The 144,179-nt window shown below is 43.1% G+C and overlaps 4 protein-coding genes across 6 annotated transcripts in view; 1 reads left to right on the forward strand and 3 right to left on the reverse strand.

Moving 5' to 3' along the window:
• Nucleotides 1–31,021: 31,021 nt before the first annotated feature.
• On the reverse strand, nt 31,022–32,356 carry ADRA2A (adrenoceptor alpha 2A). Its single transcript, XM_009492407.2, has one exon. It carries the CDS (start codon nt 32,354–32,356, stop codon nt 31,022–31,024), a length of 1,335 nt encoding a protein of 444 aa, XP_009490682.2.
• An 18,786-nt stretch (nt 32,357–51,142) lies between these two features.
• SHOC2 (SHOC2 leucine rich repeat scaffold protein) lies at nt 51,143–117,213 on the reverse strand. Of its 2 annotated transcripts, none has more exons than XM_075717405.1 (9): nt 117,192–117,213; nt 90,120–91,057; nt 74,909–75,046; nt 61,772–61,902; nt 57,998–58,186; nt 56,564–56,686; nt 54,305–54,442; nt 53,694–53,811; nt 51,143–51,773 (listed from the first exon to the last, which is right to left on the reverse strand). In XM_075717405.1, the coding sequence occupies exons 2-9, from the start codon at nt 90,820–90,822 to the stop codon at nt 51,565–51,567; spliced, it is 1,749 nt and encodes a 582-aa protein (XP_075573520.1). In that variant the 5' UTR covers nt 90,823–91,057; nt 117,192–117,213; the 3' UTR covers nt 51,143–51,564. The 2 variants fall into 2 exon arrangements, with proteins under 2 accessions (XP_075573520.1, XP_075573519.1); XM_075717404.1 differs by lacking the exon at nt 117,192–117,213 and adding an exon at nt 117,110–117,139.
• Nucleotides 117,214–129,871: 12,658 nt separating this feature from the next.
• On the forward strand, nt 129,872–130,160 carry BBIP1 (BBSome interacting protein 1). The gene is made up of 2 exons (XM_075717906.1): nt 129,872–129,917; nt 130,003–130,160. The coding sequence occupies exons 1-2, from the start codon at nt 129,872–129,874 to the stop codon at nt 130,158–130,160; spliced, it is 204 nt and encodes a 67-aa protein (XP_075574021.1).
• A 648-nt stretch (nt 130,161–130,808) lies between these two features.
• Nucleotides 130,809–144,179, reverse strand: part of PDCD4 (programmed cell death 4) — a 15,415-nt gene continuing 2,044 nt past the window's right edge. For both annotated transcript variants that reach the window (XM_009483275.2, XM_075717577.1), the window contains exons 3-12: nt 140,830–141,129; nt 140,164–140,258; nt 138,291–138,404; nt 137,817–138,038; nt 137,448–137,545; nt 135,858–135,972; nt 134,925–135,032; nt 133,998–134,108; nt 132,855–132,994; nt 130,809–131,538 (exon numbers count right to left, since the gene is read on the reverse strand). In XM_009483275.2, coding sequence (XP_009481550.1) covers nt 131,478–131,538; nt 132,855–132,994; nt 133,998–134,108; nt 134,925–135,032; nt 135,858–135,972; nt 137,448–137,545; nt 137,817–138,038; nt 138,291–138,404; nt 140,164–140,258; nt 140,830–141,129 — 1,364 coding nt within the window. In that variant the 3' untranslated portion in view covers nt 130,809–131,477. The remainder of the gene's footprint in view (nt 131,539–132,854; nt 132,995–133,997; nt 134,109–134,924; nt 135,033–135,857; nt 135,973–137,447; nt 137,546–137,816; nt 138,039–138,290; nt 138,405–140,163; nt 140,259–140,829; nt 141,130–144,179) is intronic.

A 144,179-nucleotide genomic window follows, 5' to 3' on the forward strand; every position in this document is an offset into this window, starting at 1 on the left:
TGGACGTTGCTGCAACCTTAGGTACTGCTGCCAGAGAGAATTAATGGCCATAGGTTGCTAGGGGTAATGAACTCTAATCATGACTTCCTCACTTGACTGTCTTGGGATTGATGTAAGCCTCTCTTTAAAAAAGTGTTCTCCTTACATCCTTCCTTGCCTCCTTTTGTCCCTCCACCCTCCCTTCTTTCCCCTTCTTTCTGCCAGTACTGCCAAGCCTGGCAGGTTGTTACAGCTTTCTCCATCTTCTATTTTGAGATGGGGTCAACACCAGCCAGCTGTAGGGCAGGGCTATGTCCAAAGCCATTTCCAGTTCCCCCCCATCATGCAAAGGGCCAGCATGCATTCATGCCCATTATGGGCGCTATAGTGGGCTCATTCACTGACTCGCTTCTTTCTGCTGTGAGAGTCCCTTGCCCCAGTGCTGTGTTTTCTTTGGCACAGCATGTAAGATAAGAAGGAATCTTTACATGGAAGTCTCTCCAGCTATGGGAAACATTTCCCCACGCATGTGTCCTAGCAAGAGATCTACTACACCCATAATTGCACCCAGCACTTGGAATGTGGTGACGTCGCCACATTTCACGACCAAACACTGTCTCTGCCATTGCTCAAGGGTAGAGTAGGCTCTAACAGCATTAACCTATGGTCCCTTATCTACTGCTTTCTTCACGCTGTCCATTTGTACCTACTTGGAGAAAAGTTGTGTTGTCTGCTGCTCATGACGCCAAGCTGCCTGGCAAAGGAGATTTGTTGTCTGTGGTATTTCTGCTCTTCTCCTTTCAGCTTCTTAGGCAGCAGTGGTCAGTGTTTTGCTTTGTTTTCCTTCCCAACCCTTCTGGTCTTGTGCAAGCGTTTCTTAAAATCCATAAATGCTCATTGCAAGCTGAGCCATAAGATGCTTCATGCTTCAGCTTTTCTTTCTTCCAGGGACCATTTAAATGAGGAGAAGTCACTGTTTTACCTGATGAGAGGATAATGCACAGGGGTGCAGTTCTACCATGTAGTTCTCCAGCCTAGATGTCACACCTAACTGAGACCAGTGTCACAGTAAGCCTATTGTTACAGGTGCCAGAATGCACACTTTGTACAGTAGCTTCAGATTAATCCTGGTATTAGTGAGTCCTGAAAACAACCACAGCATGTTTTAATCAAACAAAGCACAAACAGTTCTCACTTAGACTGGGAGGGGAAACAATGAGGGTGATTTCATCCCTCCATGTCTAATGCAGACTATGACAGATGGAGGAACTGTGGGGAATACTAATAAAATGGGACAGGAAGAGATCAGAGCCTCCACTGCTGGGAACGCCTGACCGCTCAGTTATCCTTCACCCCAGGCACCTCTCAAGCTGTTGAACAGCAATTACTTGCTTTTGCAGCCATGATCACATACAGCTCCTCCCACAATCTGGTCATGCACTGACCAGATTGTCCAGCTCAGTGCTTCACACACACATATGCCTTTCCTTGGGTAAAGCTGCTTCAGGTGTCCCCTCCCCTAAAAGCGAGATTCTTATTTTCAGTATCAGACTGAACACGTTCACTGCCAATGGCTCTAACTATAACATCTGTGTGCCCACAGTGAATAACACCTGCTGATTAAACACAGATGCAAGGTATACTTTTAGCACTGGGATTAATAAAATCGAAATTACAAAACAAAAGCCTTCTCTTCACCCTTTTCTTTTTTTCCCTACTCTATAGATTTACCCAGGCTGGGTTTTTGGTTTCTTCTGGAAAGTGTAACTCAGCTTGAGTTTTGGATGAACGTCGTAATTGCACTCACCAGATTAAGATTTGTCTCTGATGATCATCTTCTAGAGAGGGTAAACTAGCCCTTTAGTAGCTCCATGGTAGCTTGGCTAAACTGCTTACTGTGTTGATTAAATTCATTTATGGCTAGTTTGATAGCTTTCCATTAGATTGTGCAATATAGATATAATTCAAGACAATGATCATCATTAGCCTTTAATGACTGCACTTGAATCAGATCATAGGTGGGTTCATGGGCTGAAGTCCAAGAGAAACAGTTTGTTCCAGGCATCTCTGCAGAGAGATGGAGGCTGAATATGGGAAAAGGGGCACATAATTCTGGGAGGGTTTTCAGAATGGCTTCAGCCAGAAGGAAGAAAGAGGTTTGATAGCAGAGAAGAGGAAGAGCTGAGAGCTGAACAAAGACAAAGCAACCGCTGTCAGGAACATTTCCACAGCCCAGAAGTCAGGTGTCCTTCTAACATCAAGCCCCAGTCCCTTTTGCCATGTTCTCAAGACACTCCTGAGAGAAGCAGCTGTAGCTGTGCACTGATAGAGCTGTTTCCCTGCTGGGGTCCCGCTTGAGCACACCAAGTCCTGACCCCTCCACAGGGGCTAAGCCCTGCAACAAGGCTAGGGCAGCCCGAAGGGTGGAGCAGAGGATCTGCCCTACAGGGAAGGCTTTTCCCTGCACCACTAGACCAGACCAGCGCTCATTCAGGAGCACTGTGCATTGACAAATAACTGCTTAAAGAAAAAATTAACAACGCAGCTCTGGAAGACACAAATCTAAGGAAAAACAAATAACCCACTGGTGCCCAGCCTGATAGACAGTCAGTCCCTTGCTATCAGATGCACAAAACAATGATTTTTTTGTTTAACTACTGTTTTTCCCTTCCCAACACTTACTGTGCTGTGCATTTCATCCACTTTCCAAGCAGCCTGCATCCCTGAAGTCCAGCTCCACATGGTGCTGGGGCAGTGATGTTCAGTCCTGGCTCCACCTGTGGTGACAACAAAATGTTTCCAGGCAGAGGAGGCAAAAGGCAGGAGGTCCATTTTTCAGGTTACCCACCTGCATTGAAAGAAAATCTAGAAGAGAATGATTCAGGAGATGAGCTAAAATTGGAGATGAGAATTAGCCCTACTCCACTGTAGAAGGAGATTTCCAGCTGACCTATGCAAACAACACCAGAGGTGAGTTCAACTCATTAACAGCATAAAACAAACTGCGTTTTTTCTGCTGTACTAATTTTTCTGCCAGATTAATGAGTTGAATCAGCATAGAGATGGTCCTCCAGGTGCCAGTGCTTGCACAGACAAATGGCAGGATCTTAAAGGCTGGACTGAAGAGGAAGGAAGTTTAGTGAGCAGTAGTCAACAAGGAGATGATCTTATCCCATCTTATGGTGCCCTTAGACCATAAAATTGGTGAGACAGGGATTGTACTTCAGCACTTCTGTGCACATCTTGATCTGTACCTACCTCTGTAGAAAACAGAATTTATAATACAGCCGGAATAAAGTAAAATGTATGATCTATACAATACAGTCTCTGTATCGGAGTAAAATATAATCTATACAATATATCAGTTATATATGTGTGTGAAAAGTGGTGATCAAAGGTACGTACAGGGGTTCCTGATTCCTGCAGGGCCAGTGACCCTTGTTGTGGATTGCACATGGCTTCTCCCAGAAGTCTGTTTAACACCTGCTGGGTTGTCTCTAGCTGAAGTACAAGCTATTGCCATTTCCTGCTGCTTTGGTTCAGCCAAGTCTGCTGGACACGGAGCTCCTTCAGCCTTCGCAGAGAAGCCCTGGCCAATCTGGGACCCGCTGAGCACCTGGAAGGATTATGCTGAGCCCAGTCTCCTGTCTGCCAAGGACTCTGGCTGGCAGAGTCCTCTGCAAACACTCTCCCATACTTACTGTACTTACTGACAGTGGGAGAGAGCTGCCTCGAAGATGCATAGGGGAACAGGCTGGCTCTTCAAAACCTGCTCCATATGCTCACACTGCTGACCAGGCTCTCTGGCTACGCCAGGCTGGCCTGGGGTGGATGCTGTGGCCACGTGGCCAGTCACATCGTGAACCCCAGCCAACAGCTTCCTTGGTGTCGTTAGCCTGCTCATTTGGGAATGAGTCACAGCCTTGGCCATGGCTTTCCCTCTTCCAGAGAGCCCGCAGCATGCACATTTGTCACTTGCTGACCGTATGCTTAGAGATTTTCTCTCTTTCTTGTTCTCTTTTTCTTTCTTTCTTTTTTTTTTTTTTTTTTTTTTACTAGGCAGTAAAGCATATGGTGCATTGCTGTCTGATTAGGTAACAGCTTCCTGGTACCTGTGGGAATTACTGTATCCAATGCTTTTAGAGCAGGTATTTGTACTACTTCTACCTGCCGCTCTCCATATTGATCAATTCCTGCCTTCAGGATTTTATTTCTACCAAATTATAAAGATGACCTTATTTTAAATCCACTCTGTCTCCTGGATAGATGTCAGCAAGTGAAGTATGGGTTGTGTTGTGTTTTCTTTGACTATTATTATATATTAAAAAGAAGATTTGTTATAATGACTCTGCTTAAAATGTCATGGTGCAGTGAGAGAAATTTCAGTTCCTTTAATTTAAGGTACTTAAGGCTACTCCTCCTGTTGTGTCTTGCATTTGCATTATTTATATTTTTTTTCTTAAGTAATTTTTCCTTCTGGTGAAGTCTGCTGGGTAACAGCCCTGGAGCCTGCAGGCTCACATCTGTAGACCAGCTCTTCCTCAACTAGTACTCCAAAAGTGTCCCCTAGGAAGGGTGACTGCCAAAGGGTACAGCCCCTAGAAAGAAGGCGAGGTGTTTCCTCCAGGTCCAGGACTGGGTCCCAACGCTGCAAGCAGTGCCAGGCTTGGGCAGAGATACATCGGCAATTCAACACAGGCAGGGAAATCCAAAACGAGCCCTCTGTCAGGTTAAAAATTATAAAGAACAAGGAATAAACAATCCTCTCTCAAATATAAGAGAATGAAGACTACTTGTGTATAATCTTGTCTGGTACTGAAATGATACAATATATAGTCTTATACTGCATGATATATAGGATATTTCAACAGGGTTTCAGTGTCTGGAAACAAAACTTGAACAGAAAGAGAACAGTTTTCGAGTACTTTCTAATGAGGCACATTCTTGCCCCTACAATGTCCCCACACCTAGTGTCCTAAGACTCGATCAAAAAGTATGGTGACTTTACTTCAAACTTTCTCCTTCTCAATACATTCTAATACTAAAATTTATAACCTTCTGTTTATCTTTTTAAAAAAACTAATAAAAATTTGGAAGTCACCTAAGCACAGCCATTATTGCTTGGCTGCTTGCCATTTTAGACAGAAAGCTGTTCAGAAGGGAAGACTTGAGCATTGCAGTCACACTAACACGAGATATTTGTCCAAGGTGTAGACATCCCTGAAGACAACAGCAATACATCATTGGTAAATTTAATCTATTGCATCACTAGTTTGACATTCCTAGCAGCCACTGGCAGAGAGTTCCCAAGGACTCGGTGTTGACCCAATTCTTCTCCTGTCCCTACCCATGGTAGCATGCCAATCAAGGATGAAGTGGGAAGGAAAGCTTTGGAAAATACCATCACGCAAATGGAAAGGAATGGAAAATTCCTATCTTGGGTTCTTTTCAGAAATTGTCCAAAAATCTAGTGTTAGTAAGCTTTCAATTTCTGATGAAAAGCAAAAAAAATATTCCTAGCTGATGGAAAAAGAATATATATAGATTAAAAAACCTGAAAAGTCACAGAGATATAGTAGCTTCCAAGTCAGTTACTGCGAATAAAGTGAGTGCTGCTGACTGCCAAGTATCCAGGATATGTTATTTCATTTGTTGATATTAAAGGAGAAAAAAAATCCAACAAACTAGATGATTCAGAGAGAAACTTCCTGGGTCATAAAGTCCAGACTTCTAGTATCCCACACACCACATAGCTGACTCCTTTTCACCTGAGTTATCTCCAGTCTTCTATATTGATGTGGAAAAAATGTAAAAGAGGAGAAGCAATATTAGTGATCCAAAAATAAAAAAATGACATGTTTTCTTCTGTATCATAAACAAAGCCACATTAGCAGTAGGAGCAGCTGTAAACATGGCAACCTGTAAGGCTCCAACAGATAAGGCAAAGGCCAAAGTGTAGTGAAAGGTCTGATCAATTTTTGAAGAAATGTGTTGTAGTCTTAATACATCTACATCACAGCAGTGGCAGAAAGTCTCCTCAACAGAGGCACTGAAGGAGAGAGCCATGGGCTGGGGGGCTGTTTGGTGCCTCACTCCTACTGTGCTCTGGGTTTTCTCCCACTCCTGCCTGATGGGATGCAAACACTTTCTGCTCGCAGAGGAATGAACTCAGGTTCAACCCATGGTGATGAAACACTAAGCTTAATGTAACCAGAGTTACACTGACACAGATGGGAACACAGCTGTATCCTGCAGGGTTAAATCATGTCTCTGGCAGAAGAGATCCAGAGCTGCTCATTCACTGCTTTTATCAAGTGGTTTAACAACCATTGTAGCAGGCATCAGCATCTGTCCTCTCTTCCTTGTCCTGCAGTGTCCACTAAGCTGCAGGGTTGTGTTTCCATCCAGTCTTCTTGCCTCCATCACCTTTAATTATTCTGTGCAAACTGAGATTTGGGACCTCAGCTCTCCTTGGGCAGAGGTGGAAATCAAAGTCTGGTCTCCCTCTTGATGATGAGCTGTTGGGTGCAAAAGGAGGAACTGACTGTATTGTTGCATGGAAACAAAAGTCCACAATCCTATACCCAGAAGAAGGTTCAAAGCTCTGAAACACAATGAAGAAGAGTTTCCAAACTAGAGAATGCAGATGCGTTCTGTACTTCACCATTTGTCATGTTTACAATAGCAACTTCCTGGGGAGTTTCCCAAGACTGGGTGCCTGAATCTCCATATATATTAAATTAACTCTAAATAGCACTTAGGCAATGAGGTGCTTATAAATAAAGTGCTGCAAAATGAAGCTTAAATATGGTGGGTTTGTGATGAAGGCAAAAACAGATCTCTTAGGATTAACCCCAGATCACATTGTCACTCAAGAAGCACCAAGAAGATCCTTTCAAAAAATGCCTCTGGATTTTTCTGTGAATCCACTGCTCAACAGCAATGAGGACTTGATGGAGCAAACCATAGAAGCGTGTGTCTGGCCATAAGGTGTTGACCAGTCCTGCCTGTGCCGAAGATTTCCCCTCCCCACTAACAGCTGCAGAGGTGCAGGGGCAGATCCTGGGACTGCGTGCCTGTCCCCAGCCCCACTGGCAAGACCAAAGCCAGTTCTCTGGCCCTCTCTCTGCTCCCTTGTTCAAGAGTGGCAGACTCTAATGCTTGATCACTGGTGTCTTGAATAATGGCCTTGATTTCCCAAAGAGACCTACTAATGATAATACCAGCCTGTGCACTTGATAACTGGGATTAGTCTTGGATATTGCCCGAGATGTTTAGAAGCAGAGAACAAAAAAGCTGATGAGTATATTAATAACCCTGATCTCTTCACCAGGGGAGGGAGAAGTTCATATGAAGCTTTCTGCCTCATAAAGCCTTTCCAAACCTATGCTCAGGAAAAGAGAAAAGGCTATTTTTAAATACCTCATGTTCTTAAAGAGGCACTTGCCTGGAATAAACTGAGTTTTGGAAACCACTGTTTAATTGCAACCTAATAGATAAAGCATCACTTTGAGCTTTATGAAAACTAGAGTCCAGTCTCCTTGCAACAAACTTTGCACTGCTTGGGGCTTTTGATGAGAATTCATTTCCATAAGTTCTTCCTGTTAAGCTGGTGGGTCCATGTGGGAGCTGGCAGTGTCTCCTTTCCAGCCCACAAAGTGGAGAGATGAGAATCAGCCCCGTATCTTTACAGGAAAGGAAGGAAATGGAGAAGCAATAGCAAACTACATGAGGCAGAGGGAATTGATTGCAACCAGCCAGATATAATTACACTGTGGAGGACATTTAATATTTCATCTTGATCTTTGCTGTATCAGAAGAGTAAAGAAAATCACCATATGAGGGAGAGGCTGCAGCTTCTTTTGATTTGAATTGTAAATTCCCACAAGCAAAACCATGAGTTACTTTCAGACAATCTGTACTGCTGTTGCCTGAATGTATGTGACCCAGATTGCAGGGAGAACCAGAAAGCCACTCCACCTACTTGGAGACAACAGTGGCACCAAGCCATCATGGCAGGTCCCCAGCACAGCAGGTATTTAATCCAATTGTACTAATGAATTTCTCTCCTCGCTTCACTCCTGGGTAGCTACAGACATACTGGCACAGGGCGCTCTGGTTAACCACTGCAAGGAGGAAAGAGCCTTGCATCCCACAATCTTAAATGGCTCCATCCTCAAAGCCAGACCTTTTAAACAGCACAGCATGGGTTTCAGTTATGCCTGGTCTAAGTAATGTGCACACACGTGGGAAGAGACAGTTACTTCTCAAGAAAGTTTACAAGTGTTGCAAGGAAAAGTTGGGAAGGTAAACAGAGGCTTTGGACCAAGGTCAAACAGAAAAACAAGAGGTAGACTAGAAACAAGGATGCCTGCTATCCTAAGGGCATACACAAGGCAGCCCATCCCATGCAAATCCTCCAAGAAAACACACCAAATCCCAGGAAATCCACCCAGCCTCCACTGCTTCCTGCTTCTGGTGTCTGGCCCCCAGAAAACAGGCCATACATTTGTTGTGATGGGACAACACCAGAGGCAGCACCTGGCAAGAACCTGAAGAGAGAAAGGGAGGACAAGGCATTACTGAGCATCCCTACACATCAAAATATCTCCTTATAACTCTGACTGGACCAACCTGGTTTTAGCAGTTTGGTCACCTACCACTGAAATGCAGCTCCCTGAGGTGCATCAGAGCTGGCATGAGGCAGACCTCATATTAGGGAGGGAAAAATCGCCCCAAGAGCCCCATGTGTTTATCCTCCCTGCAACCTAAACCTGCCATACACCTCTCTGTTTGCCTCGATCACATCCACACTCACTCAGCCGACTGCGATCCAGCTCTACATATTAATTATCATAAAAGAGGGGGAGATTTACTCACTGCTCCAGATGATTAATCAACTAGTCAGGCATAACACCACCCATGCTATTGTAATTGCAGTCAAATAATAATGTTATATCCACCACAATCATAGCCATCATCAAACACCAGAGGAGTCGAGGAGTCTGGTAATGCAAGCAATATCATCTCTTCACAGTCTCCACAACCCAAAATTATCTACAATCTGGAATAAGTTCTTAAAGACAGCTCATGAGATCAAGGTCTCAGTACAGAGAAAAACTGGAAACAGACCAGTGATGGACTTCAAAACAAAAGAGGTTTTAAGGACAGCATGTGGTGACAAGGATGGAAATCACTTTCATCTGTGGTTTTCCTGACCTGGTCCTGCATGTGTGTAGACAGGAGCTGGTCTCAAGGCTGGCATACAGCAAAATGCTGTTGTAAGCATTGCCCTACTCCCTGCTGCCAGGACTCATCCCCCCAGCTCTGAGCACCCTGCTCACCCCGGGGTGTAAGGGGGGAAGCTGCCCCTTACCACCTTATGGAGAAGAGACAGGGAGAGGAAAGCCAAGCTCATCCGCACTCCGTGCATCCAAAACCTGCTCGCAAGAGCAACCACTGCAAAGGGCTGGAGCAGTGATCTGGAGAGAAAAGACAGATTTCTTGACCAATGGCTCTCTTAAAATACACCTCACTATTCCTTTTGTCATCCACTCTGGTTTCGGAGCAGCCTGTGAACAGTCAAGGCAGAGAATTTGTTTAACAGAATTTACCAGCTTTACATCCTTCTTTATAGCTCTTCCTGGTTAGCTGACCATGTACCCTAACCCTTAGATAACCTTCTCAGTAATTCTCCGTGCACTGGCCCTCCTATCTCACTGACCTGTCACTTAACTTACTGTAGTGAAATGTCTCCACTAATTTTTTGTTAGTCTTATTCAGATCTCAAAACAAAAAATGAAAAAGATGATTATTCCTCAATCCTATTCCCCAGCAGCCACAATGTACACTTTTTTCCCTCCATTCTCCATTTCATACAGGAGCAATTTCTCCTCCAACTTTCTAAACTAGCAACTTCTGACAAGGGATTGGAGTACTGGATCCTGAAGCTGGGCTGCAGCAAGGAGCAATTTTCACTAGCTGTATATTCATATGAGTAATCAAAGTATGTAATTGCTGGGGAAGGCAGGTGAGAATGCCCCCAGGCCAGGTCCTGCACAAACAGTGACCGATAATGCTGTCCCCAAGGCCATACACACACACAGAGTAGGCAAAGGTACTGTCTACCCTCCTCAACCCCTTAACCACTCTCAGACTCCAAAGCTGTTTTAAAACATATTGTGCACTTGCAGAAAGGTCTTAAACTCATCATAAGTTTGCACCAAGCACCTGAGCTCCATCTCACCACTCCAAACAGGCTAGACAAAGAATATTTGGCTATCAATCGGCATCATAATACTAACTCCCATGTCCCAGCACTGAAACCAAAAAGCTTAATGACTTAGCCAGGGCCCAGAAGAAAGGATATAACGTAGAAGCAGCATGAGAACTTACAGTCATTACACCAGCTGTGAAAAAAGTGTCTGTTGTGTTCAGGTTTTTTTCCAGCGCGTATTTTGCCCAAGGCTGGTGGTGTTCACTTGTTGAGCAGCTCTTTGGTGGTCTGCGGGAAGCTGATTGGTCTTCTCAGTGGGGCAGTTCTGGTTCAGAAAGGATAATTTAAGACAAAGGCTATCAGCCTGTTGTCCAGCTTAGAAAAAGTGGCTGAGCCTGCTCAGGGGCTGCCTTCCAGTGGAATGAGTAGCTGCTTGACACAGGGATCTTTTCTCAGCTAAGTAATGAGCTGTATTGATTTTCCTCAAAAAGAAAATTGGACTTTTACAAACAATGCAACAAGCTGCTTGAGTCAGGATGTTGCTGAAGTGATCTTGTGACCACCGCAGGCTCTTGTGTTTATCATGAAAGAGAAAAAAAAAGTCAGTGGGTTTATTCTGCAAGGGTAGGTTACACCAATAAAAAACAAATCTCCCTTCAAATACATTGGGCAAGTACCAGACTAACATGCCCTGCAGGGACAGTTGACATTGACTCATTTGGAAAACAGCTGCAGGAACAACCCAACAACCCCTGTGTTTATTCTCCTGCGTTGAGGCCCTAAAGCCTGCAGCAGGAGTCCACGACTCTCTCCATGTGGTCTCTTTGCAGGGATCATGTGAACGTTCTCACCGCTGGCTGGACACCTCTCCAGCAAGGAGCACTGAGCTACTTCATTTGGACCACCCAGTAGCTCATTGCTCTCAGTCAGGACAAAATAAGGGCAGAGCTCCTGAAAACATCTCTCTCCTCATTCCTGAGCTATTGAGCATCTTTGACTTCCCAAGAAAGTCTCACCACATGGCAGAGCCCATGGGATTGTCCTGTTCACTTAGACCAGACTCTTCAGGTCTGGCCAGCATAGGTTTAGTTCTTACATCCTAAAGCTTAAAATTATTAGCTATAATCTCCATTTCAATTCCCACACCTACAGCATATTCTTGAAGCTGACCTGACAGGAGAAAAATATTCAGCCAAGTTCTAAGCTGTCAGTGGAAAATGATTCCTGCCCTGGTACCTCTCTAAAGGTCCCAGTGGCCTTGCAGCTCTTTTGACCTTTCTGCAGGACACAGGCCACCAGCACCAAGGTTTTAGGGTGGCTGGGAACTGCCCCCATTTCCTTCAGCACACAGGGAAATCCTGCCTCCGCCATTGCAGTCACTGACGCAGGACTCACAGTGCTCTCCATCCAACATGGAGATCATGATGCCCGCACAAGGTGCTGAGTGAACCTTCATCCAGCGCTGAGCCCCCCACTGCCGCAGCTCACGGGTCTCTCATCTGAGCTGCACAGCTGCAAGTGAAGAGAGCATCGTCCAGCGGGGCATGGGGTGTGTGCAGATCCCTCTTTCACTCTCTCTGACCCCCTCCTTCTCCCCACCTTCCTCCATCCACCCACTGTGAGTACTTTTGGCCCATGTTTGTGCAGTCACCCTCAGCAAGGGGCAGGGGCTCCCCAGTGCAGAACACCTGAGCTGCAGGGCATTGTCTTTACAGAGCTGAGCCCTGACACTCCCCCCTGAACTGCGAACAGGCCTGTGGGAATGAAATAGGAGAGCCCCAGGCCAATTCCTACTGCTAAGCAGGGAGATAACACAGCTACAGCCTTTTCCTTAGCTTCCTGCAATGAGGGAACAAGCCAAGGCACAGCAGCTCGGGGGGGCCCGAGCCCTGCTTGGCAAGGATGGGTCAACACCAAAAGGAAATTTCCCCCCTCTAGTCAAAAAGGATCATTGCAGAGCACCTGAAAGAAGAAACCCAACCATGATGTGACAGGTGGTCTCATGCGGCCAGGCTGTCCCCAGAAACCCCACCCCAACAGGGTTTACATTGTGCCCCAGGCCCCCAGGGCTGTCACATCCTCAGGCAGCAATGGCAGTGCCTCCTCCAGTTCCCAGCTACATGCTCAAAGTCCCCCAAGCAGCACTGCCAGTGCCACAGCAGGCAGGAAGGCAGTGGGGGGTATTCCCTCGACGTCCCGCTCCCAAGGCTTTGCCACTGCACTGCAGTCTCATGCACCCACTGCTTCCAATGGCCCCAGAAGGCAACGGGACTCCCACGCAACCACCAGCTCTCCAGCAAAGCAGGAGGCATCTTCAACCTGGCACTCAGCCTGACTGTTAAATGCCATGACATCCAATTGCTCTTTACAGTTCAATTCAGAGATCAAAAGATCCCTGTCTCTGTCTTAAGTGATATCTGTGGACTCTGGAATTAAGCACTTATGGGCAATAATTTCTCTGATCAGGCATGGACACTTGTAGAAACCTCCTGGGAAAAAAAAAAACTAGTCAGTGTTTGCAAAATTAGAAAACTAAAGAAAAAATCAACAGCAGTAAACTCAGCAGGGACGAGAAGCGTTAATTTTGTGTTGGTAAATGGGAATTACAAGAAAATGGAAAATAAATAAAAATGCAAATTCAAAGTCGTAAAAAAGCACAATTAAAAGAAGTAGCTGTCATACCTGTATCAGAAAGGAATGCAGTTATAATCACAAAATAGGCTTTTCTGATATTTTTCGTATCAGACATTTTTGTGGTTTATTTAGTGCATTATAAAATCTGGAGAAATATTACTCTCCAGTAAACCAATGTCTTATTTAGTTTTAAAGACATGAGGGGAAGAAAGATTTACAAAACCTTCAGCTTATAAAACAAGATAACATTTTCTTTTCTAACAGGATAAAGAAAGACCATGCCAGTAAGTGATGAACTTGCCAGCATCAGGACTGTCAGCAAGATGCTCTTGCCAAACATGTGGACACACTATAAGTAGCTATATCTGACCTAGGTTTAAACAAAATAGCTTTGGCAATGGGTGTAAGGAAGATGGGCACCACGTTGTTGCAATGCGCTCAGCTCCTGACCATCTGCCTGACCCAGCTTCTGCACGGTGCATTTTCCCCAGGAACCAACAGTACTTTGCTGCACCCATCCCCATCAGCGTTAGTGGCTGAACAGCACTTAGAAAGGAGGGGTGAAGGACTGAGAGGTGATCACCAGCTCAGGGTAAGGCATAATAATCCCATTTTTTCCAAAGATTCCTCATTTACAATTCCTCTTCCCTTTAATACAGACTGTGTTGGTTTAGTGATGCATGAGCTTCTTTTGATCCTGTTTAGGGAAGTAACAGGAGATCTCCAAAGTTCAGACTAACAGTGCCTTTTCAAAAAAAAAAAAAAAAAAAGACAAATTTTGCTCCCTGTCTTAATTTTGAGATGCCTGATGTCACCTGACCATGTTCACACAACACCTGACATCCTTCCTAAAAATGGAATAAAAGCAGCAAAATCTCTCCTCTCCCCTTGCTATCATCCTTTTAATAATTCTGCAGAATTAGGCTGAATGTGCTGATTATTTTCCACGTGCATTAATTATGGCCAAATCATGCTAGCAAAGGAAAATGTACAGCCTGCTGTTCCCTCTCAGCACCCTTCTCTCACCCTGCTCTCAGAATAGTCTCAGCCTGGAGGGCATCTGCCAGTGTGATTAACAGTGTGAAATGGGGAAGGGAAGGAGGTGGGAAGATGAAGGAAAAAGACCTTTCCTTAAAACTCAGACATGGTTTTTGGCTTATCAGAGCAAGCGAGCAAAACCTTGAGAGCATCCTGCACTTGCAGCTGTGAGGTTCCTGAGCTCATGAAATCCAGACAAATGCATGAGCAACTGTTGTCATCTTCTGCAGTCTTATTCCTGTCCCTGTCCAGAGCTCCACTCCAAACTTACATATCCAAACATGGTGCATGAGAAATACCTGACAAACTTTTCTCTTTTTCCATTGTGGCTGTGCTTATTAAAATATTAAAATATTCAGTAATTGCTTAATGATTTATGAAGAGCTGCAAATGGTCAACCTATTGCAGTAGATTTGGATGGAGCCCACCGGGACAAAAGGTAGGAGGAAAGCAGGTTATTCCCTCCTTGACTGGATTTCTGTCTCCCAACTTTGCAGCTCTACAGAGCAAGTATTCCCCTCAGAGCTGGCCAGGAGGTTCCCTTCACCACCAACCAAGAGAAAGTGAGTGCTCAGAGTGATTCAACTTGCCTTAATGCAGATGTCTAAAACAGGCTGAATCCATCGAGTTCTGGATCACCAAGGAGATGATGACCACCTTTTGGGAAGCCTTGGAAGACAATCACCCACTTGGCCTGGGTTCTGGAGACAAAATGAAACTGCATATGTCTAATTTAGAGCTGTGAATGTCATATTTCAGGCTTGATTTGGCCATCACCACTCTCTGCAGGGAGGCAGCTTGTGCTACCAAGCAAGGAGAGAAGCACAGTCTCTGATCTTCAGCCTGTAAACTCCTCCAAAGAGGATCCCTGCTGTTGGCTTTCCTCCACAGCAGCTGCTGCTGCGTCAGAAGAATAGGTTCTGCCAGGAAGATTTTTCCATTTTCCTTTTGTTTTGCCAAAATCCTTGAGGGCACTGTCACTTTAAAAAAAAATTGCACCTGAAAGAAAGCAGATATGAAGTGGAGACAACCTGGCAGAAGGATAGGGTGACAAAGCCAGGAAGCAAGCAGTTAGTGCTGGGCTATTTCCAGATGCATTGTGGTCATGCCACACATTAATAAGTTGCGACAGGCATAAAGATGGGCAAATGTTTGTCTATAAATCCAGCTGCTTCATACATAGATACAGCCACTGAGAATTCTGCTCAGGAGCATGTTTCTAGCGCCTATCTTTGCAGAGCAGGGCTAGATAGTAGGGACCCAGAAGGGGGGAAATTCAGAGTTCAAATGAAAAGCCTTCAAAGGCTCTTAATGCAGCTGAACATGCAGAAACACACGTATGTTTCATGTCCCATAGCAAAAGGGTTAAGAAGTTAGCGACAGGACGAGAGGAAATGGGCTCAAGCTGCGCCAGGGGAGGTTTAGGTTGGAAATTAGGAAAAATTTCTTTACGGAAAGGGTGGTCAAGAATTGGAACAGGCTGCAAATGAGAGGTGGTGGAGTCACCATCCCTGGAAGTGTTCAAAAAACGGGTAGATGTGGCACTTCAGGACATGGTTTAGTCTAGTCTACCCTTGATTGGTTTAGAGTAGACTTGGTAGTGTAGGTTAATGGTTGGACTGGATGATCTTAAAGGTCTTTTCCAATCTAAACAATTCTATGATTCTATGATCCTAAGTCAGTGCATGTCAAAGCGCTTAGTACACATTGCCCGAGTTCTTCCCAGGCAAGTGCAAAAGTCTCTCCTCCTGCTGACAGTGTCTGAGAGACTCCCTGAGACAAAAGAAAGGCCGTGCAGAAGTGTTTTTGCTGAAGGATGTTCCTCTTCCTCCAGCCTGGAAATCCAGATCCTCATAAGTCTTTGTATGGGTGGTTCACATTCTCTATTATAGCTGTTTAATGCTGTAAGGGCTGCATCCAAAACCTGCTGAAAAGCTTGCGCTGTGAGGTGGATCAGGCCAGCAGCAGGTATGCAGTATGGCCTGAAATCTCAGACTTGCAATGGTTTTGTTCTCTGGGAATAGAGACACACACAGTAATCTGCTGTGACAGCAGGTAGCTTGAGTGTTTACTGAAAGATGGATTTTCCTCCCCGTCATGCCCAGAGCAATGCAGTCAGGCAAAACAAAGCGATCACAAAAATTACACAGTGACAGAACCAAAACATGTCACAAGAAAAACGCCTTCTGGTGTTGTTTTGTTGGTTTTGGGGGGGAGCATCCCAGCTGGGTTCTGAAAAAGATCCCAGCACTCCCATCAGTAATTTGATCCATTTAAAAGAAATATCTAAGAAATATCACAGCTTTCTCCCTATGATAGTGATCAGGCATGGGTTTGGCTGAAATAGCTCTTCTCTTCAGTATTGAGGACTTCTCTTGAAGTCATGCAGCATACAGGAGATGGGATGTTCAGCTTACAGGGTCTATTTAAGTTCCATGAAAGTTAATGTGTTCCTGGGCAAGTCATCTCTTGGAGCCCAGCCTACCAGGCAACAGCAAAGAGGATGCTCTGAACTTGCAAGGTGAAGAGTTTGTGTTGCTCACCACCCTCAACCCAAGGGACTTGGTAGACCTGACTGCCTGGCCCTCCCTGTGCCACCTTGCAGCTCTCTTGATCTTAGGCATCATACCAAAGGATTTGTGTAATGGGCTAACAAAGGCGATAACAGTTGAAGCCCCTAGAAACCCCCTTGGGAAATGCAGCTGACACCTGCTGGCCTTCTCCATTAGATCATGCATTGCTGGCTCCTGATGTGATCTTGACCTCTAGGTCCCATCATGACATCATCTATGTTTTCACACAGAGGCAGATGAACTGAATCCCATCAAGCAGGTCCGAGATAAATTTTTCCCCCCACAGACATACTCTGTTTCATACTTAGGAAAGCCTCTAGTGCTACCTGATGTAAACGCTCTGCAGTCTGGTGGCCTTGGTGCCTTCTCATCACTGCATTCTCCACAGACTCTGGTCATAAAGGTCACAGGCAGGACTTTCCCTGACACACATTGCAAAGATGAGGTCAAACTATCAGGCAGGGCTGGAGAAGCGTGCACTCTGTACAGTGCACGTTTCTGTACCACTGCCCAAGGTGGAGTGCTCTGAAGTACATTTCAAATAAAACGCACTCACGTTCATCAGCTCCAAAGGAAAAAAAGTCCCCCTGTAAGATTTTAGAAGGAAGGGCAGAGCACTGCTAGATCTCTGCTTGGAAAAGACAAAGTCAGAGCAGAGCTTAATATTAGATTAGTGAGAAGTTTAGATGAAAAACACTCCAAAACCCCTTGTATGCTGTCTCAGTTAGTATCGAAGGGTACCCTGCAGGTTTTCAATCATTTCCAGGACTTTGGCACCAGCATCAATGTTTGCAACCTGAACTCACTTTGAACACAGTGTTCCCAGCAGCCGTTGCAGCTATTGGCTTAAGAAAGAAAATGCTGGAGAGGCTGAGGCAAAGACACATGTGAAAAGGAGAGAAACCTACCTCGTGGCTTCTGTGAGATTCTCAGCAACAGTGCACCAGACAGGCAAGGATGGCAAAAAAGGGCCTTGAACAGAAATACTACTCTGATACAGCCTGTCTTGCAAGGACCATTCCTTCTTCTCCCCATCCCTTGATATTGTTCCTGCTTCTGCTTAAAAAATAAAATAAATTTTTAAAAAATCAGAAGTTAACAGTGCGTGACTCCTTTTCTTGACTATGTAAATAGCATTGCTTATGGGAAACCATGGCTATCTGCATACCATTCTCCTGATTCTTAGAAACTCTTACGTACTTTCAAAAATCTTCCCAGAACTATGACTGAAGATGGTTGCCAACACGGCAAAGTGTGAACCTGCAATTCAGCAGCCCGTGGGCAAAAGCTGCTCACTTGCATCCATGTTTCCCTCCAAAGCTGGTGGTTTTGGATTCTGCACAGCCTGGTTTCTGCCGTGCCTCTGAGAGCCTGCAAGCTCATCTCCTGCCTCCAGTGAGAGCTCCCCATCCCTCCTCCTCTGAAATGACAGGCCGCATTAGACCGTTCAGAATCACATTTAGTTCTCATTTTCTAACAGACACCCAAGATAATATTTTTAGAAGAAGCTATACTGGTATTTGCAAAAAATAGCTGCCTTTTCTTTTATCCCAAATGGGGTCTTTTCCAAGTTTCTTTTCCTGCTTTAGTCATATCTCTAAAGCTGTTTGCATTAAACAATCCGATTCTAGAAGCACATTGATCAGACTCTCTTTGGGCTTCTATTGCGTATGCCTTTCTCTGTGTCACAAGGCAAAAATACAATCAGCTCAGCTGTAACCTAATTCTCTTCCCCAGTAGAGGATACCCCAATCTGAGGGCCATATATGGGTGTCAGCAGGTTGATTCAGTGTTTGCATGGTGCCACTGATGTCTGTGCATCAAGAGGAGCTTCCCAAGACCCCACCACCACCATGGGGAGTCTGCCCTTTCCCATCCCTCACAGTTAAAAAATGCGGATCAACAGCCTGGTGCAATCCATCAAACCGAAAGGAGAGCCACCAGCATGGGCTGACTTTGTGAGGCACTGACCTGCCCGCCTGGCTGTGTTACTGGCGGGGGGGGGCTCAGAAATCTGCTTTGGGAATGGTTTTCTCTGCTTGGCTACATTTTCAGCTCTGCTGAAAGCTTGGCAGGGCTAGGGAAAAGACATCCCTGACGGCTGTGGGGGCTCTGCTACCTGCTGGCAAGGAAGCTTGAGGCAATTCAGCAGCACAGAGGTGAGCCGTAGAAACAAAGACAGGTTTGTTTGGGATTTTGTAGCAGCTTCCTGGAAAAAGCACCTGGGTTTAATGAGGTGGTGCAGAGGCAAGGCAAGCATGGCGTGCTGGTGCCTGCAGATGGGCTGGCGCTGAGCTGCAGGCAACCCGCAGCCACAGGAGCAGAAGAGCAGAGTAAGGCAGGGAGCCCTGGGCTCTGGCTCCTTCCCCAGGTGTCTGCAGGCACCCTTCTGGTGATGCTGAGAGCATTGGGGATGCACCTACCCTGAGCAAGGACCGTTGCCATCTCCCTTCCCCACTGCCAGCGGGGTGCAGACCTGCCTTTTGTGGGCAGTCAGGGACAGCATGGCCCCACAAGCCCGCCCAGACCAGGGCCTGTGTTCCTGCTGGCAGAAACCAAAGGAAAGGGCAGGAAACAAAAAGGGAAACCATGCCTGACCCTAAAGACACCAGAGGATAGAGAGATCATTTGCCACCACACCAAACCCACAGGCGGGCATCAAACTCTCCATCCCCAGCTGGTTCCTGAGAACTACAGCAAGGGGGTGGGCAAACATGACCCCAGGAGGTCCTCAGCACAGGTCTGGCTTACCTGCTGCCAAAAGGCTGGCAAGATACTGCTTTATACCAAACTGAAAGAGATCAGCTTTCTGTTCCTGTTAAGCTTTATCAGCTGGCCCATGCTGAATTATTTAAATCCATCTTTTATTAATATACCATGGCTTTTTTTCACTCAACCTCTACCAAGTCATTTAACTACTCTGAATGGATTGCACTAGCTTCATCCCCATGCGATGATGCTGGAGGTGATGAGAGGGACAAGCCACTGCTCTGCTGCTGCTTCTGAAGCGTTTCAGATGCCAGTAGACCAAAGTGGTCTGCTGGATGACTAGAGCACTGGATTTACCCTCATGCTTAATGGGAGGTCTTGTCTAAACATGCAGATCATATTGCTGCGTTATGACAATACCTTTATTTAGAAAACTCCTGCTGGGATATTGTACATACTCTTAAAACAAGCTTAGTGTACCCAAAACCAAGCGAACATTGGCTAAAATACTGCCAGTGCCAGTACAGGGGCCAAACACCAGCACTAAAAATTGGGCACTGAAGGGAACATATGCCCAGCCCCTTCCAGCGTGCATCATCACCCATCGCTAGCCCTCTGGGTATGTGACTGCAGTTGCCCACAATACTGCACTGCCAGGAGAGAAGACGCCTGCTCAGGAGACCCCAGGTCCCCAGGTGCAGTGCAAGCTGCTCTGAAGTCCTGCCCCACCAACAAGGGACATGGCAGAAAGCACCTGCCTGGGTGCCAGGACAGTGATCTGTGCCCAGCCAGAAGCAGAGGTGCCAGGAGAGCAGAGATTATGGCCTTGGCGCTCAGGCAGCTCTGGGACTGAGTTTTGAGGATCTACATTTGAGATATGAGCACCTACATGAGGCTTACGCCATCAAAATTCCCTCCACATACATACAGGATCAAAAAACTCAGGCTGAGGAGGAGTTCGGGAAATAATCTAATCTGGCCTCTTGCCCCAACAGACCAGCCCTAAATATTTGCTATCCCTCCTTCTGCAAACTGTTGTCCAATGCGGGTGCTGGGCTTAAAGATCAGAGGCTTCAACAGGGCCTAGCCATTCAAAGTCCTCTTAAGAGCTCACACAGCTTTCACAAGGTATGCACATATTATTTTTATTCCTCGCTTGCCTTTTTAACACCTATCTGTGTTGATCACTTGCTATGGCATGCAAGATTTTCAGAGCAGGGCCATTTCTGTCTGATGTGTGATGATGTATGAGACCTCACAGACCTGGTACTACCCCAGTGTCAGTCACATGGAGGTGGCACGACCCTGAGCGTGGGCACGTACCAAGTGTGGTCAGACACACCAACTAGCAAAAGAAGGAGCAGGCCTGCTAAAGGTGCCCTCAGAACAATAAACCTCCTTGACTGGGACAAAGCACCCCTTTGTGCTTTAAGTGGCTGGAGAGAGGCCACAACTGGCCATGCCTGCAAATCCAACAGGCTTTAAAATGCATGAAAAATTCTCAATAATTTAACTAAGTAGGCAACCTTGTGCTAACAAATGAAACCGTATCTACTGCTGCAGGAACAGAGTGGATTTATTTGTCACTCCAGGTTATAAAGCAATGTTAGGCTTTTACAGATAAAGCAGGACACTGCAATATTGATAAGATACCTGGGTTTGGTTTATAAATGCAACATGAATTCCTCTCTCTTAGGGAATTAGAACAGACCCTGGCTACCTGCATGCAGGCAGGCAGGGCTTTCGCCTCCAAGCAGGTCTTTGGTTTGACCAAACCAAGGACCCTTTTTCAGTTTCCACTCACTGGCAGGTGGACTTTGGCAAATGAGACTACTTCTAGCTAAGTATCTATCTCCAAGGGCAAGCAGCTGATTTCTGACAGCTACATACAGAGGCTTGGGCAGGGGGAAGGTGTGACGAAGGCAGAGAGCAAGGTTGTAATACTTCCAAAGTTGATAAATCACCCACAAAACAAGCCAATCCCTGTCCAAAGCAGAGCTGTAGAGAACCACAGAGGAAGAGGCAAAGCTCATTTTTATAGAGAAAGAATAGATGATAAATAATCCAACCAGCACAAACTGACCAGCACGATAAGTGACAGGGCTCCAAGTGGTCCGTGTCTAATTTACAAGACTGTACTTAAAGTTCATAATGAAATTCCAGATATTCTGGTTTATCTCTGGCCTGGCCTATTCAAACTGTGCTGCAAGCAAAGAACTGAGGGCTGAGAGCTTGGTTTTGCTGTGGCTTTCTTCCTCAGGTCTGACAAAAAGGGAAATGCCAGCTTCATTAAGTTTTATTATCTGTTTTCTTCCTCAATTAAGCCACTGCCACCTGTGCAGGGCACAAGTGCAGCAAAGGCACAGGGCTGAGCACCTGCAGCTCCTGCAGGCTGGTTGCTTCCTCCCTGCCAAAGCCAGGACAGGATCTCACCTGCTTATTGAGACAGCATCTGCCTCCACCCCGATCAGCAGCACCACTGGTGCTGTACGGACCAGCCGAGCACCCCAGCCCCGCTCCCCTAACAGCGCTGGAAGGAGCCATTGCCTCTTGGCATTGCTCACGCCAGAGAAGATCTGACTCAACACATGCGTAGGGTACACCTGCTACACACAGAGATCACATTTTCTCATGTCTTTTTCTACCTGTGACTGTACTTCCATGTCCCACACATCTCCATTGATCACATCACCTTTCTCCTCTTGCTGCTTCTCTCGCAGCCCAAAGCTGTCCGCTTTTCCCTGGGGAAGCTGGGGTTGCCTCCCAATGGCTCCGGTTCATGGCTGCTCTTGTGATTGACAGAGTACTTCACGTTTCTGCACAATGTGCTCCATGCATGGAGGCTTCCCTGCAGCTGGGCTTCAGCTGCGGGCACACCAAGCCAGGCACAGACTTCCCCCCTCACTGCAAAGGCAAATGATTCATGACAGAGGCACAGGTTGAAAGACACTGGCACGGATACTAACATAAAAGGATTTAAGTCCTAAATCCTCAAAACGATATGGTTTTAATGAGCAGGACAAATGCAGAATTCCTGAGCACGGGACGAGCCCCATGCCTTTCTCCAGCATGCAGCTCACACAAAGCTACGGTGCCCAAAGCACCAGTGGACACTCAGCAAACCAGACTCGCTTCCCAGCAGGGCTTGGGAACAGCAATCCCACCCCAGCTCTGGTGAGGGATGCATGGGGGCACGAGCCTGCACAAGTGGTGGGGAATTAGCTGTCCTCCTTGAGGCAAGATGCCATTTTCCTATAACTTCTCTTCCTCTTCAGGAGGCGGGATGTAATTACTTTGTATAAAGCAATGCTGTTTGCTTCCCATTTTGTGTTTGCCAGCCCACTGCCCTGAGAAATGAGAAGCGTGGGAGAAAAACCTTTCCCCATGAAGCCTCTTTCCCAGTTGAAGATGAATGTGGCATGAAAGCAGGGGTGACAGCCCACACTGAAGCGGTACCTGAAGTCCCAGTGGGTCGTGGCTGAATAAGCCCAGAGGAAGGACAACCACGTTCCTGTGCAAGCTGACAAAGACCAGGGGCCCAGAGTAATTTCATTCTTATCCACTGATGATGATGCTCCCATGTAGCTCTGGCCTTTGAACACTCTCTAATGTTCAGAAGTTTTACTGCCCACTTAAACATCCACTGGGGGTGCTGTCTGGGGGGAAGAGGGAGCTGAATATTTAATTTCAGTCTATTTCATCAAATATTTAATCTATTTAATATTAATTAAATCTTGGTCTGAATAAACAACAGCTAAAAATTCACCTCTTCCTCTAAACATCTGGTAACTTGAACATGCCGGTTTATGCCATCCCAGTTGAGATGGTAATTAATAAGGGAGGGATCCTGTCTTTATATTCCCAGTTGCTGGAATTGCTGTGGTGGCTAGTTGGCCTCTTCTAGCCTTTTAGGCTGAATCTTTTTGCAGCTGGATGTACAGTAGCATCACCTGGTTTAAACCAACCACTTCCGCACCCTGCTTCATTGTGTCTCATTTTCCATTTGTATCCCCACAAGTGCATGCCCTCATCCCACTCCTAGACGCTGTTAAATCCTCAGTGATAGGAATCCATGAAGCTAAGGTGATGAGAAAAGCTATTTCACCAAGGGGAAATAAAACCCAGGCTCCTCACGGGTGAATCTGGCCGTTGTGAATCATTTCCCAGTGCCTGGCCCCCCACAGCTGCATGTCTCGGACCATCATCCAGCAGCATGGCCAGGAAAAGCCATTTCTGGGGACAGTGAGCAACAGCTACAATAAGAGCAGATCATTTCCACTGCAAAGGATTAAAGCCAATTAACACTGGGCTATAAAGGCAGCTGTCACCATTGCATCTGCCACTACAACCGTCTTATTTTACTACAGGAAACTCTATTTGGACCCAACCCCATTCATCCCAGTCATACCAGCCAGAACACATTTTCTAATTAGCCCAGAGCCAACAGTGATGAAAGATTGCCCTACATGCAACTCCACTTACCTTGCTTTCCTCAGTGCGTGCCCAATTTAGCAGAGCAGCATTTAGCTTTCCTTTTCCTCTCTGCTGCACTGTTTTAAAGCCATCTCACCCAAACGCTGACTGGTGTTGATGAAAGTAATTATACTGCGGCTCAAAAATGTATTGGATGCACCTTCATTATCCTGAGACAGAAATGCCAAAGGCCCTATGATGGTAAATCTTTCAATGTAAGCAAGTCAGATTACTCAGTTTAAACTGGCCATTTTAACTCTTCTGGCCCCAGAACATTTTGAGGCTCACTTAAAAGCCACAAGATGTTTTGAAAATAATAAACATAGGATTACTTTTAACTAATGTCTCTGAAGTTTATATCCTTGGGCTGTACTTAGGTTACAGGTCAAACCTGTAACCAAGAGAAACAGGGGGACTCCACTCTTCACACGTTGGCCACGTGGTTGACTTGGGTCATGTTGCTGCTCTGTATTTTAGGTACCCCCCTGGCGACCAGAAAAACTTAGTAATGCATTTGAGGTCCCTGTAGAAACGTGTCCTGTCTGGGTGGTGGCACAGCAGAGCCGACGAACGCGGAGAGCTGTGTTTGTGCTGCGGCAAGGCTGCAAAGTGCCAGGCACAGCCATGCCTAAATTAACAGGAAGCTCATTCTGGCAAACCTTGTTCAAGGAGCCATTTCAGGTCAAATATCTGCATCATGAAACCAAGAACAAACTCAGCTTTACACAGAGACGCCTTATCACTTGATTACCCAGGGATCATGATTGTGGGGATAATTGCTAGGAGAGGGGAAGCTTCGCCAGGGTGCAAATCAGCATCACAGCAGCCCAGCAGAGAAGGTCTGCTGCACCCAGGGTCTAACCCTGCAGTTTTTGGTCTGCAATAGGAATAGTTTGTCCAAATTTTCCTGATGGCAAAAGTTATCTTGGCAACCAAAAGCCAGAACCTCAGCATTTCACCCTTAAAACAAGTTCAGTCAATTCAGAAAAGCAGAAGGTTGGATGCAGTGTCTTAAATATTTATCTAGACATTTATTTTATTTTTTTACTCGGGGAATTTTTCAGTAACACCTTAAAGTTTCAATCTTCAGAAGAACGCTTTGCAGCAACTCCATGCGTGCAGATGAAGGCAAAGCAGCCTTCAGCAGGAATTATTTTACCAGAGATGTCCAGTGGTGGGAAGAGTTTTCTTTTTTTCTGTGGAGAGAAATTGAAAAACAAACAGGAAAAAGGCCATAAAGTCATGGTCCAGCAAAACACAACTGTTTCAATCAGCAAGGGAGCAATCAAATCTTTCATGTAGCAGCTGATTTATAGCAAATGTTTCTCATCCCTGGGAGTGAACCCTGCAGCAGGTCACACAGCTCAGGAGGACCACAAGGCTGCTCCTGCAAATGCAGTGCCCCCGGCTGTACCCAAACCAAATGGGCCAAACGCTGCAAGTGTTGCACACAGGGAAGCAGGGATGTTTAGATAAGCTCATCTCACCTCCCTGACAAACCCCGCTCAGTTGCTGGCTTTTGACTCAAGCATGTTTTTGAAAGCCACCCAGACCTCCCAACGCAGAGCATCACTGAAGGGAAACACATGTGGGTGGAATTTCTTCGTTAGCGCAAAAGGCACTGCTGGCCCCAGGAAATCCCTGAATGCCTCGTGACCCCCGAGCCTCCTGGGAAGGGTCCTTGCTCCTCCCTATTCCCTAAAATCTGCTGCAGGCCACTGTCAGAGCCACAGGGGGAGAGCAGGACCGTAGATTCAAGCCAGCACAGATGGTCTTTCCTAACTTGGCCAATACGGAGTTGATCATCACACTAACAGACTAAACCAGAGCCAGCTTAAGCAGTTTTAAGCCAGTTTAAGCTGGCAAGTTTACACCTTTACTGATAGAGACCTATGCTCAAGGTGATGGACATGCCTTCCTGCTCCCTTTTATGGTTTGTCCTCATGCCTCTCTGTTGGATTCGGATGCTGGGACCCATCTCACGTGCCTACAGACCTGGCTGTGAGATGTGGTCCTCACACACTGGTGGTCCTTTCTGGGAAGTGAGCACTCCTGGGGGACCACTCAAATGGCCAAGAAGGTCCCTCGAGAAGGAAGGGATGTTGAATGACCAGCTCAAGGACCAGCATCTCCATTCAACACCTCCCAACATGCCCTGCCCCACGACAGCAGGTCTCCTTCTCCTCTGCTTGCAACAAACCTCCCTCCTGGCACCAGCCATGGTCTGACCCAAGGAAGGCATGTTTTGTGGTGCCCTACACAGCCCTGTTCATCACCCCTTCTGCTCAGCCCTGGGGGCATTTGGGAGTGCGCTGTGGCCTCGTGCAGCTTTACTGAAGTGTGACCCACAGCTGGAGTTTCACCTGGACTTCCCAGGGCTCAGACTACAACCCTTTCTGTTCATGGAAGGGTCAGGATCTGGTCCTCAAGCATTTGTGAGCTGACCAAGTACTAGTGGCTAATGCAGGGGGTGGGCTCCCCGCTAACTCTGTTCTCTCTTCACTCCATTTCTACAGCTTTGGATAAGGCACAGCAATTGCAGCAACAAATATTTAACAAGTTGCAGAGATGTTACTATAAATCAGCTGCAAAGAGCGGTTCGTAGCAGAAACAGTGAGACAGCTCCAAGTGTAGCTGCCTGCCAGGGCACTGGCTGTAATAAGGGAGCAATCTCGGCAGTCTTTGAACTTCTCCAGTGGTGAAAGAACAGGGAAGGTTAAGAAATAAAATAAAACAAAGAGCTGAAGCTCATGAGAGCCTCACAGGCAGCCAGGCCAGCAACCCAACCCAAAGGGACATTGCAGGGCACCAGGTCCAGCAACCCCCGGGCGAGGGGATGCTGGGTGGGACGGGGGTACTTACGGTACAGGAGAGCTGACAGACAGGGGCTGAAACGCACGGAGGCTCCCCCAGGCTTGAGAAACTCATTTTGCATGAGCAGAGTGATTCAGGCCAAGTCCATCCCTCACTGGAATATCTTGGAGAGGCTCCTCTGAGTGACCAGCTCCTTATCCCCTAGGGAATGGGAACCAAAACCCCATGGAAATAAATGCCTGTGCCAGCAGGCCGAGGAGGTCAGGGACAAGCCCTGGGCAGGCAGTCACCCATCTCTGCAAGGGCAACCCTGCTGCTCGGGCAGCTCACCCCTGGGGACATTTTGGGACACTTGCCACATCTCATCTCAACCCCTCCTGCATGTCCTTGAGCTGACACCTTTGGGCTGTCCTCGCGTGTCCCCACACAAGGGTTGGGGTGCAGGGTCACCCCACGCAGGAAAGCTGTGGAGAAACCCCTCCCGGGGCAAAGCCGTCAGCAGCACTTCTGCCTGCTGTTCGCTGTGCCAGCCCACTGCGGAGGCAGGTCCTCCTCCCCACCCTTGCACCATTAACCTTGCAGCCCCAAAATAAAAGGTTATAAAAAACTACCAAAGTTCATTACATCCCCTAATGTGACATTTGCATGGGAATGAGCTGGGAGCAATGAGGCAGCTTTCTCCTGTTGAGGAGGGATTCAGGAGGGGGAAGGGGAAGTGCCAGGCATCGGGACCAGGCAAGGGCGGTGGGACTCAGCCCCACAGTGCGATGGGACAGGCACAGAGGTGAGCGGGACAGCAGAGCTGGACGCAGTTACAGCAGAGCCGGAGGGAGCGTCCCAGCAAAGCCCACAGCAACACGACCTCTGGCTCAGAGGCAGCAGGGCCGCTCCTCACCTACAAAAGGGAAAGTGACGGTGGTTTCACCCCAACACCTCCACCACCACACAGCCCACAGTGCCCGGAGGACATGCCCATCCCCAGCAGGCATGGAGAACCAGGACACAGCTGAAACCAAAATGACCAACAGCTCAAGGAAAATGAAATTAAAGCCTGAGTCAGAAGGTGGCAAAGGCAGCAGGATGGTGGAAGTTCAGACGCTGGCCACAAGGACGGGCAGGCAGCTCTGCTGTGTCAGACGCAGGGAGTCACTGCCCACGCGTAAAGCAGCCCCTTGAGTGTTTTATTTGACTGGGCTGAACCGTGAGGGCACAAGGTTTTGGAAGGCACATGGCCCTGTAGGTGTAATTACAGGTTTTTGCACCTTACTTTTACTTTTGATGGAAAATTGGGAGCAATCAGACATTTCAGCTGTGCAAAGCTTCACTAACTGAAAGCCCACCAAAGTCCCAGTCCCTCAGCCCCAAACCCACCAAAATACTCTGTTGTCTGTACTAGAGGTTCGGCCAGGAAGACATCAGACAGCCAGAGGGATGGGGCAAGCATTACCAATGGCTGCTGCATTACCTCCTGACCCACGGGGTCTGCTTTGTAAAACCCTCCAAGGCCAACAGGGCCAGCTGAGACCAGAGGACGGACAGCAAGACACTCTTCCCAGATCTGTCCCTCCTGGCCTGCAAAGGCCACCACGAGGTGACCAAGAGGTTCATCTCTGGGCCATCACCAGGTGCCCTACACGCAGCAGCGATGCTGCTTGCCAGCCCTGGTCCACCTCCCAGCTTGCCAAGCACCTCCAACTGCAACCTTGGTGGCAGTGGCAGAGTGGGGCCGTGAGACCAGCAGCTCCAGCGCTGGGCTCCGGTCACTTATTTTCTCACCAGACAAGAAGCAGAGTAGGGAAGCAGGCTGACTCCAGGCACCCCAACAGTGGGAAGACTAGGAGCCAGAGGTCCCAAATGGTTACACGTGCTCCTGGGCAAAATGAGCACACACTAAAGCACTCGCATGATCGGTGTCTCATGTCCCCCACCACCACCTTTGGAGCTACCTGGCACTCGTGGCAAAGAAGGAGCCCAGCTGAAGCTGATGGCAACTGGACCCCAGCGTCCTCAGGGAGGCAGGTAGCCACACAGAAGCAGTTCTTCGTTCGGTGGGAGAACGATCCCCCATCACCCTCCTGCAGGGAGGGTCTCGGCAGCACTGGTATAAGGGCAAGCAAGCCCAGCCGGCCGGCTCTCAGGGGCTGGAAACAAAGCCCCACTCAGATGCGCACTCCTGCATATATCAAGAAATGTTGCCTTCCAGTCTAATCATTTCTAATCCTATCTGCAACCTAATTATTAAAAACCTTCTCAACTCAATAGCTGTAAATGCTGCACCAGCCAGGCTTCCCCAGCAATGGTGCCAGGCTGCATTTCCAGCCAGGCAGCAAATCACACCCTGAAACCCTAAGCTCTTTTCTTTAAGAAACACGTGAATGCTCTTACTGTGGCCTGAAAAGCGGGGCAAAGAAACCCAAGAAATATCAAGGACTCACTGTTACTATGCCACTGCGCAATGAACCGAGCCATTGTTCCCTACCTGGGTTAACAACACCTTTCGGAAAACACGAGTGCTTTTCCCAATGTGTTCTTTAAAAAAATGTCAAGACCAAAGCTGCCGGAGGATCGGTGAACAGCTGGAAAAAAAAAAAAAAACAAAAAAAAAAACCAGCTAACAGATTATCCAAAGGTTTTTCACACTTGATCTGTAAACGCTCTTTTATTTAATAAAAATAATCATCCATTATAGCAACTTCTGCTTGTGGTTGGTTTCTTTTTTTTTTTTCTTTTTTTACAGTAAAACACAGTTTATTTGCTTTCCTCACCTCTTGAGGATTCATTTCTGAAAATGCAAGTGAATGTAAACATTGCTCTCCAGGTCCCAGGATGCATCTGGAGTTAATTACAAAGTCAAAAGAGAGAGCAAAATCAACAAAACACTTCCCAAAAGTAAAAACGTACTTTTTTAAAGTCTCTTCCTATGCACCATACAACTCCAGAGAAGGCAAATTCATCTTGTACACAAGACTTACACAAACTTTGCTTTCTCCAAACAATTTCTATGACTTGTCAGTATTTGATAAAGCTATTTTCATAACATTAATAGACTTGCAGATTCATTTATTGTGATGGATCAAAAGTTTTTCCTTTTAATATTCTCTAGAAATTTCTTCATGGCACAAGGACGTTAGATTTGTTATGTCCATTTTCGTATTATTTTTTTAGCAGAAAGAGCTGAAAGACATTTCAGGAAAGGAGTGTAAAAGCAGTGTTAACTCTCCTGCTCCAATCTCACAATATTTACACATTTCTTTTTTTTTTTTTAAAAAAAAAAAAGAAAAACTTAATTACGCTATAAAATACTGGAGAAACTGTCAGTTAAGTTTCCCATTTCGGAGTTTTGCCCTGTATAAGACTGAAAGAAGGATGCTTTCATATTTCCTAGGAAAGATGAGACTGGCAGATTAAAAACTGAACTCTTCTCCGTTAATTGAGAAAGGTGGAACAGCCTCTGCGCACAACCCCCCTCCTCTTCAGCAGGAAATCCCGCAGGAGTTAAACCATCACAAATCAATACAAATGAGATAAGATGATATGCGGAGCCCTGCTATTTGCTTTGAAATGTTATCTATTTACAGTTGGAGGCGGGGGAAGCGAGTTAGCATCGAGCACATTTTGGTGCTGCAGTGTGGTATAATACCAACCGAGATTAACTCGCGGGGAGCTTGGCCAGGTCCCAAACCTCCGGTTGCACAGGAAAAAGCCTGTCACTCCGTCGCCTGGGACGCCCCTGCCTGCACAACAAAGCCACCGCTCCGTCAGGGTCTGCTTTAATGAATACGGAGAGGGCAGTTACCATCCCAGCTGTATTATATCACAGGCAACACAGAAATTAAATCACGTACAATGTAAAAAAAATAACAACAAAACCAGCCAGTCTGGTGAGGTCTGTGATTTTGGCTTTATAGCCAAAAAAACATGACCGGGTATTGGAAATTTTGGTAATATCATCAAATTGTCAGGTAGGGGGAATGGCTGTAGTTGTTCAGAGGTTTTGCGTGAGGGGGTTTCAGGGGTGGGAAGAGAGGGACTTTTAAGGTGTCAAAGATAATTAAAGCATTCACAGTTTCAAAGCTGCTTGCCTTACAAAAATTAAGACATTCAAATTCAGGGATACAATACTGTATTTTACAAGGGGGTTAAAATTAATTACATATACAACAGGGAAAAAAAGATACAACAAAATAAAAAAGCCAACACCTCTGCGGTGGCATACTCCCTCTTTGTTGTCCATCTCAGGGAGCTGCACGTTGCTTGTCTGTAAAGAGTCAAACTGAGCAGTCATGAAAATATCCACCCAGAGATTCTGGCAAAAGAAGAAAAAAAAAAAAAACCACCCTAACAAAATAAACCAAGCAAGTCAAAAGCCATCCTCCCCTGGAAAGCCGAATGCCACGGCTCGGGCTTCCACTTGCCTGCTGCTCCTCGCTGCTGCTGCCCAGCATTTCCGTAGGCTCATCTTGGGTTTTAAAGGCTTCCTGCTCACAAGCTGAAGGAAACCATCCCATGCAAGCACAGCCCAAGAGAGCCATGCCTTACTCTCCTACAAAGTCTTGAATTAGTCCTGCCCATAGCAAAGGGTCCTTCAAACAATCCTTTTCCTCTCTATCCTGCAGAGGATCCTTTTGAAGGCCCGTCTGAAGTCATGGTTGAAAATGGTATAGATGACGGGGTTCAAGGAGCTATTGCAGTAACCAAACCAGAAGAAGAACTTGAAGAGGGTGTCGGGCACAGAGCAGCTCTTGCAGACAGCCATCAGCGTGTAGGTGAAGAAGAAGGGGAACCAGCAGATGACGAAGACCCCGATCACCACCGCCAGCACAAAGGTGAAGCGCTTCTCCCGGTTCTGCCTGCCCTTCCACCGGGACCCTTTGGTGTTCCTCTCCTCCTCTACCTTCCTGGGCAAGCTGTCCCCAGGCTTAATCTGGCTCAGCTTAGTCTTGGTCTTTCCCCTTGAGGGTCTCTCTGACTTCTTACACTGGTTGTTCTCCTGGTGCTCAGAGGAAGAGGTCTCCTCCATGTCTATGCCGTTGACCTCCCCCTCCTGCCTGCCGCCACCTCCTGCCGCCTTCTCCCCATTGAGCTGGGCTGTGGCTGGCAGGTCCTCCTTGTTGGTCAAGCCGTTCTGCCTCTTCTCAGGGCGCTCTGCCCGCTTGTTTGGCGGTACCCTGGTTCGCCTCTTGGCTATCTGGTAGATGCGCATGTAGACCAGGATCATGATGAGGCAGGGGGCAAAGAAGGAGCCGATGCTAGAAGAGATGATGTACCACTTCTCATCGTTGATCTTGCACCCTGCCACCCCCTGGTCAGCCTGCTGCCCGCTCTTCTTCTCGATGGAGATGAGCGGTGGGAAGGAGATGACGGCGGAGATGACCCAGACGATGAAGATGATGCACTTGATGCGGCGCGGGGTACGCTTGAGGTTGTACTCAATGGCTTGCGTGATGGACCAGTAACGGTCCAGGCTGATGGCACACAAGTGCACGATGGAGGAGGTGCAGAACAGCACGTCCAAGGCCAGATAGATCTCACACCAGACTTTGCCGAAGTACCAGTACCCCATCACCTCGTTGGCCAGGGAGAAGGGGATGACCAGCGTGGCCACCAGGATGTCGGCCGAGGCTAAGGAGACCAGGAAGAGGTTCTGGGGGGCCTTGAGCGCCCGGCTGGTGAAGACGGCGATGATGACCAGGACGTTGCCGAAGACGGTGAAGAGCATGAGCAAGCCTGCCAGGCTGATGAGGGTGACGGTGGTGTGCAGGGGGTACGGCGTGCCCCAGCCCGGCCCGGCACCGCTGTCGTTGAAGGTCCCGTTGGTGCCGGGAGGGGGGTAGCCCTCCTCCTCCTCCAGCTGCCGCTGGTACTCCATGGAGGAGAAGAAGTGGCCCCTCTCCGTGAACGGGTGCTCCAGGTTAAACATCAACCCCGGCTGCGTGGACACCCCCGCCCTTCGCCCCCTGCCCCCCCCCCCCCGCCCCGCGCCGCGCCCGGCTCCGCGCTCCTACTGCGCCGCTGCCCGGGCCGGGGCCGGGCGGCAGCGGCCGGGGGGCTGCGGGCTCCCGCGGCTCATGCTGGGCTCTGCCGCCGGCAGCCGCTGAGCGGGGCGCGGAGCGGGGCCGGGGCTGCAGCCGGCGGCGGCTGCTCTGCCTCGCCCGCCGCCGAGCCGCTTTATAGCCCCGGATCAGGCCGGGGCTGCCGCGTCAGCCCCACGTGGGGAGCTGCCCCCGGTGCGCGCACACACACCCGGACACGCACAGACGCTCACACACAGACACGCTCCCCGCACACCCTCCGCTCCCCCCCCCCGACACGGACACACGCGCCCCCCGCCCCACGCACACGCTCTCTGCTCGGCCCCTCCTGCACTTCGCGCACCCGCTCACCCCCTGGCACCTCAGCCCTTCCCCACGCACCCCCAGCCCCGCGGTCTCGCCCAGCCCGGATCCCCGCCCAGCCCACGCCGGGAGCGGCTTCAGCCCGCCCGGGGAGCGAGCGGGTCCCACCCGCGGGGGGGATGCGGCGGGGGGAGCGGCGGCAGAGCGCGTCTTTATGGGCGTGGGCGGGCGTGGGCAGGGGAGCGCCCGCCGTCCAGGCGCTGCGCAGCCCGCGGGGCTCGGGGCACGCACCGCTCCTGCCGCCGCCGCCAGCCGGGGCCGCGCTGGGGTGGAAGCAGCCGGCCCGTCCCGCGTGTGCGTGGGGGGCACCGGCGGGCTCCCGCCGCGGGGGTGCGGCCGCGCTGGCTGGGAGCCCCGAGGGCAGCGCTTCGCCCACGGCCCCGCCTCACCCGCGGGGCGGCTGGGCTGGGCTGGGCTGGGCTGGGCTCCCGGGGCCACGGCGGGGCGGAGCGCGGGCAGGGACCCCCCCGGGGCACAGGGGACCCCCCCGGGGCACAGGGGACCCCCCCCCCCCCCCGGGCACAGGGGACCCACCCCCGGGGGCACACGGGACCGCCCCCCCGGGGCACAGGGACCCCCCCCCCCCGGGCCGGGCGCTGCCGCCGTGGCGGGCGGCGGCCGCGGGCAGCGCGGGGGGGCAGCGGCACCTGCTGGCCGCGGCGCCGCACTGCACCCACCGCCCCCCGCCGGGGCTGCGCGCCGGGCCGGGCCGGGCCGGGGCTGGGCACCCCCCGAGGGGGGTCAGGAGCAGCCCCGGCACCCCGCTCCGCAGGCAGGGGGACGGTCCTGCCTCTCCCTCTCGGCCTGGCCCCGGGGCGGGCGGGAGCAGCCCCCACGAAGGGGAGTGATGGGGCCGAGCAACCAGGGGTGGGGCCAGCCCCCCAGCTGGCTCGGCCCCTCCGGCCTCGCAGCACCCACGAGGGCTCCCATCCCACAGCACCAGAGCCAGCAGACTTCCTCCTAGGCCCCCCTCGCTTCCTCCCCCCTGCTCCCCGCTAGCTCTCCCCAGCCACACGGGCCGGAGGAAAGGATGTGGGCAGCGGGCCCAGGCGGGCAGCTGCCCCCACGCCCTGCCCTGTGGGGTGCCCTGGCCTTGGGGAGCGTGCCCAGGCGCTCCCCCCAGAACACAGGGCTGGCATCACCCACCTGCGCGGCTGCAACAGCAACGCGGGACCTTTTTAATAGCGCAAGAGCCATAGTGACGTACCTGGTAGCCCGCCCGGCCCCCAAAGCTGTCAGCACTCGGCACGTACAGATTACTCACCCGTGCAGCGCACGGACTCCAGCCCTGATCCTCTCGCTCACCGTCTCTTCTCCCTCATTTTCAGATGGCTCCAACGATGCTCGCTTGGTGCTCCAGATTCAGGCAGCTCTCAATTAATCGCAGTGCTGAGCGCTCGGGCCAATGAACGTATTTCCTCTGCGAGATGGAGGAAGCCCTGTCATCTTTGTCCCTGCGCCACACACCGTGTTATAAGCCAGGCCCAGGAACGATGATGCCCGGGAGAGAGGGAGCAGGAGCGGGAGAGACAGGGTCTGGGAGCCAGAGAGCACAGCCTCTGGGGCTGGCACGGGGCCAAGTGAGGGAAAAGGAGGGGGAACCCTCCTGTTGAGCAAGGGAGCGCAGGACCCACTGTGCCGGTTCGCCTGGGAAAAGGACGATCTGCAGGGAGTGACTTAAAACCTGTAAATTGGACCCAAGATGACTGACATGCACGCACAAAAGGTCTCAGTCTGAGAGTAACGCGATGTATAACCACAGACTTCACTGCAAGGGGCAAGTAGAGACACAAAGGATGAAGGGACTCACCTAAGTCTATGGCAAGGCCAGATGGGAGGTCAAGGAGATGCTGGGCATCGTGAACATCTCCCGCCTTCTGCGCGTTGCTGGGGACCTATGCACTCTGCAGGAGGACGCGTAGCTCTGCCCAGCAGCGATCTTCCTCTCTCTCAGATGTGGGATCCGCAGGAGCTTGAGATCACCCCTGGCAGAGGCCTCCTTGGTCACTGCTTGGATGGAAGGACCCGGAGAGAGGGAGGGTGCCGGCCATGCCCTGCCTGACGTGGATAACCCCTTCTCAGAGCAGTTTGACCTCAGCTGTAACAGCACACCTGCGCTAAGGCCATCACGGGCCATCCAAGATGCTTTCTCCAGATCTGGGCTGGTGCCTTTCTGGAAACACCCTGCGTGCCCCCATGCTCCCTGCAAAGCCAAAAGCTGCGTTCAGAGAGCGGATTTAAATAACAAAACATGACAAGCTGCCTTGATTTTCTGTCTCCTTTTGTGGCTGGACACCCTCAGTCCACCCACAGCTAAACCCAGCCAACAACATCACTCCCAAGCCAGCGCGTCGCAAAAGCAGTGCTTTGATCAGGACTCTTTGCTGGGACAAAGAGTGCAAGGGGGACACGCGAGGCCAAAAGTCTGAAGAAAAGGGTTTGTTCCAGAAACCCACTGGAGAGCGAGCTCTCTGCAAGCAGGGGACAGCTGTGATGGCCTTGTATTCATCTCAGAGAGAGAAAACCTGCCTTATCAAAGGCGCCTTCCTTGCACCGCCACCATTGTCGTGTGTGTGATGTCTCTGTAATTTTATTGGCACCAGCAGCGCTCAGCGCTGTCTGCAAAGTGACTCGGAAACGCCAAGTGTCTCCTTTATTTTCCCTGCAGGTCATCTCGTGGCTCTGCCCAATTCTTGAGATGAAAGGCGGTCAGAAACTGCTGGGGCTGGCAAGGACCCTTAAGATCTCACACAACAACCCACGGCACACACTGTCCTACAGGACAGCCGCCTTTACGAGCCTATACCATGCTTGATGATAATTTGTAATATTCATAAAGCCTCAACTCCCAGAGTCCTGGGATTAGGCAAGAAACTTGAATTTGTAGCCCCCAGAAGACTGGAGAAAAGCTTCAGGGGAAAAAAAAAAAGCTAGTAAATAAAATTTTCATATCAATCCCCTGGCATTTGCATCCAGATGCTCAACTTTTGAATGCGTGCTGCTGACGGCATTGATACGAGTTAAAAGGAGACTGCAGTTCGAACTCAGTCAACAAGTGCGTGACGAGACAGCCCGGAAAACAGCCTGTTCTCTGGCGGCATCGCACTCCAAAGAGCTGCAGGAGCCTGCCCTTTCCCCGGGAAAGCAGCCTGCTTTCTCAGCAGAGCCCCGCGAAAAGCCGGCCTCGCCAGGCGAGGGGGGCAGCCTGGGTGCGCACTAATGAGCGAGGCTGAAGGCTATCCATCCTCCTCTGTCAGCTCCCCCTCCACCAGCCGCCATCCCAGGCGGGCAGCGATGCCCTTTCGGAGGCACAGCGGTGAAGTTTGCGCTCAGCACACGTACCTCGAGTTCATCCCTCGCAAACGAGCTGACCTTTACAGCTGGTTTCGGGTCATTAATTAGGCACGCTGCTTCATGTTTATACATCTCTTCCGCCTGCCGGCTCCGACATCGCTTCCAGCATCGCTTCGAGCAGCGCGGGGGGAGCCGGGACCACCCTCCCCTGCTGCCTCTCGGGGAGAGGGAGCTGAGATGTTCACGGGGTCTCAGGGCTGCTCACAGCACAGAGCAAATCACATACAGGGAGATAATCTCTGGAAAGAATCGCTATGGTAATAAGGCTGCAAAATGTGTGTTTTGAACAAGCAGCCCCAGGAATTGTTTATTTCCAGAAGAGCAGTGAGATTCTGGCAGGGAGAAAAGTAACAAGAGCTGCTGAAGGACCGAGACTTGCTTTTCGGACAGGGTGGTTCAGGGTTACAAAAGCCGGCCAAACCTAAGGCTAGCTCAAGGCGTTGCAGCACACGCTCCTGGGGGGACCACATGAAAGGGCAACCACTAGAACAAGGTGCCGAAATTATTTCTCAGCAGAAGCTTTCAAGAGCAGCTCTGTGCCGACCGGGCACAAGCCATCAAAGAGCAGAGCCTTGGGCTGGGAGCCGTGGGTGCTCTGCGACCAGAGGTAAACAGCAGTCACAGTTTGCTTTGTGTTAGGAGAGCTGTGGTTTGCTCGTTTGCACTGATCTCAATATTTGCATATCCATGGCAGGAAGCCCTTGTTGTAGCTGTGGATTTTGCTCATGCTACCGGGTGTATTTGAATAAATCAAAGCAGGGTGTCTTTCAGGACGATTTGCTTTAGTAACTGGGCTCCGTTGGAGGTAACGCACTGAAATCCCGTGGCTCATAACACCCCGTGGCCTAACAACGGAATAGCCCTTCACAGCAGCTTCGAGTTGGCCAGTTTTCCTCCAGGCCCAGGACAAGCTATGCAGAGATGCACCCAAGTCACACAAAAAAACCACTGTAGGAGCTACCGAGAGAAGAGGCACAGACCTTCTGCAGGCAAACCTGGCACTGCTGGGCATATGATGGTGCTGCTGCAAAGTAATACAGCAAGCACACCATCCGTTTCCAGGGAGGTGTCTCAAATGCTGTGACTGATATTTTCCTTTTGTTTTAAAAAATAATTTAAAAAAAAAAAAATCATCAGAACTGTGGCTGGTCTGGCCGTCCCTCCAGCTGCTTTGGGACCCCAGGCACTTTCCCTCCTGCACACACACACAAACCCACAGCCCTTCCTTTCCCCGTCTGCCGCTGTGCGTGCGGGTTTGGCTCTTTTCATAGATCTCACAACAACGGCTTCTGCAGAGCCATGTTTTTCAGTAGAGTTTGTCTGGACTCAGCTGCTGGATGTACTTTTCTGAGTTATTTGAATAAACCAGTAGGAAATGGCTAGCTGCGACAGCGGTGTGTGCTAGCACCTAATCCCCTTGCGAGCAGGGATGCTGCCACGGTATCAGATGTTCAGAGGGGAAGGAAAGGAGGCATGCTGAATATTACCTACGGTGGCAACTCTTCACTAACCCCCATCTGCGGAGAGCTGGCTCTAACCAGCACAAGATGGATCCTGTATGACCACCTGCTCCTCCGGTGCTTTTTTGCAAACAGCTTGAAAGCTCTGCTTGCGTCTCCTCATTAGCTGGAGTTTAGGTTGCCTGCCCTGTTCGGCAGGATTTTAACTACCGGGTTTGATTGTACAGCCCTAAACCAACAGCCAAGAGAAACATTTCCGTGCTACAGATTATAGCGTGGCAGAGTTGGGGGTGAGGCTGAGCCACAGGGACTGCACTCTTGCGAGCCTCTGGTTTATTTATTCATTATTTTCCCTCTTTTGCTTCCGCCTGGTGTCATGGTTAAAGACGACATTAAAGTCTCGTTTCAGCTCTGCAGGAGGAATGATGCACAACAAGAAACCTCCCCAGCTGTCTGCACGTCACTGGCCTTGTGCCTCTCAGGCACTTTGTGCCTATGGGAGAGAGAAATGTGCATTTTTCCTCTGTAGCATCCACAAGTACATATACGCATGTGTTCCTCCGTGCCAAACACCGGCAAGTGTGTTCTTATGCAGTCCAATTTTCTTTATCCAGTTCCCTATCTGGGAATCCTCCCTCCTCGCTGCATCCTGCAACACGGCTAGAACTAAACACCTGTGGGGCCATCCCATAGCGCAGTGGAGCAGCTCTATCCCACTCCCCCGGCTTTCCATCCTGCTGGCTTACAAGATCGATTCCCCTGAAATTAGGCAATAAGGGCAGAAACAGAATAAAAAACAAACCAAACAGACTATGGACCATCCCTAATATATTACAGGGAGCTTCTGTATCGCTCACCGTCAGTCCCTCACTCAGGGGACTGACTCACTGCCTCCCATAAAACCCTTTACCAGACTATGATGGGCTTTTCCATACATATAGGACCATATAGCCAAAACACAGCAAAAACACAGCCAAGCCCTTCCAGTCCTGGCCAGAGGAAGGGTAGGTGATACCCCCCACCCTCCGGCACCGCTGCCTCCCAGAGGCTCCCCCCCACAGCCCTGCTCCGGTGGGCGCTCCCTGATCCGCTCCAGTGCAAAGGCAGCCAGCTCCCCCCTGCAGAGATGCCCCAGCGAGGAATAACCAAGCCAGGAGCACGGCCACGATCCCGGGGCCGGCAGGGCGCTGCCATCAGCCGCTCCAGCCGGCCACAAAGGGAAGAGCTGCCCAAGCCTGCACCGCAAGCAGAGGCAGTACAGAAGTGGCCAGAAGGGGTTTTCTAACCAGAGGAAGAGCAGGTAGTCCTGGGCATGCAAGAGGTGCCCAGGCCAGCATTCAGAGAGGAGAAAGGTTGGGCGCTGCTAACTTTCCTTGTAACCTTCCCTAAATGAAACTAATCAAGTTGTTGCACCTCAACACGTTACCTTTCATCAACAGAGCCGGCCCACGTTTAAGGCAAAATTGAGGCTACCTCACTTTAAAGGATTTAATTTCCCAACTGGGAGAGGTTAACATTCAATTACTCAGCTGAGAAGTAACTCGTTCATTCAAGTTTCACTCCCTAGGGCCCGCACATATGTCTCTGCCCTCTCCCTCCCCATTCTTCACCATCTCCATCTGAGACTGACACAGTGACGCTACCTTAGGGCCACTGGCTGCAGTCAGCAATATTTGTTCAACCCCTCTTGCAAAGGCAGAAGTGCCCCAGGTGAGCTGTAACTCTCCGGTTCGTTGCACATCCCCAGCAAGCTCCTTTGACACAGCCAGAGCAAAGCTTCCAGCAAAGCAAATAGCTCTGAAAAGAGAGGGTACAACAGAGAGCAGCCAAGCAGGGATTGAAGGTTGCGATTCCCACTTGGCAAGGTGTGGGTCTCGCAGCAGGTTCAGGTCATCATGGGAAAGGGGGATTGCATCATACATGCCCTTCAAAAACCAGCCCACAGCAAGCTGCTACCGCAGGAGGCAGCCTTCCATGCACGCTTGCAAAAGGCAGGTTTGCTGTCTGCGGTTAACCCGGTTTATGTCTCTAAATGAATCCAGGGTGGCAGCACTAGAGCTAAAAAGAACAAAGAGCTGGGGTGGCAGCAGCAGTTCTCGAAGGTCGAGCTGTATAAAAAGTCCAAGGGATAATTGCCCGAGATAGCCAGGTTCCCAGAAAGCAGAGCACGTAAGCGTGGTTTCACAGGGAGGGAGGCCGCCAGGGAATGCAGCAAGACTTTCCATGTTTTCCCTTATTACTTATTTCACCATCTAGTGGCAAAAGCAAATAACGCTGAGAAGCCATCCAGGAGCTGCAGCCAGCTCTGGAAGGAGACCTCTCTTTGCACCAGCTTCTCCCACTTACACCCACAGCTGCTTGGGCTGGGGATGCAGAGGAGGACATGGGGGAGCATCCAGCACCCCGCAAGACCCCCCAGTCCTAAATCATGGCCCTGTAATAAAGGGTCTGCACAGGCTGACTCCCATCCCAGGACCCTCTGCCCACCTCTGTGCCGCTGTGTCCCTGCTGCCCCTCCACCCCAGCTGTAACCCACAGGCTGCTGTAGCTTCTCCCCCCAGGCGCCGGTAACCACCTCCCACCCTCCTGCCCTCCAGCCTCTACCCAAAACCGCCTGGCTCACCCTGGGGAAGCACCAGCCCCAGCTCGCAGGGGGACAGTAAGCAAAGACAGCTGCAGAAGAGCAGCACAGGGCAGGGCAAACTCAGGTCTCCCAGTGATCAACGCCAGCTTAGCTAAAGGCACAGGCTGAGATAAGCCCCCAGGAAAAAGATGTCAGGGTGAGCAGGGTCGTCCTGACTTGAGGCTTTTCCTTCCCCACCTCAGCCGAACCGTTTGCCAGGGCTGCGGTGAGTGGAGGAGTACAGGTGTTGGAAAGGCCTTCAAGGAAAAGCCTTTACTGTGGACTCAGCCTGGTGTTACAAGCACCTGCGGTGCTGGGGAGAGCTTGCCCTCACCAGCTCTCTTAGAGGCGTTTTCTCCCCATGCTGCCCCTTTGCCGTCGGGCCATGCGGCAGGGGACGTGTCCCCCAGGGCCAGGTGCTCTTCCCGCACCCCGGCCACAATCCGCCCGCTCGCACACGGCAGAAAGGTTTGCACGTGGATCTGCTCCATGGGAGGGAAGGAGCGGGGACCTGCCTCTGGGGGGACTTCCCGGAGAGGAGAGCTCACACAGCACGTGCAGCCCTCGGAGCGGGGCCAGGGACTGCCCCACGTTCGAACTCCAGCTGCCGGATGGCCCAACACCTTCCCGGCCTGCGTGACGATAGCCAGGCGAGCAGAAAGCCGACAGAAACGTTCGTCATCCGGTGGGCCCAGGAAGGAGGGTTCTTCTCTCCAGAGCCAGGGTTTCCATCCTCACAGTGGTTTGCAGATCCTGCATGCAACGTGCCGCAAAGGGAAATCCATCATTGTTACTGCGCTCATTCCCTCGTTGCCTACAATACAATTATCCCTATGCAGATTGCAAAGTACAATGGCTTTTTTCCTGAGAGGCTCAAATTAAGTTTAGACACCAGCTTTTGATTTATTTGCTTATTCAGCACTGTCAGTTGCTTTTCAGCAATACAAAATAGCTCCCTCCCCCAGGAAACATTTATCCTGTCTGGGAATACTGTACCGAGGGTGCTAATGTGTAATCAGGAGAAAGCACTTAGAGAAGGCAGGCTGATATACTAGATGCTGAGAGAAGAGGTATAATACATCTCCACTTGCTTTTTCAATTCTGATTTTCCTTTTCCCTGGAAACATCCTAGGCAGCAAGGAAAATTCCTGCCATACAAAATTCAAGAGCAAAATAATCCATGTCTTTCCCTGAAGTGGCACAGAAAACTAAGCACATACCAACAGGCATTAATCTCTGCTGCTACAAACAAAACTCTCATGGGTTTTTGGTTGTTTTTTTTTTCTTGCCAAGAAGTAATTTTCAACCCTGTGCAGAGCAATGCCAGCAAAATCTTCTGCCACAGTTTTGTCTTTACGCTCAGATGAAGGATACTGCAGGTCAGTGGTCTCACGGGCACAGGATGCCAACCCCATCCTCACAAGGCTTGATGTCTTTAATGCCCTCTGCCACTCCAAGAGCAAGTGATGGGAGCTATGGCTGACAGGAGAGAATGGAGAAATCTCTACTATTTCATGGACAATTCTGCTATTCAGCTGTCAGCACCAGTTAAATGCAAGGGCAGAAGGATTGAAAGGGAAAGCAAACTTTGAGAGAAACACTGGAGCTCCCCTACAGACAGGGAGCATTGAACCCACCCTGAACTCTTCTTTCCACTTGTTGAGGCCAAGCCATTTGCTGGGTCACAACCGCAAAGAAGTGGAAATTGCTGTAGAGCATCCAAGCATTACTGGAAGTGTAGTCCCAGTGCAATCAGACACATCGAGAAGAAAGCAGCACAACGGAAATCTCAAGACTTAACAGCACCCTTTCAGTTCAGCTAGGCTAAAAATATCCCCCAGCTCCTCAAAAAGGCAGCTCATTGCAGATCTGAACTGGCTTTGATCAACAGCCCCTCAAAACTTTTGTTGAGGAGACCTTCCTCGCTGCCCAGCAGACAAGGTGTATGGGATCCCACCCACCCAGCCAGCCAGGAACCAGGCTCAGATCCTACCGAGGAGAGTTCCCAGTGTCTCCGAGCATTGGGACACCTCGCCAGGCCAGCAAAGTCCTCTGGAGTTGAAGTCACTGAAGATCACCATTGATCTTCTCAATCACTACAATCCAATCTCAATTTTCCTTAAGCAGAGCTAGAGACAGGAGTGGTAAAAAGCAATCGTGGCAACTTTAACAAATATCTTAAGATAATCTAAACTTTTTAACATTTCTGGGGAATTAAATGTCTGTATGAAATGAGAATGTCATTTCCTTATTAATAGTTCAAGAACAATTTAATTGTGGGAGCATGTGGGTTTTCCTAAAGCAAAAGCAATGGGTATTATTAAGCATTACACATATTTCAGAACTCCTTACAGACTGCCAAGTCCTCTGTATCACTTCAAAAACTAAGACATTCATCCTTATTCCTAAATGGTTTGGAGCAAAGATTGGCCACAGAATTGTCATTTAATCAAAATTCATTCCTATCCAAGTCTTGAAATGTATCCCAGGCCAAATCATTTATCTGGTAAGTACTCAGACATCAAAGCCCTTCACAGGGACTCAGACACCACGTAAAAACCTGGCTGGGCTCTATAAACCAAGTGTCCAAGGAGCCAAGAGAGACGTAGAGCAATGCACAGCTGTGCCATGTGCAGCAGATCCATCTTTTATATTTCCCTCTCCCAGCCATCTGTTCCCAAATCTTGTTTTCTCCTGGTGTCTCCATTCTGCAACAGAACTAGAGAAAAGGGGCTTGTAGCCCATACGGAGCAGGTTCAGAAGAGGAACTGGATGCACAAACAGGTATATGGATCAGGAGCTACTGGTCCCACACCATCTTTTTGCTCTTCCTGCCCTTCTCCACTTACTTCAGCCCAGCACTGTGTGGGAAGCACCAGGGTGAGATAGATGGCTGTTTGCAAAAAGAGGGAAATCTGAAGTAGGAGAGACAGGAGGTGAGAGTGCAAGTGGAGAGGATGAGATCAGACCTGAGACTGCAAGAGCTCACAGTGAAAAAAACAGGCACTGCTGGAAAAGCCCCTCCTTTTCACAGAGGATCCTGCTACTTCCAAATACGGTTCTGTTTTAATGTGATAACAACCCTCCCCCCTCCCCGAATTTCAAAAGCTTCTTCGCAAGAAGTGGTGGCCTGGCTCCAGGGCCATCCATCTGGTGAAGCCACAGACCCAAGAACCTTGGCTGCGCTCTCCGGCCTGGCAGGCTGTCCCGGAGCTGCAGCCGGGTGTGGGCAATCAACGGCACCAACCAGGAGACGCTGGCCGCAGGGGACCCGCTTACCACTCTGCTCAGCTTGCTTTTAGGGAGTTTCCTCCAGTGCCTCTCGCCCCTTCCAGGCAAACTTCTGGCTCCCTGGCGCTGCTGGGAATCTCTCCTGGTCCCCCACACCAGAACCGTACGGTGCTGTCTGATGCGGCTTCTTGGGAGGCTGGAAATGCCTGGCAGGCCTAAAAAGAAGTACTTTACTTTGAGAAGGTTAAAAAGCCTGAAATCAGAGCTGCCTCGCTGACCAGCAGCTCCTTACCTAACTGAATTTCTTGCCCTCTGCTATGCCGGCAAAGACACATGATTCCAACTTCTAAGTTACAACTTCCCACTCAGTTAACATACCTTGCAAGGACCAAAAAAAGCTGAAGGGCATCCATAAAACTTGGGTCATACAGAGAGAGGTTTTACTGCACTGTCCTTACCGTGGCTGTTTTCAAACAACGTTTTAAGATTTTCATGGAAAACAGTATTTCCATTAAAACTGTCCACATGAAGTTTGGAAATCCCTTCAGGCAGTGCAGCTGTAATAGTACAGGACAAAAAGCAAACCAGCTACTACTAGGTCAAGCAAAGCAACTTCCAAACTACCGCAAATTAAGGATTCATTACGAGTCTTGACAAATAAATAACTTTACCAATAGAAAGGAAAAAGAGGGTGTTGTGGAAAGAGCCTTTAAAAGGGAACACTTGTGTGCAATTTTGCAGATAGCATCTTACTCAGCAGCAGTGGGGTAGATTGATCTCTAAAGACTCTTAAAAGGTTTTCCAGTGGAAAAAAGAGTTGCAAGGCATACAGTCAGATCATTAACTGTGCAGCCCAGGCTGCCAGCTGCTCACTCAAATACTCCAGATGGCTCCTCCTCTAAAACATCATCATTTGATCTTGGTAATCAAATTATCTCCCAGTCGTACAATCCTAAGTGAGGCAAGGCTTGTACAAAGAGATGATGTATTTTATTTGACTGAGCTGGCTTGCGAAAACAAAACAAATTAGCTTTCAAGGCATTCAGCCTCTTCTAATTGTATCAAAGCTGGCCACCTCCAGCCCTTTAACACCTTTTTTCTGCCATTGCCACCACACACAGTTCAAAGCACCAGCTATAATCTACAAAGATGCCCAGCGTCCAGATTTTATACAGTATTTGAACACTAAATGCTTCAACATACAGTAGGTATCTAAATCCACAGCTTCCCACCAGTGGGAAGCAGGACCTGTCACTGGACAGCAGCATTAGGAGACTCGGTGTCCTGAAGTGCTACAGCTGGATTAATTACACAAACACGTAGTCTGTCTCGCCAGAGTCACGCAAGACACCGCCTGCACATTTTTGAGGCCTTTAACACAGTCTTTAGGACATAGGGTGCCACAGAGACATTTTCTTCACCTTTCACTCCTGTAGAGCCAAAATGCCCTGTCCTTCTGAAGGCCAGGCCCATCTGTGGCTGCTCACTTCAATCATTTGAACAGAAAGTGGCCATGACCAGCAAGATCCTCCCAGTCCCAGCGGCTGACGAGCGCTGCCTGGCTGACAGCGATTATTGGCAGGATGCTACTGGGGCTGGGGTAAATTGCTTTTTCTTTTCTTTTTTAAAATGAAGGGAATTTCTTACATAGCTTTCTGCAAAGGCTTCAAGGAGGGAAATGAACCTCAACCAGCGCACTGTCGGTCTCCAACTTCTCTTCCAAAGAAACACCACCACTAGAAATTCCCCAATATTTTCAGAAAATGTTGAGCTTTGACAGTTTAAAAAGGCCAGCTGAAATATTCAAAAGCCCTATCTTCCAGAACTATGCACTCTTACTAGCAAGAACAGAGTATTTGAAATCCTGGCATTATTTAAATTGGCATAGTTATGTAAAATCTAATATTAATTTTGTTTCTCATACCTAGTTGCAAGAAATGATGAAAGTCAGTGTTACAGCTAATCACAGGAAACAATTCATTGTTGCAGTGGGTGGCTTGCATCTGAAGTCCAAACCCCAACCTGCTCATTGCCTAGTGGGATTATTCCCCACTGGAGTTTAGCACTAAACTTTATTGCCCACTTAACTTTAATTTTCACAAACTAGAAGTACACAAAGAACAAAATAGCTTGCCAAAGGCCATGAATTAGGAAGAAGCATCAGAACTGGGACTAGAAAACTATGGAGAAGGCAACAAGAATTATCACAGAATGGAAGAGGTTTTGTTGGAAGAGAAGATAAAAAACAAGAACTCTATGACTTGGAGAAAAAACATTGCCATTTATGAAAAAAAAAAAAGCCTCAAGAGTAGTAAAAAGCAGATGAACAGGAAAAAGACTGTTCATAAATTTCTCAGAATATAAGAACTAGGAGTCACCAAATGAAATAAGGTGGTGTGGTTTGAAACAAACAAAAGGAAGTACTTTTTCACCCCGTACATAATTATATTGTAGAATTATTAGACACAGGATGTTGCAGAGGCCAGAAATACAAATAGATTTAGAATTAAAAAAAAAAAAAAAAGAGGAAAGCACTTTCTTCTGTAAATTTGCCTCATCTATCAAGGGCTACTAAACGCAGTGATGCAGATGCTGCTTCCCCTTTCACAAGCCCTTCAAACTCTGGTCGGTGAGGTCTGGAGCAGTGTGCTGGAGGAACTACATGCCCCCAGTACGTTCCAAACACATCTGCCACTCAGCCCTGTCGGACAGGGGTCCAGCATCACTCTGGTGATGAGGGTGGCCAACTCCTTAGCTTGTGTTCAGATTGCTGGATCACTTATAGTAACAGGGATCGACTCAACTCAAAGACCTTTAGGCAGTTTGATCTGGGCCTCTACTGATTTTCATCAGCAGAGATCTGACGTAAGGACAGAGGTACTCAGATTATTGCAGGAGTGACTAGTGCACGCTATGAGAACCCATTCCAGTTTTTAAAGCAATCAGCCACAGTAAGTACACTGGTGCCCTCCTCGTCATCATCTTATCCAAACTGCTGACGCCTTTCTATTCTGATTTCAATGGATATTAGCATTTCTTTGTTTGCAGGACGTGATGTAAGCATGACCTTCTTGAAACAGTGCCTATCATAATGAGCTTGACTGAGTTAAAAGACACCAGTTTAGAGCTATGTCCTATCAGCTTGGCAATATAGCCTTTCATTAAATCAGAAGTTTAAATGCAGGTGTCTGTCTCATAGGTACCAGAATTCTATACCTACTTTAATTTTGTTGTTGTTGAAATGCATTTTGCACTAAAAACCAAGATTTATTTTCACTTTCAGAGAGAAAGGGTTTATTCCCTACTGTACCATAACAAAATGAAAGTAAAAGATTTTACCAACATTACTTTATAAAAGGTGTCCAATCTACATGACTGAGTAAAGCAGTTACCGTCATGCAACTTTTGAAGTTTCCTGTAATTGCTATTCATGAAAATCTGTATTTTACTTGGGAAAAAAAAAAATCTTTTAAAGAGTGACGAGTATATAATGAGAAAACAGTTCTTGATAATTTGGGGCACTGCAAAAGTACGACTTACATCCAAGTTAACGTTCGACTACAAATACTAGAAAACTTTCAAAAGACTCAGTGGCAGCTTATTTACAAATATACTATTTATAATGAATGCATTGATACAGAATGACTTATAAAAAGCAAGGCATTCTTTTATATAGATATAACAATCAACATTACAATAATTCAGATTAAAAGTACATTTTTGTAGACTGTTTACACTCTTGTTTAGCTTTTAACCACAAAATTAGTGTGGTCTGGTATTTTTCCACAGCAAAAGTCCTGTGCAGTCCTGGTTAAGACCTAAACATCAGAATAATAAACACTATTTTCTGATCTTTGTTAACGTAAAAACAAAACCCATTTGTAGATACTATCATTCTTTGTAATTGTCATTACTGTGCCTTGAAGTTTGTGTTGTGCAAATTACTGCCAACTGCACATTTCTAATTTCTAATTCTATTCTAAATGCTATTCTGGCATGCTGATTTGATACAACCGAGGTGTGATACTGACTACATGAAAATTGTTAGTTGCATCCAGATATGAAGACTTCCCTGATATGGGTTTGTACTGATCAGAAATTCAATTTATTTGGGGGTTTAAAAAAAAAAAAAAAAAAGAAAAAATAACCTAAGTTTTCTAACTGTTAAATAAAAGGTATTTAAAGGTATTTTTCAAACTCCCAGAATTAAAGATGATACTTGAATTCCAGGTGACACAGTGGGTTTAAGCACTAACCAGCTAGACAGTTTGAGTACTAATTTACTAAATCATGTACATGAGCAAACATGACCTTCAAGAAGTCTGAACATGCACTTTCTCACACATTAGCAAAATATGGACAAAACTGCAGAGAAAAACCTTAAATCCAAAAGAGGCACCGAAACAAATACTCTACAACCCCAAACTCTTTCTAAGGAGGGTATATGAATTTCAAAGTTTCCAACAGCATCTGGCAAACGGAAAAGTGCCAGTTACACAACTGTGTGACCCAACTTTACATGCAGCTTTTCCACTGCATTTATACTAGACAACTTTGGTGACAAACCTAAATATGGGACAGCCAGAGGCAGAATTTTAATGGGTTTATACTAAAAGAAAACATTTTTGTGAAGAATTACCAAACAACTTTCTATTTAGCAAATTTAAATGCAATATGTGACCAACACAAGTCACAATGACAATTATTCCTTCTTTTCATTATTTAACAAATCCCTAATCTGCTTTACAGCTTACCAGACTTCCATAATACTATACAGTCTATAGTACAGTAATATAGGTTGCTAAATCAAGGCATGATTCAGGATAGTGTCTTTTATGGGGCATGTGTTTATGTACATATTCTTATGTACATAGGCACAGACACATACAAAATTGCTATTTTGTCTATGGGCAAGCAATCAAGGTCATGATTTTCACCCAAAGCAAAGATTGTCACACTTTTCAATAACCCTTCTAAATTATTCCCCCCAGTATGGCAAGGGGGATAAAGATTTAATACAAGTATCTAGGAACCACCTGTTTCTCCATCTTGTTTTCAAAGATGCCATTAGGAATTAATTTCTCCACCTTGTCTATGCTTTCAGACATATATAGATACATAGATACATATATGTATGTATGTATACATACATTTGTCAGGATGAAGTTCTTTCCATTCATACTTTAATTGATTAGGCCAAACAAAATTCTTAAACACGTATAAGCCAGCACGTGTGTCCAACTGAATGTCATCAGGCATTAAATACCATTTAGGAACTGTACCAGGTAACAATCCAGCATCCTGGGAAATGCAAACGTCTGTTATGTCAGGATGTAAGACTGTTTTGAATGATCAAAACAGCTGGATTTATAAGGATCTGTGTATAGATTTGGATATCAATCCAGGTACATACTTATATGGATTTATATGCATCTATTCCCAATCCATGCCACACATTTAGTACTTAATCTTTCAGATAATTTTAAAGAGCTTTTCAAATTCTTGTGAGTTGATTTCTCCTGTACCAGAACTTCTCTCACACTGCTTTTATTCAAATCCCTCGAGACACTGAAAAAATAAGCGTGCACCTCAGAATGTGTAAAATTAAACTCCTCAAATAGGGCTCAGGATTATCTAGCATTGCAACAACCATACAAAGATAGTTTGAAAAAATATCCTGTTTTTAATATAGTAATGAATTAAAACATAGCTTTATTTATTCCTATAAGTGTAATGAAAAGAATAGTTTGTTTTTAAGCGAGTATAACGAACACTATTTTGGTAGCCAACTTCTCCACAAGAATTTGTGTGAGAGAGGGTCAGCTCCAATCATACAGTCATTAACCATGTACCTTAACAAGGTGAATCATCAACATATTTACAAACTAAACAAATTCAATCCCATCAACTCATATAAAAATGGGATTGAGGAGCAGACAGGGAATGAGACCAAGATGCTTGAAAACACAAGGGGTCGCCACTTTTGTTTTAAGGAACCATATTAATCAAACCAGTTTCCCCTAGTGACCTGAGGGCACAAATAAGTATATTCAGAAGTTAGATTACAGTCTTGATACTAAGCATTTCAGCATCTTCATATTTTAAACACCTTAATGCTGAGAATGATTAACTTCAGGCAGAACTGTAAGGAACTAGCCTTTTATAAACTAAAGTCTAAACAGAAAAGCTACAGCAGATGTAAAAAAAAAAAAAAAGGGGGGTGGGGAGACAGAGACAGAGTGTGTAAGAACAGAACATTACTTAGTAAAATCCAGTGACATCTACAATAGTTTTACAGCATGTTTAAGCCCTCTAAGGTTTTATATCTCCACCTGCCTTCCATTTAAACTTACTCCTTGTTAATGAAAAGATGTACAACAAAGAATGGAAATAGATCAAGGCAATACATCTAAGTAACCATGCCTGAAAGCCAGAAATACTATTCCCCAAACTTCTGCACATGAAATAGGTTTCCCATGGCATCGGTTGATTTGATTTTGTTCAAAAGGTACAGTCCTCTAAGTCACACCACCCCAGCAGCAATTCCAATGAGTATAAACTGGACAGTTCTCGAGTAACCGTGGAATGCAACCGCCTCGAGTTCCTACCCTCCTGAAGAAGGACAACCGGCCCTACAAGTGCAGCAATAGTGTAAATCTCCCTGAGGCATCTTCTGCCTTTTAAACAACCAAGAAAGTCATGGTAAAGCTGAATGTCCACTACTTACAGTGTTTCTCTGGAGCTACCAACATCTATGCACAAATGAAAAAGGTGCCTCTTTTTTAATAGATCAGTTTAATACTGAAACAGATAGGATGAAGTTAAAAAAGAATAATCGAGATACTGAACTGAATATTTTGAAGCAAGTGCCCCAGCTGTGGGGAAAAGTGCATTTAGTTCAGCAGCAAAACAGCACAGTGTGAAGATATTGTGCTTGGACACACAAGTTCCATAATGGAAGGAGGTACAAGGCAAGTCAAGATATAAAACCATAGTACATTGTTAACCAACCTTAAAACTTACATATATTGCAGTGTTTAAAAGTAAGACACATTCATTTATTGTACAAGGACTATAAGGAATCCTTAAAATTGCCTGTTGTAGTTTATGACTCAACATTGTAATAAAAATGTACATATATATTATTCCTTGCCATTTAACTGTATTGTTAGACCTCATGGACTTGTTACTTCACAAAATGAAAACCGCTCTTCACTGAGTATGCGCAACTTTTTTACCAATCTGAAAAGGTTTACTTGTGCTAGAAAAGACCAGCCGCAAAAGGCTCAGTTCAGATATGTTATGCCTGCAACTGATAACTCAGGGAAGCAAGACTTAAAGGAATTCAAGCTTTTTTTCCTTTTCTTTTTCTTTTGTTTTGACTGCATCCTTTTCACCTGCCAGTTGTTTTGATGCGTATATGTTTTTAGTATACAAACCGGTTGATAAAAATTCATCAGCAGAGGCATATAAATTCTAGATATGATTGATTAAAACAGAGCAAATCAGAATAAAACAAAATCCAGTGATTTACTCTGACTGTAAACAATATAAAAACACCATTTGCTTCAAATCTCAAAATAAGTTAAAAGAAAATCCCAACCTCAGGATACATGACCCTTTCAGGTTTTGACACAAAAAAAAAAAAAAAAGAGGGAGGAAAACAGAAAAGCTCATTATATAAAGGTTATACATTTCTCTTAACTGAAAGTAAATCCAAGCAAAACTATTTTTGTCCCTTAAATTTAAACTTTGAGTTCATTGGCAATTGCTTTAAATGAACTGGCATTCAATTTCCAGATTATTCAGACAACTTCCATCAAATTCAGCAAAGAAAACTTAGACAAGCATTTTTACAGAATAAAAAAAATCTAAATGGCTATGATTCCTCTATTAGCAGAAACACATAATGCAGTCTTAAATTTGCCTTTTTATATTATTTATATATTTATATATATATAATATAATATAAACCACATATATTATATTATATATACATATGCAGACAATTACAACATTAATGCAGTTTGTATTTTGTACAGTGTATTGGACAATCCGATTAGCATCAGACCATGGCACGATATGGTCCCTGCATTTTTAGGAACTGAATGATGAAGGAGGGTCCTCCTGCAACAATCTGAGGTGGAAGGTGGCTGAGCGGGCAGTTCTCAATACTCATTATTGACAGTTTGCTGCAAAGAGCCAGCTCAAAGGGAAGGCTGTGCAGGTTGGGGTTGTCATTCAAATACAGTTCTTCCAGATTCTCCAGTGTACCTGGTTAAAATAAAATAATACAAAGTAGTATTTTTTTGATTCATGCAGTTTATAAATTTTAGACAGAAGCACTAAGTCCACTTGAAGATTCTTTATCATGTAGAATCCAGAGTCAGTGATTCATCTAAATCCCTATTTTCAAGCACCAGAACCTAAGCAAGAACCAATTTGCCTTAGTTTCCCTGTAAAAATATCCATTACTACATCTCCTTTAGATAACAACTGAATTGAGAATACACAGAATAAGAGAACTGAGAGGGAATTCACCGTAACTGTTCAGCCAAGTGCTTTGCAATTGCAGGCAACATTGAATAACTATCTAGTTAGAAGGGCCTAGAAAATATTTATACCATACAGTATGTATTATCTCTATAAAAGATCTATGCTATACCTTTTATTTAATTAGAACCCATACATTAAAGGCCTGAAGCTGTAACTATAATGCGCCACAGGAAGAAAGCAAGAGAGATCCCTGCACAGCGGTGAATTTATTAAATGGAACAAACCCATATGAAAAATTCCTTCTGAATTCAAGTTTTACAACCTGCCTCTACTACAGATACTGCAATACGGGTTAACCAGAAGATGGAGGATGGACTAATTTCTTCTTTCGTAAGACTTCCACTCCTCCACAGCAATCAAATACCAAAATTAATCCCTATCTTTGAAATACACTCCAAATATACAAGTCCTCCTCAAAACACTCCCCATTTCCCAATCTTATATACCATAAGCGCCTCCTATAACCTAAAAGACTATTTCATCTTTCACAAGAGAAAGCAGTAGCCAGGGCTCAAGGCATGGAAAACCAACAAATAGGAAATGCTAAGAAATAGTGGGAAATAGCTGGTAATTTTAGACGAAGCAGTCACATCTGAAAATAGTTAACTATTCTCTAATCTGTTGAGACAACCAGCTTTAATAACCAAATCGTACCCCTACAATAGTATTTCAAGGTTACTTACATACTTTAATTCCACAGCTCTTTTCCACAGCATCCAAACTCTCTCCACTAACTTATGAACTAAATTACAAAGCTCCAGATTTAGATTGTTTTAGGCCCTTCTCACACTGAGGCACATACAAGATGAGCAGAAGCTGTAACAGCTTTTCACTAAAGATGCTGGGACAGACAGACCATGTCCTAGCCTTCTCCATCTGCACATCACTGTTTCTGACCACATTTTTTCTTTATATAGCTTCTCCCATGATTTTTTCCTCCGTAAGGAGCTCTAACTTTAAGATTTTAACCTAAGTGCTCAAAATCATGCTCTGGTGGTACTTGTGACCAACTATAAAAGAAATGGGGGCTCTCAGTTCCAAATGCTGACTCTCATTTACACTGGATGTTTCAAGTAGACAAAAAGAGTCCTATTCCTCCCTTTCTTCTTGTAGATTTCTTCCTCTTCACTTCCTTTTTCTCATCTCATCAAAGTGAAAAATAATACAGTGGTCTACAAGCAGAAGTGTGTGCAGAGGGACTATCGGCAGAAACGTTTGCTTCAGCTGTCTACACCTTACACATGGAATTACAGTAGGACCACTGCATTCTCTTTCTGACACAGACCTTTCTCCAAGAATAGGTTTCTGAAGTTGAGTGACTGATAATACACAACTTGTGGGAGAATTTGGAGAGAAAAATGAATCTCAGCATTCCAGGTTACTGTGTGTTCGGCTGCTTTCTGCAGAAGAACTGAAAAAAGCTAGACCACGTGTTTCACTACAGTTCAGGAAGATAAAGATCATACCCTATAATGCTGTCTGTTCCTGTGGCACATGCTTCACATCAGGTTGTGCATATCTAGAAGCTTCACATGAATTTTGTGGCCTCTACTTATGAGCACAGTAGATGCCTATCTTCTGTGTCAGTAACTGCTTTGGCTCAGGCACACTGCATAAAACCAGAAAAAGAGATCTTACCAATTTCCTCAGGAAGGTGTGTGAGAAGATTCTCTCCAAGCCCAAGGTGCGTCAGATTGGTAAGGTGACCGATACCTCTGGGAAGGGTGGTCAACTGATTATTAGTCAGAACCAATTTCTAAGGGAAAAACACAGTTTTAAAAATTAACTTAACGGCTTCTGCTTCAAATGACAGCAAGTAACAAGATACATAGCTGATAAATTGATGGGTTCTACTCTCCAGCATTTGAACAAAAAAACTTCTACCCTTCAACAACATTTCAGACCTCTATTAAACACCACTAAACATAAAAATAAAATAGTGCATAGTAAAATACGTGTCTAAATATAAAAGCTTTCATGAACATGACTGAAATCAGAGGCTATTCCTGTGGCTGTATTGTACTCATGGTACAACAGTTAAACTGTTCAAAATTTGTTTGTTCAGTATTAACTGATAAATATGGGGAAGAATTACTGGGGACAGATTGTGGATGAAGTTGCGCATGATTCTTAACTTTTGGTTCTATGTCCAGTCCCAAATAGTTTCCCTCATCAGACTAGCTGCAATTAAATCAGCATGGTGTAAATAAAGGACGCAAGATGTTTATCTCAGCCCATTATTGTTTCACCTGCAGATCCTTGAGGTAAGCTATTTCATTTGGCAAGGATTCCAGTTTGTTTTCCTCTAGATCTAGCTCTCGGAGTTTCCGTAGATTTCCAATTCCATGGGGAAGTTTCTTTAGTAGATTGTTTGACAAGATAAGAACCTCAAAAAAAATAAAAAAACAAACACCACACACAGAATTTCAGTAACGCAATTAGTAAATAATGATTAATACAGGATCCTTTTATATTTTCAAGTAATGAAGTCCAAGATTAGCCTACATTCAAATTATGGAAGCAAACTGAAAAGATAAAATAAAAAATCAAATCAGTGATTAACATAATTTTTTAAAGTCTTTAATGATACAAATACATAGATTTATGACAGAATTCTTTCAGATATTATTTTACATAATAATAAATGCAGAACAAAAAAAAGAACACCTTATTTCTTCAAATGACCAAAGAAAAACAATTTCTTCCTGGACTTCCTTATCATTTTGTTATCCTTCCTTATAGCTATCTCATAACTATGTTTACATTATTTTCTGTGCTTGCCAAGTCCTCATTAAAAAGCTTAATACTTCCTCTTCTCCCTGTGTCCCTTTGGTTAGGGGCAGCAGCAATTAAACATACAGATCAGAGCACCTAAGCAGAACACTGCATAGATAGCCACTGGCTTTTCAAAATGGTTTCCTACCACACACCGGCCCCTACTAGAGTGTTATCCTCTTGTGTTTCTCCTCCTTTCTAAGTTGAGTTCTAAGTATCCTAGGTTCAAGTATCCTTATTTGCAACATCATTTAACAGAGTCATTCATTATACCACAAGCAAGTTAACAGGGGTGACACTAGTATACCATTTTTCATCCAGAGAAGTCTAAAAGTCTAACAGTCCTTAGAAGTAATCAAACCTCATAACAACACAGTGAGCAGTAAGGTAATTAATTACCAGTTAAAGAATGCTGTTATCTAGTTATTTAACAAGGCACATTGAAACACAGGGATGTGAAAGAGCTCCCAATGTGGACCCTCCTCCTAGCCATGCACAGGTGCCAGCTCAGCCAGCCAAGATTGCAAACACCTGGCTTCTACCAATCCCAGCTCTCACTAGCTTCATGTAACATGGAAACACTGAAGGCAGGAACAGAATAGAAAACAAGGCTAAAAATCAAAGTGAAAATCAAAATGACTAAAAGCCAACATCTTAGCATAAGTACAAGCAGTATTTCGGTGGCCTTCCTTTATGCGCTACGATATACCCGGAACAATAAGAATAGCAACATTTCAATCGCGTATCAAGAAACAAAGGCAGGAACAGAAAATATTACCTACATGCAATGCAGCTGACTTAGCACTGCTGTGGGAACCTTCACTTTTGTGTAAACACTGCCCAAATAGTTCTTTGTATTTGATTCTTTAATTACAGAGAAAAATAGCACTAGCAGGTCTGTGGACTGCACAGCCCTCCAGCTTTGGCAGACCACTGGCAAATCCAGTTGTTAGAGGTTACTAACTTCCCAATCACGTCAATCACAGCCTTAACTTAAAGGGAATAGCTATTACTCTGCCGTATAATTCTTTTGTCCCAAACTACAGGAATTATTAATTATTCAGAGCAGCAGTCACACTGGACATTTGCAATTTCAAATATGCCATTTGCTATTGTACTAACAAATTTTTCCCAGCAACTCACAGAGGCTACGAAGTCCCCCCAACTGCTGAAACAAACACCTCTATCTTTATGTCCCTCCAAGGCAATTATGTCTGCCCTCCTGATGGTACCTTGGGAAACAGGACTAGGGGACACAACAAGTTTAGTTCATGGTTTCAACCTACGAGTTCTCCATCAAAGGCTGAGAATTCCCCCCTGGATGCCTACAAGGTTCACAGCACTACATTCAAGCCACCTCTAGCTGTAGAGCATTTTCATTGTGTTTTTCTGATCCCCACTGTTTCCATGCTGGTCTCTCCAGGAATTCAACTGAATTCACTGCCATTTCACTTACAACAGTAACTTCCTGTTGGGAAAAATTTTCTTTCTACATATTTAAAAATATATATGTACTTAACTCTTTGTGCACAGACACTCATCTAGAGCCTAAAGAACAACATTCAAAATGCTGTTGAAAACAACCATAAACACATGCAACACATCTATTTAAACAGCATACATACACATATTTATTTGGCTTTATTTGACCCAAAAGTAGTATTACTTGAACCTGAAGTACAGAACACCTATTTGCAGGGATTCACTTAGCCGTTCATTTATACTCTTCTCACCTCAAGAGAAACAAGCCCAGATACATCCTCAGGGATTTTTGTGAGCTGATTAGTCGCTAAGTTCAGTTCTACCATACTAGTCCAAGTCCCGAAGTCCAAGGGCAGAGAGGTCAGCTGATTGTCCTGTGATTTAACATATCAAACATTTAGGGTCTGGGCTTGCAAGAAGTCGGCATGGCATCTGAGAGATTAAACAAACTGCTTACAAAATACTTCATAACAAAATAGTAGATAATTAAATCCAAAGAATAAATTGTTGATAATTGGCCAAATATTTTTTAAATTCCTCAAAACATAATAAGCAGTTCCAACCTAGAGTAACAGAATTGACTCTGTGTTACTAATATGAACTGAAGTGGAAAAATTAGAAGCACATAATTCTCAAGATTTAATGCATTCCAGTAGTTAAAACATTTTTTTGTCCCTTCTTTGCTGAATACAATGGGACGGGGGAAGAACAGAAAATTCATCATAACTTACAAAGCTGCTATCAGCAATGCTGGAATCCTAAATATACATGGAGTTAGCCAAAAAAAAAAAAAAAAACCACCAACCCAAACAAAAAAACCCACCCCAAAAAAACCAAGGAAAAGAAAAAGACACCAAACACCGCAAAGGAAATATACCTTAATGGCTCAGAGTAAAAGCACCTGAAATTAATCTGAACATCTTGCTGCTCAAAATGTAGCTACAATATTTGATCTAGACCAGATACTAAATAAAAAAAAGTAGTCTAAAAAAACAGTTCACACAAAGTCCTGGTAAACATGCAAAGTTATATATGGGTATGACCTAAAAATGGTCTTAATGCAAATTGAGAATCCATTTGTGCCAGAAGATATTCTAAAACAGTAGCTGAGCTTAGATACTGCTCAAACATTATATATATATTTCTTTTAATAATTTAAGAACTTGAAACAAACCCATTCATAGAAAAACATAATCTCTTTTCCCTAGTTCTCTTCACTCTAAGTGTACATAGCACAGACTTAAAGGTTCTTTTTCTGCGTTCTACAACTACTGCCAAAAGTCTCCAAACTTAGGTTTTGAAAGAATATATTCAAAAAAGATATTTTACATATTTTTATTTTTGATCTAAACTGTAACAGTAGAGGGGGAGAAAGAAATAAGCTACTCTCTATGCTTATGTCTCATTTGAATATTCAAGAACTTTAAAACCAACTTTCTTGTTTTCATTGTTCAAACTTGAGCAAATGTGACAAAAGCCTAACTAACAAAAATAAAGACAGATCAGTAACACCTTAATAGTACATTTTTAAACTAATACAGAATTGTTTCTATATGTGACAGCAGCAGCGTCCACTTCAGTGTGATAAATTCATTCCTTACATCATTAAGTTTGCCAGAATTCATGGAGCAGCAAACAGTGCTCCTCATTGATTTTACACACAGTAGCATGTTTCTGTGCCTCACCTTCATGTTCAGCTTACTTAATACTTTAGCTCTAGAGAAAATTCCAAAGGGGATTTTATTGATGCGGTTGTGCTCCATGTTGAGAGAGTAGATTGTGGAGAACTGGGACGGGCCACCCACAGGATAGGACTGGAAGCAGTTCCTGGCCAGCGTTAAACTAGTCAGTTTGACAAGGCTGGATAAAAGACCCTGTAGAGAGAAGAAAGCCACCCAGGAACTTAGGACAGATTTATTTGAATACATCTCTTTTCCCTCATGGGTCTAATTAGAAATGTTTTCCCCGCCTCAAGCCCATCCCCTCAATAAGTGTTGCAACACACAAACCAGTGTTAAATTTGATAAAACTTCCATCAGCAACAGTCTCTGCTCACAGTCAGCAGCCTTTACCTTATTTCCCCTTTTCTCCTTACATACTGCCAGATAAAAAAAAAAAAAAAAGGCAAACATATCACATTTAAAAGCACAAGTTTAGGAGATTTTGTAACTCTTTTCTCCTCCAAAAGGAATTTCTTTAATAACATATTGCTATGCCTTGGGTAGCTCTGAAGAGCGCAGGGGCAGCGGCTGGCAGGCGCAGGCAGCAGCGTGTCCACCCTGAACAGCGGTCCCGGCTTCAGCCAATGCCACCCAACTGCAGCTCGCTCAATTTTGATGCCTGCTCACAGTTGAGAGTGGGGCCCAAAAGAGTATCAACTGCATACACCGTTTTTCAAACTGGTGTTTGACACTTCCAGTACAAATCTTAGTTAATATAATAAAAATCCATATGGTGAACACATCTGGTAGAAGTTTCCTTTTAGGCTGTAACAGTTTCAGATAAACAGGCAGGACAGAGAAAAAGAATGGGAAGTCAAGGTTTTGGAAGTTGCATTTTTTTTTCCTGTTTTCAAAATATTCCTAAATAGTTATTAGTCTACTTCTTCCCTCCCCCGCCTCCCCTTAAGAAATAAAAAGCAAGAAGCCTGGAGTTAAACTGGATAGCAATGGCTGCCCATTGAATCCAGAGTCTCATTTCACTTCGCAATCTAATTAGATTCTACAATCTCAGCAGCACAGATCTCAGAGTTTATCTGTTAGTTACATGCCAAGCACATTGCTGGAACTGTGGGGATGAATAATGAGATCTAAATTACTGCTGAAGTGTCACCTTTGCTTATTACTATGCCAACTTGAATTCAGCCCTATTTGCTTAAGTATTACAGAAATTGGAGATTTATGCGTGGCATTATGTACCATAAATAATGCAACATCTGCAATCAGGAACAAGCAGCAAGAAGATAATGATTCCAACCATATTCCTAATGTCAGTATTTCTGGATTGCAGTTTCAGTGCTATATTCTCTGTAAAAGCTTTAAGAACATGGCTTTGCTCTTTCACCAGGAAAGCTTTGGCTACTTTTCTAAATAGTTTATTAACATTATTGTAAAACAAACAGGATTAAATAGGGACTTGTCTACATGTCATGGCTAAAACTTTAAGCACTGAAATACAATTCTGGGGGCATCTTGGCAAATATCAGTGAAGCAATTTTCCCCCTAAAGATAAAATAATGGATCTTCAAATCAGTATTAATCTAACCTAATCATTAATTAGTATAATCTTTGATTAGGAAATACTGCTTCTAGCTACACTTTAATTAACAGATATTCTTTGTCCTAGGGTTAGGCAGTCCCTGAGCTCTGTTACAAACACACTTTATTGCTTCAAATGGATCTTGGCGTTTCAAAAAGCCATTTCTGAAGTCTGCTTCCATACAAAAAAAAATGTTAAAAATATGTTAGCTAATACACTCTAATAGCCTAGAGTAATTAAACACATTTGAAGGGAAGCAAGAGAGCTTTGGCAGTACAAAGAGAACAATGCTCTTATATCTATGAGAGCTGTGACAGTGCTGCCTTCTCCCAGCCCATCCTTTTAAGATAAAATATTTATTAGGCATTGTGTCAGCAGCTTCAGCTATGCTTTGAAATTCAGAAGTTTCTTCTACAAATACAGTTCTTTGTATTATAGCACAGAATGTTTTACTTTAAACAGATTACATTATGAACTATACACTTCTGCAAGGTAGCAGCTTAAGTGTTAACATATTGTTGGCAAATATATGTGAAGAAGGCAGCACAGCCACAAAGAGTTTTGTATTATGACTGAACATATTTTAAAGCAAGTAATTATTCCTCACATTAGCTTTTTGTAATTATACCGTAGTTGCTTTTATAGTATGTCTGGGTGGGGTGGGCTACCTTAGCTCTCATCTTAAAAGCAGCCTGGTGGCTTTCAGTCAGTAGCATTTTCTTAAATGATAGTTTTACCCAAATATTTATGAAATTCTCTGTCTTCATTCTACCATTGCTGAGTTTAGAAATTTATCTGAAGGAAAGAAGTTACTAATTGCACTTTGTTAATAGGCCTAACTCCAAATGCATTTTGTTTTTTTCTTCTATCTATAGTTTCCTATATACCTCTTTAGATAGATACATTTTGAATTATTTGTTACTCATAATTTATACTTTTTTTTTTTTTTTTGAAACAGCTTAGGAAAGCAGTTTGGACCATCATTAAACCAGAACAGAATAAAATTCTATGTTGTGTCCTGAAGCCTTCGACTCCCAACAGTTCCAAAGCAATGGAAGAAATATCCAAAAGAAGAATTAATCACATTGGATTTTTCTTCTGTCAGAGTAATTCTGCCCAGGCACTAACACTTGAAGTCAAACCTTTTCCCTGAACGTTTACTAGCACCAAAAGTATGCAGAGTGCAGCCAAGCATCCCACACTCTGCTACCCTGATAAATCAGTCTCAAGGAACTAAGAAAAGGAAAATCAGGATGAAAGGTATAACCAACAGTTGAAACAGTTTCAAAGTCTGCAGACATCAAAGCCGTATTTAAAAAGTGTTCTGTAACCAACTACTGTAGCTGTCCAGAACTGTGAAACTGGAGTCCACAGGGGCATCTTTCAGAGAACTCTAGGGAAAGAGTACAGAAAAACATAGATACACGGGGGACTAGGACTTTCTGCCTCTCCACTCCAGAGCTAGCAAAGCACTCTGTTCAGGGAATGTGTTACTTGAAGAGACAAAGTGGCTCCAGAACTTCTAATATGGACATTTTCCTTGGTCCCACACTAAGCTTGAAACAAGAGAGACCAAGGTAAGGCAATCAAGTGCAGCGACTCTGAAAAGCAAGAAAATGGATTTCTCTTCCTCTTTCTCCTGTGATCCTCAGAGAGTCACTGGAAACTGAAAAATTATGCAAATTTTTATTTTTCAGAACTGACAGAAGGTGTGTCAATAAGTTGCAGATGATACCTCATTAGTGTCAACTGCACACTTTTCCATATTAAAATGAGAATGCTGAGGCCAAGTAGCTGTAACAAGCTTTACCCACTCTCTTTGAGGTCGTTCTTGCCTCCCATTTTTCATTTTTCTACTTCTTCCCCACCTCCATGAAACAGAAACACTAAGAAGCTCTTATCTAGCTTGAATGGTGCGAACCTGGACTCCTTATTTAAGGTTTTCTAAAGAGACAGTACAACAAATACAATCACATGTATTGCTCCCACTTTTGACTGAAGCTGTAGGACATCAGTTCTTCTATACCAGCTAGACACACCTAATAGGTACAGAACTGCTATATTTCACACACATGTAGATTAAAACAAAGGATATTCCTCAGAGTTGTGGTGCAAGATGGAGTAATTTCACATGTTCCAATCCCTCCACAAAACACCTTATAACAACACTCCCTCCCAAATCCACTCCCCCTAATTCTCACCTCTGGTAAAGTAGAAATGTTGTTGTTCTCCAGGTTCAATTCATCAAGTTCACTGCATTTTGCTAAAGACTTCGGAATTGCTGACAGCCTATTGTACCTCAGGCCAAGACGACTTAGACTGGACAGATTTCCTACAGGTCAGAAACAGTTATTAATATATCATTAGATTAACACAAAGGCACAGAACAAGGTTTGACTTCCTGATTCTTCTGTTGTCTCACAATCCACACTTCAAACTTTTCATATGGTAAAATGGAGCTATCATCCCAAACCAGGAGATTTACAGATTACAGTGCTTTCCAATGCTGAAGTCGACCATGCAGTATAAATACATTGTGCATATGACATATTCTTGAGTTGTGCATGATATGGTAAGCAAGCAAGGCCTATGTCCTATTGTAGAAGTCCTTCTATCCTGATCTTTCTACCAACAAACAACTCTATCATTTTCCAGATGTCCCCAAAATAACTTTTTAAAATTACAGATAGCATCATTCAATGCTATGACTCATATTACCAGAACTTGGGCATACATCACATAGCTCAGGTCCTGGCAAAACAATTTCCTCTATAGGGAAAAAACCAACCCTTTACTATCCTCCAAAAGCAACAAAGTATTTAAAAAGTGATGGGGCCAGGGGCGCGGGGGGGTGTGCGGGGAAACAAACCACCACCCAACTTCCAAGTTTTCTGAATTATACTGAAGGAAAAGTCTGGAGGGAGTCTGCAAAAATCTGGACAATAGCGCATGTAAAAATCTTACTAATATTGCCGGGCCAACAGTCCTGGTTGATATGTATTTCTGTCAGGAAAAGTATTCTTGAGAAACTTGCAACTTGAAAATTTCCCATTTGAAGCTCCCTTTAGCTCCAACCTTTACCATCTTCAAGTACTCAAGACCAAAATCAACTGCTTAAGGATGTCTTTGAACTATACTGTGCTGGGGCATTTAGACTCTCCTGCAGGTAGTAAGACCTTGAACTTCACTGAAAAGTCAACTGGCAAATAGTACAAAGAACATGGCTCATCCCTGCGATCAGAAAACGTGTCTGCGCACATGGGTACACTGCACCAGTGGAGTCTGTGAACAGATTCACACAATCAATCAGTTCCTTGCAAAACATTTTCTGTTTTACACTCATTTTTACAACCACTCATGGCACAACACATTTGTTCTGCAAATTGAAGTACCAGAAAGACACACTAGAAAAGAAACATAAGATTTAACAAACAGCAGCAAGAGTAACCAGAAATAATTTTAAAAGATGAAGGGAGCTTAATATGTACAATCCAACTAATCATTAAATGAAGGATATATTAATGTCTACGCATAGGTACTTATACAAAGGTTATTGGAACATAGCAAAAGAAGCAAATGTAGCGTATGAAATACACTTGGAAGCAAAGGATGAAACAAAATAAAGAGAAATGAAGAATGAGAATTAATACAAATGCTACAATGGGATATGCTAGACAGAGTAAAAGTCTCAACGAAGGAAGTAGCAAAATATGTCTTTCTTGAACTTGGTCAAAATATACTGTAAGAATGACCCTACATCACTGAGTAGCTGGGAATATAGCTAATAAAAACTGGAAATTGGGAATGTTGTATGATTCACTGTAGTTACTAAAATGGAGATTCACAAGAGCAGTGAAAGTAAAAAAAAAAAAACCCCCACAAAAACAAACAAGCAAACAAAACAAACAAACAAAAAAACCACAAAACCCAAACATTAAAAACCTTATATAGAACAAAAATTATCCAGGTCTTACAAATCAAGAAAGAAAAGAGGATGAAATTTCAGTGCATATATGATATTTAGCTAAAAAGCCTAGCAATAAATTTCATTTAGTATTGTCAATAACGAAACAAAAGTTAAACCAATGGGTAGTCACCCGGAGCTGCTTAACTAGTAGTATCTCCCATTGGGATTTTTATTTATACTTTAAGTGCTTTCTTTCTGAGCAAGTATATGATTAGCTTTTGCAGAAGCAGCAAAGAAAGTTTTCCCTTAACCAAAAAAGGCATTTAAAATCCTGGGCTAACAATACTGCTCTCCGGTGCACAAATCTTCATCTTTTGAGGTTAAATCCTATAGCGCATACACACTGTAGAGAATAATTAAGATCTGTTTTGACCCTACAATCCACTAGTATGAAGATGCACATTTGTACATAACGTGGCTATTTCGTGCCATATTTGGTGAGATCTGGCATTGCTGGCTGTATAGGAAACTGGCCCCACTTCACACGATAGACATCCTATTGCAAGGCACCAAGATCATTAGGATTCGCCATTCTAGGGATGAGCAAAGCACATCCTGACTGCGTTTCTCTGGATTGTTATTTAATGCTTTACTAACAAAATGAATGACAAACTTTACACAAAGTAAGGTATCAATTTACCGTTCTTTTTCACTGCTTAAACCTTGAGCTAGATGCTGATCTGGATTTTTCAGGCAGAGAGGACGGGAACGGCTCTGGCAGACAGCATGATTCCAACTGTTGCCTAGCAATACAACGTCGCTATGCCAATTCCCAGACTGTGAGCACAGGTTGTATGTATGTGGCTCTCTTCCTACCAGCAACATGGCATTTCAGAAAAATTAAATGAGGCAGCCGTTAGAGAGAGTCAAACTGTACCATAATTTTCCAGGAGAGAAAGACACACGCTGGCTATCCTCATGGCATTATCAGAAAGGAGGCATAAATAGCACCTCCCAGTAATTTTTTCTTATCATAAGTAGCATTTCTCAATAGAACTTTGTCACTGTTTCTCTACTAGTTATCTTTCTCCTCCGTGGGAAAGTCATGCAAAGGCATAACCGAAGACACCTCCTGCATGTACCACATTCCCTGTGAGTGTTTTACACACCACAGCACTAAATACAGTTATTCCCAAGAAGTGCAATGAAAGCAGCAACATTTCAGCTGGATCTTCACCAGCAGCACCTCTCCCAAGGCTCCTGGAAAGGCTGTCCTGCACCTAACTGATGCAGGCAGTATGGGCCACCTTCTCATTTCAAGCCAGAATTTATTTATAGCTAATTTATTGCCATTTAGTCTTGTGTCAACAAGATTCTGGTGTGTTTTCCTCCTCCTCAGAGTTCATATTGACACCTCATTGTGAATGTATTGCGGTGAGAAACCCTTATCGGCTTTTATCTTCACATGCTGCAGAAGCCAGATCTCAGTCTCCTCTTCACAAAATAGGATGATCCTTATAGCTCTTCCCTCTGCTCAGTGTGTTAAAGCTTACCGGATTGGTTGGTTTGTTTGTCTTTAAAGGAATGCCCAGAGTTTTAAAAATTAGGAGGGTCAGATTTAGTGTCCAGTACAATGTTGTTAATATTTGCCTTCATGGTCCATGGGCCAGCCACTGGGCAGCTGGCTAACATGCTCAGGCCACCTCGCCAGCTCTCTGACCACCAAGCAAACTCGGGTTTATAACAGAAATTGTTATAAGTTGCTAAACAGCAGACCTTGTGCATTGCACAAAAATGATCCCACTTACAGCTCCCTGAGCTCAGGATTACCCAGCTGACACTCATATTCTGAGCTGCTTTACAGTGCCTGCACCCATCTCCATCTTCTCCAGTTCAGCTACTGTTTTCTGACATGGTACCATATTAGGTGCGTCGCTGATGTGGTTAAGTTTAAGGCGAGGAAGGTAACCACTGATCACAATTAATTCAGTCAGACAGTCATCAGGATCACTTGTGGTTGTACTTTTGTTGCAGAAACCATAGCTCAGCGGTTCCTCTAAAACAGCCCCTCGCAGGTAGAGTGACTCAGAAAATGCAGCACTAGATGTTCATGAATATGACAGTTTGATAACCACAACTGAAAAGCAGCTACTAGCAGGAAAAGCAACAAGCAAACCCCCTTCCAACTTGTTTTCTTAGGGAGCCCATTACAAAACACCTTGTACACCCAACTGCCCCATCCATTGGTACTTCTAAAAATATGACACTGAAACCTGACTAAGCCCTAAACTTATCCCAGGCCTAAGAAAGTCACTGCAAAATTATTTTAGTTCAACTTCTGGCATGAACAGTCACTCTTGGGAACCAGACTCCACACAGCCACCTTGTTTCAGGTCCATTTTCTCACCAGCAAAGCACACTAATGCCCATCAGTGAGCTCCACTTTGTCCAGCTCTCAGGTTTGAAGCAACCTAAGTGCAGATCATCATCACTTCACTGGAGTGATTGCATGTCTCCCTCGGGGTTAGCTGTTCAATTTACACAGAAATGAATTAAAAATTACTGGGAAGCATGCAAATCCAGTAACATAAAATTAAACTTTGTTAATATAAAAGGGACTAAATAGATGGTTTAAATTAAATTCTTTATTAAAGGTACCTCAAAATTATCAAAGAAAAAACAGCTGTTTACCAATCCCAAAATGAAGGGAAGACTGGAAATATAGCAGAAAACCATGCTTAAAAAACCACTCTTTTTAGAAAGACCACCTGAAGTGGTTCTCCAAGTAGGAACAATACATCTCTTTCTTGAATATTCCAAAAATCAAGAGAAACAGGATCTGGTATGTTGAATAATATAATAATAATATAAAGAAATCCCAATTTCTCATTCAAAGTCCTACTAGCGCTTTCTAAAGAGAGTGACAAATGTTCCCTTCTTCTGAGATTTACCATGCCTCTTCCTTTCACTCCCTTAGTTATAATTGCCCTTCAAATTCCCTATCCTTAGATGAAGGGTCATAACTTAGTGCAAAATATGACTGCATCATTACTAAAAAATTGAATAATTAGTCTGTTTTACATAACTTAGTTCATCAAACTAGTTTGCTATCAGGATCAGTTGCTTTCTCCTAAATAAACCAGAAGCATCAGCTCAATTCAAAATCTGTTCACGAGAGAAAACTCTTCTGCAGATAACGTTAAAAACACAAATTGGACTTACAAGAGCTGTGCACATCAAAAACCTGTTAAGATTGTAATCAAAAGTATACATGAACCTCAGCATGCAATAGATAATTGCAAGAACTTGCTACAAACAACATGGTACTATTAAGTATTTCTAATGGTCTAACTTCTATAAATATTCCTAGATTTTGATTTGACTAAGCTTTGCACACAATGAGTAGCCACCTATTAAAAGAATGTTTTACATGACCATGCATTATTTCATAGAACACCGTTCACTTAATTCACTAAGGGATCTTCTTCTAAGAAAGAAATTGCTGTTTTGCATACAAAAGGTACCAGATGTCATTTTCAACAAATAGAAAGCAAGAGGTACATCCAAAATTAATAAAAAATTAAAACAAAGTCAAACTTGATGTCACTTGAAAAAAAAAGTTAATTAAGCTTAATACACCACATCTCATTAATCTTGTAGTGAGAGTAACAAAGACGACAATATGGAAGAACAAGACAGAAGAGGTTCAATAAGTATGTTACAAAGTAGGTGGAACCTAAGGGCCTTAAGAGAGTTGAAAACTGTATAGGAGAGACTCGGCAAGCTAGAGGTGGCCAGCTATGGATAGAGATTAAGCACTGCTTTCAAATATTTCAACAGTGCTCCTAGCCTAAAATAGCCGTAAGTCATAAAATGCCTGTATCACACTTTGTACTTACTATATATTAGTTTTTCCAGATGTCGGTCATACTCCATGACAATTGTTGAACAGTTTCACAGATTTTTAGGTGAAAGGAGCTGCTGACATGTTTAATCTAATCTCTTGTCAGAAAGCAAACCATTTCCCCTGATAGCTGTAGAGTAAAACGAAAGGCTTCAGATAAACCATTTTAACCTTCAACTGCGCTCCACAAGCAAAGGCAATGTCTGCCAATGTCCAACGAATTGACTGGTCCAGCAAGACATCCTGAAGGTGAGCTCAGTGAGCATGTAGCAGAGGAAAGCAGAACAAAATCCCATAGTCATTACTCATCTGACCTGGGAGCAACTCCTTCCTAAACCAAAGCCTATAGATTTGTATGAATGTAAACTCGTGTCACCTATCAATCATCCAAGAGAGGTCAAATCCTTTCTATAACCTGCAGGGCTGGAACATCCCTGATGTTTAATATGCTCTGGCTAACAGCTGATGTTTTAGGAAAATTGGGAATGGGGACAGAAAGCTGATGGGAGTGAGAGGGCAACCACTCAGGAAAACTGTAGAAGAGAAGAGAATCCCTCCTGCTCATTGCTACCAGCTACCAAAGCCAAGGCATGAAATGTAATTATACTTTTTCAGATACAAAGGTATAGTTGAACATAACACAAAGCTTGACTTATGAACTCCAGATTTTACTGATTTAACAGTAAAGTGATTTTTAGTGTATTTTAATTTTTCTTTCCAGCCACTAATACCTCCTGATATACCAGGCCAGTGCAGGAGGCAGATTCAGACTCACAAATTAGAAGGTCAGCAGGATCCATCATTTTTTGTCCTGCTTACACCAAGGTTCATTATCCTCCTCACACAAAGTTTAGGAATTCTCCTAAAAAATGTTATCTATTAGAATGCTATTTAACATAAATCTAAAATTAATCTCTACCACCCTTACTGCTTTACATGCAATTTGAAGACAGCAAAGAGATTCCTCTCTATTTTCAGTCTAGTGGTATCAACCAAAGACAGGTTTTCCCTCATTATTTCAAAATTAAGGCTAAAGTGTGCCCATGTCAGCAGTTACTTATTTTTCAACTCTGATTTAAGACCATAACCATTGCTGATTGTGTATGTGTGAAAGATGCACGCAAGATGCTGGCAAGACTTGAGTGGCAGAGGCCCAAGTATCTGACATGCACCACACACAACACCTGCATAAAGCTAGGGAGCACAAACTCTTAGTGACATGTTTCTGAAACTAAGCTATGAAAATTCAACTTCATTTAACATGCGTTCATCAAAATGCATGTAACTAATAGACCTGCTTGTCTCAATTCTGATGTGTTCCTCTGAATCACTCTTCCCTTGTGCCTGCTTCTTACATAAAGAAAATAAGATTACGGGCTTTTTCTTTCTGCAGTATGCAAATCATTGTGAAAATGCTGAGCTGCAGTTATAATGTATCTGTACATATTGGTCTCTGCATCTACTTACTGTGTGATGGCATGTGCATTCACTAAAATAAACTGTCCCCATCCTAGTCTTACCAGGAAGAATATCCAACCAAAATACAAAATAAAAAATATTTTCATAAATACACATCAAATCAATAAACTCAGAATTAATAAGCCAATAGAAGCTAGCCTAACTTTTACAGAAAAACAATACATACATATTTAACTATATCGGGCTTGCATTGATTGGAGATTTATTTATTAAAAGAAAAAAGGGAAGTTATAATTAGCTGAAAATGATATAAAAAATACAAAAACACTTCACATTGCGGAGTCAAAAACCACAGTTGGGACTTTTTTAAACTAAAGGATAGATTTTGACTGGATATAAGGAAGAAATGAGGGTGGTGAGGCACTGGCACAGGTTGCCCAGAGAGGCGGTGGAGGCCCCATCCCTGGAAACATCCCAGGCCAGGTTGGACGGGGCTGTGAGCAGCCTGATCTGGTTAAAGCTGTCCCTGCTCCCTGCAGGGGCTGGGCTGGATGAGCTCTAAAGGTCCCTTCCAACCCAAAGCATGATTCAATGACTTATTTTGAGCTATCAATTAAAGTGTTGCATTTTACTCAATTCATACTTCATACAGTAAACAAAGCAACTGAAAATTATTGCATTTAATTTTTCATTGGTAGTCTTATTTGTCTTTTCAGTTGACTATTTAAAACCTTTCTGTGAACTTAAAGATTTATGTAAGTGTAAATCACATTGTAAGAACAGTTTATATCTAACTGGCAATGCGGAAAAAAAACATTAAACTTTTCTAAGTGATAGATGTGTTTAATTTTTGAAGTCTGCCCCGCTACACAGAATAAACATATGAAGTGCGTAATACTTAATATACATTTAAAATTTTAGCTAATTAAGGAATGTGAGAGTTATTGCACTCAGGCCAGAGATCCACCTAGTATTTTCTCTCTGGAAAAAAATGCCCAACAGCAGATACCTAAAACAAGGGAGAGCACACCCTGAAACTTCCCCAAGAGCTGAGGCAAAATTCAACAGCGTGCGGCTCAGCAACTTCCTGAATTTAGCAGCAACAGATTCATTTTCCTTCTGCATGATCGTCACATTGCCCTGTGAGCTTTCAGCACCTGCAGCAACCTGTGCAAACACCAGCACCCAAGTGTTCCCTACCCATCAGATGCAGTACAGTCTGCTTTTCCCTGGTTTGAGGTTGACACCTCACATCTTTGCTTCATCCCTCCCGTTCCGCCGTTGGAGGAGGCAGTGCACCGCCATTTCCCACTTGCCCTCTCCTGCCACTCACTATTTCCTACCCAATTTCACCGCTTTATATTTACTAAGTCTAGAATTGAAGCCAAGAAGAACCAGAAGCTTCATCCCCTTTATGAGACCACCATGAGAACTAGCAAAGGCTTATAGTAACCCGAAAACAAGAACAAGAGTGGGAGCCACTGCTTTCCACCACATAAGAAAAAGCCGAGCTTACCGTGATTGCCCAATACTAGCGGAATCTAACTAAAAATGTTTCATTAACAGCACAGTCCAAGAACAAAACCTTAGACAAAGCACTGAACGCTGATCAGATCTCCCAATGTCAGCCTATGGAAACGGGCTTCATCCTGCAAAGTACTGAATGCTCACAGACCAAAGCACTAGGTCATGCACTTAAAATTTAAGAATGTGAATACTGCCATCAAGCAAGAGCCTACGCGCTTTGCTCCGTCAGAGTGGCGAGTAATTAGTAACACCAAACCCATCAGTCAGGTATGAACATCACCCCTGAGCACTGAGGGAGCGGCAGGTGCTCTGCTGGGTCTCATCAGGTCCAGCACATTTGTCACACATTTCAGAATAAGGCTTCTCCAGTTTTTGCTAAGCCTGCTAAACTTAAAATACCATTTTAAAGCAGTTCCACTTTTCTACAGAAGTATCTTTACTAGGACTTCTAGGGACTGAAAGTTCTCAACCACAATTTATATAATCTGAGCTGTACCAATTATATGTGCCTGGTTCTGGTCACGATGCTTCATGTTTTATCAACCATATGTTTTAAAAGCACAACAGTGCTCTCGGAGGTACACTGGGGCTAAACAGGTTAGAAGCCTAGTTCGTAGCACAATTTCAACCAGCAAAAATGGCAAAGCTACTCCACGTAATATTTGCTTTCATGAGTCGTGATTTCAGCTTCTGAGCTCGTGTGTCGCAGCAAAGGGCAGGAATATAGCGCAGGGCTTTGAATATGCCTCTCATTTTCCTAACCATCTCTCTTAGGAACAGTGCCATGTCAGACACTGGAAAGCGTGTCCAGTGACGGAATTTTTTGTGCTTTTAAAGCATCATTTTGGAACATTTACAACTGACTTTTCTTTTTCTTATTAAAATGTTCGTTGCCTTAAATGTTCATGAATACAGCACATTTGACTATAATCAAGCTCCACACAAACTCCACATACAAAACTAGAAAGTTACAAAACAGATGAAAAATCTGATTTTTTTAAAAAAATTGTAATTTTGTTTGTTGAATTTCTTTCTCAAATAAGTGTTTCTGTGCTTTTAAATAAGAAATTGTGAACACATTTGTACAGAATACTAAAATTAGTTCAACGAGGCAACACTCACAATGTCGTATTTGCAGCACAAAATTTGCTAAACTAGCTTGTAATCCAAAGAAACACTTTACTCCACCCAAAATTTCTCTCTGTCTCAAAAGTCCAATTATTTAATTTTTATATAAATAATATGTTCTTCATGTTCTTTTATATATCTTTTGGATATATTAGTATGACAGCTAAGTATACAGAGATAAGACATTCTGTAAATAAAAGTAGATCATAATTCCTCCCCCCCCACCCCCAAAAAACCCATAGGGGGGTGTGTGTGGGGGAGGGAAATCTGCAATTGAAACACTAAGCAGCTAAGATTCCACTATGATTTTGATTCTAGACTTGAGACTCTTGGAATGTACTAAGCCATTCCACAAAGCTCATTTTTCTTACAGGAAGTGATCTAATATACAAAGTACTTTACAATTTTCAATCAACAGAAATACAGATATGAATGTATCAAGCCAATATCTATAAAGCAAGACATTGGGTCACTTCCTGACAACTAATATCTAAAATCGACACTTGCTACTGCAAGAAAGTATGCTTATACAGCGTTAGTTGAAACAAGAAATTTGTATTTTTACAGAGTAGGTATATTGGCTCTGCTACCTCTGTAATCATTGCTGATGCATAATCCCTTCCCTGCCACTCCCCTGCATGTCACCCTCCAACATCCCTTCCTCGCAGCTCCAGCACATTTCAGTACAGCAGTACTGTTAGTTAGAAAACAAGCTTTTTTCTTTTTTTTTTTTTTTTTTTTTTTTAACTGGCAGATTCAGAAATCTTTTTGCAGTAAAACCAAAACTTGGCTAGATAGTTCAGCAGTGAATTTACGAAACATTTCACAAGGGGTTGGGCTTTTTTGGTGGGTATTTTTTTTGGGGGGGGGGGGGGGGTCCTTTTTCAGGGGAGGAAAAAACAGAGAAGGAAGGGGGCTGTTTGTTTTTCAAAGCAGCTTGACAAAAACATCCCTCTCAAGAGAAAGAGGCCTCCATCAAAAGGGTGTTGGTGAGGGAGGAGGGGACAGACCTGGCAGTAATGGGAAGTCTGTTCCATACCAGCAGGCTCATGGCACATTAAATATTTATATCGAGCAAATGCGCTTCATCTTTTTTGTACCCGGTGCGCGACCCCCACCCCAGTTTGACTGAAGTGGGGAAACATTAACAGCACTTACGTATTAAGCGTACTGAAACCTGGCAGCGTGTAAATGTCGCAAGAAAAGCCAGTTGTGCCAAACACCAGGTAGATAACTGAGTTAGGAAGAGACAGAAACTGGAGCAAGAGATGGAGAGGCTGGAAAGGCCATCCCGCGGCCATCACGCAGCCGCGGCCATGCGCCATTTACTCGCTGGGTTTTTCTCAGTACTCAAAGTCTCTCGCTGAACAATCCTAACCACAAAGCAAGCTGTAATCTAAAAATCAAGCCGCAACTTGCTTTAATGTTGAACCAAAACTGCGATGACTAAGAAATAGAGCCAATGTTGCTGAACTGGCTACGGCTGCCTTTTCTGTAACATGCAGAAATGTAGGTTGATCATTATCATTTAAACTGGAGTTTAAAATTTTTCCCTTCAGTATTCAATTCTGGCTGTTTGCATATGTGGCACAAATACTGATTTCTGATTTTAAGTTTTCACTCCAAACAGAAACGCTCAGCTACTACACGTTGGTCAATACAAACAACAGGTATTTTCCAGTGCAGCAAAAACTGGACCAGTGTAAGGTTGAAGACACAACAGCGCACTGCTGGCACTTACAATTATTCAACTGTCTTTGGTTTGTTGAGCTATATAGCATTGATATTCAGCTCAGATAAGCATGTAAAGAGACAGCTATATACATTTAAAAATAGGTAACTTCAAAACGCCATAAAGACAATGCAATGGAAAAACAAAACAAAGAAAATAGGCAGAAATCCAGTCCAACCAGGTATGAACCTGACTCAGTAGAAATCACCTAAGCTTACAATAACTTTCTGAAGAAACAGATGAGTCCAAACTACCGTGACTGCATAGTCAGCAATTTCCTATCTATCACAAGTGACAACTGCCTAAGTAACTTTGTGCCTCTCCTACCCAAAGACCTTTCCCTGTAAGCACAGTCTTGCAGCATATTATAAGCAAGATTTTTGTGGTCCTCCGAGAAGGTCAGTGACCGCCAGTCACAAAACAACTCAGTAAATTGTACTACTATTCTGCACAAGCATCAACAATAGTGGTCTATAAGCCCTGACAATGGAAAGCTCACACTTGCTTAGAGAATTTTTCCCATAATTAGCAGTTTATCCAGAGAACTCGCTTCCTAAATATGACATGTACACTACACAAGTTTTATGTAAAACAACTTTCAATGAGATTTACCAAATAGCTACAAAAATAAAGGCTGTGCTTATGAATTGGGTAAGTTAGATGCAAATTCCAGATGGAACGGGATCTCCAGAGTTTAAAAATATCATCAGTCCAGGAAGGAAGTTTAGCTCCAGTGGATACTTCATCAATGTAAACTCTGTTCAGGTCAAACTTTCTAAACAAAAAGCCACAGTAACTCTACACTCAACACTTTACTGCTAGAAGAAAAGCTGGAGTGTTGTTATGTGGCTCCTCACTCTTCTGCTCATTCACTTTACTATGCATTAAAGTACATTACCAAAATGTTCAACATTAAATATCATTTAAGTGATAACATTCGGTCTTCTGAGTATGTCCTGGTAACAAATAAGAGCTTAAGATCATGATGGCCTTGGTTTTTGTCTTGTTAAATCACAGCATGCATGTTTTTCTGCCACCTGTTTAAAACTGATTTAATTAAATAGGAAAAGTCATATTTTGTTGTTTCATCCTATATGAGATTCTGAAACCAACCAGGACGGTGTTTATTTCAGTCTGTTATTCCCAATCTAAGTTGCAAACCCTCTGTATTTTATTGCATTAGAGCATGATAACTTTGTGTACTTGGAAGGTTTTTTTAGTTGTTCTACCAAAGAACATAAAATATACATAATTCATTTAAAACATTTCTCTTTTTAGTTCTATTTTTCTTTAGCCAAAGATGTCAGTTAAAACTATCTGCCAAAGTATTACACTTCAACTACGAGTCTTTTAGCCTTTTATTTCTTTATATGCTCAGTCTCATTACAGAATGGACAGACAAGCTGTAGACATTTACTCATAACCACAGAACACCTTAAATCAAGAGTTAGAAGCGATGGATTTTTTTTCCTTGTAACTCTCATTCTTAGACGATGCTGCACTCTGCAGCACAGCTATATTTCATAATGTAATTCAGAGAGCTAGAAACTACATTTAAGGTAACACGCATACGTTGCTTTTAATCTCAAGTGTGAAGCTGCCTGGAGCTGAACACCAGTCATTCTACAGTCACCAATCAAATACTCATTCTCACATTTGTTCCTTTTACTGAACATTTTGAAACAGTAATTTATTTTCTCTTCTCCACCCTCTTCACATACCTATGGTTTCTGGTAGGTCCAAGAGCTCATTGTGCTGCAAGTCAAGGTTGGTGATCTGCGTGCAGCTTCCAATCTCCTCTGGAAGATGTTCAAGCTGATTGTGCGCTACATCCAGCGTTATGAGGTTACACAACTCACCTAAAAGCACACAAGAAAACCAAAACATCACATTCTGTAATGTACAGCTCTAGACAACGACTTCCACACAGAGATTATTAGAATCAGACAGATTTTGGGGTAATCTGAAAAAAACCCTATTGCTACCATAAAGTTATACATATAAAATAAGGCATTACAGGATCATAGTTTCATCAGTCAGGTCTAAAACCTGATCAACAATTTTGAAAAACTCACAGAAAGTGATTTTTTAGATTTTTAGATTTTTATATTTATAGTTATATTTTTATTTTTATAAATATTATAAATATTATATTATTATATAAATAGTATTATATTATATATTTATAATATAAATATAAATATTATAAATATTTTATAAATATTATTTTATCTTTATAATATAAGTATTATTTTATACATATTTTTATATTTATATTTATATTTTTATAGATTCTCTGAAGAAATCTTATTTACTGATTTTCTCCTGACAGCTCAAGCTGTGGAAGATGAGTACAAAACCTATACCTCACGCTCGTTTCAGGCTGACCAGAAGTTTAAAATGTCATGGAGTAAGTGAATTGTATTGAATTTTGAGAAACTGAAAGCTGGTTTTATACCATGAATTACTTTCAGGCACAAAATCAACAATTAACAGACATCAAAACTATTTGGCTGACAACCTAAATAATCCACCCAAAGTCCTGAGTGCTATTTTTCATCATTTTTAGTCATCACAAAAAAGGCAACATATGATAAGTAAACTGTAAACCTATTTACACAGAGTATTGTATTTGATATATGCAAGCAGAACTACAGCAAATGGAAGTTTGAAATAAAAGGCTTATCTATTAAGCCTTAAAAAAGATTGGATTTGCTTAGAGTTTAGAGCTACTTTACACTGAACTGCTTCATTCCTGACATTCACACATTAATTTAAAAGTACAGTTAGGCACAACTCTCTATGTAGAGTAGTTTCACCTATTTTAATGACAAACATACTGTGTTCTGAGCAATAGCTTGTTGGGTTTAAAAAAACCCAAAAGTGTGTGCATGAATACAGACATACGCATTCACATTTTTTGCATCTGATGGAGGTGAAATTAATGAGAATTATTTGAACAGCTTCAACTCTATCCAGTGAAGATGAGGTCACTGTATTTGTATATAAGAGCATGACTCAGTGAGTTACAAATTTGGAAGAGTAGCAAATTCCTTTTGAGGAGCGAATGTCTATTTTTAAGCTTCAGTGTTGTATCTTTGACTCAATCCTTTAAGGATTTTCCCACAGGCCTACAGGACTGGCCTGGACAAGGTCTGACGCATAGAATGTCTACCCACTAGATCAGCAGATAATCACAAATGATGATTTAATAAATCGTAACATATATATGAATTCAAACTCTATTGAGTTGCAGGTGTCATATAGCCACAATACTTACTACATATCATGAAACAGTTGTGAAAGACCAGCAAAAAAAAAAAAGCCAACCCCAACAGCTTCATTCTTCCTTTTTTCTTAGATTGTTAACATATAACTGATCTTATTTCCTGCATTTATTAACCCAAACTGGGATGTTTTTCTAGAAACTAGGCAGATGGAAAAGTAAAGATGGTGCTTAAACAGCTCCTCCATCACTGTGTGTATGTCCCCTCTCTTAACTCAGCATTCAAGTGTATTCCAGGCAACCAGAGTCAACAGTCAAACATGCTGTATCCAGCACTGCATAAACCATACATTTCAATGCCATTAATATGCAGAAGAAAGCAAATTTAAGAAAATATTGAGCAAGAGCTAATGTTCTGTGGTAGGAGTGTCTTTTTGTTACTCATGAAAATAAGTGGGCAAAGTGTAGAAGGCAATAGAAGGAGGAAGCAAAGCTTGAGGAAGACTTCAAAATCCCTCCCTTTAAACAAACAAGCAAGCAAAGAACCCCACAAATCTTTAGTAAGATAACTCAAGAACCTTCACACACTTTGGGGCAGTAGTTTTCACTTCATGATTGCTGTTTTCATTTGTTTTCACTTCAGACCTAAACCAATGATGTCAACTTTGAAATATGGCATAAATTTCATTTCATCATACTGATTTCTCATTTACTTGACTCTTCCCACTCTACATCTGCTGAAGTTGAAGAAAGACAGCAGCAACATTTGCTGCACTTCATTTTTGCACCTGCTGAAAACTTTGACAACAGCAAGCAACGTGTTTGAAACAAACATCTTACTAGCTAACTCTGGGGAGGGGAAAAAAAAGAAAAGAGATGCCTATGTTTATTTAGACGATTAAGGACAAGCTAACACTTTGGTTTAATTTGGATAGTCATACTTAATATTGTTATATTAAAGATGCAAGCGTTATTTTAAAAAGCAACACCAGTAAACATTTAACAAAAATCCTGAATATGAAATAGGTTGAGGACTTCCCAACAAATTTTAGACTTTAGAGCAGAAATCAAGTGAAAGTTAAAGCCCTATCATGAAGTACAGTGACTTAAGGAAGGCAATTTCAAGAAATATTATAATATTGAGCTTTTAGTTCACATTGCTCAGTAAGGAATCTTGCTCTTGGGCATAATAATACTCATGGTTTGACAGCATCTCACCAAAATGTTCTTTTTTTTTCCCCCCTAAGATCAGAAGGAGAGGGGAGGTGAAGTGCTGTCGGTACTAAAATTCTTTCAATACTTTAACATGGATTGCTGAGACACAATACAGGGAGTGTGTAAGTCAACAAAAAGCACTCAATTTCTCCTCTTCTCCATGACATATGGAAAAAATTCTGACATCCAATCTGCTTAACAAGGTGAAAAATGTTTAGGTGGTGTGGTAGAGGCTCATCTTCACATGCAAAGGTACATGGAAGACCAGCAGTGGGTGGGAGAACCCAAATACTGGCCATCCCAGGAGAGCCATCAGCCCAATAGCCAGTGTGAGACCCATCACAGTGAGTAAATGGAAAGGCTCTCCAGAGCGTCTCACAGACTGAGGGCTGTTACTGCATATGGGGCTTGAACACCTACTATGATGTTCAAGGAAGAGCAACTTGGGATGGTATGAGTTGCTATGGGATCTTTAGGGAAGGGCAAAGGGAGGGATCAATGTAGTTTAGGAAGGACAAGTGTGGGAAAATAGAAGGATAAGGAAATAAAAGGGTCCAGCCCGTTACAAACCAATGCTGGTCACGCCCTGTGGCCGATCAACACCATCTGCCCTGTCGTCTCCTTGAACTCTGTTCCTAACTACTTTTCTGGGTGAGACGCTCTCTGTTCTGTGTGCTTGGAGGTCTGAGTACCAGCAATGCTGCAGTTAGCGTGACCAACACTACTGAAAACATCCCAGTACATGGGACCAGAACCACTCCGGGCACGGAGCACGCGCTGCCGCCAAGCCAGCAGCTGAAGAACAGGGGCAGCTCTTTTACCACCTGACTGACAGCAGTGGTTTACCCCATGAATGGACACACTGTGCACTGCACCACTGCACAACAGCAGCTCTTTCAAAAATTATGCCAGGATAAACACATGGCATAAACAATTGATACAACAAATAATGATCTGCAAGAACAAAGAGGCCGAACTTAAGGCCATCTGCACAATGCTTCTCCTAGGAGCTGATGTAAAGCCAGCTTGTTTCAGTGGTTGAAAGTGTCCTTCTTATTGTCTGAACAGTGGCAACTGTACTGAAGGAAACACTTCTTAAAAAGGTGAAAATAAGTTTCACCAAGATACAAGCAAAATCTGGCATTTTTGCTTGGCCAGGGTAAGAAGTGTATGTCAAAATCAAAAAGAAAGTTTTCCTAAAAGAAAGATTCGCTCAGGTACAAAGAGAAAAATGGCTAGTGAGCAAGGAGCTCATGATCTTATTCATATTAGAAGAATCAACATTTGCTCTTTTCTGGTGTACTACGTAAACTTTGCTGAAACATGTTCATATCTTAATCAATTGAACAGAAATACATGAGGTAGAAATGTGCTGCAGCTCAAAATCAGCCTTACCCAGAAAGCAGTTTACTAAAGAAAAACCCATTCCCGTTCACCACGTGGACAACTCCAGCACCGCTTCAGCAAAGGACTACTTGAACACCCAAAATCACTGGAGTAAGGCAAGCACTACTTTAGCGAAATACTAATCACACGTAAAATGAACTAACTCCTTTTGCCACAAGTAATGGCCAAAATAGACAAATCTTAAGCTCACAGTAGTGAATAAAGTATTCTCTATGGACTACTTGCAACTGCACTGAAGGGACAAGCATCCTCAGGACAATTAGAAAATAAACTAGGAAGGTGATGAGGCTTGTGGCTAAGGTTTTCTCCCCCCCCCCCCCCCCCCCTTTTTTTTTTTTAACTATGATATTGCATTGTAATTGCAAGTAAAAAAAAAAAAGTAATTGAAGCTCAAAATCCACCAAGAAAGCAGACAGAAACGGCATATACTAGCTGGCTTGACAATAAAAGATTTTGAAGTAGAAGCAATGCCTGTATGAAATACATAAAGCAGTTTCTCCATAAATAACCTTCACAAAACGGTTAGTTACACCCTATTATGTAGTTTTAAAAAATTTGTACTTTAAGAAGTTCTACAAGATAAAAATTTCAGACAATTCACATGCATTTAACCACCTTCCAGTTAAAAACACTGTTAAAAATATAGCTAAGTATGCATCTCAACAATACTTTAAAAAGGTGGGGTGAGCAATCAGCTCAGTGTGGTTATATGCACGGAGACTAAATGTCATAGTATGACAAAGCTAAATATACCTGCTGAAAAACCCCAGCATTATGAAACAACTAATATTTTCTGCATAATGAGGCAGAATTATAGTCCCATTACATGGCCAACCTTGAAAGCCTGTTACAACAAGAGGACCAAGTTACATGCCCTGACTTACATAATTCTGAAAATTCTTCTTGGCTATTTAAAAAACAAAGTATGTCTTCATTAAAAAAAAAAACCACATAAAAGTACACACAAATTAACAGTCATATAGGGAGAGACTATAGGTCAATAGCAAAGAGGCTTCAGTGTCTCCTATCACTAATTCACTCAGTGGGCAACACTCTTGGACAGCAAACACAATTTGTCATATAGCCTGTTTTCCACTGGATTAACTCCGTGCCTGCCCATGCTTAAGCAGATTGAAAATTATGAAATCCTTCAGGACATGACAAATCCTGGGCCAGATGACACAGCAAGAGGATCAAGACTCTTATGGAAAGTACAAGAGGAGAGTGCAAGTATTAGTGGGACTTCAGGCTGGGTGTGTCAGAGCACTGGTTGTAAGCTAATTTGTAAAGAATAATTATCCAAAATCAGCAATGCTGGGAACACGTTAAAAATAGTTCCCATATTCATAGAATCATAGAATCCTTTGGTTTGGAAGGGACCTTTAGAGGCCATCCAGCCCAGCCCCTGCAGTGAGCAGGGACAGCTTTAACCAGCCCAGGGTGCTCAGAGCCCCGTCCAACCTGGCCTGGGATGTTTCTAGGGACGGGGCCTTCACTGCCTCTCTGGGCAACCTGTGCCAGTGCTTCACCACCCTCACTGTAAAAAATTTCTTCCTTATGTCTAGTCTAAATCTATTCTTCTTCGTTTAAATCCATTATTCCTTGTCCTGTCACAACAGGCCTTGCTAAAAAGATCGCCCCCATCCTTCCTATAGGCCCCCTTTAAGCACTGAAAGGCCGCCATAAGGTCCCCCCACAGCCTCCTCTTCTCCAGGCTGAACAACCCCAACTCTCCCAGCCTGGTCTCGTAGGAGAGGGGCTCCAGCCCTCGGATCATTTTTGTGGCCCGTTGAATAACTTTGGTAGTTATTCATCTCTCACTAGGTTCTCTGCTGGGGTTGGGGTGTAGGTAAAAGACCTTTTAGTCTGTCTATAAAACTCTTTGGGATAAGTGTCCTGATGTTAGGAAAACAAAAAATTAAAAACAGTTTTACCGTTTCCAAATCTTTTCCCTCTCTCTGAGATTTGAGTACATCAATGTAACAGGCAGCCTGAACTTTTTGCTGTGCATTACCAACTGCCCAAAAGAACAGTTAAGCAGTCAGAGCTATTTTGAATTATTACTGCACAACTATAACTTACACAGAAGAGTTACTAAGTAGAAAGAATGCAATTTTAATATGGTCACAATTGACTTATGTACCAAAGTTAAAATATTCATATAAGTAAGAAATAAGCACAGTAAAATATTTAGAATTTGCGGAATGCGCGACAGGATCTAGTTATGGGAACCACTCAAAAACACAGAAGCTAAGCTTAACTGAAAAGAAAGGCTCAAAATCTGGTCTAAAACAAGCTTCAACGAGACACAACAGCAAAACACTTTTTATTTATTGTTTATAACCGAAAGTAACAAATATAAATAAAACTAAAAACGTGTTCAAACAACATTTTAAACATGTAGGAGAAACAGTCTTAGCAAGGGCTCAAGGCAGGATTTGAGCTGGGCAGTAGAATAAACCAACAGGAATCTCATGAAGTGCCAAAACAAAGGCAAAGTCTTGCACCTAGCACAGAATAACCCCATAAAGCAGTAGAGCCTCGCATCAGCCGGTGAGGAACAGCTCTGCAGGGAAGGAGCAGGGGGTCCTGGTGAGGCTGAACCTGGGGTCACGTCTTGGATCCTGTCCATTTTGAGTATCGAACAAGTGTGCTTGCTCTCAAATAATAAAGGCTAACCACCTCCCAGGCTGCATTAGCAAGGGCAGCCTGAGGGAAACGGTTATTTCCCTCTGTTCAGCACTTACGAAAGTATTCAAACAGTTAAAATAATTGCAGCATTGATATTAAAAAAAAAAAAAAAAGGCAGCTGGACTTCTAACAAGCTGTCAGTATTTACCAGAATTACACTTGGGGCATCATCCCAATAAGCTCTGCAAGTAGAGCAGGACTACTTAATCATTATCATAAAGCCAGTCTGAAGAAAATGTAATCAGGAGGAATTTGACTAGCTGACAAGATGAAACTGCGTCCCCACAAGAGCCTTCACAGGAATCAGAACCCAGACACCAAAGCTGAAGCCAGCCAAAATCAGGTTCTTCACCCTTCCTGCAGCTCAAGAGAGCAAACAGTACTGGATCAAATAAGCAGTCATTTTCTCTGACTTCTTAGAAGTAGCACACACGTATCAATGCCTACATTTATTCCACTTCTACTCACAACTTCATGCTTTTATCACATTAGAATACAAAAATACAAAAATATTCTCAATCACTGCGCTTGCAGACATTAGCATGCCAACTAAACCCAGGAACACAACTTGGTTTCCTTCAAACTGCTGAAACAGAAGAAGGCATTCTTAGATACAAATAATATAAAGAAATATTTCCGTATATTGTCAGGTCTGCTAAAAAAGGGGGAAGTGAAATTCAGAGCATCACTGAAAAGCTTTGCAACAAGTCACTTAAGGAGGCACTATATTCAGCATGGAGTGAGTACACATGAACTAATGCAGCTGCACACATCTGGTTTGCTGTCTATGCTACTGAAAACCAAACAGGTGCAAGTGTTATGAAAAAGAGTTTCAAAGTAGTGAAGAAACCACAAATGATCTAAATATTGGGTAGATGGGGGAAGGGAAGAACAGAAGAGAGTCTCAGAGACATTCCAAGTCTGGTGTAGGCAGATTCCCTGAATTACAATCTAAAAATATTTCCCTTGCAGAACAGCCCTGACCAGATTCTCCATAGAATAAGAGTTGCATTCACAGACAGAAAACACAATATTTGGAGTCTTAAGAAACTTGCAGAAACTATGCAAATGTAATTTCAACCGCGTTGACAATATTATTTCTGTTTGAGCTGTGTGTGCTAAGATGACAAAAATATCCAAAACCAGTATAGCATGCAACCTTGGTTTTGCAAAGAAAATATTATCGACTTGATTGTGCAAAACAATTCCTTCAACACAGCATGGAGGAATGCAATAAAACTCTTGATACAAGAAATGCGAAAGGCTTGCCTAAGTAACAGCCTGCAAATTGAAGCATTTGCTTGGCTTCATCCCAAGACCGTTCCTCTGGTTTTCATCCTTCTCGTGCTGTCTGACTCACCAAAGCGTTCACATTCTTCCATTCTAATCTTCCACTTTTTGATCTCAGTGGAATGGACAATTTACCAGATACGGTGACGAAGCTGGAATCCACCTTGTGAACTCATTTCCACAATTATCCCTCCAGATTGTGTTTTGGCAAAGCTTCCACGTGGAAACCTTTCCGTTAAGGTTTTATTTCATGGATGCCACCAGAGATTCAACAGCCAAGTGAACAGGTAAGTTCTGCTTTTGCATTCGGTATGTATATATATTTAACATCTGCATAACAGTGACCTTTCAGTCAAGACCAACGTTCAAAGCAAACTTGTGGACCTTGTTAAGGATGCAAAGCATTTATAGGCGTTTAAAAGAAAAAAATGGTGAAGCCCTTGGAAGAGGAGTCTACTGAGAATTACTAAAGAGACAAGCTGCACCAGATTCAGGAAATCCCTTAAATGAAAATAGCTGGATCTGGGAAAGGAGTCAGGTTAAGCCTTATATATACAACTTACCCTGTTTTTATGCAGACGTTTACTTAGGTCTACAGTCAGAAGCAGGATATACTGGGCAAGATCCACTCTGAAAATTTACCACCTATGTTAGGTAGGATGCAATTTATAAGAAAGACCAGGTTCACAAAGAGCAACATAGAGTATAGCTTTGCCATCAGTAAATTTGCATCAATGAATTCTCACCACTATATGTGAAAACATAACAAAAAAATTGCTTCAGAAAGTTGGGGCTGAGCTGATGCTACTAGGACTTCCGTAAACTACACAGGGTTTTGTGGAACAAGACATGGAAAGCAGGGAGAAAAGGAAGAAAAAGAGATTCTGAAAATATAATCTGATGCATTTTCAGTGGCTCTCTGCAGACAGTAATCCATCCTTCTTCAAACCACTTGCAGTGCACTTCACATGCCTTTATACAACATGAGCAATCCTACCTGTGAGGTTTCACAAGTGAGCTGCAGCGAGCCAAGCTGATTTAACAGCTCAGTGCGGGCAGAAGTGGCAGTCCTGCTCTCCCTCTTCCAGTTCACGCTCTCCCGCTCCGTCTCCTACACCAGTTCCAGCCTTATCTGACACTTCACTGATTTCAACTAACTAAAGTAAGAGGCAACAAAAGTAGCAAAACCACTAAGGTTTTTCTGTTAGTTTAGTGAGATAAATCAGCTCACCAAGGAGCAGCTCAGATGAAAGAGGCAGAAGTGAGCAGCTGGGAAGCTGGGAGTGGATACTGCCCCTTTCAGCATCATGAACCTGTTACACATCAGCACAGCCATTTCATGAAAACTCACCCCAATTCAGCTGCTCATCTTAGCTTTTGGCTAAACATGCAAAAACAAAAAAGCATTTACAAAAAAACCCCATGAATATTTTTTCAGTTAAATGGATTTTTAAGTATTTTCAGATCTTACTCACACAAATCTATTTATATTTGAAAATACAACAATGCACATCAAGACCTCAGCTTTCTATGCAGTCTATTCAAATCATTTCGATCACATTAAAAATGTAGAAGCAGTATATATGTTGCCGGAGAAGTGTTAAGAGAAGTCAATAAATGACTAGTAGTAATGATTTGCTAGGTATCTAGAGCCTGAATTTGCCAAGTTACTAAAAGACTATCTTCTTCCAAAGTACAGATAATATTTTCTTAATTTTTCTGGTTTACCAACTGAATTCAGTTGAGTAAACTACTATTTAAAATTAGGAAACCTTCTGAATATTGACAAGACAGGAAACCTTATTGTCATCATCCTACCTATAATAAAGAGAAGTCAATAAATGACTAGTAGTAATGATTTGCTAGGTATCTAGAGCCTGAATTTGCCAAGTTACTAAAAGACTATCTTCTTCCAAAGTACAGATAATATTTTCTTAATTTTTCTGGTTTACCAACTGAATTCAGTTGAGTAAACTACTATTTAAAATTAGGAAACCTTCTGAATATTGACAAGACAGGAAACCTTATTGTCATCATCCTACCTATAATAAAGCAACTAGATGCAAGGGAATGAGAGGTACTGCATTCTCGGGGGGAAAAAAAAGACCAGAAACACACACATCTGTTTACTAACTACAGATAATACTACTTCCTCTTTCTCACTAAAATGTTTGTTTTAAATGCAAAGCAACCTTTCCCCCAGTGTAGTCACCTCATTTAAGTTTGTGTTGTTTAGGTACTAAAGACAGTTTAAAGCCCAAAATAGAACCAAACTTTAGATTACTTCCCAGAAGCTCAGTGCTGGTAGGTTCACCTCTTCTAGGTTTTCCTCAAGACAACACACACCATAACAGATCAGTTGTTTTAAAGCAGTTTCCAGGACCACTTAAAATCTTACCGACTACGTCTTTGCAAACACCATTTTGTCAAACGTTTTACCTTCACTCAGGCTTTTAAGAACTGTTGTAATGTTAGTTTCAGGTTTCCCTAAAGGGAATCTATTTCTAACAAGTATTAATACTGTATGCTTGCATAGCAAGCAGAAGATGTTCTAGATAAGCATTTCTAGAAACTTATTTTGAAATCACATGACCAGTCGTATAGTTTCTACATGTCATCTATCAAACAAGGAACACTACTATAGGATTGGAGACTATCAATTCGAAGTTTAAGATAGGAGAAATAACAAGGGTAGTTCTGACGACCTCAGTCATCTAAACACTATGCACACCAACCGAATTTGCAGGAAACATTAACAAAAGGCATGAAAGTAAGAGGCATGAAAACAGAGACAAATAAAAAGTGATTTGAAAAAACAGCAGTAAAATACTAAATTAGTTTGGCATAAAGAGTTAACAGTTTTCTACAAAAATATGGAAGATCTAGTTTATTTGCCTACTCAAGCTAGACTCCACGAAGACATCTGATGTAGTAGCATGCAGGAAATAACTAGGAGACTCAGGTGACTAGGAGAAGATGTCAAGATACCTGAGGAATTGACTACAGCTTGCTATGGACGTAACAGGACTGAAAATATCAGCTTGGATGGAGGTTACCTCTCCAGGAGTTCTAAGAATCCACAAGACCAATCTTGTACAGTGTCTTCAGCAATGCTTTAGTCAGAAAGCAAGGGTTTTCTAGCAAGCTAGAGGCAGTGGAAGAAACAGCTAATTAAAAATAATGGAAACTGTATGAAATTTAGTAGTGTAAAAAAAAGAGTACATTTCTACTAGGATCTCAGTGTTGACATCTGGCAGAGAGGGAGAACAGAGAAGGCAAGGAGTGCAGGTGTCTTAGGTGGTCACAAGAGCATTTGTACGGTAAGTTCAACAGTTGCAATATGATCCAGATGCACGGACATAGCTCTCTCCAGCACAAAGAGGGAAACTCTCATCTGGAATGGTATATTTAAACTAATCAAGCATGCTCAGCATTCAAAATGTAAGACAACACAGAAAATTGATAGCAGGGGACAGAAGGAATGGAGATTTTATGCAAGACTGAAAATTGTGGTCTGAGTAATGGCTGGGAGAAAATACGACTGCTGTCAGCACATACAGCGGGAGAGCAAATGTAAGCAACAGAGGTAAACTGCTGCATCTAAGACCAGTGAAACATCACTGGCACAAAAATCAACTAGTCATAGACATAGTCGAAGAAAGGCCTCAAACATCAGAGCACTTAAGACTCCAGGACCTACTTTCAATATCTTTCACTAAGAGTAGAAGGAAAATAAACTTTATTTTATAAGGCTGGAGACTAAAGATTCCTAGAGAAGTAATTAAATAGGATGATTGCTTACAAATCAGGTGACCCTTTGTTTTAAAGCAGCAAGGTCCTAAAGTTGGAAAGCCTTTTATAATTATACAGAACTGATCTGTTGTGTTCAGTGGTAGGGAAAGGCATCATAAGTCTCTAGCACCAGGGTAAGACTTTAATTCCATCACACTCAACGCTGGCTCTTTGAGGGAACAGTAGCAACTTCCCATCTTTCAGGCTGAAGTCTAGGGTTTTGGGTTGTTTTTTTTTTTTTTTTTTTGTCCAGGGCAACCTTTTGCAGCACAGCTACCTCCAAAAGACAAAGTAAAGAAAACCCAGGATTCTTCGCATAGTTGTGTACCAGATTAGCAACATGAACACATTGTAGCTAGCTGCTGCAAGACTCTTCCTTGCTGGACAAGTCAGCAGGTTACATAAGCTTTGAATTTTTAAGCACGCTAGCTTACCATCAGATATGTGAGCCTGAGGCCTTAGAACAATGGGGTATTTTCAAAAAGAATTCGAAATGCTCCGCATGATATTGCTTTATAAAAGATAATGGCCTCATTTTACTTCCCGCTTTGCAGCAACAAAAATTTCTGTTATTTACAAGCTGATAATGTGTTTGCTTGTATATAGCATTTAGGAACTGCATTATAAACGTACAAGGGATTAAAATCATTGGGACTTAAAAGGCAAGTTTTTTAAAGGGCACATGTAAAATGTAGAGAAATAAGTGTTTAAAGAAACAGAGAAATTCCATTGGAAAGTAAGAAATACGTTTCTCAGCAGTTTCCTTTTTCAGCTGTGTTTCCAACTCAAACATGTCTTTGTACCAGAACAAAGATACATGAAAGTGAGTGAGTAGAAATCAATTACAAAAGTGAAACTATCTTGTCTGTTTTTACTATTTGAGAAAAAAGGTTTTCAAACACCTGTTCTGTATGTCTGGGCAGTTAAAATTATTTGTGTTACTTAAACTTAGAAATCCTTTGATTAGTTTATTTTTCCACTGGTTAAACTGCAAGCAACCTAGTCAGAGAAATTTACTCTGAATAAAAAAGGATGCTGTTGGACATAGTGATTTCCCTTCAACGTTCTTCATAAGGGTAAGAGTTGTCTTGCGTTTGTACTTCTAAAACGCCTTCCACAATGCAGTGCTGACCCGTAACAAGGAACATAGGCATTATCACAATACAAATAAAGGCACAACTAACTGCTGGATACTGCCTGTGTGCGTATCAAGACAAAAATAGAAAAAAAAAATACAAAAGAAAGAAGTCGTATATATTCCTTCATGATACATATATCTATTAAATTTCTCCATCAAACTGTTACACATGATCTCTTTCAAGACTACTGTGAACAAACACATACAGAAATTATATACTTCGTGTAAACTTAACCATAAGAATTCAAAAAAGTAGTTAAGAAACAAAGAGGTTCCAGCAGGAACAACCACCAAACATTGGAATGCAACATCTCAAAAGTTTTTTCTTCATTTATTAGTATTAATTTAAATTTATGCAGTACTATCCCCAGCTGAACCTCAGAAGCTGACTCTTTGCTGGATTACATTTAATAACTGAGCCACAAACAGACCCAGGTAAAGTACTGACAATTGTGTAATATGGCTCAACCAGCTAAATCAGCCACAATTTCTTCAATGTATGTAGAAACACGCGGTATGTTGGATTTTTTTTTTTTTTGCAAACATCAGCCCCATGGTTTCAAGTACGATTCTTTGATTAGTAAAAGATTCAAAAAGGCTGTTGGACTTAAACTGAAGTGTCAAAATAGGTCAAAATTATAATTCCTTAGTTCTCCCAGGGGAAATTCCCAGGATTGCAGAGATGCTCATGCCAACTCAAAAATCATGTTGATCAGAAAACATACCCCATTAACCACTTAATTTTTGCCTAGCAAAAAAGTGTTTCTGTGGCTACAGTATAATCCATTCCAATAGCTGCTACAGGGAGCCAAAGACTCAGACCAACAACTGACAGCCTTACTACATTTCCTCACTCCTGTTATCACGTACAGAAGTTGGCTGTACCCGACATTGCTGGTAACACAATGAGCAGTTTCAGATGCACCCCAGAGTTCCTGCCATCAAGGAGATGTTATCTTACGTATCTTTCATATCAAGGTGCAGGAGAAAGAGGCAAACACTGCTGGTTTGAAAAAAATCGATTAGGGATCCAAACAAGAGGACTTCCCAAGCTTTGCAAAATTAGCGAGCGTAGGGGCCAACTTCAGCAACACTTAACATACTCATGCACTGGCTTGGTTAACAGGAAAAAGTACCACATCAGCTTTTAAAAACAGGGCACAGGAATTATTACTCGCAATGTTACAAGGGCTTTTACAAGTTTTTTTCCCACACTTCGAGAAAGTTGAAGCAGTTTCTTAACTGCATGACATGTATGTTCCCCCTTCCCCTAAAGGGACTAAGCTATGCTTACATTTTAAAAACTGATGCTACATAGAAAAACAACATTGATGATAGAATCTCCCTTCTATGAGGCACATACGTTGTTCAAATATTGCTTGAGAACAGTGTGATAAAGAGATGTTTTCCATGAATCAGAACCCATCAGGAACAACTTAGAAGTTCTTGATATACAGCTATTCTAGCACATTTTTTGTAATAAACTGTTTAAATTAATAAGCCACTTTCATACTATTTCACCGTCTTTCAAACTTTTGTAACAATGTTTGGAAAAACAAATATTATTCATTAAAAAGTCATAAGAATCATCAGCCGTGCATACAACATTTGGTCACTTTATATTAAGAGTCCATGTATTAATATATTCATGACATAAAAGGTAGAGGCTTTCACGAATCATTAACCTACATTATTAACTGTTACGGCATCCAACAGCTTGCTCATGGTAATAGCATGTAGCTACCTATTCTACTTTGTATTACCATGGTCACACCCCTCTGTAACATGCCCATAATGTGTTTATAACTTGCAACAGTTCATAAATGATTTATAAAGAAATCTTAAAATGAAATATGCCCCTGTATCTTTTTTTTTTAAACCATCTGGGCTCTGAAGACACAATATGTGAAAGCACAAGGCAAAGACGAAAACAAGATACATCTGATTTTAAGACGATAGATGAAGAAAAAGGGCTTTTGTTTTAAAAAAAAATCTCCAAAGTATTGATTACTCTCAATATAAGCTAACATTGCAACAGCATGATCATGAGCATCATTTTATGAAGTTTTAATGGAGAAGGGCACCTGTAGAAGTGGCAGTTTATGTATACTTAACTGAACTACAAAATGAACATAAACATATAATTAAACTTTCAATCAGTGTAATCGCTTACCAATTTCAGCAGGTAGTTGCTTGATTTTGTTCTCTCGTATGCTAAGCATGGTGAGTTTTGACAAGTTTTTGATATCCTTTTCCACAGTAGTTATACGATTAAAGCGTAGGTAAAGAGTGGCAAGAGAGCTTAGCCTATACACCACCGAAGGGATTTCTCTAAGTTTGTTATGCCGCAGGTCAAGCATGCGCAATTTCTTCAAGTTATCAAGAGAGTCAGGCAAACTGGTGAGTGAGTTCTCACTCAGGGCCAGTGTCATCAGGTTCACAAGACAGCCCACCTCTGCCGGTAGGGACTGCAGTTTGTTACTGTATAAATAAAGTTCTGTTAACTGCGTTAGCTCTTTGATAGCTGATGGAAGCATGTGTATAGACCTCTTGGACAAGTCCAAGCGCATTGAATTCTCTTCCCGGCATTTATTTAACTCTTTGATCACTTCAGCATTGCTGGATTTTTTGCGGGTACCTGTGGCTGGATTAGGTCTTTTTATCGTATTGTCCACTGAAAAAGCTACCCCAGGCTGCGTGCTACTGGAGTCCTTCTTTCCATCTTTGGCATCTTTCCCTTTGGTCTTAGGCTCCTTTTCTTTGCTCTCTTTCCCAAATCCTCCAGAGGCTTTGGCCTCCTTCTCCCTTTCTTTTGACGACGGGACTTTTGGATCCTTCTCTTTACAGTCCTTTTCTTTTCCTAGATTACTACTCATGGTGACTCAACGTTTAGCAAGCACCACATGAAATCTGTTTCTGAAGTTCACAAGAACAATTCACTGCTGAGGTGACAAGGATCCTTAAAACATGCAAGTGCTGAACCAGGGGAGGAGCTTCAGAGGTGTGATACCCATTTGCTACATATTGGTTCTGAAGGCACTCTTTCCTAATCCTGGTATCAGGAGATTCAGCTGTAGAGATTAGAAGGTCAAATGCTCCGTATTAGTATTTCTGTAACACAGAGAGAAGACAAGCCGAAGTTAGTGTTGAATGTTTCTACATCATGCCTGTGCTCACCAACTCAGGTTAATGATTTGTCCTTCTCTTCAAATGTCAATGAAAAACCCAGGGCTAAACCAAAACCCACTGTGGCAGAAGAGTTATACTAATTAGTATACATGAGGAAAGAAAAAGTACAATTCTTAAACATAATACTGCCTTCAGTACTATATTTGAGTCACAGTCTTATGTCATAGCTAGTTCTTAGCATAACAGCCTGGTCATCAACATGAATATTCTCTCTCCCCTCCATGCTCAATCAGTCAGTAAAGATTTGCTCTAATTTTAAGTGCCTGCCTCTTCAAAAAAATCTGTACAGGCTTATTTTTTCAGCACAAAAGAGTCTCAATTCAATCTACAGTGAAATCTAATATGCTATTGTAACATGAACACTCCACCTCGAGATCTCCCTTCTGACCGGCTCTGAACCGCAAGTCTCTGCTTTTAATGTGGAGCAGAATGTTGTCACCAGCTTCACATACTTTGAAGATGCAAACACGAGGATTTTTAAAATAAACCTATCAAAAAGTCAACTGAAAGCTCAGAAGAAATAATATATTATGCTTCAAGACAAGAAAAATTATGAAGGAATTTCTCATGAAAGCAGGATATAACATATCTTTAGACACTACCTTGAATTTCCCCCCCTCAATGACTATAATGCAGCCTAATAAGTGAACGGTTGTCTGAAACCTATAGAGCCCCATTTACATTTTTACAAAATCACCATGCATCATAGAAAGTAGCTTTGCTTCATGTTTCAATTCAAAACACATGACATGTCCAAGAACTTCACGATTCTGAATACTCTGGAGAGGTTTTTGAATGTATCTTTGTGGAAGAAAATAAATAAATGGTCAATCAATGGCAACAATAATTTCATGTCTCCGTGTTACTCCACCTTTTAGCCTAAAATCAACTTTCCTTTGTTATGCAGCATTCAGTGATGACGAAAGTTTGTTCGTATCTCAGAAGAGTACCTTGTTTCCCCAGCCACCTGAGCTATGTTAAAATACCCTTAAAACCGCCACAGGAACTGTGTCGCTGCCCTGGCATTCCATCTTCTGCACAAGTTCATAAATCTCATAATCAAAATCAATTAAATAGTATTTTGCATACTTAAGCCATCAGCAAGTACTAGAAATACAAGCATTTTTAGCAAAGCTCAAGTAACTATTTTTAATTGCACAGTTATGCAATGTATGCTTGCCTTCAAGTATAAACATGTGCTCGGAGAACACAAAGGAGCACACTTTGCTGAATCTATCTGTTCACATTAAAAAAAAAAAAAAGTAAAGAAAATCTATTTAAGGACTGTAAGAAGGGCAAGCCACTTTACCTCAGCTGCAAATCAACCTGTTCAGTAACACAGCTCAAAAGAGAACCTCCCCCAGGAGGTGGCTTCCAGTCCTTCACCGATTCATTACCGCTGCAGTATCACAAAGAGTGTGCTACAAACCCCGTAATATCAAAAACCCCCACAGCCTCCAGTTACTGTGTTCTGGACAACTCTGTTGTAAAGGACCACGGCCGTTTGCTAGCAGCAGCAAGCAACAACAGCTTTCAACTTGGAAATTTTCTCCAATGCAGAGTTCTCTAAAGCACCACAAGCCAATTCCTTACTGCATCCTTAAGATTTCCACCCAGCTTTTACACCATCCATTAACCTGACCTATCCTCAAGATTACCAGCCTCACTACATTATATTTTAAAACTTGTTCTCAGCACTGTATAATCTATGTCCTCGTAAAACTCCACCAATAGGAAATGTAATGACTCCAAATGCAAGAACGCAGCTGACTACAGGGTGGGAGCCTGAAATGCCTGACAACTTGTTTTCAGTATGAAAGGTAACATAAAGAATCCAGAACCAACATAGTTTCTAAATTCTGATAATACACAGAAAACTCAGCCATGTAGCAGTGCCAGACAGCACTGCTCCTCATCAAGCCCCTAAAGTGCAGAATACTCAAAGGGCTGCTGCTCTCATGAGCTTTCAATTTAATCAAATTTAGGACCCGCCAAGAGATTTGTTTCATTTCTTATGTGCACTGCAGCTAAAGGAGGCTTTGAAAGAGCCTCAGAAAGGAAAGACGGCTGGAGATTAGTACTGCTGAAAGCAGCTCGGTAGTGCAAATGCTCCAAATAATCTGCATGCGTTTCACTGCCTTTGTTAGCAATTACTTTAATTGTACCTTAAAAAAGGGGGGCGCTCCCTGTTTCAATATGCCAGTTTAACATTTGTTTTCTAGTAAGGAACAAAAATCTTTTGCCTATACAAAAGGATAAAAACTGGAGTGTCATTAAAAACATCACCCGAAACATATAAAGAAAATTCAGAGCAATACAAAGGATCATGACCGGAGACTTCAACATCACCTCACAGTTAAAGATGTCAGGAGGCAGTCAACTTGCAGGCAAGCCACAAGCAGCCGTGGTTTTCTAACACGCAGAAACGGGAGCCAAGCTCGCAGTGCAGCAGGCCTTCAAAATATACTCCCTGTTCAGAGTGACAAAAGGCTAACAGTTAAGTGTACTGCGCCTATGTCATTTTTATCTCTTTACTGAGGATTTTAATTACTGCCTGAGACTGCAAAATTTATTTTAAATAATTTTAGAAGGTTTAGCCTCTTTCTTTCCAAATAAAGTAATTCTCTAATACCTAGAATGACTACAACTAGCACTTAAAAGAAGAAAAAGCTTATGATGAGATTTTTTCCAGATGAAACACAATAAAAGCCAACGCGGGGGGATTCACATCAAAGAAAATGCCTCGACTGGAACAGTCTCATCCCTCCGGAGTCACTGGTACCTCCCCTTCCCCTGCCCGCTCAGGGCTGGGATTCCGAACAGCAGAAGGTCCCACCACCCTGCAGGGGGGGGTGCACAGCAGGTACCAGCCAGGTTTCACCCAGTTACTCCATGAAGCAGTAAACTCCTCTGCCACAAGGCAGCGTTTGTGTCCTGGTGATTCCCATCACTCTTGGCATCCCTGCAACCTTTCTTCCCCTCTTTGTTTCATTTCATGGGGAAAAAGTCCTGGCAAGTACAAGAGCCAGGGCAGAACTGTAATTCATGAGACAATGCCTTCTCTTCCTACAATCCGCTCACTCACCACACATCATCAACTTCCACAAGTGAAAGATGTCCGAGCAAGAAGTCTTCCTAGCTAAATAATGCTGACTTACACCCCAAATTGGCCAAACTTGTGAAATTATTTCATTTCTACTGCAGACCATTCAAGCTGATGGGGTTACTCACATACATCAAGTTAAGCATGTATGTAAACTTCTGGTGGACATGAGCATAATTACATATACTACTGAGGAAGCTAAGTATGTTTCAAAAGGTTATTCATATTTTTCAAGCCCTTTTGGTTAAAGGACAAGAGTCATCATCAATTCTAAACTACACTCAAACAAGCATTCATTGTATCTCAGAAGGAGAGCTTCTTTTCGAGATATTTTTAGCAAAAGGAAATTCAGTGAAATTAGCCAGTTCTGCCAACTACTTCCATTTTCCAATGCTGTTCAAACAGACTTCCTGTCAATATTAATTGACATTAAAACATATAACTATTATGTGCTGGAGAATTTGGAAAACTGAGTAAGACTCTTGCTTGGTGCAACATATGAAGGAAAATAAAACTTCTAGAGAGATTAAGGAAAATAATCTCTTCCTGTTCCAAGTATATATTTTTTTTTTAAGTAAAATGTTTGTAAATAGCTATAACTAACCAACATCAGAGTCTTGATTCACTCCTCCTGATGTCTGATGAACATAATCCAGATGTATTTATTTTTTCCTGTCAACTGTAACTGACGAAACTTCAGAAACACAAACAACTTCAGCCTAAACTGTATCACCTGCCTTAGCTGCTTGGAAAAGAATAACACATCAACATCTTGTATTTTACTGATTTTTTTTTTTTTTTTAAATATATACAAGTAATTGAAAAGAGATTTCAGTTACTCTGAACAACAGAACCCAAAACATTTATGCAAAAAATGTTTTATAAAAAAAGGTGGTAACGTAGGAACAATCATGTCTGTGATTCTAGGAATAATACTAAACTAATCACCTGCAACTTGGTAATATAAATACTGATGCTTCCTGGTCATTATCTAATACAATATGAGGCTTGAGATAAAGGATTTCACCCAACTGCTATTCAAAGGCGGTGCTGAAAGACTTAACTGTCTCCTACCCACTACTGCAGAGCAACTTCACTACCCCTCAAAAAAAAAAAAAAAATCCACTGCCAATATTACTTCACAGCTTAGTAAAGATTTTCCCCCAACTGCATCCTTTAACTTTGATTTTATATGAATAAACTCTCGAGCATTTTGCATGCAGCTCTCTGATGAAATGCCACAGCAGGTGACGGGCACCAGGGCTGCACTGGTGCTGGGGTGACCAAACCAGCCAGCAGGAATGGCCAGGGCTCACCTCGCTGGTGGCATCAAGGTCCCACTGCCAGGCTCCCTGCTCCTGCCCCGGAGCGGTGGGACCCCTCCAGAAGAGGCCACCCCTGCATGAGTTACTCTCAGCAATCCCTCAGTTCTCAGAGGATGCATCACATGTCTTGTGACTTGCAAGTACATACAAGTTTCCTGTATATTCACAGAGATGGCTTGAAGAAGAAATCGTTAATTGAAATAAAATGTTCTCCCACTGCTGAAGTATTTCCCTCTCAAGTGACGAGGCTAACCAACCGCAGCCTGTTCTGCCAAAGGAACATCATTGTGGCACATCGTCTTACAAAATGATCGCTTTACAGCTCCGCTTAAACACTTACTGGTTCCTGTTCTGTGTTTCAGTAGACAAAACAGGCACTTCAAATCATAAACATTTCTAATATTCTGAGCATGTGATATTTAAGGCATCATTTTCACTAAAGCCTAATACATTACACTCAAATAAAACAGAATTTTACTACTTCTGTAATGTAGCAGGAAACCTACAGGCCTGCATTTGAAAGGAAAATTCCTCACTACAGGTCTAATTTTATATCATGGAATAGGAATGATTTTTTTCTTCATTCTGTGTTTGTACTAAACCCAAAGGGCACACACCATGGCTTGGTCTTTTCAACCCAAATAACAGAAGAGAATAATTCCAAATATTAAACACGTTGAAGAAATAAGGAATCAGCTCATACTTGACACTCCAGAGTAAGCAGACAATGATTCCACTGCATAATAAAAACAAAACAAAACAACACACAAAAAAAAAAAAGTTTTGAGATCGCAATTCTGATCTAGGAAATTCTGATTAGTCAGACCTAAGTGGCTTTTAACAACAAGGCAGAGTTCAAACACTATCTAGTAATTGCAGCGACACCTGTTCACAAAGTAACAAACAGAAAAAATCTACCTTCTTAGAAGTATTTACCTTTTACTTAGAATAGCATGGGATATATCAAAAACATTTCATATTCCACTACACCACAAACACGAACACATCAATAAGCCATGGATGAAATTTAAAGTTTAGCCCAAGCGGCTACAATGACTTTCCATTCTCAATACCACATATGCAAAACAAGGTCACCACTTTCATTTCAAAACCCAAATGGCTTAAGCCAACGAGTCACTTGCAAACAAAGCACATTCTCTCCTACAATTTACTAGCTTCAAACATCTGACCTACAGCGTTTTCATCTGCGTAAGTGCATTTTGAGCTTCTGCTGCTGCAGCCACCGCAGACCAGCTGGGAGGAAACTGCTGAATCAGTCACCAGGCGGTTGCACAGCTCCTCCGAACACAAAACCTCATTCAGAGGTATGGAGACAGCACGCGAACGACCAGCCATCGCACCACCATAGATCAAAAACGTCCCCTAATCTATCTCGACAAAAGTAGTGCTCCTGAAATACGTCAGCTAGACACGTTCTCTTCTTTGGGAAGAAAACTCCTTTATTTCAGAGCACAGGATGGTCGATGGCAGCAGCATAATACTGCAACGGTTCTTAGTGCAGCTGCGATGGCTGGCTTGTTCAACAGAGAAGGCTGACCATTAAATTCATCTCAGTCCTGTAAATAAATGGCCAGCAGGTGGTAGTTTGCAGACTACCAATCGAGCCTGATTTCAATATATCTGGATGCGACCCCACTTTCCCCACTAATCCCCTCTCACACCAAGGGAGCAGCTTGTTGCCTCCCTGCACGCACAGCCCGAGCCTGCGGAGCTGGGCCAGGGAGGAGGCCTGGACCGTGACAGCCCACTAAGCCCTTCAGGACATCTTCATCTGCCGAAGGACTGCAGCCAAGAGCGTTCCCGGCCTGCCTGCTGCTTCCACGGCTGCAAGGCAGCTGAGCATAACCCGATCTCGCATTCGAGCAAAACCCGGCGGTCGAGGGAGTGACTGCACAAACATCAGACCAAGAGGACAACCAGACCGTTTGTGAAGGCTTGCTTACGCTTTACTTGTGGTTTCTTAAATCTGCAGCCACACCTGTAACTATGGGCACCTAATTACAAACCTAGGTGCAATTACAGCTGGAGTTACTCTAAATAAGCGAATCAGTTTCAGGAGGTGTTTGGAGGTTGATCCCTTTGTACTTGGAGAACCAGGCATATCTCCCAGAACATCCCATCCCGGCTTCCGATACAACCGTGCCCTTCCACAGCAAACACACAGGCACGCGGACATTACTCCGGTTTCGAAGCTTTCAAATCCATCTTTTCATTCACTGGCCACCAGATATGCTGCTCTCTGGAAGTACTTCATCGCACTAAATGCCAGGTCACGTACCAAAGTCCAGATCTATCATGACAAATAGGCTCCACGCTAGCAGACAAAGTCACCTGCGCTAGGAACCGAAGTTCCTAGGGGGTAGAAATAATCTTTTGTGCCCTGCCTTTGAACTCATATAGCAAGTACAAAAATATACATGCTGTGATTCATTTATGCGCTCCAACATTATTTTTATGAAGCATTTTCTCTTTTTCTCCTTTACAGGAAAAAAACTCACTAGTTTTTGGCTAAGTTGTAAAATACCGTTTCATGTTTTTATAGAAATAGACTGTAAGAGCAAGTACAAAGAATTCTGCTAACTCCATGCGGCAGCTTATTTTAATATGTAAAAAGGTACTTTCTGCATGTGTGGTCCCCCAGCATGTACCTTTTGGGCTGCATGTCTCTGTTTCCATGGTAACTCGTATCAGCAGTCTGTGTAATCCTGCGTACTATATGAAATTTGAAAAATTGTAACTTGCTAGATGAAACAAATTTACCGGTCTTAGTACAGGTCCTAATAGCTAGATATGCCTAAAAAAAGGGTATTCTAAATGGGCATATTAGTCTAGGAAAATCCAGTTACCTCATTTTTGTGACTATACAAATTCTGCATCTATATAGTGGCATACAACCTTCCACAAGAGCAAGCACTCCCAATCTGCCCAGTGCTCTCCTTTGAGCAAAGACCACCCTGCTGCAGCAAAAACTTACTTTCCACTATAAAAAAAACTTCATTATCACCACCATGCAGCACCCAGGCACTACCATTCAGATCCCTCAACAATTCCTATAAACAAAGGAAGCAGCCTGCCACACACAGCTCTGTTACAGATTTGGTAGAAAATGGCACTGGTCTCACCAAAGGTGATGATGCAAACTTTAAACCAGCAGCAAATATTTGTCTTTTATTCATCATTTCCTCTGAGCAATAAAAACAACATATCAAAACAAACCCAACGAAACGGGAGACAAGAGAGATGGGGAGAAGAGAAAGTAAACACACAAAGCAACAATAGAGTAACCTATTATCTACTAATTATCTGTATTATCAACAACTTAAGTTACACTGATCCTGCAGAAATTGGGACAAACCACATGCAAAATCCCATCTCAGCTAAATAAAATACTGCTCTGTTATTATCTAGGGTAGCATCCTACCTGGGCTCCCACCAGCAACACAGAATTATCCATCAAAACAGCAACAGTTGTTTATTGTCGCATTTCTCTTTGTCTCTGAATTTGGTGCAGTAAGTTTGCTCATCTTCTTCAACATGCTTTTACGTAATAATTATGACCATTTCACAAAGTTCAGTGCTGGATGACTCTCAGTCTCTTGAATTTTCTGACCATAATTAGTGACTGTGTAAGTCACAAGATCCCTTTGCAGAGGGTTACTATGCTAGGAAAAAAGCCTATCTAAAAATCAACTTCAAATGCGCTTCTAACACGATTCTGAACATGAAAAGGAGCGATGGCTCTTTGCCTTCTATGTTCTAGCAGACAAAGCCACAATAACTACATATGGCAGCTCGACACTGCACAATACCTGGCCCCTGTTCAATTTTTTTTTTGTAGCTAAGATTATTTGCAGTTCTTGATCTCCAGCTAAGATGAGAAAAGCTTGGATATATTTGTTTTATTGAACACCTAGTTTAAATATAACTAATGTATAGAAAAGGACATATGCAATAACACTTACTTTCCAACTAACATACGTGAGAGTTTGGAAGATACACAAGTGTCTGGTAAAGTCAAAAAAAAAAAACCCCAAAAAAACAAACCACCACACATATTTACCCACAAGTTTCCAATTATAAATCTCCTCGCTTTTTAGAAGTCATTAACATATTTTACATCTAACCTGTTCTCAGAAAATAAATATCTCCTTGAACAGATCAGCATTCTTCACACAGAAAAGATAACAACCATAACTGGAATCAAATTTGCTCCAATTTAAGTGTACATTTCCACTTTGTTACAACTAGATTAAATAGAAAGAAAATTTATTTGAAAACTTCACAATGATCAGCTCAAGTTGTCTTCTTCAGGATGGCATATTTTTCCAAAAGTTTACATTATATATTTAAATATTACAGAAAACAGAAACAAGTTCAGAACATTTTGAATGGAAAAAAAAAAAATTAAAAACATCTACACATCTTCCCCCATTACTGCTTAACCAATGTTTTTCCAGTGAGTTTTTTTGTTTGGTTTTGTAACCTGACTCTTTCAGATAAATGCATTTTACCTGAGGAAAGCAAACTGATTCAGGCCAAGTTAGTATATAGATAGAACGAGAGTATAAAGAAACCTCTACATTTCAGATAACTGGATGTAAGTTACAATACTCTCATCTCTTTTTTCGGGCAAACATTTGCCTAGACATGATGCGATGGACCAATTCTGCCCTCTTCTTATTCAGATGCAAGAACTACAAACTGCCAAAGAGACGTGGTATTTTTTCTGCAGTATATGTGTCCACTCCAGCTACATTCTCATTACTAACTGCTGCATTTCTAAGGTCAATTGCATTCTGACTACCCAGATTCTCCTTGCAGTTTCAACTGGATTTTGCGTTATTCCCTCCCTGTCCTTACCCTCTTGTGCCGCGTTGCTGCACACGGTTAAACAGCCTCTGTGTTCCACCAGACAGACCACCGTCCTGCACTGCTGCTTGAAACGATGCTCAACCACAGCTGGAGAAGCCAAAGCAACTTAGAAATACCTTGGGAAACTTCGTAAATTAACGGCACCATAGAAAGGTAGGCTCATTATACACCCTGATAAGGTGATGAAGAATAAAACTGCTCCCAAGCCTTTTTCAAAGCTTTGAACTGTTTTCCCCCAAGAGCAAAACAGAATTAAACAGAATGACGTAAAGCAGTGAAATATTATTTAAGCAGACAGATGCATTCTACAGGTGATACAGGTATACAGCTGTATACAGCCAATGCTCTACGGCAAAGGCTTCTTCAATCATGTTGAATGTTTTTAGACCTCACTTCTCAATGGTGACATTTACCAGCAGCTGCCTGCCAAGCCTTGGGGTTTTTTGGGGTTGTTTTGGGGTTGGGGAGAGGGCCCTTGAGGGGACATGAGAATAGAGGGAAAAGGTAAGATAATTTATTTGGTTCAGCTGTTTGTAAGACTGACAGCTGGTAAAAGCATGTTGCTTTGCTCATGTCAGAGGTAATCTTAACACTGATTTTGTAACAACTATGGTGGTTTTGTTTTAGATTAAGGACTTGAAATCTATTAAGATGATGTCTGGTGCCACAGTGAATTATTTCACCACGTATTCACTCCTGGCCACTTTGAAACCTCTAATAAGAAAACTCCGAGGAATTCCTCTGGCAACAAAGAGCCGAGCATTTCATAAACCCTGAGCCTGTTTCACCCCCTCAACTCCTACACTCCGACTTCTTTTGACATAAGGCATTCCCACAGAGCAAGTCAAACACACAGTGGCTGAACAGGCCTTTCCTATCTGGCTGAGACACCCTCCTACCGTCCTCCCCACCTTCCACGGGGTCACAGCAGCCACACAGAGGAAAAAAGCTCCTGCCTGGAGCTGAGAAATACAGGGAAAGGAGAAGCAGGCAGGAGCTGGAACAAGAACGTGCATTGGAGGCTGGCGAGCATGGGTGGCGGGCAAGCAGCAGCTGGTAAGAAACTCCATGTAAGAGCATATCACAGCTATAAAAATACTGAGACAGTACTCTGTCAACAAACACCACTCCTGCTCCTACACACTGCATGGAGAAGGGGTCTGAAAGAAGGCAAAGTACGTAGCAATTGGAGGTTCATTAAACACATTTTGACAAGAATGGTTACCTAAAGCATTAGAAGCCATCTCACTCACACCTGCCTCAATTTTCATAACTTGAAGAGTATTTTTATTTAGCTTTTACATGGCTTTTTCCCCAATCAACGTTTAATACATTAACATTACAAAAAAACCAAGGGTGACAACATTTGAATTTCTTGCAAGTTCATCCACATTTTTATGGATTCTAGCAATGATCCCAGAGATTTCTTTCCCAGAATAGAAGATAAAACTGAAACAAACACGGAAGAGAAAGCAAGCTCGGTTCACCTTCCTACGAAGAACCACCTAAAGTCCAGACCTGCCACAAGTACTCCTCATGCTCATTCCTGCTGTCAAGGAGCCTTAACCACACATCATCTTAAGCTCCAGCCTGGCACCCAAAAGACTCCAAACAGCACTGAATACTATTCTGCTCGTAACTAGGAGCCTGATTAAAAGGTTATTTCACATATACTAACAATTCTGCAATATGCATGATAAATTGGGTATCTTCACAGGAACAAGATGTTTTCCTTCAAAAGAAAAAAAAAAAAAGAAAAAAGAAAGCCACTGTGATCCCTTCAGAGCAGATTCTTCAAAATCTGTTCAGATGAGGCATCCCTTTTCTTTTTTTTCTAAAAAAACAAAAGGTCTTCAATGACATTTTTACTAGAAATAGTGAAAAACATTATTTCTGCTTGCCAAAAACCAACTGGATGATATACTCTTTAGAATGCTTGAAAGGCTTGTGTACTGTAAAAGTAGAAAGTAGCAGCAATGTTAATCTGAAAAAAGTAATGGAAAAAATTTAGACACACAAACTGAACTAAACAACACTGTACAAATATCATGCAATAAGAAACCTTTTATCTCATCCCTTTCTAATAAACGACGTTAAGTGGAAATCTGAAAAAAATTATGACAAAGGAGGCTAGCTTAAAGCTATATGAAAGTTCATGCCACTGCCCTAGCAAAATAAAAATAATTGTACCGTATGCCTATTTTTGATGAATGACATTCTTGCACCTTATTGCCCTTCGTTTTAGACAAAAGCAGATGTCATTTATAAATGTCTAAGTAACTCAGCAAGGAATCATCTGATCTGTGTGTGAACATTTAAAAGTTTTCGTAAGACAAATGACTAAGAAAAATGCAACCTTTACACTAGCTCAGGCACAACATAGCGCCTCACCAGACCTGCTTGTGTCCAGATACTTGCACCTTGCAAAATCCGTATGTATTAAAGAAATGGACCAGAGGATTGCACTAGACAGTGCGAGCTGAGAACAGGTGATTCATGGCCTTCGCATAGTCCGCATCGTCTCCTCTCTGACTTACACAGCGGTGAGGACTGCTCTCAGCACCTCGCAGTGCGTTCCTGTACCGCACCCGTCCTCCACCACACAGCTCGCCAAAGTGACGGTGCCTGGATTTTCCCTTTGATGCACAGGGCAGGAGATGAGTATTTCAACCACCTAAGTGACATTCACACAAGTAGTACAGGTTGAAATAATCCAGATTAAAAGAGAATTAGCCCTTTTCAAAACACATATAATCCAAAAAGTACTAGACATATGCAGAAAGCACTCAGAAAAGGTATACAGACTCACGAACCAACTAGAAGGACTGAACAAATTTTAGTATGACAATATGCTCCAGAACAATATGTTCAAAATCAAGGCACTATATTTATATATGAACACTACGAGGACACAAGGAGAATATGTGAGGAAATGAGAAAAGAGCTCCTGAATAGAAGAAAAAAGAAGAAACTGAAACACTGGAGAGGTACCTGAACCTCTAAAAATAAATAAATAAAAAATAGTTTAACAAGGAAGTTGATTAACTAATTTTAACAAGTACTTGCTACGTATTTGTTCCTTTTTTTACTCAGCCGTTCCCAAAATAGTGGGAAAGGAAGGGGAAAACCCACAGAACAACACTTGCAAGGAAAACAGAAAGGACCAGAAAGGGAGTGTGAGCACAGGTCCGTACCTGTAGAAGGGTAGAAGACAAACGACAACGACCAGCCTCTACCTGAAGTGAGAGCAGAAGTACTGCAAGGAAATACGACAACGTGTAGGAGTAATGACCACAGAGCAGAAGACGACAGACAGGCAGGACAACAGAACTAGAGAAGATGCAGGGAGTAGGGCCTAAGTTGGTCTGTCGCCTGCAACGGGGCATGGCCAACACCACCTTCTCAGCATACGCCCCCTCTGCAGCAAGGCACAACATGGCAGTGCCGTATTCCTCCATCCCGTCCCAAGCCTTTCTCCATCTTTCCCTTTGCTGCAAAGCCAAAACAGACAAATTACATCAAGTCTTTTATTCCTATGCGTGGCTGCAGTATTAGCACGTGTCTGAAGAAACCTCCTCGCTACCAGCCTCCAGCTCCTGTGATTCTTGGACATAAGGTTGTATAAATGGGGGCAGCTTCTCTCCCCCATGATTCTCCCTTCCTCCCCTTCTTCCATTCTCTGACAATAATTCTTCAAACAGAAGGTGGAGAAGCAGCTGAAATTTGAAGGGCTAAATACCGCTTGTCTGTATCACACAAATTCCTACCAAACCAAAAGCTTCCGTAATTCTTACACAGATAGTAACATAACTGGTCTGACAATTGTCAGTACTGGCTTAGTATTAAAGTATAATTAAATGCTCTAAACATGCATTTTACATTTCTTTTTTTAAAAATGAAGATACACGTAAAATCACTTTATATTAAATCAGCATCCTGTAGGGATCAAATTCAGACATGATGCAAACAAGGAAATTTTAATTTAAAATTATTCTTGCTTGCTAAGGCTAAATTTGATCTGTGGTTGTGAGGACTACCAGTTGGAAGCATGACTGAGAGAAAGAGGTTTTAATCACAGCCTCTGTTGTTTGACACATTGTGCACTCTAACTCCTGAATTCCTCATGTCAGATCTGTGCAGATGATACTATTTCGCTGCTCACTTCTCTCACAACCAACCTCTAGCTTATTTTACAGGGCAAATAACACTACCACTAAATCCAGGCCAGATGATCCCTTCCATAGTCAGGCTCATTACTGCAGGCTGTATTCAGCACACTTGATCTTATGCAGTACCATCTCTTTCCTACTTCTATCATTTATTAATAAACTACCATTTTAATTCAAGAGCTCTTCATCTCTCCCCAGAAGAATGTGGTATCTTCAAGGGATGCTTCTGTGGGTCCGCTTCCTCTCTTATATTTACAATCACACCATAATTCTGCAGGAATCTGCTAGAAAATTGCCTATCCCCTCCATCCTTTGGCCATGGCACTAGTATGTCCAGCAAGCTGAATGAGGCTACAAAGTGGTACCTAAAAAAAAAAGTTCAGTGCTTAAAGTATTCATTGGCCAAACAGCCCTTCCACCCCTCCTTCAGAAAAGGGAAGCAAATCATTGCCCTGCAAGGCAGTTCTGGCCTGTGGTCTGCTACCAAGCTATGCTGCCCTGCCTGCTCCAACACAATATTCATGCTTGCATATATAATATATGAAGCTGCTAATAGAGATACAAAGCTTGAACATTAAATAGAAACAAAAATCTCTACAATGCAACAGAACTAACATTCACCACTTAGTAGATTACATTTTTCCATGTGAATGAGAGCAAGACAAAGAAATGCAAGATATCCATAAAAAATTCAGCAGAAATGAAATAAAAAAACTACCAGTTTTAAAACTAAGCTTAAAAGGCTTGGGGTTTTGTTTAAGAACAAGCCCTACAGAGTTCATGTGACCATATATCAGACTTCAAATATCTGCACATAGCACCACAAATGCAGTATTTTCAATGCCTGGGAGAGACCAGAAAAAGCAAGAAGGAAATGGCTGTTTCACTCTCCACACTACATTAGATCAGCAAAAAGAAAACCTAGCATCTTTGAAAAAGAAAAGCATCAGTTAATTAGAGTTTGATCTTTCTCTGAATTTGGAATTCAGTTATCAATTATCAGCAACCAATTTAAATTCTACTACAAATCCATCATACTGCAAAATTGGAACCGTTACAGACCCTAGGGCACAGGAAGATCCCTACAGGCTGCGCCTATTTGGGTTCCCCTTCTAGGATCAGAAATAATTGCAAATAGTAATTGCATTTGATCACTATTTTGGGGATCTGTATTCATATACCAATAAACAGTTCCCAAACACAGGCACAGAACTAGAGAGCAACTCTCAAAAAAACCCAAACCCAAACAAACAAAAAACCAAAAAAACCCACAACAAACCACCACCAACTCAATCAGAAGTGAAATTAGATTATTTTTCAACAAAATCATTATTTAGTGTAGTGTAAAACAAGAATGTAAAATTTTACGCTTTCAGTTAAATGACACAGTGTTTTTCTTTCATCTTTCACAGGAAGATTCAAAAACTTGCACATGCCCTTACACTCAAAAAACAAGCATGAAGCCAACAGAGGACACCTGAAATCTTTCCACTAAACAAACCATGGCAGAAAGACCAGCTGTTCACCATAGGTATCTCCAGAAAAACATTAAAGCTTGAGACTACTGCAAGAAAATACAACCATAGTTGGTTAAGTGGGTTTTTTGAGCCGTTAAAATCTGTGCTTTCACTGAAATTTAAACTATTAAGAACCTGGCAACTAAAATGTCTTAGAAGTAACACAAACAGTTTAATAAGAAGTAGAAGCTACAGCTATACCCCAACATCAACCCAGCCTCTCCTGGATTTTCCTTTTAAATAGTTTTTCAAACACTGAATCAACAGAATACTGCTTAGCTTAAGGGATACATCAAGCCCAAAGAAAATAATTTCCCTAAACACAGGGGAAAAAAAAAACCAGCTATTTCTAGAGAACAAGACCGTTACAATGAGCATGCTTAACTCTTGAAGTCTTATTTCAAATAAATAAAAAATAAAAGCAAGATATAACAGCAAATCTAAACTGAGCTGAAAAAACCCCATCTGTTCCAGTTAAAATTTCTTCCTCACCTATATTATCATCAGAAGCTCTCAATTTGTTATTTATTATTTCTATATATCATTTCAAATATAAAAGACTTGCATAAAAGCCACATTGCATCAAGAACCACTACATGCAATCAGAAGTACCAAAATAAAGCTGGGCGTGATCCACAAGTGAATTTGGTGAACTTTACAAACAGTGCAAAGTAATCCCCCCACACCTTTTTTTTTTTTTAGTATATAGATATAGATACAGATATCTGTATCTCACTTATAATGGTACAATTACAATGGTGTCAGCATATCAGAACACCTCATACTGAAAAGTGAACCTTACAGGCAAATGAAACGCTTGACTTAAAAGAACCAAATTCCTTGCACTGGCTAATTAGTCTGTTCTGTGATCACATGTTTAAGCTTTCTATCAGAAAAACTCATTTCACTTTGTCACTGCTTTTCAAGATAGGATCTTTTATTTACATTAGGCTGCAAGCGCTAGGCAGTGCTAAAAGCTACATATTAATAATAATCAAAACCAAACAGTACTCTCAGATGTAAGGTGCCCATGGTCACATTAGACAAAGAAAAAGGACCATACAACCAGTCCTCCCCATCTGACTGATAACACAACTTACAGTACGTGCTAGCTGGTAATTACAGAGTTTTGGCAGCAAGGAAAATCAGAATCCAAAAGAATCCTAAGTGTTGGGGTTCTGGAACCATCATCTCTATAGTGGATCAATGTAAACCTCATATTAGAGCAGCCACATGAAAAGTGGTCCAAAACTGGGCAAAAATTAACATTTCCAGCATTAATTCTATTCTATTAATCAAATTCTGCCCATTTACTTTTGGTAACTGAAAAACAACATGCATTTGTACCGGATGAATATATACACACACCTGCAGCACATGTGGAAGAGCCACCAAAGTACAACCCCACAAATGTAAACTTGTTAACTAGTTCTGTAGTCTCTCCTTCAGTTCATAAACCAAGTTACACAACACAGAATTTACATAAATATCATAATTAAAATAGATAGCCAAGGCTGTCACACATCTCGCCCTCCACTGCTTGAGAAAGTTGCTTAGAGAGGAAAGACAACTTACTCCTGACAGGGAGACAAGGGTCTGAGCAGAAGCAGTCATTTTATACTCTGTGCTTCAACAGAACCTGAAATTCAGTCCGTGAGCTTTTACAGCCACACACAACCCATGCAGAACTCTTTCCGCAGCTCATCATCCTTTGCTCATCATCTCCAAACATGACAAACAAGTCATGGCTTTGTCATTAAAAAAGTGCAAGAGAAAAGTTCAAGCCATTATTAGATTCCTATTTAGAAAAAGCATTAGATAACAGTCAGCAGCATTTTGAAAGTAGCACTCACATACAAACCTTCCGTGCTCCTCCCTCTTCTTTTGTTTGAAAACTTCATATCTCTAGATAGATGCACAAACAGAACAACTCAACAGTCAAACGCTCCAGCATACCAGTTACTTGGCAGTAAAACTCACGTTACCCTGGGATAAGGGAATACAGACAAGCAGTTCCGATGAGCAGCTTTCATGCTCTACACACCATTTTACCTTGCGTTAACTTGTTTCCATGTCACAAAATAAGAAATTTACAGCAAAGATTACAGAAACTTATTCTGGAGCATTTTTTTTTTATTATTGGAACTCTGTGTAGTGTATTTTCACTGTTAATTAAGAGGCTTCATAGATGAAGAAAGACCAAAAATGATATCATAATAGTACAAAACAATGGGAAAAATCAGTAGATGCAGCTCTGGAGCATACTTTTAGATTGCCATGATATACAACTAATCAGTTTATCTTAAATATTTTTGAAAGACAGCCAACAAGCTGGCCCAAGAATCAACGGTGTGCAAAGTATGAAAGTGTTCCTGGTAGCATGAAGCAGGTTTAAGTAGTTTCAGTAGACACTGGAAGTCACAGGAGTGAAAGCTGTGACAAACACAGATTTCTCGGTCCAAGATTTTACATGTTGAGAATAACGCATAAACATTTGCCTAAAGATACTGAAGTTTTACGTCCCTAGTTTATATACACATTAACTTTGAAACTAAGATGACAGCGGCCTCCTTCTAGTATTATTAATACAGAGGATCATTAAAGAAACGAGAGGTTACATAGAGACTACAGCCACTTCAGGATCCTTTCAGGCAACATGACTACTTGTTATCATACCACACGTTCAAAGATCTAACACGCTACTCTGCATGGCTTTCATTACCCGTCAAAATTTCACAGCAGTAACCACTTCACACCCGTTTGTCTCGCTCCACCTTCCACTTGTCTGGAAGGAGTGAGGAGTTCAGGGTTGGGATCCACCTCTGCTCCTTACTCCTGGTGAGCTTGGCACGGGTCACCTGGCCAGGCGGGCTCTCCAAGGCACGTGCTGGACCTGGGTTTCAGCTCCCCCTGACTCACAGCAGGGAAGGCAGAGCAATCCCATTGCCGTTGCTGCTGTTAAAAAACCTTCCCTGTAATTTGTGTGCCTTAGCTTCTCTACTCTCATGCAAAAGGGATAGCGCATACCACGTAAAAAGGCCAGAAGGTTAATTCAAAGCTATAAAAGGCTACAAGGTCTTTCTGATACTGTAACAGCAAGTTTAGAAATTACTTTGATTTTCTCAGGGCTTTTGAAGCAGAACACTTCACCAAAAGCAAATGTACATCTTGAGAGATGCGAGCAGCTGCTCCAGAAGAGAAAAACTAGTTCCTTGTTCTCCTCTCTTTCTCTTTTATTTTTACACAACCTGATTTTGAGAAAAATGTTTAGGTTTTAGTTACCACAGGAGGGCAGGAGCATATAATGCTACTGCCGATTTCTTCTTAGAGAGAGCAGAACAAACAGTGGGAGCTGGAACACAGAAAGAGCCAAGTCAGAGACCCGGAGCGTGATGAAAATTCAGTCATACCAGTGGAGTTAACTGCTTGTTAATGAAGGCGTATGCATCCCATCTGCTGGCTACAGAAGAGCTGGAACCGTTTCAGAAACATTCCAAGACAGACATACCATCAAATGTACGATGCGAACGTGTGATCCATACTCAAAAGTTTACCCTGCTGATTTCGGCAGGACCGAGTATAGACAGACACACACGGGAACCGAGGCTAGAGGATACAAACCGTGTCCTTGTCACACATTAACTGCCACTGCCCGTTGAGAATAGAAATCTTTCCAGTCTAATTTGTTTATTCATTAATTCTGATTTCAGGAGAAAGTTCTGGCTTGCACCCAACAGCTAATTGGTTCAATAAACAGCATCTCGGTTTAGAAGAAGAAGAAAACATGATACTACAGTGAGAGCGTGTAACTGAAACCTCGATATCTGTTTGGGTATGACTTATGGCTTCTCAAAAGAGCTGGACTGCAAAGAGCCAGTTTTAAAAGACAAGACCGTATACAGTTTAAGTGCAAGAAATAACTACCAACATTTCTCTGAAGACCTCTTATGGGGAAGAGAGAAGAGAAATTACTACTGTAAAAACATGCCTAATGACAACCTAAAACACAGAAAATAAATTTATGGATGAAGTCGTGGGGAAAAAAAAAAAAAAAATCAGGTTGTGGTATTTATTATGTGAATTACAACTCATAGCTATAATATTTAAACTTTTGTTTCCTTCCTACCTAGGCCTGCCACACACAATATGCTATCAAGAAAGCTGCCAAACAATTGTTTGAATATTCCAAAAAGCAAATATGCAGCCCACCATGAAAAACAAGTATGATAACCTGAAATCTGCCATTGTCTGCACACTGTCCAAGAGTTCAAAAGAGTTAGAGGGACTTACCACAACAAAATTTCCTGCACAAAGACAAGTCCCCAGGTATCTTAGTCCATGTTATTTACCAACATATACTTCCCTTTTCATGAAAAGAAATCACCTAGAATCTTAATTTCAATATAGCTCATGTAACTACCACTGTTATAAAATTCTCTTTAATAAGAAATATTTTAGGTTTTGCAAGTACTGTACAATAGCCATTAGTTTTTAAAATCTATTAGAAAAGTAATTGTCACAGATCTAGTACGTTAGCAAGAACATTTGAACTGAGGCTTCATTTAACACATCCATCCCATCAATAAGAAAATTGTGCAAATGACTCCAAATTATGCATACTTTATAGGATTTTTCTTGGCTTTAAACCCTTTGATTGTATAATCATTTCTCTACAAGAAACATTTTTAAAAGTCATGTACTCTTAAGTGCTATGTCAGAAGCAATAGCAAAATGGGTTTTCATGATATAAGTCCTTCGTATTCTGCTATGATCAGCATTTTGCAGGACTACATAGATGGATTCTCTGGTAGCCCTTCACTTCCTTGTTTAGGAGGTCACTTTTTTTGCACCATTTCTTTTTATAAAGATCTATTTTTGACTGCTGTGGACTTTTGTTTACATATTAAGCCACCTGATGCCTCCAGGAGCCATATAGTTTGCTAGTGAAGTCATTTTCTCTCTGCTACACATAGTGACTCCATGTAACTAAATGCTTCTAAACAGGACTTGGCATTTACGGAAATCTGAAGACGACTCTTCTCTGCGCGGTTATCCCTTAGAATTAAAAGAAACACACAGTTCTGCTTTTCTGCAGTGGCTGACTCAAGGAGGAGGGGGGAAGGGGAATATAAAAAAGCACAAAACTCTACCATCACAATTTCAGAAATACAACACTTCATCTAATGAAAAGAATAAGGATTACTCAAATATTTCCTTGCCTTGAACAGCTGACGGGGGGTAGGGGGGAGCACTGAGAGAGATTATAGGATTTTATTTTATTTTTTAAATGAGGATGGAATAAACTCCAGTATTTTGCTGGATTAGGTATAACATGAAGGAAAAGTAAGACTGAAGCCAAGAACCAGAACCCTTCCACTGCACAAAGCACCTTACTCAGCACCTGCACTGTATGTATAGCTTTAGCCAGTTATCTACAAATTTACTAGGACCTTCACTGCTGTGCTATAGAAGCTTTAAGTTACAATGACATACTGAATTGCTTTCTTTTGTTTAAAAAAAATAAAATCTATGCAATAGTTAAAACAGTAAAAAATACTATTCTTTTGCTTTAAGCATTTTGACACAAACATGAGTATTTCCTCCCAGGACAATTATCAATAAACACGATTAATGCTGTGTGTTACAAAACAGATTATAACCTAACTTTCAATATAAAAAAAAAAAAAACCCAACAGCGAGAAGTCTTATTATACAGAAGACTGGGCAGTTCATGTGCTACAATTACACAGGTTACCACACTGCCAGTCACAGGAGAGAAGTCTCTATGCATCTACTAATCACTAAGAGTCAAGTAAGTGATACTAATCGCTGTTCTGTTTAACAACTTTATAAAGCAAACTTCTGACAGATAGATGATGGCAATCTACCACCAGTTCCCAAACAGAGTGTCTGCTTTCAGTCACATCACTGTATCGACACTTTCAAAGGAAATTCGGGGTGCTTCTGGTAAAGTTAGTCATAAGTCACCGAATGTTTCAGCACGAAAACAGTGGTGGCACAATATTTCACATTCCTTATGCATAAAATATTCCCACAGACATCTATAGGATTTCTGGAAATAAATGCAAAACCAAGTCTCAAGCAAACATGTTTTGCAACCCCAAATATAGTGAGTTTAGAAATAGTTGGTGAAAAACTGCTCAAGCTTTAAGTTTTTTTTCTTCCAAGCGCCTGTATCAACCTGTGGGCTGAAAGGAGTGGGAGACTAGAACATGGATAAGTTAAAATTGCACCTCATCGCAAACAGGCTTCACTATTTAATAAAGATGCGCTTCAGAACCCCTCTCCAAAGCATTACCAACCATGAACAAGATCTGTACTACAGAAAGAACCTATTTTAAAGCCTAGCAGTCAAAGCAGCGAGAGAGCACACTGAAACGTGCTGCAATATTTATGCAGCCATTATAATGCAAATGCATAAGGTATTAGAAAGGCTATTTGCATTGGTGCACAGCCCCTTCAGTCTATGTACAATGCCAACAGAAAGAACAATTAGGATGCATGCATAACAAAAAGCCTCCGACCACAGGGTAGGCAGGTCCACTGAACCGGATACAATATCTATGGGATCACAGGGCAACATGGAAATACTGTCCGCTGGATCACTCCCTGCATCTTGCTCATACGTAGAATACGAAGCATTTTAAGACACAAAAGCACGTGGAGGATTGGCACGGCAAAGGTAAGAGCAAGCTACAACCAATTTACTGCGAGCACTAGTCGCATGTTTCTCAAGATGAACAACTGGGCTGGAGCACAGCTCGCCTCCCCAGGGCTGCTCCTCTCTGCAAAACCGCACCACCACTAACAGACAAGTAGCAAACTTTCAACTGTGCTAGAAAATAATAAATAAAAAAACAGCTACATACTTTTCTGTGACAGAAAAATACTCTCTAGCACTTTTTGTAACAAAAAGGGAGGCAGGCGTGCAAATTAAGATCTAATGCACATCCACTCTGAGAATACAGGCTATGCTTTTGTAGGGAAACCAAGAAACATGTTCAAGTCTCTCCTTTTTTTTTTTTTTTATATGTCCACCTTAACAGTAAAAACGACGCTAAAGGAACCAAGTATATAGGCATGCCAGATTGTTTTAAGAAGTTCTTTGCCCATACATCCTAGTATTTATCTACACCAATTCACAGCCTCTTAACATGTTCTCACACTAATCAGCATGTCTACAATTATACGATAGGCTCTGTTCTCATGTCTTTCTCTTGTAGAGCAATACAGATAAAGTACTTCTTAAACTGCAACAGCCTTAAAACAGTCTAAAATTAACTACGTGGTGCAACATTACTTTTTTAAAGGGAATTATAAACACTGCACGATTTCTGTAAAAAGCATATCCATTACCTAGAGGTTAGTGATGGAAAAATTCTTAGCAATTAAAATTCCCTTTTTACCCAGAGGCCATTGTTTTGCTACACTGAAAATGCCTTTATTGAACCAAATTTGGTGTCACACAATGTCCAGATTTAATAGTACTTTATGTGTATTTCACAACACGGTCAAGCCCAAGCAATGCAGCAAAAAACAAGCAAATTAAGGTCAATGGCTAATACCGCAAACATTACCTGCTTATTATACAACCTGTTACATTTTATCCCGGTACGTTTTGTAACATAGCAAGACTACTGTATCAAACAGACTAGACTATGTCAGCCGGTACAATTTTAATGTAAACAAGGGTTCTTTTTATCTGTACAATCTAGTTACAACTGGCTGTTTAATCTTCACTACTGCGTCCTCCCCAGCCCTCTCTCACACGCACACACAAACCCACCAGAAAGAGACAGAAGCATCTCCTCCGAGACGCAATCCCATGCAGTAAAAATAAATACAAGGTATTACAATGACAGACAGGAAAGCGAGCCTCGCTTCAATTAAAAGAGCATCCACAAAGCTGCCGCACAAAAAAATAAAATAAAAAGCAATGAGCCTCGAAGCACTTTGGGTGGGAAATGCCGCTAGCCAAGCTGAGCGAGAGGGTACGGCGGGCTGGACGCAGGTACACGTCTCCGGCTGCGGGCCACGGGCTGGGAGCTACCCTGCACCCCAGCAAAGCACAGAGCCACCCAAAACCCACCCGCTGAGGAGGGCAGGGGCGAGGTGGGCCTCGGGGGTGAGCCATCCCGGGGGCTGCGGCCGGCGAGGGGACAGGGTGAGCGCTGCCTTCCCCTCCCTCCGCACACGCAAGTTTTCATCTTTCTTCAGACACGAAGGAGAACCTGCTGCTAGAGAGAGAGGGCTCCTTTTTACTACCCACCCAGATTCTCCACAATGGTGTTTTGGAAACATCCAAGATCTCTTAATGCAGTTTTGTTTCCTTATCATCACGCTAAACCTTCCTGAAAGAGAGCTCGGTTATTTGCAGGGCTTCCTCAGCCTTGCCAAGAGGGGATCACAAAATGTGCTCTCTCTCATGCATAAGAAACAGAAGATACTTTTACAGCTTTAATTCAATTACCGTGCATGAGCACCATGCACACATGCAAGCACATACATCCACCTATTTCACGGGTGCGGTACACAGGTCGGCAGCAGCCGGCTCGCGTGGTGACAAGCCAGGGCTTCAGCAGAAACATTCTTTTCTAGAAAGCCACAGCCAAGTAACAATCAATCCAAGGGTTTCCTAAAAGGCACACGCACAGCGATCTTCCGAGCAATTAATTTCTGTACATAGGCTACGAGTGCAGGAAGACAGCTGGAGAAAATATTCATCGTCTGAAGGAATCCCTTCAATCACACAAAATTCCTGGAGGAGAATACACCCGTCAGTGCGATTTAAGTGTCAACATAACAAAGGAACGCCCCTCCCAGCACCTCCTGCCTTACAGATATGTCACCCTGGAAAGGAAAAACTCGACCGGGAACAGCAGCCACTCGCAATCACCACTGTTTATCGACCCTACCATTGCCATCACCCCTAAGAAAAAATGTTGGGGATTGTTTAACATTTCTAGAGAGAGCAGAACAGAGGGATGTGGCAGAAGACAGCATCCTCTTTGAGGATTCCGCGGTATTCCTCAAAGGAAGGCTGTGGACACAGGGAGAGCTTTGTCTGGAATCATCTTTCTGTATTACAAGATTATACATAAAATTAGTTTTGCCCAATGTACATGTTTTGCCTTGCCACACGTACAGAAATTCTGATGGCTGACAAACATTGGCCTAAATTAAAAGGAATCCAGCTTCAAGTTAGTAAAATAATCTCCCGTTTTACTCATCCAGAGCAAAGAATAATTACATAGAAAACCAAAATAGTCAAACCCAAATCATTCAGCAGGAATTAAGAGGATAAGAGTGTTACTAAAATTAAAATGTATGCACAACAGTGTAATAACAAATTCATAGGATACAGTAAATCTTTCCCAAAACCAGGCTAGGATTATATCAAGATCACCATACAACATATGCCTGAAATATGGCTGAAAATAAGTGTGACTTAATTTGACCACCACCTACTTTAAGCCCTTGATTTTATAAATAGAAGCACCCGATAATGACTACTGATTAAAAAAACCCCACAGTTTAGAAAGTAAGAGGAAGAAACAATAAGTAGAAAGTCAAACATGCAAACAAAAAACAGTAGAAAATTAAGACCCTGAAGGTCATTAGGAAAACCTTAATTTCTATTTCAATAGTCAAAAAAAATCCAGACCAAGTACTGCAGCAATGACAATACACACAATTACAACTCCTTGATCATGAATATTCTGCCTCGGAAGTGTCTGCACATGTGCAGAACTGAATAAAACATATGCTTCCACGGTCCCATCTCAAATACGTGAGTTAAAAATTACTAGCAGTATTTCAGTACTTTGTTTTCTCACACATTGCGACCTTTTAATCCATCTCCGTACCTGCTGCTAAATAAGCCGGTAAAGTCAAGCAGCAGCACAGTTTCACAACTTCAGTTCTGCTGAATCTCTGCATAGCTCGCACCCAGTCGCGATTTTAGTCAACATACATGGCCGTTCACCTTACCTAAGGTTACTACAGCTTTTTAACCGTGTCCTAGAGAAAGATACGTGCAACTCAGCGAAAACACCTTCTACAGCCACAAACACACGCGGGAAGCTGTCACACCGCTTTCTCTGCGACACCTCTGCGTTTTAAACACCGGGAAAGTCACCTGGCTAGGCAAGAAGGCGACGACTTTTAAGCTGTGATTCTGCCTCTCTGGCTCCATCAGAACTGCCACAATAAATACATGGGGTGAAACAGGAAAAGAGGCTCACGCCTGCACGGGCGGGTGGGGGACAGCACTCGCACACACGGGAGCAGATGTAATCATTACCCTGGACGCCGGTAATCATTACCCTCAGCGTCAGTGCCACTACACGCAGGCGAAGCCTCTTAAATTTCTCTTCTCCAGCTCACGGTACCGGGAGCTGGAGGGGAGGAGGAGAGGTGAGGCTGTAAAACGGAGCTTCCTCCTTTCTTTCTTTTTTTTTTTTTTCTGTTGTTGTGGCGGTGGCGGTGGCCGGTCGATGCCATCGCCCGGCAGCGCGGAGCCGCGGGGCAGCCCCGCCGCCCAGCCCAGCGGGGCGATCGGCCGCGCCCGCCCCGCCGCCCGCAGCGGGCGGCCCCCGGCCCGCCCCACCTGCCCCGGGCGCCGCGGCTGCCGGGCGGGGCGGCACCCCGCCGGGGCACGCACGCAGGCACTCGCCGGGCGCCGGTGCGCGGAGCCCGGGCAGGCTGCCCCGCCGCCCCCCGCCGCCGGCCCCCCGCGCGGCTACCTGCCGCCCAGGCCCTCCCGCCTTTGTGCCCGCGGCCTCCCGCCTCCCCCGCCGCCGCCGCCGCCCCCGGCCGCCGCCAGGCCCACCCCGCCCGCTGTCAGCCGCCGCCTCGGCGCGCCCCGACGCCCCCGGCGGCGGCGAGCCCCGCCGCCGCCCCCCGGCCCCCGGCCCGCCGCGGCCCCGAGCCCGGCCGCCCCGTACCGTGCGGCTCCGCCATCCTCCCGAGGCGCGCTCGGCCCCCCCCCCTCCCCGCCCGCCCCTGCCGGCCACCGTCTCTGCGCACCGAGCCGTCACGGGACTCCCCGCCCACAGACCTCCCGCGGCACCACGGGGGCGGGCCCGCCGAGGCGCGGGGCGACCGACCGCTTCCAGGTTACGGCGCCGCCGCCATCTTGGCGGCGGGCGGAAGTGGCGCGGTTGCCCCTGGCGACGCCGAGGCGGCGGGGCGGGGCGGGGCGGGGCGGGGCGGGCGGGGCCGTGCGGGCGGCGGCGGCGGGGCGCGCTGGGGCGGGGCTGCCCGCGGTCGCTGCCGCTCGTCTCGGCGTCCCGCAAGCCCCGCGGGGCCTGCCCGCGGCCCGGGCCGCCCCTCGGCGCCCACCGCTGCGGCTGCCGGGCCGCCTGCGCCGGTCAGCGGCCCCGCGCTGCCTCACGCCGGAGCCCCCCTGGCCGCGCGTCCCGGTGCAAGCTGCCGTCGTGTCACCGCGGCGGGGCCGGGGAGAGGCTGCTCTCAAATTGCCCTGAGCGAGGAGCGCAGCCCATAGCTCCGTCGGCTGCTGACTGCAGCTCCTCAAGGCGCCACAAGAAATGGGAACTGTGTTCCCACCCGTCCCACTGTGTACCTGGAGAGTTTGCCCCCCGGGACAGACAGGACCAGAAATTCTAATGTAACGAGTTCATAATGAAGTAGCTCTTCCCAGTGCTGTGGGTGCGTGGCACAGCTCCCCTGCTCTTGCTGCGGGTCGCCTTTAGCGACTGAGACATTACAAAAGAGAAGACGGACCAGGGGACTGCGACGTTCCCGTGTTTCCTTTTTCTACAAAATTGGGACCATCCCCAGTGGCACCTACTACAACCGCGCACCGATGTGCTGACTATTCTTTCTGTAGGAGAGATCACAAGCTAAGCACGACCAAGCTGCCCTTGCAAGGAATACGTTGGGAGCCGCAAGAAAAGGCGGTAGCCGTTCAGAGGGTGGCAACCATACCTCTGCGTAGACAAATACACTCACGTGTGACAGAGCATCTGCCATCAGTCGTCGTCTGATGGCAGATGAGATTTAAAAGCAACTTCTCTGATGGCTTGTTATAACAGATCTTTCGGTATTTTGCTGAGAAAGGTTTAGCTTCTTTTTAATGCTAAATTCTCAGGCGGCTGCAATCAGTTCCCCTTTCAAGCCTAGATGGATTCTGCACTGCAGTAGTAGCTCAACTTTCTAATTTCTGAAACACAATAAAGCTAGTGGGAGTCTACTATTTGATCTCAGCACTTGCGGATGTGGATTGGTCCCACTGGCTCATGTTCGAAAGGAACAGCAGCCACCTCAGCAGAATCAAAACCATGAGCAAATTTGGGAGCCATTTCCTACATCAGACAGTCAGATCTAAGTATCTGCTATTTCCATCATTTTTCTACAACTTTTGGCAACCATGGAGGCTAGTTTCAGTGAAACAAGGCTATTCATATTCAATTATCTGGGTTCTCCCAGTTTCCTTTGTATGATTCTTTGGCAAACCAGACAGATCAATGTTACACGCTTTTTTACTAATAAATGCTGGACAGCATTAAAAGCAGAATTGGCTTTTCAGCATAATGGGTCATAGGGCAGAAACCAGGTGAAATTTCCTACTGACAATATTTCTTACAATGACTGGATGTTTGTTTGTTGTTATTACTCAGTAAAATGTTCAGTGTGGACAGCCCACCGATCCCCTACAAGACATGGAAATAGACACTTTGCCCCGAAAAGCTTGGAGTCTGAAAGAATTTTTTCTTGTGCAGCTTATTTGAATACACACAGATGTCTACATATACATAAATCTTCTGTATTAAAGACCATAGCGTGTATTCACCACACAGAGGGAGGATCTGAATGTTCTGTTGACTGTCCTGTACCTTTACATTTCTCAGTCTCTTTATGTGCAAAGTGTCACTGCCCAGTTGCTTTAGCATTGAAGAAATATGTACAAAGGATACATCCTATGCGTACTCTCGTTCTGTTAGAGATTTTACTTCTGTTTATACTCACTTTGCTTTCAAAAATATTATTTGAAAGCTAAAAAAATGTTACTTTATACTCAAAAAAAATGGTTTGCTCTTTTCATGACGACACATAAAACTGAAAAGCTGACGTAAAGCATAGCAGGACAATTGTCAGTAGATGTCGGATTAGCCAAGAAATTTACACTGGTAACTCCACTCTTCTGCCGCAATTCCTTAAATATGTCCTATGAGATTAGACCGATACTATGGTAATACTTCTGCCAACAGTCAGAACTAACAGACATTTTTGCAAAGGCAGAATTCATACACACAAGATTTGGTTTTAATCGGCACAAATGGAGTAGTTAATTTTATACCTTCCTACTGGATGCTGGAGAGCTCAGCTCCAACCTACTCCCAGCCTTCATCAGCACTGTTTGTCCTCAAATCTTCATCAACACAGACCTGGTCCAATGTAGAAGGTGCGTATAAGAGTCACTATCCTTAGAAGTATTAGTTAAGGGCCTCAGCATCAGGAGACTACACTGACAAGCCTGTGTTCTGAACCTTGTGGTATTGTGACTGAGTACCTCTCCTTAAGATAGATCCACAGACAGTAGCCAGAGGTTCCTCAGTCTCCATTGCCCCAGAAAACCCATAGAACTGTGCAAGGATCTTCAGTTACTGCCACTCACACTGAAGTGAACAGCAAGGGAAATACAACCAATGAGCATTTCATAACCTACATGCATACAGGTTCTGAATTAAGGTTTCACTGGCAATTTCATTTGAACATTGCCTAGCTTTTAGACACTTGGCTTTGCAACCTTCACAATGTTCCTTTAACACCTGTAGCATTTCCTTTGTTCCTGAAAAGGAGAAGAGTCGGTGCAGGATCATGCAGCTTCACAGCACCTCCATGGGTCATCAGCCATGCTGGCACCTTTATACGCTCAACACAGACCTCTGCCCTTTCTACTCAAAGAGAAACAGATAGCGACAGCAGACCGCTATCCTCCATCTAGACCAGCAATGGAGGGGGATGAGTGTTGGAATACAGATTATTCAGTGGATTCATAAGACCATTCCTAAGGCTATTTAGTATTTACACAGTTGTTTCAAGCATGTTTCGACAAAGCAATGTGATTTATTAGGAGCTTGCTCTTACACAATGAACTAAAATAAAGCAATTATTTAGTTAAGCTTGCTTAAGCTGACCACTAGATCAATCCAGCAACTTCAGAATGATCTTTGACTGAATTCGGATACCTCTGATATAAAAGCCCCAATTGCCTTTTCTTAATTTAGTAGCTGCCAAACTAATGAATTGACCCTTTCTCTCTTGGTCATGTGGCCGTTTCACTACCTCCTCCCAACTGTAAAATTTTTGTCGTCTAACTACAAGAAAGCCTGCTCTCCTCCCCCAGGCTGGCAGCTGCCGCCGCCTCGTCCAAGGACACTCAATTCTAGTCATTTCTGCACTGCAGACTGGGGCAGACAGCAAGAGACAAATTCTTTGCCGGCTGAGCCAACATGAAGGCCAGCCTCAGGGAAGCTCTGTTCCAGTTCCAGCTCTGGAAGTCAGGATGCCGCAGCGAGCACAGCCCGTTGGGCCCCTTTCCACCTGCGTGCCCCTCTGCTCTGCCCTGCGTGGGGCTGCCTCCCACGGCTCTCCCCTGGTACTCCATCCCCTTCCCCTCTGCCTGTGCCTGACCTCCACTTTCAGACATCGATCACCTTTTCCTTCCCCAGCCTGTCTCTCCTTTCTTAACCTCCAACAGAGCCTCCAACTTTGGTTTGCCATGCCAGGTCCTAGTTCAGTCCTTCTCATCTTGTACTGTCAACCTGAATTCTGCTGTCTTCTGTCCCTCCCCTGCTGCCAGTTCCTTGCCAGCCACTCGCAGCATAAAACTCCTCTAATTCCCAGTTTCACTTTCTTTGTGAATCTCAGCCTCCCTCTATCACCTCTCAAACCTCCTAATTCCCAGTCCTAGGTTTTATCTTCCTGTCATCTACACCTCAATCTACCCAGACCTTCCTGCCCTGTCCTATTCCTTTCCCTTCTCTTGAATCATCAGCTTACCAGAAGTTTGGCTTCAGTCTTTTAGCCAAGGGTTGCAAGGTATTTAGTTTTTCTGGGAGAGAGAAGCATGCTTTGAAGGCTGATGGCATGACGAACCCCATTTCATCTTGTGAGCATCAAACCGATCACAAAAACAGTAGATGCCTTCATCACTGCTCTTCTATATTCCCCTTGAATGTAATCTTGGCTCTGCTGCCTTTATCACGGGGCTGCAAAAACTGAGAAGGCTGGAAGAGTTGGCACAACTCAGGGAGAGAGGAAGGGTGCTAGGCACAGAAGCTGTGCCTGAAGGATGCACATAGACATTCAGTGCCCTTGTCAATGTCTAGAAGCTAATACTGCAATGGAGGGGCTGACAAGATCTGTCACACTGAAAACAGAGACTGCCCCACCAGAGCGAAAGCTTCTGCCTGGTGCGAGATGCTGTTGCGATAAAAAGAAGGATACAAAGAAGGGGAACCTCAAAATGTGGTTCTCTGTTGAAGGACTACAGTACAGTAAGATGTTGCTATTTTTACTGTCTGTTCCTTTTATGTGTTCAGAGTCAGGTCTGCTTACTTGAGCGACAAGAAATTATTTTTCCTTTTTCCTCCAGTTGGTTCTACAAAGCAAATGTATGATAAAAGGACAGAGTTTGATTAAGGTACCTATGTTCTCAAAACCAAGTAGTATGATTTAGGGTTGTAAAACTATCACATAAAAACCAATTCTGGTCCTGCCAGCTTCAACTTTCAACTCATTAGCCACCTATCTCTGTCTGTCAGGCTGTTAGCAATTTTTTGAACAGACTTCCTAGGTCTTACAGGAGCTCTTCCAGGTGGAAAGACAGGACATATCAATGCTGAAACAGCACATCCAGAATGCCACGCGTGAAATATTTACTTGTATGCACACAAACTTTTTCAAGTATGTGCTGTGTCCTAACTGCCCCAGGGCCAGCAGTTCTTCAGTTTATTTAGTGCAAGGGAAAACTGCAAATCCAGCAGGCTATCAAGCAAGCTAATCTTCAGTTATACAAATGGAGAGTCAACTAGTTCAAACAATTTATCTTTCAAAGTTAACATTACAAACAACAGAAACAAGTGAGAGCTTTTTCATTCACAACAGACAATAAACTGTATATTTTTGGTGTAGATATTCTAGACAGGATGGTATCAGCTGTTAGAAACTCTGACTTTTCTCTACAGTGAAAGACAGGGCAAATTAAAGGCTTCAGTTGTCTGTACTTTGAAAGAGGAGAAAGGCTGGAATGAAAAACTCAGTTAAACTGAAACAGATGCTGATTATTCCAGCTCCAGTCAGGCCATCCCTAAAGAAACCAACCTTTCTTGACTTCATTTCATTCTGCTGGTACTTGCAAATCCATTTCTGACATCCCAGGGTAACTCAAAAGGACAAAGCAGGATCCAACAGGACATTCTGCGCTCTGGTGCACAAGCTTCTCTTAGCATGGGTCTGCAGCACCTCAGTTTTGGTAGGCAGCGTGCCTACCAAGGACTAACCATGTCCAGGACTAACATAACTCCCAAAACTAAGGGGCAAGAGGGGATGGGTATTCACAAAAGTTAGTTTAAATCTACAGAGGTTAGGCCTCCTCTGTAGTCAGTAAGATAAGCCAGTGCTCAGGCACTCTGAATCATATTCTGAAGAAATCACTTTTTCCATTGACCTCATGCAGACCCTGGGGAGTTGAGCTTTACAAGGGAAAAGCCACTTCCTCCCCAGGAAAGTGCATTCAAGACAAAGTGGCCATGGGTTCACCAGCGTTTTACATGCCGCACATTGCTGTTAGACTCCGATGCTGCGTAGATCTGTGTGCCTGCAGGTGGTACAAGACATCTTCTACCCTTGTACCTGTTTCACTTGGCTCTTGTACCAGCCTTCTAAAGCTGGCTGGCACCAATAATCTGGTATGGTGTGGCTTAGATTTCATTTACACTGCATGTTGTTTCATGCCTTCAAAGGTCTGTGAAGATTAGTACAAGGCTGACTGGTATGGCACGGTATGTAGGAATGCGAGTGTGAAAGCAGCCCAAGTTTTTCTCTGCTGAACTTCATAAAAGGGCATATCCCACCTCCGTTCTGCATAAAACAGGGAGCAGGCTTCCACCTCGCTGTTGTCCTCTCTGATCCTCCAGTCCTCAACAGCCACAACAGGGTAGCAGTGTAGCCTGTCCTTCAAAGAGAGAGCCTGAAGACAACCAGTTCTGTACTGTTATCACTTTTAGCTGATAAAGGTGTGAAGCCGAAGGAAAGAGGCTCCTGCAGTAGCCAAGAAAGGGGAAAGGTCTCTGGGAGTGGTGGCCCCAGGAAGACAGAACAATTTTATTACAAGCTTTTTTAAGATTACTGTAAACAACTCGACTGTGTCCTAAAAGTGACTGGGAGTGGCAGCACATCCATGCTGAGCTGTGTAAAAAAGCCAGCTGCCCCATGCCCAGACAAGTATCATTGCCAGCAGGTTAACCAAGGCCACAGGCAGAAGCAGTTTTACTCAGGATTACATCTTGTCACTGCTGCAAGCTCCGCTGCCTGAAATGTGGAGGAAGATGAAGCTCAGCTGAAAAGGAGAGTCCCCAGGAAAACAAACAAACAACTCTGATTCACATTCTAACAAAGAAAAAAACATTCTTTAAAAATAACTTGGGAAGGGAAAATTAAGTTGGAATAAAATATTTGCCTGTTGGTCTTAATAGCTGCAGCTCTGCTATCTGTTTTCTCTCCCTCTTCCAGACTGTCAGCAGGGATTGAGTGTTCTCCTGGAACCAGGGATGGATTTCCTGAATGGTGACAAATAGCAGCAAAGCCTGAAGTCAATTCCACAGTGAAATCATTATATAAATTGCTCTTTTCTGCAGGAAAGAGATGGATGAAAAATAAAACAAATCAAAAAATAGTATGAAATGAGTAATTTACAGTTCAGTTTCAGGAAGTGAAAAGAACAACCCCGACAATGACATTGGCTCAATCAGGGAGCCAGGCGTTATAGGGAGTACACCTGTAAAGGAGAATTTCAGTTGAGGATTTCTGAAAAAAAAACCCTGAAAACTAGATCATTCAGGTGAAGAATGATGTTCCAGAAGGACACCATGAAACTCCTCCTGCCAAGAGCCATGAAAACTAGAGCACAGTGAGTGCAAGCAACCCTAATATTTATTATTAATGTGGTAGTGCACAGGAGTCTTGATCTTGTGTGCGGGGTGCTGTACAAAAAGAGTATTCTGATTCAGAGAATGAAAGCTAAATGTAAGACCAGAAGATGACACGCATTTGTCACAGACACAGGGAGCATGAGGAAAGAAAAGCAGTCAGTGTGCTGCCAAGTTTTTTTATAGGCCATACGGACAAGGAGAGCATTGGAGAGAGCTCTGATAGATGATTTTTTCGACACACATTAATAAGGGGTTGGTTGCAAGGCTGGGAGGAAGCGTAGAGATGTTTGAAATGGTAACAAGTAGGCAGTGGAACTGGTCATCACAAGCTGATCTCAGGAAAGAGCCGACATCCCGGTAATACTCTGAAACAGATGAACAGGGATGGGCTAGGGAAAGATGGATCTTGAAGAGGCAGGCATTTGAGAGAGTTAGTAGACAGAAAAGAAAGAAGTGACACAGACAGAGCGACAGGCTAAGAACAGTCCTGCATTGTGAGGACAAGGGCTTGGTTATTCAAGAGTTTTCTTTCCCCCTCTTGTTTCTCAGGAGGAGGAGGGGTGTTTCAAGGGATAATAATACAATCATTTGACTGTGTTAAGAGATTTATGGCCTGACTTTACCATGTGTTAAAATATTGATTCTCTTTCTAACATATGCTTTAGATATTGACATTATTTTTTCTGCATAGAAGACTGACTTCTGCATACAAAAAGCTGGGACTTCATAGTAGGATTCAGCGATGCTGCGTAAATACAAAGTGACGTAAGTGAAGCACGAGTCTCAGATTTTTTTCACTCAATTAAATAAAGATAGCAAGAGAGACACTGAGCAGTGCATGGCGGTGAGAAGCTGGAATAATTAAACAATAATATGACAGACGGTGCATTTACGGGCAATTACAGCATGCCTCTGCTGGCACTTTAAGGCACAAGGCCAAAGACTTAAGCGATTCAAACCACACAAGTAGAGCAGTAACCTCCTAGAAATGCCAGTTTAGAGCATCTAGCTTGGGAGCCAAGAACGGGACTTACACATAGCAATAAAACAGGCAATCAGGTCTCTGCATTTACCAGACATCACTGCTAGAGACAGAGCAGGAAGAGCTGCCCATCCAAAAGCTGTTTCTGCATCCCTCGGATAATACATTTCCAGGCACTTTTACGTACGTAGCAAAGACATTCACACTGAATAAGGACTTCTCCTTCTTGCCTTGTGCGTACAGCTTGAGGATACCACTGCATCAAACAACAACAGATTTAAAATAAGTATATTCAGAAAGCTCAACTAAAAGAAATCACTCATCTGTCAAGTCCCTTCCAAAAACATGGACTGGGTTAAACATCAAGCTATCAAGCTTCAGGTTCTGAAAGCATTTGTGATTGCCTCAGGGAGTCACACGAGGCTTTCTGTTCCCCGCCTTACCCCACCCAGTAAACCCAAACCACCTTCCTCCTCCTGTCTCTGAAGAAGATGGGTTCTGTATCCCATGGTACCACCCAGCAGCTTTAAGGGGACAATTGCATGAAATCTGCACGTGTAATTTTGAAAGCGTTGGTCTGCATTATTCAACACACGTCAGAGTCATGCTGGTACACAACATCTCTGACCTTGTCAGCACATACAGAGGTGAAACAAGCTCTAGATTTTTAGAAAAGAAGAAAAGAGCGCGAGATCTGCTTGGAAAGCAAACACAGATCAGGTGTTGTTAAAAGCTTCTTAAACTGTCAACAAAGTATTTACTTAAACTCAGAACAGAAAATCACCTTCAAGATGGGTAATTCTCATGAAAGTGGCTTTATTTTTAAACACCCCATGTCTGAAGCTACATGATTATATGGGACTCTCAACCAGATTTTTGTTTTTAAAGTAAGGACTTGATTCCAGACTTTCTTGTCATATGGAAAACATGGAAAACATGAACTTGAAAGGCTCAAAAAGCAGAATGAAAATAAAAAGCATTTAAAATATATAAAGACAAAAAACAAGCCTCATAAACAAATGGGACTGGCAAAATTGCTTCACCTAAATGCTTTTTGCTTCTACTTAGTAGGAGAAGTTTCTCAAGACTTAAAATAAGTGTTGTTTTGTATCTGCAGGGCTTTCAGCAAGCGGCTGCCACATTACGAAACTCTCTGGATTCCAGCAATGCACATCTCTGCTGTCTGCTGCACTCGGAGTATCTGGGAAGAGGAGGAAAACAAGCTTATCATTTATAAAATTATTGCTGGTTTTGTGGTTGTGAGGCTTTCTGCAGTGTACAAGAATAACTTGTTTGTGACATCAGGAAAATAAGGATATGCAACCTAGAGCACACTGTCCTCTCTGTGGACACCAGCCTCACGCTTTGTCAAATAACATTGGGTTTCATCCAAAGGTCAAGTTTCAGGACTTTTGGAAGCTACATGCCATGGGGGCATAACTCGAGACCCAGGCATCACGACACCGCGTGTGAGGACAGCTTTGTTCTGACTTCTCCAGCCACCTGGGGTGGCACCAAGACAACGCACTGACTCAGCACGGTCCTGCTGCAAGCGCGTGGTGCTTTTCCCAAATCGAAGGGTTTTGGCAAAGTATTTCAGCTTTTTAGCTGTTTCTGGCAAATGGAAAGGCCCATGAGAGAAATGAGGATATGTTAGAGCACCTGTCGACCCCAAAGGCAGAAAATAGCAAAAAAACAGGGTATAACTACACTTTCTTTAGCAGAAGAAAAGATTGGGTCCCTCATCTGTAATTGGAAAAGTCACATCTTCTCTTGTTCCTCTTCCAACAAAACAAGGGGGATTAGGTCCTCTGTGCCACACCTTCCCCTCCTCTCAACTATGGCTAACATCACTCTAGCGAATAAATACCAGCCTTACTCAAAGCTAAACCCATTCCTGTTTTTAAGGCACTTTGAAAAGTAGGATATTAAGCTGCAGACAATGCCCACGCCTCTCGCCTCTCTCTCATCCAGTCCTTCCAGTCCTGAAGGTGGTAACTGGTGTTTTTTCCCAATGGGAAGAGGTGTCTTGAAAGCAGACTTACTAATAACTGTTGAAAACAATCTCCACAATCATGCCTGTCCCACTGCTATCAGCTTTCTAGATAGGCTGCCAAGTTGGCATTTGACTCGCTAAGAAAATGGATTTAGCACACAATGCCAGATTCCACTTCTCAATCACTAAAATGCTCAAGTAACAAATGGAGTTGACCATTGTTTCTTATCACCAAGCAAACAAAACGCGTTGGCAGGAAAACTGCGTTTGGAAGGTGATTCCCTACATCACCGAGATGGGCTCTGGCTGCTATAAATGCCAGTCCTCACATAATGCTGGACTCCAGGTGGTCATTGGCACTGTGAAGGACACCGTCAAAAAACCTAGCCTGCAATTTGATTTCAGTGTCTTGCTTTCAGTTCATCTGCTGTTGCTCTGCAGGCCATACTCGTTACCATGGGAATAACTGTTGGTTTCATGGTGTAAGACTGTCAGTCATAACTGGCTGTCTTTTACACTCAATTTTAGCCATAGCTAAGATGCTACCTGGATCAGTTTGGGTTGGTTTTTTTTTTTAAACAAACAAACAAGCAAGCAACCAACCAACCATCAAATTACTGGTCTGCAAATTGCACGTACTGTCTAAAATGCCCTGGTCTACAAACATCCACAGCCTTCATAAATCAGTTCCTAGTCCTTTTCCCTTCCAATCACTACAAAATACTAATTGGCACACGGACTAGCACACCAGACAAAGAGGCAGCTTTTCCCATTGAAATCAGTGGGAACGCTTCTGTGCACTTCAAAGGATAGAGAAGGATGTCCCAAGCAAGCACGTCCACTTTATAGCCTCATCAATGCCAACCTTCTGACCCGAAAGCGGAATATGTGAATCACAGCAGAAACGGGCCCACTTCTGCGCTGCCCCGGACCAAACCAGAAGTGTTATCTTTGGCCAACTCCACAAAAGGCAGGAAGCAGGAGACCCGCGCTCACCCGCTGCAGGTTCTCCGCCGGCCTCCAACCCAACGAGCAGGCGAGACTTCAAGTGAGGTGGAAGCGGGCTACCTGGGGGACCATTGGTTTCCTACTGCAGGTTGCCTTAGAGGAAAAAGGAAATAGTTCTGGAACAATGCAGACAGAGGCTTTATATAACTATCAGAGAGGTGCCGCTTACTGGAAGTTAAAAGTTTTATCTCCGGTCTCCCAGCAAACTTAAGCCTTGGATCCCGCAGCTGACAGGTCCACGGCGCGGTGCCTGCGCTAGCAGAGGGAAGCACGCGGCCATCCATCAAGGCAGAATGGAAAAGAACGATGAGCAAAAATAACTTTCTCCCTCATTTTATTCATTCACGGCCAGTCCCTATGCGGTTGTAAGAAGCTCGCTCTCAATCTCAGAACAACTAAAGGAATTGTCACTGCCTGCCGAGGCTGGGTTAGCGGGATTATGAGCCGTAGCAGTCAATCCCCAAGGAAAGGCCGAGGCGGACAATACAGGCAAGCTCATTAGCCAAATCTAAAATCGCAGCACAGGCCGGAGTTGGGGCGGGCGCAGCCACAGGGACAGCGGGGTGAGCCCTTCTCCCCCGCCCGGGGGTCTCTGAGGGGAGCGGCCCCCAGCGCCGCAGGCTCCTGCGCAGCGCCAACCTGGGGGGCTGCCGGGGGGCTCAGGGCCGCGGGCTGACCAGCTTTGGCTACATTTACGTCCGCAGCGTTTAGGAAGACGCCGGCTTTTACGGCTGTTTACATTTAAACAGTAGCGTGATTCACACCGCGAACCCCGAGGCGCTGCCCGAAAACGAAAATGGCAACGGGTAGGCCCTGGCCAAGCCAGTCTGTTGGACGGCGTCTGCTGGGAGGGGAGGGGGGGTGTACTTAAAAAAACCAAACCAAACCAAAACAAAAAACCCAAAAGCCCGAGTTTCGTGGCGAGGCGCAGCCCGGCCGCCGGCGCGGGAGGGAGGGCAGCGGCACGCCGCGGGGCCGGGCAGGCCCACGCAGGTTTCAGGCGCCGTCCCACCGAAGAGCCCCGGCGCGGCGGCAGGCTGGGCCCGGCCGCAGGGAACCGGGCCCGGCCTGGCTCGGCTCGGCTCTGCGCGCTCCCACCGGAGCGAGGCAGGCCGCGGCCGCCCCACCGAGCCCCCGGCCCCGGGCAGCCCAGCTCCGCGTCCTGCTGCCCGCCGCCCACGCAGGACGCCGCCCGCCCCGCCCCGTCCCCGCAGCGGCTGGCGGGGAGCCGGCAGCCCGGCCCCGCTGCCGGGGCAGCCCCGGGGCAGCCGCCCCCGCCCCAACACCGCGACTGCAGCTCCCGGCGTGCTCCGCGCCACGCACAGCAGCGCGATCCCACCGCCGCCCGCGCCAGCCCCCACCCCCGGACTACAATTCCCAGCACGCACCGGGGGCCGCAGCCGCCGCAGCGGCGGGAGCGCGGGCGCAGCGCAGGCAGGGAACTGCAGTTCCCTTGGCGGAGGGCGCGCCCGCCCCCCGCCCCTCCCGCCCGTGCGGGCGGTGCCGCGGCACCGCGCCTGCGCGCCGCCGAGCGGGAGCCGCCATGCCGGAGGGGAAGGCCGCGTTCCGGGAGGTGCTGCCCAAGCAAGGTACGGGCGGCGGGCGCGCCCCGGCAGCCGGCCCGGCGCGGTCCCAGCCCCGGCGCTCACGCACGGCGCTCCTCTCCCCTTGCAGGGCAGCTGTCGGTGGAGGACGCGCCCGCCATGGTGCTGTGCAAGCCCAAGGTGCTGCCCCTCAAGTCGGTGTCTCTGGAGAAGCTGGAGAAGCTGCAGCGGGCGGCGCTGGAGGCGGCGCGGCCGCCCGAGGGTCCGCCGCCGCCGCCCCGGGCCTAGCCCCGAGGAGGGGCCGCTCGGAGGTACCGCGTTGTGGCGGCTGTAGCGCGGATTAAAGGCTGGCCGGGGACGCAGGAGGTGCTGCTGGACTGGGGCGCGGGCGAGGCGGGAGGCTCCTCTCCTGGCGTTTTTCTGTGAAAGCGCCGCTTGTCGCTCTCCAGGCGACGCTTGCAGCATGTGGCGAGGCTTGCCCAGCCCCGAGCAGGTTACCGGGGCAGGTCACGCATCCCCGGTAGGCGCTGCCCTCGGGCCGGGGTCCGACGGCGGCTTGCGGGGCTCGGTGTAAGGGCTGTTCCTGCACACCCGACATCGTGACACAAAACTGAAACAGTTAAGGGAGCAGGAGGGACTCCGCTGTTGCTATACCAGAGTCTTCCCTAGATCCGTCTTGTTCTTGAGAAAGGGCTTGGCCAAGCTGCACTGTATAGACACGTTCAAACGTGGATGCTCCTACACAAGTCACTTTCTTCAAAAAGACATTTGGTAAATATTTACCGTGAGTTTAATTAGTCAGTGCTGTTATGCATATTGTAAAGGGCAGCATTAGATGAACAGCTTAATTGCACACACTTCAGAGATTTGAACACGGTTAAATTTGGGTGTTTTTTTTTTTTTTTTTTAAAAAAAAGGCAGAAAGCAGAGCTTCGCAAAAAAATATTTTTAATATGTTTTACCAGAACTTTTCACTTTTCCAGTTACATAGAAAAAAAAAAAAAAGACGAGTTTGGTACATAGGGGCTAAAACCAACCAGTGTTCTCCCCTGGAGCAGATGAATTAATTTTATGACCCAACTCCATTTTCTTGGGCTCTTTAAAACAAAGAAACAGCAATTTTTCCTCCCAAAGCACACTATTTCTTCAGCAGCAATGGAAACGGGATCACAGCAGCTTAACTTGACCCTTCTATAAAGCTTTGCATAAACCAGTGATTTTTATGATGACAACACTGTCTTTGAAAGAAAGAGTGGCAGTCAGGCATTGATGCAGACACGGAATGATTAGGTCATAAACATATGGCACTTAAAAAGATAGCTTATTTGAAGGCACCACCACAGCAGAGTGGCCAGTTGTTCTACTATATGCCCAAAGAAGTTTGCTTTCTGAAATTTATAAAACTATTTAAAAAAAACCACTTTGTACCCAAAACATATGCTTTTAAAAAAATATGAACTGTGCTAAGCAACTCTTAAAATTTGGTATATTATATATGTGTATACATATATACATACACACACCAAAAAAGCATGCGTGTTTGTATATATATAGATATCTATTTTCCCTTTAAACTTTTAAGGCTTCAGAAGTTGGTTCTCACATTCAGTAGCTTTCTAGCTTAAGACGACCTCCATCTCCTTCACTCACAAAACGCTTTCTGCCCCTGTAAGAAAGTAGAAAGTATCTTTTCAGTAATTCAAAGTAGCATCACTTGTTTTTTCTTACCTATCACTGAGAAGAATCTTCTCTTGATCTTGGGAGTCAAATATAAAGTGTGCAAGTTCAGCAAGATCAGCTGACATTCTTGATCGCTGATAAATTGCTTAAAATCCATCTGAATCTTACATCTAGGTTTATTTGCAAGAAGCTCTTCAAAATCTGTGTTGTCAAGTGCTTTCTACTTTGCTCACCTTTTAATGTGCTTTCTACTTTGCTCACCTTTTAATGTTCACACATACAAAAGGTTCTAATCTGAATGCCTAGAAATGGTGGTTTTCTACTCAAAACTGAAGTAACGTGAGCCAAAAATGCCTCTCAATGCATTAAAGGTAACTGAAGTATAATCAAGCTTTTGTTGCAGTGATGACTTTCAACCCTCCCACACCCCAAACCTGCAAAACATTCGATACCGAGATACACATAAACTCAATTTTAAGTCTAAATTCCACAGATGGAAGCTGGTTTTGATAAAGACACTAACATTTCAAAATCTGAGTTTATCACAAACTGTCAAGATGGTTTAAGAAGCCTAACAAAACACGCAAACTGGGAAAGATCTGTCTTCTTGATGCATAACATTGCAAGTAATAGTTGTAACATACTTAAAAAAATACTGATTAGCTACAGTTCGTACAGCATTATTTATGCTATGAATAAGTAAACAATAACAAACAAAAAGCACTATACAAACCACATGACAGATACAAAGGGATCAGGTGTGTAGAGCTTATTCCACATAAGTGCCCTATTCCTTTTGACATAAACATTAAAATTGGTTGTCTTGTCTTAGAACTCTACTCATGCCATTTGGTATGTTTAAACTATTTTTCAAGCAACTGTATTTTTTAAGCAAATATTTTTCTTTTTTTCCCCCCACTGTAGTTGACAGTTTTCCGCTGTCACCTACATGGGTTATTTTGACACCAGACTCTTCCATCTCAGTACTGCACTGATCTCTAACAAGTGAGCTGGCAAAACAGAGGAGAGGCAGGCCTTCGTCCTCTGGAGAGCATGCAGGCGTGCTGTCTGGGACCCACCGGAGGCTTACTTTCCCCAAGTATTTATCCCAGCCTCCACATAACAGGTTTCGCATCAGTGCAGCTTCTGAAGAAACTTTTTATTAGTCCAACCCTCCGTTTCCCCACGCCCCATAGTTTGCAGTTCCAGTCTGTAATACTTTGGTCATAAGATCCTGCTTTCCATTAACCTACAGTGGGGACAAAAAGCAGTGCCTTCACCTAGCTACAATAAAAGAAGTACCTTGAAGGACAGAGGTCTCTCAGTGGTTTGGAGATTATTCCAGCCTGAAAGCATTCCTCTACAAACCGCTCAAGCACAGAATAGGAGTGTGGCACATCCAGGTTAATATCTGGGATTTCACAGTAAACTCGTTCATAGCCCTGCAATGTTAAGAATTCAAATAATGATCTGGTTATTCTATGGTTTTATTACAATTTTTTTAAATACCCTTTTGCACTCAGAGGATTTATTTTTCAATACAGTTTCATGTATGCTATGGACAGTTTCAACAAACCTAAAGCAGAGAGCTGCAAGTTGGTTGAAAAGCAAGGTATAATACCAGGCAATACCATGGTATTACACAACTACCTATCTACATAGAAACACCAGCTGAATTTTTAACTTCTTTAGAAGCCAGAAATCCAGACAGTACTGAATGTGCACGTTAGTCTGGCTGCTATTACATGGGTAGTAACACAAGGAAGAAAAGTTAATTATTCTTCCATGTAAATGCACAAAACGTGGCCACAAATCTCCACCACAACAGTTCATGCAGTAAGGGAAACACTGGTGACAACCAGAGATGACTTCATCGCTTCCCGCCAGCAGTATGGCTGGGTAAATTTTTGACACTAGTCTTTGCGTGGTACCTAGCTCGCCCTGGGACAGAACAGCTGTCCTATGTTCATACCTAGAAGCAAAGCCATGGATGATTCCAACTGTGTAAAATACTAGCTTCTACATACTGTTCCAACTGACATTGGTAGTTAAGTGGGTCCTTATTATACTACTTCAATTATGAAGAACTACTAGATAAAAAGAAAAATTATATTTAAGAAAACTGAAGCTATATTGCAGCATTTTAAATGGTTAGTTTGAACCATTTAATTGCATAAAAGCAGTTGGAAATCTTTGAAGATTCAAATATTCTGTACCTCGCAGTTCCACAGAGAACTACTACTCAGAATTCATTTGTACTTCTTCCAGTACGTGACAAGTATTGTACATACATCAGTGACAGATTATTTGTATGGAATACCAAACGACCGCGGAGAATTAAAAAAGTAGCAGTCAGCAACAGACTACAAATAGTACTTAAAAGAAGGTAGAAACTATACAAATTTTGGAAGACCTTACCCAAAATTCTCTAAATGCCACACTTACTCTTTTCATTTGGTCCACAGTAATGACAGAAGACCTCCAGAGAGATTTCAACAAATCCAGTATCATTTTAAAGGTCTTTTCTCCAGTTGACTCCAAAACCATCACAATGGCCTAAAACAAATCATGCAAGCATTTTAACTAAACAGAAAATAGTGGTTCAAGTACACGTTGTGTAAGCATACGAGGTGCTGAAAGGACTGAAGGCAGCATTACACATTTTCTGGGGAGACAAGTCCATTTGTTACATGCACTCAAATTTCAGTATATTATTATTTGAAAAGAAAAATTGATGAAGAGTTATTTGGGTAAAGGTAAAAGTATGAAAAACCATAAGGGACTAGACAAGAGTGAAAAGCATTGCCTTTCTGGCTGCGGTTTGAGAGATACATGGCTATATCCATATGGTTGCAGCAGTACAGATGGCAAGCAATTAATTTTATGAAATTGATTCTATGATTATTTCGTAGCTGTGATTTTAGAATAACTTAGAAGTTTCAAATCTACAAAGCTCCACAACCCCCCATCAACTAAAAGGATTCTGTTTTTCTATCATGAAATTTTCTAAAACGAGTCAATTTACTGAAAAGAAAATTTTGTAGATTGTGGGTGTTCAGCTTTATTGGTAAACAACCATTTCCCAATTTGGCAGATAAAAGCGTACAAATGGGAACAGTCTCCCAGATACAGCAAAGATGATCTTTCTCTCATGTAGCCTGGTTCTGAAATATCTCAGAGCTTTTACAAATGTGCTAGATGGAACAATTCCACCCTGAAAAGGAAGCTCTATAACTCAATTATTCAAATAACATCAGAACTCACAACCTGAGCTTCAGATTCCAGTTACATTATTTGCATGCCCACATCAAAACAAAACCAAACCTGTTGGCATTACTGCCAATTATTAAAGGGACTCTGATTTCTCCTTACTTCATATACAAGTTCATGGTGAAAATGGGGTACTTCCAGTTCCTGAAGGCAACGTTCAGCTTCCAGTACATCTCCGGAAAGCAAATACTCTTTCAGCAACATATCAATCTATTGAATTTGAAAACAAACAAAAAGCCCAACACTAATCAGATACAAAATTGAAAAGCTGTCAACTGTTTCGATAATCTGTGATCAACCCAGCAGCAAGTTAGTTCCTGAAACTTGCTGCTAGTGTTTTTATAAATTCAATTAAATTGAGACATTAGCAGCAACCTGAAACACAGTGTAAGCCAAATACCTATCCATAGTGTTAATACAGACACACAAGCACCAAAACCAAAATTGCTAAGATGCATATCACCATAAAAGGCTACTATGGGTATGATTAAGTTTATCTTCTCCCCTGAACTACTCCTATCATCTGTTGCACTCACAACCTAGAAATTATAACATGACCTTTTTCTTTAAACCTGCCTACTTCACAGCATGGATCTCTAAACATTCCTGTTTCTTCCCCTCTCTTTTTTTCAGTTATTACTATGTTTTTCATCAGTGATGCCAAAGAAATATTAATAGTTTATCTAGTTTAGCCAGTTTCATCTTGGCTCTTCTAATTACTTCACCATTTTACATCATAAGCTCTTAAAAAGCTAAGTGCTTAAAAATTTTGCTTAAAGCAAAAATAAATGTATACTTGCAATACAGAGTATTGTACTAGCATGTTCCCACCACTGACAAATATTACAGAATCAACAAAGTTATCTATGTCAGTTTTTAAAAGCTACTTTGTACAATTATAAAAAAAGCCCCAAACCCAACACTCAAGACATCATTTTGCTACAGGATATATGTATCTCTGCACTCCATCCCAAAATAGATAAGCTTAGACAAACAGTAAACTCTAGAGAGAAGAGTTCCGTAGAAGTCAGTTACCTCTTTAACAAGGTGTTTCACAGACTGCTGGCCACCTCCTGACCCCCACACGTTGTCTATACGCTTTCCACCCTTTGTCATACTCAGCAACACAGTAGCTCGGTCCAGCGCAGCTCTAGAAAGCCAAGTTAGTGTTTTAAAAAGTTATTACAGAACTTCATTCCTCTTCGGGTAAAGCAACCAGATCGCTGGGAAAAGGCCAGGGTTAGCAACTCCATGGAAACATCCAGATCAAGAAGCCAGCAAGCTTCCCCACCTTCTCGTTCTGCCACCTTTACACTTTTGGTTATACCATGCTTAGGACAGGTAACAATCCTGTGATAGTAGCAGATCTGAATCATCAATGCAGAACCTGAAACATCCTCACAAGAAAGAACTTAGTATTTTCTTATGCAGAGATGAATTGTATCCGGGCTCCTCCAAGAATGCAGCTTGGCATATGTATATTAAACAATAGAGGCTTTTCCACGCTGAAGAACAGCTTTTCTACTAAACCACTATTTTCTGTTTGGGTCTAAAGAATTATGAAACCTTGAGAATTTAAGCCATAACAGCGCTTCAGAAGGCATATATAGTTGCAAAAAGATGGCATGAGCTAGGGAAGCTTGCTGGTTCACTGAGAAAAGAATGAAAAAGGAAGTAAGGTGAAAAAAAGAAGTCTCTGATCCAGTGAAGCACCATCCAGCTAAAGAAGGAACAGTTATCCCAATCCTCATACTGGGTGCTAGCCAGTAACAGTAACTATTCACCAAGACTTAACGAGCAGAAAAGACTGGCCAAGAAATAGCAAAGGGAGCAAAGCATCCCAGATGTGCAGTATGCAGGCTGCTACAACCCTTCAAATCACAGACACATCTGTATAACTGACACAATTTTCACAGTTCGAACCCTCAATTTAGGCAGCTAAGCATTTGCCTTCCTTCTAAAAGTACCCAACTATAATCATTACAAATGGAACTTTTAGAAGCTCCAGGAGTTCAGCACCTCCACATCAAGCCTGAAACATACACTTAGAGGGGAAAAATAATAAATCATGACTAGTTTTTAAAATGTCCCTCTTTGTCAGATTGCTCCTTCAAACTTCTCACCCTGACGTGGAAAACAATTATACTTCTTGATGAATAAAGCATTACAGAGAGAGTCTGGGAAAGCACTGCACGAGCTTCAAACCTTTATAAGGCAAAACAGTTAATCCCTTGTGTATTTCACAACCTATTTACAGCAGCTGTCCTGATGCTATATTTACTCATTAATCACATTAAAGCTTTTTCTAAAGACAAAACCTATAATCACTTCTTGTTTCAGCTCATTTTTTTTCACCCTCAAACATAAGCTGGACAACAAACCCAACAAACTGAACAAAATGTATTAATACATCTTTCAGGAACTTTCAGTATTTATGCTCTGACCTGAGTCATTCTGGATTTTGTTGTGGTCATTGCAGACTTTGTGGGTTTTTTATAATTTTAAATTAAAAAAATAAGAAGTTATAGAGAACCACATGATTTATCCTGAACTTCTAAATTCCCAGTCATCATCTCTGGCATTTGGAATAGAAAACTGTAGCTATACAAAAAGCCAGAAAGTTACCGAGCTTGGACGCAATCCACAGTGCCTTTGTAGCCATCTATGTAGGTACTGCTTAGAATCCCATCTCCAACAGCTCTAGCGATAAACTGGCCTACCAACTGCAACAAACAGAAGCATCTTTAATTAAATGTTGAATTTCAAAGTAGTTCTAAGTAGACAATTATAACGTGCTTGGTTTCCAGATTTTATTTAAATGAGCCATCTCAAAGTAAAAACACAGCCTGGGAAATTGGTAGGGGATTACAGACAGTAAGACAATCCATAGATATTTTTTGAAATACAGAGTCTATTTCAGTTTACTTGATCAATTTTAGCCACAATTTAAAAGAAAAAGCTTTTGACTACTAGCATAAAACTTTACAAATGTACCTGTGGTGCCCTAGGAGAATCCAACACCAGTTCAGGTAGTTCTTTAAGCAGTCTATCAAATGATTTTTCCACATCCGTTTTGCTTACTACTGTCCCACAAAGGTCGGAGATAAGCTTAGATGTCATTTCCCTGTGACTAGCCTTCCCTTCTAATGCCAAGGAAACAGCCAGCACTGGCACACTGTATTTCATTTCACCAAGGTTTAAATCCTTCAGCATCTCCTACATAAGATTTGAAAAACAAAACAGATTAAGATTTCATAATTCTTACTATATAAATATATTACAAATACATAAATATTTATATGCTTGTATTTATATATTTACATATATGCTTCTGCTCAGGTAATGAATATAACTGCTTAGGTATTCTTATTGCACATTTCTTGCCAACACCTCTATACACTCATTTATTCACTTGCATACTACAGGTTTGCCCCCTAAAATAAAGAAGTAAAAAGATATGCGACATACCGAAACTTCGTTAGTATCTCCATGTTCAAAATATTCCTGTATGATTGGTGTTAAAGTTTTTTCAAATGCTTTTTCATCCAGAGGTAAAACTACTGTTTCATAGATGCAGTTCTCCTATTTCAAAATACAACAAAAGCATATACCCTTTTGTAAGCAATACTGTCTCTTCTTACATCTTATGCAGTGCTAATAGCACCAAAATATATATCTTCTAAATCCTTAATGCTTTAGTCTTGGTAGTCAGTATTCTGCCAGAACAGGTCAGATGATGTCTCTACCATTAACATGTGGACAATGCTGGCTAAATGTCATGCTGCTTATATTTTGAATTTACTGTTCGCTGAATTTAAGTGAAGGGCTGGATTTACTGTTAAACGATGGTAAACACTCCAAATTCTGTTCCCAGGATTCTGCTGACGCCACATGAACACAGAGATCAAGTGCCTGTGTACTGAAGGGAGAGCGACAGAAACTCCTGTCCCAGACCAGCAGTTAGCTGTACCACAGCACAAGATTTAACTTTCAGCATCTTTCCCTGCGAGCGGCACTCCAGTCCCTGACAGCCTGCCTGTTCTCCCTCTTCCTTAGCGACTGTGTGACCAGACAGGCGATAGCATGTACAACATCAGAGAAAAGGCATTTTCAGAATATTTGTCAGCAAAGACATTCCCTAAGGGGAAAAAAAAGAGTCACATAGCAACTGCGTCCTGCATAACCTCGTCCTGCTGAGTTCCAGCACAACCAGATCTCCCCACTGTAATTCAGCTCCCTACTCCTCACAGACTACGGAAGTAACATTCAGAGCAATACCACAGACCACAGAAATCTGAACAAAGAAGTTTTCCAACCAATGCTTATTAGAAAGAAGCTTTCCATGATGAAGAAGCATAGCAGAAGTCCAAAAGCCTATCCTTCTATCACATCAGTCTCGGTTTGCAACCTTAGAAAAGCCAAGCATACAGAAGTTCCATGGAACATTCATTCTTCATTAAACTTGCTTTTATGCACTCATCAGCTTCACCTTTAGTAGCTGTGTCTGCTAATGTAAAGTGTCAAATGACAAGGAAAAAATTGGAAGAAAGGAAAACTGGAAGAAGGTTTTGATATTGCCACATACCATCCTCTCAGCCGCTATGGCTACAACAAACAGCCTCTGCTCAAAGGACACCACCATCGCTCTGCTTATGTTATACAGAATTTACCTATGGTCTCACAATTGTATTGATCTCAGAGACTTTAGTAATCTGTGTTTCCTTTCCTCAGTGATTTAATGTTATAAAGCACCCTTTGCCCAATGAGCTTTACTTCCCCCCCCCCCGCAATAATATGGCTGTAAGGTACAATCTTCCGCAACATATCCTAAATAAATACATGCAAACAAAATATCCAGGCTATCAACTTTGCACTAGTTTGAACTGTGTATACCAAGTAGATACAAGACATTGGGAGGGTTGGGAATACAGGGAAGAGAAAAATCCCTAAAGGATACTGTCCCAGACTAAACTCCCAACTTGAGAAAGTCTGTGTTGCATTTTTAACATGGTGTCTGTTTGCAATATAGAGCAGCATTGCAACATTCACCTCCATGAGAACCAGCAGCGAAAGAATGCACCTGGGAAAAGGGTGCTGCCTAGCCAGGCAGAGAAAGAGAGCTCGTGGGGTAAGATTTGTGAGTGTTACACTGTGACACTTCTACACCAGTTGTCTTTAACTAGCCAATAATCCATTCTTGAACATAAAAACAAGCATTTAGTACAGCCAGGCTGACATTCACATAACTCACAAGGTCAAACTGCCATTAACATAAGCATCACAGCAATTGAAATCAATAAAGGAAATAAAAACCAATGCTGCAAAGAAATTGTTTGCCTACCTGGTCATCATCATAATTAGGATCCTTGATATCTACTTCTTCCACATCATACACTTGACCTGGTGTTCCCCAAACTCCTTTACCACCTGCTCCACCTAGCAAAATATGGGACAGTAAGCAAGGACCACCAGTTTACAAAGAACAGTTCTGAGTTCAACCCAACATTCTTTCACTTAAGAGTGATGTACCACTGCTTGTGCCCACCTCCTGACTCTAACAATGGATGCTGAAAAGGGTGTGTTTGTATGACGTGCTCCCACTTTAGCAAACGGTCTTTTCATCACTCTCCAGTAAGATGCTAGAAGCAGTATGAAACAGCACAAGAATTACTGAAGGTTGAAACTGTGCTTTCAAATATAACCATGCTTTAAGTTTGCATTAGTATCGGTCCTGTGAACCACCAACAGTTCAAATTTGTGTATTAAATTTGCTAAGAAAAGGTACTTACTTTAGAGACAGAAATTAACTGATGATACACATATAAAATTTTCTGATAAGAATGCCACCTAGTAGCTCCCATTGCCACCTACTATCTAACAAAGAACCAAATGCCTGCAGAGAGACTGTGCCTTATGAAAATGATTCCCAGTGGAAAAAAAAAAAAAAAAAGACCATGTTTTGGACAGAATCTTTATCACTCTACTCTCTTCACTAAGCTACACCAACCTTTCTTTGGTAGACCCCTTCCCTTTCCAGACCGGGACCGCCTGTCCAGGAGTTTCCCCTTTGGGCTCGTCGGTACAACAACTCCAGTCTTCAGTGTCTCTCCATTGTCACTAACAGAGTCTCCTCTCCCAGAATCTCTAGAAGAATTTTTCCTCAGCCGTCTCTTTGCTTTAGCATTTATTTTGGCTTCAGTAATTGAAGTTGCAGGAATCCAATTTCCATTGATTTCAGTCTTTTGTTCCTCAGACCCACCATTTTCTTCATCACCGGAAAAGGGAGCATCACTTAGATTCGCAAGTTCTTAAAAAGGAGACAGAGCAAAAAGTATCCATTATAGTTTTAAACAATTTCATGTTAAAATACCAAAACACGTTGCATTTTAAAGGGATTGCAACATTAAACAGAGCTCTTATTCCAACAGTGTTAAGGCAAACGATGTTGGCTTTAGAATGTCTACACATCACAGTAATAAAAAGCTCCATATTCCCCTGCACAAACTATCCACAATCTAAACGGAGCATATGTCAAGAACTGGAAAGCAAATGAATACACCATTTATAAACAGGTAAACCACAGAAAACCCCACCCTTGTTGAACAAACTATCAGAAGTCCTCAGTGTGTAAGATCTAAGTGCCTAGGTCTCACTCCACCCACTCATCTCTTGACTTAGAAACAAACAAAACTGCCAATACAGTAAATTCTGTAAGAACTCACTAATGTTAACAGACTAGTCACCAAAGTTACATTAGTTTCCTAAGTCATCAACCAACATTCCCATCATTCAAGGAACTTCAAACAGCTCACCAGCAATGATTTAGACTTACAAGAATACAAAAACAGTATTATGGGTTGTTTTTACAGTTATGGGGAAAAAAAAAAGCCATTCAATACAAAGCCTGTTGAGTTCAGTAATGAAGACTCATTGAATAAATGAGATCTTCTGAAACAATGTGATCTCTCTTCTTCTCTATGGATTGCCCCTCATTGTGGCTTCTCTCAAGACTGTTTCTAAAATGGCCATGGTTTATTCCGCAGCACAATCACATATAATAGGTAACTAGCTTTGTTTTATACCCAACAAAAAACCCTCTCACAACTTAAGGATCTGTAAATGTCTGAGCACTGAGAATTTCACTCTTTTGGGAAGTTAATGCACATTTAAAATTTGGATGTAAAGTCTTTATTGCACAAAGTCAGGATGTCCTCCACCTGAGCTGTATGGTTCAGCAGAATTGAGAGCATGAAGAGCAAAAGCCTTCATCATTTCTTCTTTCTCTTCTTAACCTATCAAGATAAAAAAAAAAAGCATCTGGGGACCTATTTTACATTCCAGTTAGTAGCCTGGGAATCCTTGCAGATTGGAAAAAAAAAACCCCAAAGGGAAGAGCCTCAGCCCTCTGTTGCACAGCCCTTCTCTTCTTGAGGATTCAGTAGTCTCAAAGATACACCCTATAGCCTGAACCCTAGAAAGGGCAATGATGAGGCACACGGAAGCAGCTGCTTTTCCAGCTGTGTCAAGCCTGATTTACAGTGAAGTTCACTGCCATAAACCCAGAATATGAAGAGTATTTTAAATCTGTATTTTAACTTAGCTGAATGCATTACTTCACCATTCCAATACATTCTAACTAGCAACATTCATTTGGCAATACTTCTCAGAACTGTATTTTTTCCAATTCAAAACAGGTTCATGAAAAATTGTTTTCAAAGCAAAGTGCACTAATAAAACACTTTCAACGTCAAAGTATTTACCCATATCAAAGAGGATACTACACTACAAAATGAAGAAAGTTTGATGCAACTGCCTCCTTCACGATCAAAGAAATAACATTTAGATACTAGTGTTCGCAGATGTGAATGCTATAGCTGAACAATAATGCAGCCATTCCAGTCTAAGCTTCATCTTTCCACTCATTACTCCCACAAAAGCATTCTTTTTATGCTTGCAGCAAGCTAAAAAAGAAAAGCATGCATCACGTCCAGGAAAAGATTCCCACAACAAGCTTTCTCAGTTTGTCTAAGATTTTAATAAAACAATGAGAGATTTGCATAAAGCTAGCAGAGGGGGGAAAAAAGGCAAAACCAAACAGAACAGGTTTCCTTCCTCTCATTCCCCAGGGAGACCCCATCAGCACAACCAGCTCATCTCAGACAACTGAATTTAAATTCTTCTTCATGCCCACTCTCCCATGAATTTCTCCAGGTTAGACCTGCAATCTGGCTGTCCAGGAACTACACTCTCCAATGACCACTTCTTGCTGTTTCCAAAGAAAATGGCCAACAATTAATGCAACTCAGTCCTGAATCCGATGACTAAGGCTAAAAGGGCAGGCTACAGTCCAACATCCTTACACAATCCTGATCTCAGGTTCAAGACTAAAGGAAATCCTCCACAGGAAACATCCAACCCGTAAGACTTAGTATTTCTCACTGCATTACTAAACCATTTTTTTATATAACACTATCACTTCCAGCTGCAACATCTTTCTTCATAACACTGTGACTAACTGGCCCTCCACTATTAGTCACCTAGTTAGGCTGAAAAAATGGGTTAAAAAGATATACTAGCTTTCCATAATTTTCTAAAATAAAATAGTTTTATAAGAAGTGCATATAAAATGATGCAGAACTTCCTTTCAGCTTCTCATTTTTACATCATATAACATATACATACACATCTATAAGCAGTAACAGTGTTCTATAAACTTTAAGACTGTGCTTACTATAGATTAAGAAGTTACCCAAATTGATCTTATTACCCTGCTATTAAGCCTAGCAAGCACACTTAAAATCTGTGCTTTTACAGCACTACCTTAGTTAGCCAAGCATTCAGAAAGTACTTACCTACACACAAATTTCATTTGACCAATTAGGTCAATTTAGATACCTAGCAGTTTCCCATCTATTACCCAAATATAATTCTAAAATGCTGAGAAGCAATGCACCTTCTACATTAAACTAGTTTTAGTTTAAAATAAGAGGTCATATGGAGCATGTTGCCACTTCAATGGCATTACATACCATCTTAACATAGATACGATTTTTTTTCTGAAAAACATTTAAAACCTACAAAAACTCTTTGGTATAAAAAGGTCAGTGCAGATCATCACAGCCTTTGGAAGGCACAGAAAACAACATAAAACTGTGTTAACTTGACTGAGCATCATAAAACATGTCTGTGATATGCACAAAACAGTCAATTTCAGGGCAGTCTCTAACACATATTCAGTAAAGTTTTCCCATGCCAGCCCACTTCCAGTCAAGCCTTCCATCATTTGTTAGTCCTCTAATTTTAAGCTAAACAGCTCCACAGAACCAGAATTTGTACCTCTCAAATGCATCTGCACAT

This window comes from Pelecanus crispus, chromosome 10, assembly GCF_030463565.1.
Source record: "Pelecanus crispus isolate bPelCri1 chromosome 10, bPelCri1.pri, whole genome shotgun sequence".
In the NCBI taxonomy this organism is placed as follows: Eukaryota; Metazoa; Chordata; class Aves; order Pelecaniformes; family Pelecanidae; genus Pelecanus; species Pelecanus crispus.

What these genes read in the sequence shown, in the direction of transcription:
- ADRA2A (XM_009492407.2), bottom strand. Translation starts at nt 32,356, where the DNA reads ATGTTTAACCTGGAGCACCCGTTCACGGAGAGGGGCCACTTCTTCTCC.
- SHOC2 (XM_075717405.1), bottom strand. Translation starts at nt 90,822, where the DNA reads ATGAGTAGTAATCTAGGAAAAGAAAAGGACTGTAAAGAGAAGGATCCA. An exon ending in GGACCTACCAGAAACCATAG is followed by an intron (nt 61,903 to 74,908) that starts GTATGTGAAGAG and finishes TCTGACCTGTAG; the next exon opens with GAAATCTGTCCAGTCTAAGT. An exon ending in TAAGTAAGCTGAACATGAAG is followed by an intron (nt 56,687 to 57,997) that starts GTGAGGCACAGA and finishes GTTAAATCACAG; the next exon opens with GACAATCAGCTGACCTCTCT.
- BBIP1 (XM_075717906.1), top strand. Translation starts at nt 129,872, where the DNA reads ATGCCGGAGGGGAAGGCCGCGTTCCGGGAGGTGCTGCCCAAGCAAG. An exon ending in GGAGGTGCTGCCCAAGCAAG is followed by an intron (nt 129,918 to 130,002) that starts GTACGGGCGGCG and finishes CTCCCCTTGCAG; the next exon opens with GGCAGCTGTCGGTGGAGGAC.